Raw genomic sequence first — 125,716 nt, forward strand, 5'->3', positions numbered from 1 at the left:
CAGTTCTTCTAGATTTCTGAACTTTGGATAACTCTTTTCGGTAAACAGTTAGCAACGAATTTTTTTTATTACTCTGGATGGATGTCCTAGCAAACAAACTCATGTTATGCGACTTGTTGGTCTGAGTGTGGTGGGTGTTTGGAGTGCTGAATTTGAGATGAGCAAAAGATCAGCAAGTGATGATGGACCACAGTCGAAAAAAACACCTGGATTTCTCTGTTTGCCGAGGCGTCAACTGCCCGCAATTTGTCAATTAGAGCATTGTATGGTGCTGTCTTTTTGTCTCGGTCACTATATTCTTTACTTTTAATCTTCCACAAACATGGGTAGTTTCTATATATTTCAATGAATTCACTAACAAACTCTCGAGAACACTGACGAGTATCAGCCATTTTAATGCCCTGTGCGCACAAATACAAACACTAGACTGAGCAAACAGCTGTTTCGCGCCAGATTTGCGGCGATCTCCTGTCCACAGGCTCCAACTTGTCTGCGCAGATGTTGTTTGAACCCACAGATTTGAGAGGTTTCGCTCAAACCTCCAACTTCCAGGTTTGCACACACCTAAGTGTGGTGAAAATCTTCTGTCCGCACGCAACGATCTCTCTACGCAGTTGCGATGTGCGTAGTAATTTGCGCAGACAGATCGTTGCGTGTGGATGGGCCCTTACCGTCGACCTATCATATCACAACAGTCGATACCTAATTGCAAAGTTTTGGATGTCCTAGCAAAAACAAACTCATGTTATGCGACGTGTTGGTCTGAGTGTGGCGGGTGTTTGGAGTGCTGAATTTGAGATGAGCAAAAGATCAGCAAGTGATGATGGACCGCAGTCGAAAAAAACACCTGGATTTTGGGCAAATGGCCTTTTAACGGCTATGAAGGACCCTACTTTAATTGTGAAGGAAGATAGCAAAGTTGTGGTTATAAAAGATAAATATCCAAAAGTGAGTTGTGCTCTCCGTATTCAATTAAAGTGTTTCCTTTTCAGTGGGCCTAGTAGGCAGTAAGAAGTAGCGAAATATACGCTTTAGTTTTCCAGTGCTGTCTGTACACATGTTGAAACTGGGTCAAAAGCTTTGACATTTATAAATCCCAATGGCAGTGGTAATACATACTCATTCAAAATACCCACATGTACGAATGTTCCACCCACTTCTAAGTCCAACTTGTTTACGCTGAAGACTACGAAATCTTGTAATTATTTATAAAAATGAGAAAAATTGTTTCATAATCTCTGAATCCCTGTGCGCTTTTTGTGCAGAAATTTGTCTAATGTTGGGTATCGTCAAATTGGGTAGACACGAAGAATAATTCTGCTAATTTCATACAATTTTTCGCTAGAAGTTATGAAGTGGCACTCCTTTTGTATTTTTCGTAGTTGATACACGAAATACGTACATCATATGCGCAACAGCAATGTAATGCAGCTTTCCTGAATGTTTGTTGCAGTGTGAATGATTCACAGTGTAAAGTGATAAATATGGAGTGAATGTTGACCTCAGGCTATGAAGCAGATCTGTCAAGTACTACCACCTTTTTCACCACATGACAACCAATTTGTTACTTTCCAGTGTACCCTAGACCTCAAGCTATATTACAGATCTGTCTGTCACAGCCAAGATTTACGGGGTAGGCACTAACACATGCTGTTACTTCTCCATGTTGCCTAATATTGTATTTACTAATGGAAATTTATTGAAATCATCTCAGAGCTTGTGGTTTTATCACTCAAGTTTTAAAATAGTATTAAATGTTTTCAGTGTTATGTTACCCTCCTACAAGCATTATCGACCAGCACTGTTTACTGTATTACTGCCATCTGGGATAAGACTGACCCCTTATTTCATGATTTTGTAAAATACCTCTTGCAAATATATCAATTTCTATTAGGCCAAATGAAAAGTTTTATAATTGTACATTATTTCCATACAAACACCCATAATGCACACTAATATTTTTCATTGTTTAGTAACTAAAATAATCAAAAGGGGTCAATATTTCAAATCTGTTGTATTGTAAACGTGCAGAATGGTCACGAGATAAATGCTACTGTAGCGTACTATAATAATGACCCCTGTAAAGGGATCTCAATGATTCCCATTGATAATTGGATGTTTTGTAAAATATTGATAAGCTAGGTATTGTTGAAATACACATGTCTGCGAATAGAACTGTCCGTCCTTAAAACACACTACAGAAAACTGTTAAGAATTCGTTTTGGGCCAAGAAAGTTTTCCTCAATTTAATTTATAAGCAAATATTTAGAGCTTGCTTTAGAAAAATTTAACTACAAGTGTGTGAAATCATATCAACAAATTATATTGTATTATTTGATACTTTTGTTTTCAAGATGATATATAAGTTTATCCAGAAATGGAAAGAAAAGGGTGAAATTGGCTCCTGGATCAGTGTTACTCTTAGGGGAGGGGGAGCTTCAGAATCACCTCTGTTGACACTATACCTATACCCAAATGAAAATGTAAGTGGCTGTATGAACTGAACTATTTAGCATTCACCCATACAACAAAATGTGTCTACACTTATACTCTGCAAACCACTGAGAAGTGATTGGCACAGGGTACATCCCACTGTGTCCGCCATGTTTGAGGATGAGTTACACACTGAAGCAATTTGGCCTTTCTTGTGACACTTGTTGCAAACAGCCCAATGCTTAGGGTACACTGCACACTCCTATTGGATGAAGCAGTACAGGCGAGATGAAAATGGGCACACGGCCACTTTTGTGATGCGGCCTGTTGCTGCTGTGGTCATAACCGACTCTGCTCCATGGGACACTGAGTCTAAAGGTTACTGCTGCAATGACTTCCTCGTCATCATGAACACTAGCAGTGTGCCTAGAAGGTTGGCTGAACAACTTCCAATACCTCCCCCGATGCAGCAATCTGATCGCCTGTGGCCCGTGACACTTCAAAGGACTGTGCTATATTGAGCACATCCATAAGTGTCAGATCCTCACATTCAAGGGCATTTTCACAGATCTCCCCATCCAGGGCCAGATGAACAATAACATGACGTGCCATGTAACCAGCGTAGGATTCATGATGGGTACTAGTGACAAGTTTATAATGATGGCGCAACCTGTGTAATTCTGCAGCCCAGGCTTTGCATGATTCGTTTGGGCGTTTCTGACAGTGGTAAAATTCTACGTGCATCGCAGTGACTTGCATACGTTGAGAGAAGCTTGCATATTTCATCAAAAGATGCTGTCCAGTTCTTGCAAAGGTGCAAGTTGGCACAACAAATGAGAAACACACAGTGAAAGCCAGGAAAGAAAGAAAGCCTTATACAGATTTGCATCTCCCACGTGAAAAACCTTGAAATGTTGGCGTAACAATGTCTTATAGGATTCCCAATCTTCAGCTGCTTCAGCATATGGTGGAAAGGGCCACAGTTGCACTGATGGGAGAGTAACCAGCCACAAACCAGCAGGTGCCACTTGCTTGAGAGTGGTGGCAAGAGCCTGCTGCTGTTCCGTGAAAGTGCTGGGCAATGGTGCATTGGAGCATTTCTTCCATCAAGATTTTTATTGGGTGACTTAGCACTGACACTAACACATGGAGAAAATGTAACACTTTGTTGCCAAGTTTGCTGTAGCGAGAACAAACACGATTTATGAAGGGTTGTACTTCATAGAGCAACTTGTAAGATACAATGAAGTACAGGTTGTGTGTAGCACTGACACACTGACTGGACAATGGCAATATGGGTTACAGAATAGATCGAGCACTCATTTGCAATTGCTTAAATAACAATAGTTCTTTGGCGGCTTACCATAATGCCCCAGGGAGTCAACACAGTTGGCCTCCACAAGCAGACGTGTGAACTGTATGGATGTGCAATGTCTGAAATCGCAAGCTCATGAAAAGCAGTGAAGATCACATAATACTGTGTACAGAAAGCTGGTTGAAACCTGTAATTGATAGCAGTGAGATTTTTGGAGGAAATATAAGTATATATCGAAATGATAGGCAAATGGGAAATGGAGGTGGTATATTTGTAATAGTAAACAAGAAACTTAAATCCATTGACGTAAAAATTGAAGCTGCATGTGAGATTGTGTGGGAAAGACTCAGTATTGTCTGCCAGACTTATCGCTTGATGTAAGCATAAACTTTAGAGAAAACTGCAGTTCACTTGTATGTAATTTACTCAATCATGCTGTAAACAATTGGTGGGGACTTTAATCACCCAATAAATAATTGGAAAAATTACAGTTTTGTTAGTGGTTGGCATGATGAGACTTCCTGAGAAAGAGTACTAAATGCCATCTCTGAAAACTGCCTAGAAGTGATAGTTAGGAATCCCACTAATGAAGGAAGTGTATTGGATCTAATGGCAACAAATAGACCTGACCTCTATGAGGATGTGCACATCAAAACTGGCATCAGTGACCATGATGTGATTGTGGCTACAGTGGTTACCAAAGTACAAAGGACAACCAAAACAAGCAGAAATATAGATATGTTCAGTAAACTAGATAAAAAATCAGTAGTGTCGTATCTCACTGAGGAACTTAAAACTTTCAGCACAGAGCAGGAACATGTACAGGAACTCTGGCTCAAATGTAAAAGAAAAGTTTACCATGTACTGGATAGATATGTACACAGTAGAACAGTTCATAATTGGAGAGAATCTCCAAGTTATACAGTCACTGTAAAGAAACTTCTAAAGAAACAGAGATTACTGCATTATGGGCATAAAACAAAGTGTATGGCTGTATAGAGAGAAGCTGAATGAATTGCCTTTGGCTGTCGAGAGTGCAATGCATGATGCATACAATGACTGCCGTAGCAGAATACTGTTAAGTGGTCTTTCACAGGACCCAAAGAGATTCTGGTAGACTGTTAGTCGCATTACATTAATACTTGTTCCATAGTCATGAATACAACATATTGTACTAATGTGGAACATGAAAGTTTAACATAACTTTTCTTTACATAATATAATTATTTTTTTTATTTTTACTACTTCATATCTAAAAATTCATCTACTGAGTGGCAAGAATTGTCATTCAGAGATTCTTTTGTTTTTAAATGTTGGTTGGCTATCTGTCAGACTTTTATTGCTATTTGGCAAAAAAGACCAAAGACTTCTGTGGCACCATAATTCACCCCTTTCTGTGTTAAAGTTAGTGTACAGTCCCTAGTGAATGCGACAGGAATTGAAATTGAGGGTAGTAAAACAAAAGCTTGAAATGCTTAACTCTGTTTTTAAATGTCTTTTACAAAGGAAAACCCAGGAGAATTACCCCAATTTAATCCTCGTACCACAGAAAAGATGAATGGAATAAGTATTAATGTCAGTGTTGTTGAGAAGCAACTGAACTCGTTGAAACTGAACAAAGCTCCAGGATCTGATGGAACCCCTGTCAGATTCTATACTGAATCTGCCGCTGAATTAGCCCCTTCTTTAACTATAATCTGTCGTAGATCACTTGAACATGAAACTGTGCCCAGTTCTTGGAAAAAGGCACAGGTCACACATGTCAACAAGGACGGTAGTAGAAGTGATTCACAAAACTACCATTTAATATCCTTGACATCAATTTGTTGTGGAATCTTACAGTATATTCTAAGCTCAAACATAATGAGGTATCGTGAACATTTAATTAGGTATCTTGAACAGAATGACCTCCTCAGTGCCAGCAATCATGGATTTTGAAAACATCTACAAAGATACTCTGCAAATCACATTTAAGTGCTTGGCAGAGGGTTCATCGAACCACGTTCATGATTCTCTATTATTTAAATCTCGTATAGCACGCAGAAAGAACGAACACCTATATCTTTCCGTACGAGCTCTGATTTCCCTTATTTTATCACGGTGATATGTAGGTCAGCATCAACAAAATATTTTAGCATTTGGAGGAAAAAGTTGGTGATTGGAATTTCTGAGAAAATTCCTCTGCCCTTCTTTGAACTTTTTTGATGTACTCTGTCAGTCATATCTGTGAAGGATCCCACACCAAGCAGCAGTATTCTAAAAGAGGACAGACAAGCATAGTGTAGGCAGTATCCTTAGTAGATAAGTTGCATTTTCTAAGTGTCCCGCCAATAAAATGCAGTCTTTGGTTAGCCCTCCCCACAACATTTTCTATGTGTTCCTTCCAATTTGAGTTGTTCATAATTGTAATTCCTCGCTATTTAGTTGAATTTAGGGCCTTTAGATTTGACTGATATATTGTGTAACTGAAGTTTAAGAAATTCCTTTTACCACTCATGTGGATGACCTCACACTTTTCACTATTTAGGGTCAATTGCCAATTTTCACACCTAACAGATATCTTTTCTAAATTGTTTTGACTTTCTGATGACTTTACTAGTTGACAAATGACAGCGTCATCTGCAAATAACTTAATACTGCTGCTCAGATTGTCTCCCAAATTATTTATATAGATAAGGAACAGCAAAGGCCTGTAACACTGCCATGGGGAATGCCAGCATGCAATTTCACTAGAGGCTGCACTTCTGTGGTACAGTGTGAAAAACCTTCCACAGATCTTTGAGGTAATTCATAATGTTCGAACACGGTGTACATTCTAAAATCCTGCTGCATATCGACATTAATGATATGGTCCCGTAATTTAGTGGATTACTCCTACTACCTTTCTTGAATATTGGTGTGACCTGTGCAACTTTCCAGTCTTTGGGTATGGATCTATCGTCGAACGAATCGTTGTATATGATTAAGTATGGAGCTATTGCATCAGCATATTCTGGAAGGAACTTAATTGGTGTACAGTCTGGACCATCAATCATGTGAAACCCACTCGCATTTTTCTCATGTGACATACTGAAAGCTTTGGATTAAAGCAATCAGGTAGAGGCGGTATTTTTTTGATACGCAAAAAGCATTTCACTCAAAACCACACCTACTTTTGTTGTCAAAAGTATGATAATATGGGGTATCAAGTAGGGTTGCCAGATTTCAGTGAGGGAAAATAGGAATACATTTATCAACTCTGACATTTTTTAGAATAATTATGTTTACCGCACTTTTTTCCATAATACACTCAATACAATGGAGTACTTTTCAGTTAGCACGCAATTCTCAACATTTTTTTCAATTCTCAACTTTTTTTCAATTCTCAACATTTTTTTATTAGACAGTACTGTCTTATAAAAATCACTGCAACTTTCATCATAATTAAAATAAGTGTACAATTCATTTTATATTGGATCAACTAAACATGTTACGCTCATCCCTCCATTTAATGTTCATAGTGGAGAAAACACTCTCCTTGAATGCATTTGAAGGAAATATACTCAAAACAAATGTAACTACATCTAAAACACTGCACAATTTTATGTGCCAATCATTTTTATAATGTAGACCCATCTCTGTGGTCTTGTCATAGTGGCTAACTTTGCTTTTAAATGCCCATTGCCTTCCCTCCAAAACAAATCAGTAACCATAGCAACCTATGAATACATATTATGCATGAAGGAAATCAACAATACAAAGTGATTCAGCTAATTTCAAAGTATTTTGAAACTAAGGTCCCCCCCCCCCCCCCCCAAGTGATATGCAATCCATTAAGGAAAAAACATTACTCTCATCAAAATCAAACCATGTATTTAAATATTTCAGACAAACTTCATATATATGTCTGCATTCTTCCAGTTTCGTTTGTTTTTCACCTGGGATCAGATATTCCAATTTATCTATTAACTGTTGCACCTTATAGCCAAAAAACAGATCGTTTATCCTATGTTCTAACTCCATTTTTATTTTCTCCAACACATGATATACTTCACAAATTGTCAGTTCATTTTTTTCTAAGTTGGGTTCACCCTTTGAAAAACTGTCAGTCAACTGCAAGGAAAACTGTAGATATAATTCCGTTCAAGTAAGTTGTTTTCCTGAACCAGACACACCTATCAAATTGTTCTTAATGAAGCTGGGGCAATCATCTACACTAGGAAAGTATGATATAATTACAGGCAGATTTTTCAGCAACCTTTCTGTGGCAGGCTTTATGCATAAACAACATGTAGGTACATGTCTCAACAAAGCATTGTATTCTGTATCAACAAATTGAAAGAAATCTTACAACTGAGGTACCCTTTTAACTGAATTTTAGGAATAGTTGAAAGTCAGAATTACTAACATTTTATCAGTTGACATAGTGTTCATATCAGATTTACAGCAATTATGCACTATATGTGCGTAGCAGTTTGATTCCACTACACCACAATTTTTCTTTTTAAGTGAACATAAACAGAGTTTTTCTTCCCATAGTTTGCATTTGTATAGTCTGCAGTAAAACTTGAAATCTGGGACAAATTCGGCTTGTGTTTTGGAATCCTTTTCAAGATCTGCTCAGACACTGCAGATGCAGATTCACCAGAACCCCCACAGAAATCTAGAATTCTGTGGGACGTGCTTGCTTGCATATCAAAGTATCTTACACAAATATGATAACACTTTTGATTACCTTTGTTGGAAGTGTCAAACCCCACACAAAAAAAAACTTGCTGTCCTTCAGCTTCTGAGTTAAATTATTGATTCTATTTGGTCCCAAAACACCAGTAATTAATGCCTCACATTTGAAATATTGAAATTAGCATGCACCTACTATGTACCTTGTTGCTTCAACAGAGTTCACCTTGTACTAGAGAGTTTTCATCAGTGTGGTTTCTACCGATGTCAAGCGTCTTGTTTGCGGTTGACACTGTTAAAATGATGCCCAACATTGGTTATGCCACAATGTGAAATCGAAAATCCCTCTCCAGTTTTTTCAACACGTAAGGTATACCCTGCTTTTTGCCACAATTCTGGAAATTCTTTTTCCTGAATGATACACTTGTGGTCTTCTTTTCTGGTGTGTGCTGGTTGGAATATCTTATTTTTGTTTTGTGGAATTTTTTGCAGTCCCATCCATTTTGAACACACTACTTCCACAAAGAAATAAGTTCTAAAACGTGAAATGTATGATGGCTTGCAATAAAGTGTTGAACCTGCTCCCAAGATGAACAAAACAATGTGCTGTGTTGCATGGAGTCGAAGTACAGCTTGTTCACAAAAAGAAAAAAAATTCTATGGGGGTGTGGTGCTAGGAGAACAAGCCACACTCCCGTCACGCAGTGCTAGTACTACGCTCGCACTTACATAGCGATATCGACTTATGCCAAAACAAGTCTCCAATCGAAATTGAAAGTTTCATGTTGAATGATGGTGCTTTTTTGCTCCTAATTCCATATCACAGACAATTCGAAATTGAAAAGACCCAGTAATAAAACTTAGCCGAAGTTGACTGACTTCTGCCGAGCCAGAACTTGGCAGGTCTCGTTGATCTCTTTGTTAATAGACTGCACACACTGCACATCACATTTGTCCCACTCTGTCTCAGCTGACATCACATGTACACCCTAGCGTGAAAAACATAATCTGCATAGTAAAATCTGCTACTGGAAGATTAAAAAATATAAGTCATTAAACCTCATGTTCAAAATAGGAACATTTGGCGCACAGTTAAAGAAGTGCACTGTACCCGGAACAAAACAGGGAAATTTCATATTGTTCTGGCTAACACCATACATATGGCAAACCTAGAATCAAGTGAAATTTGTGACTGGATTGAGAACTTTTTTGTAGGGAGGACGCAGCATATTATTGTGAATGGAGTCATTGTTGGATGTAGAGGTAACTTTGGGTGTACTAAACACAAGTGTGTTGGGACCCACCCTTGCCGTTCATGTTGTATATTAATGACCATGCAGACAGTATTAATAGTATAAACAGGATTTTGGCAGATGATGCAGTTATGTATAATGAAGCTCTATGTGAAAGAAGTTGCATAAGTATTCAGTGTGATCTTGATAAGATTTCAACATGGTGCAGAGATTGACATCTTGCTTTAAATGTTCAAAAATGTAAAATTTTGCAATTCACAAAATGCAAAAACGGAGTATCTTATGACTATACTGTCAGTGAGTTACTGTTTTAATTGGCAAAGTCACATAAATACCAGGTAAAGCAGGTGGTAGACTTCAGTTTATTGGTAGAATACTGGGGAAATGCAGTCAATCTACAAAAGAGGGGCAGCACAAATTGCCACAGGTTTAAGTCCATGGGAGAGTGTCACAGATATACTGAAGGAACTGAACTGGCAGACTCTTGAAGATAGATGTAAACTATCCTGAGAAAGTCTATTAACAAAGTTTCAAAAGCTGGCTTTAAATGGTGATGCCGTGAATATGTTACAATGCTCTACATATTGCTCACATAGGGATCACTAAGAAAAGATAATAATAATTACTTCATGCACAGACACATTCAAACATTCTTCCCACTCTCCATACGTGGATGGAACAGGAAGAAACCGTAATAACTGGTACAGTTACCTCGTGGTGGTTTGCAGAGTATAGATGTAAATGTAGATGCAGAAGACACATCAATTTGTAGCAATCTCCTTTGTGGACTGATTGTGTTTCACCAGTATTCTGCTAATAAAGTGAGTTCTACCATTTGCTTTACCCATGATTGAGCCTATGTGATCATTCCATTTCATATATCTGCTAAGTTACACCTAGATATTAGTCAGCTGACAGGCTCCAACCATGAGTCACTGATAATCTAGTCATAAGATCCCATGCTGTTTTGTTTTATATAAAAGACTGTGGTATCTTATGCAGATGACATAAGATAATTTATCACAAGATGCCATTAGCGGTCTGTACAACATACTGTTGTGTGTATCTGATTCCATTTATATGCAAGGCACCCAAATGCCTTACTGATTGCAACATGTGTATGTGCCTCATTAAAAGTTCTCCATACTAATGTAATGTTTTAATCATTTGTTGTTTTGCATCACCTGTAACTTCCTGGAAAAACAATGATATACTTAACTAGTTCCTATGATCACAGGTACTAGTTCTTTGACTAGGAAAATACTTATTTCCTGGAAAATAATAAGATAAAAATCAACTTGCCGTTGGTCCTGGTATAATGTTTTCACTGCAGCATGTAATATATGTATCAGCTGAAACAGTCTTAGCTGATGAAACCTACTAGTACATCAAAATTGGTTGAAGTAAATCCTGCATGTACACAAATTAGAACTGTATCCCCTAGAAGTGGCATCACATCTAAATTCTTTGCTAGTGGTTTGTTGTGTGCATTAAAAATCAACCACAGAAGACAAACCTGTACTCAAAATTCATCTTTGTTAATCCAGTCACTTGGCACGGTACAGTGCACAGAAGGCAATTCAGTACAGGTGTGGGAAGTGAGGGTGGACTTTGATGAATTCTGAATATATTCTTATAGAGAAAACATCTTGGGAAAAGCAAAATTAAGCATAACTCTTACAGCACAGTTATGCAACTGAACAGAATGAAAAGATGCTCTACATCTTGCCCAATGCAGTAACAGTCTAAATCAGAAAGTGTTGCAATGAGTACCATATGCAACGTTGATTGAAATCCTGCAACAACATACAATGTACAAGGAAAATACTTTTTTTTTAATCTGTTGGCAGTACTGGAGTTTCACCTCCTTAAGGTAAGTAGTGGTCAGCCATTCTCAATTATTTTGTTTGAGCTATTCATTCATCTGATGTAATAAAGATCTAAGTAAAACATAAGTTCCTCAGCAAGCTAGTTATTAGTGCTGCTGGTCCATAATCCTCATTTCTCACTGACTGCTGCATATAATCCTCTTTCAGACTTTTCTGTACATTAGAATCTTCTCCTTTTTTATCCACATTTTACAAGTTTTTTGTACTCACTTTTGCCCTGCTTGTTTCTTTCTGACCCTTGTTATCAGGAAGAATCCAGAACGGAATGTCCTTTGTCCATCTCCCATTATTTTGCATCAGTGTCTGCCCATTCTATGTTCTCACCACCTATTCTTTATATTACATGTTGTTGTTATTCTGTACATTCTTGTTATGTGCAGCAAGCACCCTTCTTTTGGTTGTTGGACACCCTTCAATTTTTGACTGTCTTCACATCTAATGTTTGCCCAAATTTCACATGTGTGAGTCAATACTGGTAGAATACACTGGTTATGGACTTTTCGTTCAAGCCTGGGTGCCTAAATCCTACATAACGGAGGTGCAGTCATCCCCCCCCCCCCCCTCTCCTTTGATGTTCTGCTCGCTAATGGAGTGAGGGAAAATGATGGTCTATATGCCTCTGCATGGTCCCTAATTTCATCTACATTGGTGGCAATAGAATCGTTCCGCAGTCAGCTTTAAATTCTGGTTCTCTAAAGTTTCTCAACATTGTTCCTCAAAAAAGAATATCGCCTTCCCTACAGGGATCACCATTTGAGTTTCCAAAGTACCTCCACAATAATTGTGTGTTGATTGAACGTACCAGTCACAAATCTAGCAGTCGGCCTCTGAACATCTCCTCCTTTTAATCCGACATGATAGGGATCCCAAACATTTGAGAAGTAGTCAGGAATGGGTCACACTATAGTATCTTGTGTAGGTGTGGAGAGCACAATTTATTTGGCTTATTACACTGACCCAGTAGAAACATACAGTAAACACGATAATGTAGAAGATCGATGTCACACGAACGGAACATAGCTAGTCAATATTAAAGTCCATACATAGTCCGAGACAAAAGCAAGTCATCAACAGATAGTGGCCTGTAAGTGAACATTCCATCAAGCAAATATACAAAGAGAATGAGTCTTTGTGTGGTAGGTGCGCAGATCAGAGGTCACGGGGTCCCACCAGATGACGTGACATGAGCTCTGGAAGTGAGACCTCTTCTGAAAGAGTCTTCCGGAGACAGCTTGTAGGCTGTGGCATGAGCAGTGGTGGGGGCTGGAGGTAGGAATCATTCTTAGACACTGTGACAGCTCCATGTCACTGTTGTAATCTTTTAGTGCGTTCTGTACATCATCATCTTTACAGATGACCCACACTTTCCTAAAATTCTCCAGTAAACCAAAGTCAGTCATTCACTTTCCCTATGACAGTCCTTACAGGCTAGTTACATTTCATATATCTTTGCAATGTTACATCTTGATATTTAATCAACGTGACACTGTCAAGCAGCATATTATGAGTACTATATTTGAGCATTACAGGATTGTTTTTCCTACTCATTTGCATTAATTTACATTTTTCTACATTTAGATCTAGCTGTCATTCATCACACCAACTAGAAATTTCGTCAAAGTCATCTCGTATTCTCCTATAATCACTTGACATCTTTCCGCACACCACATCATCAGCAAACAGCTGCAGATTGCTGCTAACCCCATGACCATCAGACCATTTATGTATATAGAAGATACAAGCAATCCTTTCATACTTCCACGTACTCCTGATGATATCCTCGTCTCTGATGAACACTAACTGTCAAGGACTGCATACCGAGTTCAAAGTCTTCAAGATACTCACATATTTGGGAACCTAATCCCAATGATTCTTTAACAGTCTGCAGTGGGCCACTGTCTCAAATGATGTTCGGAAATCTAGGAATACGGACTCTGCCTGTTACCCTTCATCCATGCCTTGCAGGGTATTGTGAGAGAAAAGGCCCAGCTGAGTTTCGCACGAGCAATGCTTTCTAAATCTGCACTGATTTATGCAAAAATATGTTGGCATTTACAAGTTTTTAATAAAGCTATAAGATTAAAATACACCTAATCCATGCACATGTTGATACCACTGTACATCGTGCAAACTGATGAAAGGCAGTACACAAATGTATCAAACAATTATCTTGATGAAGTGTTTCATCATTAAGAGAAGCAAATTTGAATCACACTCTAGCTCATAAGTTTTAATCTGCAAGGAAGTTTCATGCTAATAACAAATAATGAGTAGTGCTAATCTGCTAGGAAGTTTCATGCTAATCACAAATAATGAATAGTGCTAATCTGACAATTATGAGCAGTATATGTAGATTAGGAGAAAAACAGTCACTTTGGAAAAGCCACTGATCCACTTATACTACTCAGCTGCTGTTTGTATCCAATACATCAAAAATCTGTTTATGTGGCATTACATACACCACAATCAGCTTACTATACGCTGGTGGAGTACAATCTGTGAGACTTAAACATTAAAAGTTAAGCAGAATTTACAGCCTGGAGTTCAAATTTTCTCTTAAACTGTAGGAGTGTCTAATGAGATATTATTTTACTTGGATTTTGAATATCTGTGGATTTTCACTTTCTTGTTTGGTATGTTAGTAACTTTGTGTAGACTTTGTTTGGACCAGAATATAAAATTCCATTCTGAGTTCTAGATTAGGGGTTCATACTCTATCAAGACATTATTTTTCCTTGTGCTACTGTGGGTGTGAATTATACAGTTCATCCTAAATTCACCCCTCTTATTAACAAATAATACAAATAAGAAATATATTACTTATTGATACCTAAATGTAAGAATCTGTAGGTCCTTGAACAGACGTCTGCAAGGTGTATAGTTATCGAGTGTAAACATTATTCTTATTGCATGCTTCTGCAAGCATTACACAGAAGAATATCAAATGTCCTTATAATAGTATAAAGCTGACAGAACAGACTCATAACTGACACTAATATTTTCGTAAACTGTGTGAAAAGATGCAAAAATTTGTTGGTCATGGCACAGATAGGGTGGTCCTTATATGGGAATTATATGAAAATGTCAAGTGATTTGTGCACAAAACTCCTTATTTTTCTGTTTTTGGCACACTTTGATAAAATGCCACATTTCATTGCAATTAATTAATAGCAACCCATGGCTTAAATAGCTAAATAAGACTTCAGTACTGAAATAAGTGTGTGTATTCTTCTATTGGCCTATACAACTGAAATCGGCCTATATATATTTTGCAGATATGTGTAAACATTATTACATGGGAAAAATTTAAATATAACTATGTGACAGAACACACAGAATGTAGCATAAATCAATAATAGTGTAGCACAACTTACATTTTGGTGTCTCTTTTTTTCAGTTGGAGTATTGTCTCCAGTGACCTTGTTCACATTAAAAATGAATTCTCTTTGTTCTTTGTCAGCCATTAATAATCCACAGAAATTTTGCATTACCTTCACCCCTCTCTCTGTTGTATCATTTCTCATCTTAAGATTTTTCAAAGTCTCTTTGGCACTAAGGTAGCAATTGTTTGAATCTCAAGAAATAGCAATTTTATTTAAGAAGTCTAATTCTATGGTTGACTTCAACACGTCCAAATTCTTGACTGAAATGAACTCATCAATTTCTTTACCTGTAGTAATAGATTCACAGCATAATCTGTTTGGTAATATTCTGATACACTCTGAATAGCGTATGTGAAAGTGCTAAATGGAAATTTATAAAATTATATTATGTCCAAAAAGTTTTGTAACTTCAACAGGTAGAACATTGTACTATATGTGTTTTAGTGTCATTGCTAATGAGGTCATCAAACAGTGATAATACACAAAAATATCTCTTCATTTAAATACCACAAGTGCTGACAAAACTTCCTCAGAGTGCTCGAAGAAACTATTGCATTTACTTTTTTGTTCAGTTTTAGTTCTTGTAAAAAGCACAAATCATTGTAAAGTGCAGTGATTGTTGAGGAACTCAGAAACTGCCATTTTGCATATAATTTTAAAACATAGAAACAAGCATTCTTTAGGCCATCCACTTCACTAACACTGAGGCACAGCTGAGAACAATAGAATAAGCAGGTCAGTGGAGACCAGAAAAGGTCACAAATTTTTGTACAGTGGTAGAAAATAGTACCATGAATAACATACTAAAAATCCCTGCTAGCTGTGTGTTGAGGTGTGGAGTGGTGCGGGGGAGGGGGCTTCAAAGGTTAGTTTTTTTATGGTTTTATTGAATAACTCAAAAACTGCAGCTTCTAGTGAAAATATTTCCCAGGATAAAATTAAACTAGATTAAATTTCATACAAAAAGGTCATATTATTTTTTTTCTCTACGACTAGAGTTGTGGCATGGAAAAATAAGGGATTATTAAAAATAATGTTTTAATGACTTAAAATTAATGTTTATTGTTAAATGAAGTGGATTAAGATCAAATATCAAATGTGTGTACTATGTCAAAGTGCAGTAGAGCCATATTAACCCCTTAATGCCAAGTGTCACAAATTCACATCATACCAGTGTTGTGCTAATAACTGGAAGAATAACTTTTTGTGAATGCAAGTGTTGATAGGTGCTGATTCTTCATGAAGCTGCCAACACTCTGACAAGTGCTGCATTCTCCTGAGTGTTTTGGGTACCTCTAATGAACTATGACTCTTGATTTTTTTCTTTAATTTAGAAATTTATTCAGGCATTAGGGGTTAAGGGGTAAATTATGTAAAAGGGTGGAAGGTAGAATGTGAATGAAGATTGGTCGCCGGACTGTGTTCATCAGCTTTCCTCCTTCGCAGGTCTGCAAACTGAAGAGCGAGCAAATGAATCTCCACTCTGTCTCCTCCACTATGCCACGAGAAACAACTACAGGTTGTTTCATAAGTTATACCGACCCTCCACAGCACTATGCAACGTACAGATATCACTAGGGGGAAGTAGGGGTGAGGGGGGACATGGGGGCTATTTTCCACAAACTGCATCAGTACTCATATCTGTATTCCACAAACGTGACACACAGGTGTGAGATACTGATACTGCTAATGCAAGAAATACATATGAAAGGAATCTACATAAACCTCTGCACACTGTTCTAATTGTTAGAGGGGAAATTAATTCTTATCATCCCTTATGGTGGCTGTAGTGTTCTTCTGGGAAAGGCAACATCCCCCACCATGAGTGTGCTCGCTTTTCATTTTGCAAACTACACTTCGCCAGCACTTCCTGTCTAGTTCTCTTGTGTGAATATACAAAATAACTTCACTGAGTGCATGTTTATATATTGGAGCTACTTTCAGTTTATTAAATGAGCACTTATTTGCTATTGTTAAGTGAGCTATAATGTAAAAAAGTTAAACAGCTGGAGTTATCAACTGCATACCACACTAAAGAGCCTGTCCCAAGTGTAACATGCTGTCAGTATGTATTTGACAATTTTGATTTCATTCTTTCCTGTCACTGGCTGGAATACATACAGTATGAGGGGTTTCAAGTGCATCATCCAAGCCTCAGCTCTCCCCAAATCTCAAGACGCCCAGAGGCTTAAATTTTCTCTCTCTGCAACAGAAGTAGGTCACCTAAGTGTTCTGGAACTTCAGGTATTTCGACATAAGTTGAGTAATGCATTACAGCAGATTATTGTTCTAGACTTGAACATGATTATTCCATCAGAGGTGTTAGCAATTCGTGAATGGAAGAGATTTATGCAGTCTACCAGTAACACAATTAATGGTGGGAAGTACAACAACTTTGTGACCATTCATTAATTTATTGCCAAGTGACTATGACACAATTACATAGCTTTACAATGTGTTGTTGACAGCAGAAAGCAGCAAGTTGTCATATTTGCCCATCCAATCCATTTCCAACCAATACTTCAAAGGTCGCTGACAGCATCACACACAAAAATTATACACTTCACAGCCATTGTTTATAGGAACATGTTGTTGTTGTTGTCTTCAATCCTGAGACTGGTTTGATGCAGCTCTCCATGCTATTATATCCTGTGCAAGCTCCTTCATCTCCCAGTACTTAATGCAACCTACATCCTTCTGAATCTGCTTAGTGTATTCATCTCTTGGTCTCCCTCTACGATTTTAACCCTCCACGCGGCCCTCCAATGCTAAATTTGTGATCCCTTGATGCCTCAGAACATGTCTTACCAACCGGTCCTTCTTCTTGTCAAGTTGTGCCACAAACTCCTCTTCTCCCCAATTCTATTCAGTACCTCCTCATTAGTTATGTGATCTACCCATCTAATCCTCAGCATTCTTCTGTAGCACCACATTTTGAAAGCTTCAATTCTCTTCTTGTCCAAACTATTTATCGTCCATGTTTCACTTCCGTACATGACTACACTCCATACCTCCTGAAACTTAAATCTATACTCGATGTTAACAAATTTCTCTTCTTCAGAAACGCTTTCCATGCCATTACCAGACTACATTTTATATCCTCTCTACTTCGACCATCATCAGTTATTTTGCTCCCCAAATAGCAAAACCCCTTTACTACTTGAAGTGTCTCATTTCCTAATCTAATTCCCACAGCATCACCCGCCTTAATTTGACTACATTCCATTATCCTCGTTTTGCTTTTGTTGATGCTCATCTTATATCCTCCTTTCAAGACGCTGTCCATTGCGTTCAATTGCTCTTCCAAGTCCTTTGCTGTCTCTGACAGAATTACAATGTAATCGGCGAACTTCAACGTTTTTATTTCTTCTCCATGGACTTTAATACCTACTCTGAATATTTCTTTTGTTTCCTTTACTGCTTGCTCAATATACAGATTGAATAACATCGGGGACAGCCTACAGGCCTGTCTCACTCCCTTCCCAACCGCTGCTTCCCTTTCATGCCCCTCGACTCTTATAACTGCCATCTGGTTTCTGTACAAATTGAAAATAGCCTTTCGCTCCCTGTATTTTACCCCTGCCACCTTTAGAATTTGAAAGAGTATTCCAGTCAACATTGTCAAAATATTCATCTAACTCAACAAATGCTAGAAACGTAGGTTTGCCTTTCCTTAATCTATTTTCTAAGATAAGTCGTAGGGTCAGTTTTGCCTCATGTGTTCCAACATTTCTGCGGAATCCAAACTGATCTTCGCCGAGGTCCGCTTCTACTAGTTTTTCCATTCGTCTGTAAAGAATTCGCGTTAGTATTTTGCAGCTGTGACTTATTAAACTGATAGTTCGGTAATTTTCACATCTGCCAACACCTGCTTTCTTTGGGATTGGAATGATTATATTCTTCTTGAAGTCTGAGGGTATTTCGCCTGTCTCATACATCTTGCTCACCAGATGGTAGAGTTTTGTCAGGACTGGCTCTCCCAAGGCCGTCAGTAGTTCTAATGGAATGTTATCTACTCCCGGGGCCTTGTTTCGACTCAGGTCTTTCAGTGCTCTGTCAAACTCTTCACGCAGTATCATATCTCCCATTTCATCTTCATCTACATCCTCTTCCATTTCCATATTGTCCTCAAGTACACTGCCCTTGTATAGACCCTCTATATACTCCTTCCACCTCTCTGCTTTCCCTTCTTTGCTAAGAACTGGGTTTCCATCAAAGCTCTTGATATTCATGCAAGTGGCTCTCTTTTCTCCAAAGATCTCTTTAATTTTCCTGTAGGCAGTATCTATCTTACCCCTAGTGAGATAAGCCTCTACATCCTTACATTTGTCTTCTAGCCATCCCTGCTTAGCCATTTTGCACTTCCTGTCGATCTCATTTTTGAGACGTTTGTATTCCTTTTTGCCTGCTTCATTTACGGCATTTTTGTATTTTCTCCTTTCATCAATTAAATTCAATATTTCTTCTGCTACCCAAGGATTTCTACTAGCCCTCATCTTTTTACCTACTTGATCATCTGCTGCCTTCACTACTTCGTCCCTCAGTGCTACCCATTCTTCTTCTACTGTATTTCTTTCCCCCATTCCTGTCAATTGTTCCGTTATGCTCTCCCTGAAACTCTGTACAACCTCTCGTTTAGTCAGTTTATCCAGGTCCCATCTCCTTAAATTCCCACCTTTATGCAGTTTCTTCAGTTTTAATCTACAGTTCATAACCAATAGATTGTGGTCAGAGTCCACATCTACCCCTGGAAATGTCTTACAATTTAAAACCTGGTTCCTAAATCTCTGTCTTACCATTATATAATCTATCTGATACCTTCTAGTATCTCCAGGATTCTTCCATGTATACAACCTTCTTTTATGATTCTTGAACCAAGTGTTAGCTATGATTAGGTTATGGTCTGTGCAAAATTCTACCAGACAGCTTCCTCTTTCATTTCTCTCCCCCAATCCATATTCACCCACTATGTTTCCTTCTCTCCCTTTTCCTACTCTCGAATTCCAGTCACCCATGACTATTAAATTTTCGTCTCCCTTCACTACCTGAATAATTTCTTTTATCTCATCATACATTTCATCAATTTCTTCATCATCTGCAGAGCTAGTTGGCATATAAACTTGTACTACTGTAGTAGGCATTGGCTTCGTGTCTATCTTGGCCACAATAATGCGTTCACTATGCTGTTGGTAGTAGCTTACCCGCACTCCTATTTTTTTATTCATTATTAAACCTACGCCTGCATTACCCCTATTTGATATTGTATTTATAACCCTGTATTCACCTGACCAAAAGTCTTGTTCCTCCTGCCACTGAACTTCACTAATTCCCACTATATCTAACTTCAACCTATCCATTTCCCTTTTTAAATTTTCTAACCTACCTGCCCGATTAAGGGATCTGACATTCCACGCTCCGATCCTTAGAACGCCAGTTTTCTTTCTCCTGATAACGACGTCCTCCTGAGTAGGCCCCGTCCGGAGATCCGAATGGGGGACTATTTTACCTCCGGAATATTTTACCCAAGAGGATGTCATCATCATTTAACCATACAGTAAAGCTGCATGCCCTCGGGAAAAATTACGGTTGTAGTTTCCCCTTGCTTTCAGCCGTTCGCAGTACCAGCACAGAAAGGCCGTTTTGGTTAGTGTTGCAAGGCCAGATCAGTCAATCATCCAGATTGTTGCTCCTGCAACTACTGAAAAGGCTGGTGCCCCTCTTCAAGAACCACACATTTGTCTGGCCTCTCAACAGATACCCCTCTGTTGTGGTTGCACCTACGGTACGGCCATCTGTATCGCTGAGGCACGCAAGCCTCCCCACCAACAGCAAGGTCCATGGTTCATGGGGTTAGTACTGTACCCAAAGTATAGGAACATATTTTAAATAAAAACTCATGTAACAATGGCAAATAAGCACTTGTGTAACAAACTGAAAATAACTATACTGTTGTATAAAACATGAACTCAGTGATGTTATTTTGTCTACTCCCATAACATAACAGAACAGGGCAGGAAGCTGCCGTACACGACGACAAAGATTGAATGTACTGTCTAACAGTGTGGAACTGTGTAGAGAGATTTACAAAGATTCTGTACATAGCCATTTCTTGCATTAGTATTGATGGTAACTAGTACCATGATTTCGTGTAGCATTTCTGCTCAGTGTGGAAAATAAGACTCCCTCCTGCCATATCTGTGCACTGTCATGTTTCGAAGATTTTGGTAAAAGGAAATGCACGACTACAATCTGGTGACCTACCTTCTTTCATTTGTCTCCACCATGTTACCTCCCCAAAACACAATTTATCCATTAAGAAGGCTCTGCTGCACTTACAGGCAATATACACATTTAATATCTGTTCTCAACCCGCTTAATTTAAAATAAATGTTAATTTTATTCAATTAAAACAATATTTTTAATAATCCGTGATTGCCCCTTCCCCTGCAACATGGAAACTGTTACCCGTAGAGAAAAAAATGAATACATCCTTTTTTTGTTTATAGGGAATCTGATCTAATTTAATTTTGTATTGGGAAATATTTTTGAAAAAGATTTCATTTTTCGAGTTATTCAAGAAAACCACAAAAAAGTGATCTTTAAACTCCACTAACGCCATGCTCACACCCAACTGGTGGTATGCTGGTCATGACAACCCCTCTTAACACTGTACAAAAAATGTGAGACTATGCAATATTCCCCTTTAATTTTCCTTTGTTGACTGGACTAGAAGGACATCTTCACTGAATATTCCTTTGGCCATTGAGCTTGCACGATGCAAAGCTCCAGACAGTGTCACTTCAAGTCCACAGCTGTTCCCAGAAACATGATGCACTGTTCAGAGAGTGCACAGTACGGTAATCGTTTTTCAGTTGCTCTCCTTTTAGTAATTTTTTGAAGAAGTTAAGTGATCCATTAATTCTGAGATCCTGTAAAGACTCACATAGCTGTCAGTCTTCATAACTTGTTTTTTCCATGCCGTTTCATATTTCTCTAATTTTTTTTTTTTTTTTTTTTAAGTTGAACTGTGACTAGCTGCCACTTGGGTATCACATTTTTGAACACATTCCATCTCAGTAGCTCATACATGTGACTGTTCCAACAAAGTAACAGCTCCACTGAAATGACATTTGTTGGTACCAGGTGGTATCACAACAAAGAATTTGAATTTTATCGTCCATTCTTCAACTTTTAGGGCATTGTAAACTGCTGTGATTATTCTTTTCCACTAGAATTCAGTAATGCAGGCACACCAATTACACTGTCCAATCTCATGTGACCACCTGTTAAAAGCCAGAATAACCACTTCTGGCAGCGTGTACTGCTGCAAGATATGTAAGAACAGTGTCAATGAGGTTCTGGAAGGTATGGAGGAGATGTGGAGCCATGCCGGTACCATAGAGGCATACTTATGTTGATCCATCCAGAATGAAGATCACCCAGGGAAAGACACGAAAACATTCCATGAACCATAATGTTCCTGTCCTTATTTGTTTCCAATGTTTCATACCGTACATAATGACGGTCACCTGTCTAATGGAGAGTAAAACTTGATTCATATAAAAAGGCCACATCGTGACACTCGGTGGACATCCAATTGTAGTACTGGCATGCAGGTCCCCATCTTCATAGCCGATAAAAAGCTGTCAGCACTGTTGCATGAACCAGGCACCTGGTGGTGGAGGCCCATACACAGCAGCATTCACTGAACAGTTGTTGAGGAGATATTATTGGGGTAGCATCTTGGCTCATTGGGGTGGCCAGCTGTTAAACTGTTGGTCATCTGTTTGCCCATACACATCCCTGGAACAGTAATTCAACCCTATCATCTATGGCCTGTGAAGCACTACATTTGCCTTGGCTCTGGTTTTGAATAGCACCATTTTGCTATGCACAATATACTTTAAGCAGGGTGGCATGTGAACAGCTTACAGACTTAACCATTTTGGAAATGTTTCAACCCTTGATCTGAAAGCCAAACTTTCCTAGTAAATGGGCTAAAATATATTAGCATTATTACCCGCTCCAAAAAACTCAGTGTTTGTTGTTGTCTCCTCATGTAGTTTCTAATCAGATTCTTGTTAGCCTTGTTGAGCAGAACTATATTCTTATGTTGTCTAATCCTGTAGTCTCTCTCTCTCTCTCTCTCTCTCTCTCTCTCTCTCTCTCTCTCTCTCTCTCTCTCCCCACTAATTATTCCTTTCTGTACCTTCTCTTCATACTCTAACTTGTTTCCTTATTCCTTTCTTGTTATTTCAATGTATTTTACACTATTACTTTCTCCTCCCTACGCACCCTTTCACTATCCTTCATATTTAGTTCATTTTCCTCCTTATCCTTCATTGTTTTATGCTGTTAGGGAGTTCCAAAATAGCACACACTCAGCATTAGGGTGAATGTCATTTAGAAACAACCTTGTGGATAGGTCATATCTCCAAGATATTCTTCCTTCTGTGAGTGTGTTACACACACAAGGTATACTGGAGAGCTTCTGGGGAGTTTGGAAAGTAGGTGAGATTCACTGGTGGATTTGAAGCTGAAAGGATAGGTAACAAATTGTGTCCTGATATCTCATTCAGAAAGAGATGATGTATAATCACTTGCCTCTGTGGTGCTACTTTCTGTGTAGGGAGGCATGAACTTTCAGGTAAAACATCATTCAAACAGCACACACATCCCCATATTCATTGTATGTATACGCCATAATTTCTTGTTAGCTCTGTAAAATCACTATTCCATAAAGTTAGTTTTGTATGGATGTGTTGTTTTGGTGAAAAAAATACAGGGTGGGTGTTTCACAATTCATGTTACAAACTTCTAGAGGTTTTACCGGGGACTTATAACATCAAGTTTTACATAGGAACCCATGTCCGGACACATCATCCAATGATGACACAGAGCATCAAAATTATAGGCAATGGTGCCTGCTAATGTATGAATATTCAGGGTGATTTCATGATGATGATACAAACATTCAAGGGTGATGGAGAAGGTAAATGTATCATTTGAGGTAAGGGTTCTTGTAGCGGAAACAAACAAGTTGAAAGTTATAAGCAAAAACACTTCTGAACCTCTGACAGTGGAGTACATATATCGGTACTGTTTCTGCTAAATTGTAACATAAGAAACTTTCAGAATTGGTATTATGGATCAAGACAAGAAAAAAAGTCTAGTAAACATGGGCTGTAAAATGTATACCTGAGGGGCTACAAGCACTTGTTCATCTTCACTAGTGTGAAGCACTTCTCCTGTATTGAACAAGTGCTCATACCTCTTAAAAGGTATGCATATTTGAGTCCAAGTTCACTAGAAATTTTATCTTGTTTTGGTCCACACTGCCACCTCTAAAAGTTGCCAACCCTTAGGAACAACAGAACTAATACATGTATTCCACTGTCAGAGGTATCAGAATGCTTTTCACCTATAACTTTCAACTTGTTCGTTTCTGGTACAGGGACCCTTACCTCAAATTGTTGCATTTAACCTTCTCCATCTTTCTTGAAAGTTTGTACCATCATCATGGAACCACGCTGTATATACATACATTAACAGGCATTGGTGCCCATAACTTTGATGCTCTGTAGCATTGTTGGATGATGTTTCCGGACATGGGTTCCTACGTAAAACTTTATCTACTAAGTCCCCTCCACAACCTCTAGAAGTATGTAACATAAATTGTGGAACACCGTGTATAACTACACAATGTCAAAAAATGCTAGTGACCATTTTATTTATAAATCATCTGAGTTCTTTCCAGTAGAGTAAGCAGATAGGGCTTTTGGTACCAAAGAAATTTTGCCTTGAACCGTTTCCTGTTTTTTTTTCTTTTTTTTTCCCCCACAAAAACAGTAACAAAAATGACTACAATGAAATGACATAAATAAGGTAACAGATAATTGCAGTCATAAATTACAGCATTCAAAGAATGAGTCTTTAGCAGTAGCACAATTTAGCGCCTTCACTGTCACCTTCAACTGGTGGCAGTTCAGCATGCACATTTTCTTCTTCTGCAGCCGGTTCCTCATCATCATTTCCCAGACTCAAATTAATCATTCAGTAAATCCTTGATGTGTGTTCCTTAAAGGGTAAATTACGTGGACAGAAGAGCAGTCCCGAACAGCGACATCGCAAAATACTTCACTGCCTTGTTATTTTTGTCAGTTCTAGCCTTCTAAACACATCCATAGGGAGTTTAAGACCTTCCTTTATATCAGACACCAGATGTTTGTCCCCATATTCTTGTATCTGCTGTACTAAGTTGTATCAGAATTAACACAGGTTTTGGAGATACTAACATTAGGTAGGACAGCAATGCTACAAATACATACTGAAGGTATAGCATTTCATAAAAAATAAGTCCTGTAGGACTCAGCCTGATGTTAAGTGTTTCAGTCAGATGTCATTTCGGTAGCTCACGCATCAGTGTCACAGCTTACTTTATTTAGCAGCTTCGAATCTGGTCTCTCTGAGCTGGGTGGACTAAATTCCAGACTTTTGGACAGAAAAAAATTCTGAACCCATGAATTGCAGAGTAGTAACTAGAATAACAATACGAAAATGATAGACTGCTACTCACCCTCCTCCTCCTCCTGAAGGGGGATTTTTTTGTCTGAAATCTAAAAGTTAAGCAATCTTTCCATTGTGTCAGTCTACATCAATGCCTCATCTGTTGGGTGAGTACTGATCTGTCCTTTCCATATTGTTGTTATTCCATAGTGGACTTCCATTGTTAAGATAGTAGATAGAAATAGACTGTAAGACTAAGTGCATTGTGGAACTGCTAACAGAAGTAGTGGAAGCTATTAGGTGCATGGAAACAGGAAGTAACCTTCGTAATAATCAGATAACAGTAGAAATTTTAAAAGCAGGGAGCTAAAAGATTATGAAAGTGAAATTTGCACTGTTATTCTCAGAATGCTTGTGTAAGAGCACAACAGAGATACACTTAGTTGGAACAAAGCTGTATTTGTTGTAATCCACAAGAAAGAAAGCGGAGATTATGTAAAGAACTTTAGATTCATTAGTCTTTTGTCAGTGGTATACAAGACGAAATTTTCACAAACATCTTTACTTGTTGTTTAGGAAAAAACCTCAGGCTTTTAGATCTGTGTGTAGTAGAATATACTACTGCTGGCTGAGGGAAATGTTATATAGAAACAGCAAAGATTGATAGTTTCTAGTTTGTGTGTGTGTGTGTGTGGGGGGGGGGGGGGGGTTGGGGGGGGGGGAGGGAGTTTATAGACAATGAGAAAGTGTTAGCCTATAGAGTCTGTATTGTCAGCACTTGAGAACCAAAGAATACAATCTACCTATATCAGTTTGTTAAAGAATAAATACAGAATAACGCTACAGCCTCCATTTCACTAAAACCATTTTTTGCGGCCTTGGCTTAGGTCTTCAAACCAATAATTATTTACGATGAAGACAGAATAATCCCAAACACCTCTTACCTAAACCACTATTGATTTGCAGATATCTGCTTTGGATCATGAACACCTTCAGCAAAGGATGGAGAATGAAACACAAAAGAGCAAGGATAGTGGCAGATTTGAAGATTAATAACAGTAAGATCAAAATAATGTATAATCAGTACAGGTGTTGGACAAAAAAATGGAAACACTGCAAGAGATGGTTGCTTGAAGATATATGCAGATGCTAGTCAAGCCTGTGGGTTGAGCTGTTGTATTTGATCATGAACGGCATCAGTGCATTGTCCTCAATACATTGCATGGTCAGTACCAGTGCTCTGTGTAGCCTTGAGTGCATTACGTCAGAGCTGATTGAATTTGAACATGGGCAGATTGTTGTTGCTCATATGGTGGGTGCTTCCGTAACCAAGGCAGACAAAGTGTTTGGTGTTTCAAAATGCACAATATCGAAGATTTATGTTGCACACAGGGAAAGCAGAAAAATATCATCCACTCAGTCATAGTGCAGACGAAAGTCTGTGTTGAGCGATCATGGTACACTGTCATTAAAAACGATTGTGACGAAAAATAAGGCGGCAAGAGCTGCAAAAGTCACTGCAGAACTGAATGTCACTCTTGCGAAACCTGTCAGAACCAAAACAATAACAATGGGACTCCATAAGCAGGCCACACTGGAGTTCCAAAACCACTCATCAGTGATGCAAATGCCTGTAACAGGAAAATGTGGTGTCAAAGCCATCAAACCTGGACTATGGAGCACCAGAAGGAAGTTGTTTGGTTGGATGAGTCTTGTTTCACAGTGTTTCCAACTTCTGACCGAGTTTATGTCTTAAGAGGAAAATGTGAAAGGGATTTGGTGATGCCCGTATTGCGGCATTCCATAGGGCTCAGGGTTCTTCTGGAAGGTCACGTTACTGCCAAGGATTATGTGACCATTTTGGCTGATTGGGATCATCCGTTGGTACAATGTTTGTTCCTCAGTGATGGTGCTGTGATCTAAAATGCCAGGGCCCCTGTTCACACAGCTCACATCATTCAGGACTGGTTTTGTGAGCACGAGGAACCACAGTCACCAGCTCTGTCTGATTTGGAGAGAAGGGTGCACGATTGCTATCCACCTCTGCTGTCGTTATCTTAACATGCCATTATTTTTCAAGAAGAATGATATGGGATTCCATTGAAAAACAGACAGGACCTATATCCATTTGGAGATGACTGGAAGCTGTCTTGAATGCCAACATGTTTCCTACACCATATTAGGCACAGCAATGTATTGTAGTTTTGGTGTTCTCATTTTTTGTCCATCATCTGTTTGTCAGTAGGAAAATAGTTAGGATTAATGTCAAAATTATGGGAACAGCTGACAAATTTGTATACTTGGAATTGCTGAAAACAATAAGTGGATGGACAACTAAAGAAATAACTATGAGGGTAAAAAATGGCTTGGAACTCTGGGAAACTGAGCACTGTATTCAGAAGAAAATTCCAAATTTGCCTCAAACCATATGCGTTCATATGATTATCTGCCACTATGCCTCACAAATTCATTTGTCCTACTTTCTCCCTGCAAAAATAAAAAATGTAACAGGCATATACTTGAAAGACTTTCCTGAGCCATGTCTTCAATTGCCTGAAGGTGCTAAGTGATTTGTCGACGGCGCACATTTTTGGTGGAATTATATACTTCAGCAGAGCCCATTTGATTGATGGGAAACATGTTTGTGGAAAACACTTCTAAATCAGAGCCGTTATTATCCTATTAAAGCATACCAGCTTCTACTTTCCTCTTCAACACTCTGTCATAAAACACAGACAGTTACTTCGTAGTTTTGACCAAAATAGTGTCACATGTATTTTTCACAATCTTTGGGATGAATGAAAACTGCTTTGTAAGGTATATTACAGTTTCCTGTACACCTTGACTCAAGTGACACAATGACACAGTCTAACTACTCTGTAGTAACTATTTCACTTGCCGCAGGAATTTTTGCAGAAGGTATAGCCTTTTGAATGTTGGTTTTTAGAAGTGTCTTTAAAATTTAGATTTTCACTTGTTTCGTGATGGGTTGGGTGATGCACAACCTGGAAGTTTATGCTTCTCTTAGTGAACCTGGTCTGGCACAGGGTTTTAATCCGCCAGGATGTCTCAAATCAGTGCACACTTTGCTGCAGTCTGAAAATTCATTCCGGTATACTTTACAGAAGTAGCCTGCAGTGGCTGATTTTTTTTTTCTTTCTTTCTTTCTTTTTTTTTTTTTCCCTATCTGACTTATTCCACATCCCCAAAAGCTCTTATTCGTAAAGAGATTAACAGAACAAGATCTATAATGAATACAAATTGAGCACACAACATTTCTAATTTCCTGCCAACTTTTTCTGCAAATGAACAATGCAGCCCTGTTCACTGTTTTTAGGAATAGGTCATAACTGAATTTGAATATGCACATAAAATCATGGGTTTGCTTTTATAGTAGAAAGCTACTTCTCTGCGCGCGCACACGTGTGTGTGTGTGTGTGTGTGTGTGTCTGTGTGTGTGTGAGAGAGAGAGAGAGAGAGAGAGAGAGAGGAGTGAGAGAGGGGGGGGGGGGGGGCAGAGAGAGAGAAATTAAATTTTGATCTGTCTTCTCAACCAGAGTTTGATTTTCTAGACTTTACACTTACATAACAATTTTCTTCTTTTCACAGTAACTCATTTTATCTTGTGTGCTGATAAGAAGAGGAAAACAATTAGTTGAATTGTATGTAATAATTCCAATTTTAAGATGGTAATTGTGTTTCCTGTGAGTGACCCTAAAACAATGAAAAGAACAAACAGCTCAAAACTTTGAAAACTTGCACCCCATAATTATTATGATGAAAAGTTTTGCTTAGTGTGTTTTGGGTTCACATTTCCTATAACAGCTTGTTTGTATCAACATTTATGTAACTGATGGAACTGAGAATCCCATATTCAACTTCCTGATGTATGTTCAATACCAACATATAAATAGCACTTTAGCAACACACATTTTGAGGCATTACAGTGCTTATCAATTGGCCGTGAGTCATTTCTGTTGTACCCTTCCTCTGATTCCTTGATTTTGTACTTCTGTCCAGCTGCTGTCCTGACTTTGTTTATCACGGGAGTCTAGTTGTTGAACAACTCGAAAACTTTATGGGCTTCAGGTTTTTTTCAGAAATCAGCCCACTGTCCTATGGCTAAGTCATTAGCTGTTTGGAATATTTACCTGAAACACTGAATCAGCTGTTTTGCACATAAACATTCCGATTTGTTAACTGGGTTTCATTCATTCTAAACAGATGTCCATGGATTTCACCTCTTTCTTCACTTCTGTTTCTTGTTTTCAAGTAGCAAGCGTGATGGCACAGTGGTTAGCGCACTGTAATTTGGGAGGATGACGGTTCAAATCTGCATTTGGCCATCCAGATTTAGGTTTCATGAAAAGGATAGCTGCTACACACCATAGAGCAGAGATGCTGAATTGCAGATAGGCACAACAAAAAGTGTCACAAAATGAGCTTTTGGGCAACATGCCTGGCTTCAGCTGTCAGATCCTGCAGTCACGTGTGTGTGTGTGTGTGTGTGTGTGTGTGTGTGTGTGTGTTGACAAAGAACTTGTTGTGACAGTCTTTTTGTTGTGCCTATCCGCGACTCAGCATCTCTGCTATACGGATAGTAGCAACTATACTTTTCATAATACTGTTGCATTCCATCCTGGGTTTTCCATTGTCAAATTTAGGTTTTCCCTGATTTCCCTAAATCATTCCACACAAATTCTGGGTTGCTTCCCTTGAGAGTGCTTGGCTTTTTTCTTCCTCATCCTTGAACCAATCCGAGCTTATGTGCTCTGTCGGTAATGACCTTAGTGTTGACGGGTCATTAAAACACAATCTTCCTTCCTATGTTTTCATGAATTGTATCAGTCATTTGCTAACTTTTCACTTTCTCTCAACAAATTGTCTTCTGAAGGATGTCAGCCAACCTCTTTGGCATCTGTTAGTCCAGCCCTCCCTTTATTGCAGACACACAGGTGCTTGGTTGCTGTACCCGAGTACATCCAATTAGCAGAAACCATTTCGTCTTGCTTGCAGTTGTTAGCATACTTTCTGCCAGTTTGAGTGTGCAGTATCCTGGCAAGATGTTAAAAAAAAGTACCTGATTTTTCAGTTCTACTGTAGTGTTTGTTACAATGATGTTGATGGTCTTGCTGTTTTAGTGTTGACCATATAGTCTGATATCTGATAGTGTCTTGCAAGGGCACCAGGAGAGTGAAGACATTACTCAAATCATCAAAGTGATCCCTTTTCTAAACCCTTTTAACTGGAGTTAGTACTTTTAATTATTTGCATGCCCTATGAATCGTAATTGCAATATCTCACCTTTGTACCAGTTATTTGGGTTTCTTCCTGGTCCATTCACGTATGGGAAGTGGGAAAAATGATTGATAGAATGTTCTGTGTGTGTTGTAATTATTCTAATCTTATCCTCAAGATCCCTATGTGAGCGATACACAGGGGGGTTGCAGTACATCTCGGATATTTAAGAAAAAGCCAACGTGCTGACCCAGCTGTGAGTAATATGAATAACAGATTTCACGACAGCACAAGCGAAATACAAAGTATGAACCACCATTTCAGTGGCTCTCCTACACTCGATGAAGATGAAGATAATCAAACACCTGGGCATCTTTTAACGCTTGTTCTTGAAACTTTGTTAATAGACTTTCTTGGGATAGTTTACGTATATCTTCAAAAGTCTTCCAGTTCAGTTCCTTCAGTATCTCTGTGACACTCTCCCACAGATTAAACAAACAAGTGACCATTTGTGCTGCCCTTCTCCGTATACATTTAATGTCCTTCATTAGTCCTATTTGGTACAGGTCCCACACATGTGAGCAATATTCTAGAATCGGTCACATGAGTGATTTGTAAGCAACCTCTTTCGTTGACTGAGTGCACTTCCTCAGTATTCTACAACCTGTTTACCCATGACTGAGCCTTTGTGATCATTCCATTTCATATCCCCACAAAGTATTATGCCCAGATATTTGTATGAGTTGGCTGATTGCAACAGCGACTCATTGTTATTGTAATGATAGCATACTACATTTTTTCGTTTTGAGTGCAAAATTTTACATTTCTGAACATATACGGCAAGTTAGCCATCTCTGCACCACGTTGAAATCTTTTCAAGATATGACTGCATATTTATCCACCTTCTCTCAGATAATAGGCTACTTCATTACAGATATCTGCATCATCTGCCAAAAGCTTGATTTTACTATTAATATTGTCTGCAAGGTCCTTAATATATAACGTGAACAGCAAGGGTCCCAACACACTACCCTGGGGCACACCCGAAGTAAGTTCTACATCCAACAATGACTCCCCATCCAAGATAACATGCTGCGTCCTTCCTACCAATAAGTCATCAATCCAGTCATAAATTTCACTGGATCTTCCATGCGATTGTACTTTTGACAATAAACATAGGTGCAGTACTGAGTCAAATGCTTTTCAGAAATCAAGAAACACTGCGTCTACCTGATTGCCTTGATCCAAAGCTACTAGTATGAAAACTACAGTGTAGAATATGTCTTCTCTACGATTATTACAAATGAATACTGTTGCAGTTACAAATCTTGTAATTTAAATGTCATTTATGATTTCGTGATTACATAAAAATATTTCCGCTAAAAGTTGTTGTCTCTCTTTACAATATGATAACCAACTTGGGGAACTGAAGTTGAACTTCTTGAAGTATTCGTAGTCATGAAAGCAATTCGTGTTTCCAAGAACGGGGGCGGGGACACTGTAATACCTATTATCGGCAAATTTCCACCCCTCCAACTAGGTCAAAGACTATAGGGAAAGTCATCAAAGTAGCGAATGCCATGGAGAAGCCTCGGTTTGCTTTAGGCCTCTAAGTTTAGGATATACAATAAAGCAGCGCTTTACAAAGCAACTTTTCTCGATTTAATTTGGGAAATTTAGAGATAAAACAAGTGAAACAGTGTCTCTAAGCAAATTACACTCCTGGAAATTGAAATAAGAACACCGTGAATTCATTGTCCCAGGAAGGGGAAACTTTATTGACACATTCCTGGGGTCAGATACATCACATGATCACACTTACAGAACCACAGGCACATAGACACAGGCAACAGAGCATGCACAATGTCGGCACTAGTACAGTGTATATCCCCCTTTCGCAGCAATGCAGGCTGCTATTCTCCCATGGAGACGATCGTAGAGATGCTGGATGTAGTCCTGTGGAACGGCTTGCCATGCCATTTCCACCTGGCGCCTCAGTTGGACCAGCGTTCGTGCTGGACGTGCAGACCGCGTGAGACGACGCTTCATCCAGTCCCAAACATGCTCAATGGGGGACAGATCCGGAGATCTTGCTGGCCAGGGTAGTTGACTTACACCTTCTAGAGCACGTTGGGTGGCACGGGATACATGCGGACGTGCATTGTCCTGTTGGAACAGCAAGTTCCCTTGCCGGTCTAGGAATGGTAGAACGATGGGTGTGCGGGACCGTAGCCCAGCTTCATGGAGACGGTTGCGAATGGTCCTCGCCGATACCCCAAGAGCAACAGTGTCCCTAATTTGCTGGGAAGTGGCGGTGCGGTCCCCTACAGCACTGCGTAGGATCCTACGGTCTTGGCGTGCATCCGTGCGGCGCTGCGGTCCGGTCCCAGGTCGACGGGCATGTGCACCTTCCGCCGACCACTGGCGACAACATCGATGTACTGTGGAGACCTCACGCCCCACGTGTTGAGCAATTCGGCGGTACGTCCACCCGGCCTCCCGCATGCCCACTATACGCCCTCGCTCAAAGTCCGTCAACTGCACATACGGTTCACGTCCACGCTGTCGCGGCATGCTACCAGTGTTAAAGACTGCGATGGAGCTCCGTATGCCACGGCAAACTGGCTGACACTGACGGCGGCGGTGCACAAATGCTGCGCAGCTAGCGCCATTCGACGGCCAACACCGCGGTTCCTGGTGTGTCCGCTGTGCCGTGCGTGTGATCATTGCTTGTACAGCCCTCTCGCAGTGTCCGGAGCAAGTATGGTGGGTCTGACACACCGGTGTCAATGTGTTCTTTTTTCCATTTCCAGGAGTGTACATTCTGTGTTCACTAAGGTGGGGCCCTTCCACGTCCTTGCACCATGGTGTTCCTTAACTCATTCTAATGCGCTTTAATGTTAAAAAAGAACGTCCCCATTGCAAAAGAAAAGTAAATGCCTAACACTATTTCTACATTTGGGAAAGACTCAACTCTATTGACGTTTCTTTAAATAGTTTACAAAACGCAGTTCCAGGGGCTCGTGATTTTCTGCTATAGCGGCAGCCACATCTGTTTTGAACAGCTCAGAAAATTTCACCAGTTCGTCTCCCAGAATTTCTTCCAAATCGTCTCGATAACCAGAGTTCTTTTAAAGATCTTTCCTGCGGATCAGGTATTAAATTTCAGAAATATTCCAAAGACACTAGTCATTTTATGGTACACTTCCATGTGTTTCGCTAATGCAGACAACGCATTACCATTTATGACAATAAACAAGTGAATTTTAAAATGTTGCCTAGGTGTTTGATTTTCTCCAGCTTCATCGAGTGTAGGAGAGCCACTGAAATGGTGGTTCATACTTTGTATTTCGCTTGCGCTGTCGTGAAATCAGTTACTTATATTATTTGTAGCTGGGTCAGCACGTTGACTTTTTCTTAAATATCTAAAAATATGGACTGCATGGACTTGAGCGCACCCGTGTATTTTTTCCATTAGAAAATATAAACGTTATAACAATCACCATTTTTTGTACAGTCACCTCATTAAATTTGTACAAAACAGTCAAGTTAATGCAACGATTGAAATGAGGCGTGCAACGGAGCTGCTGAGTTGTTTTTTTAACGGTTTAGTGTCTCACGAGAAATTATTTTCTTCACTTTTTCCACAGGTAGTCAAGTTAATGCAACGATTGAAATGAGGCGTGCTACGGAGCTGCTGAGTTGTTTTTTAACGGTTTAGTGTCTCACGAGAAATTATTTTCTTCACGTTTTCCAAAGGTTTCACCAGGATAGGATGGATGCCTGCTCGGTGTGCAACCTGCAACCAATTCCACACCGCTGTATAGATGATTTAAGGAATTCAACAATAATATTTTACGAGTACTATCTGATCAAATACGGGTAATAGATATCTACATTGTTATAAACGTTGCACATTTAGAAGCTATTTGTTTTCCTTCGATTGGTAACGCGTATAAATATAACAAATAAGCTTGCCTTATTCTTCAGTGTTTCTCGTTTTCCTGTCACCAAATTTCGCACTCACCAGACAAAATTATATTTCATACCCTTAATGCCTTCTAATGTTGGTAAACGGTGACACTGAATCCTGTTAGTACATTGATCAGCACAAAAGAAGAGCAGAAACCGCGAAACTACTCGTGATACAACAGTAAGTTTCAGCAAGAAAGCAATCTTCACTGTAGTTGGCTTGTATCAAAAGTAGCTGTAAGAAATGTAAATACATTATAGAAGGAATGAACGACTGTAACAGTAGACTTACAGAAATAAATACGGAATCCATTAACTACCTTCTTATTGGTGATCAACAACACCCTACACCAATCGATCGGGTTATTACGACTAACTCGGTAAACGTTAGGGAATTCCCCTATCAGTTTTGCGGTGTTGTCAATTTGCGACACACAATGTATGTTGTGATCAGTGCTCACTTTTAGAAATGGCTGAATTTGTTGCTACTCAATCACTCATTTACATGGGGCTCCCAAAAGCGGATTTCGTAAATCGGTTTCCCAGTGCCACTTCTGGGTGTTAATGCAAACACTTCAAAATTGGTTTCGGAAATCCACTTCTGGTTTCCGGTTTATCAGTTTCGCAATCGATTTTCTTTCCCATGTAAACGCAACCGGTTTTGAAAAGTGCTTGGGTTGTCAGTTTTCGTCTTATTTTTAAATATTTTCGACTAATGTGGACGGAGTGGCTTTTTGTACATTGAAGGATAAGTACAAATAGTAGACTGAAGCTGTTTACACCTCGTCTGATTGAAGAGAAATAGTAATTGTTCTGACTAAATCATAAAGAGTACTACCTGTTTTCCAAGCGCCATATTCAACTGGGCTATTCTGCGTTCATCATAAGAATAAATCTGACGTTAACAAACACAAACGCGATGACCTGTCAGAAGTCGTAGCACAAGTACACTGGTGTTAAGCTTCTGGAAGTAGGTCCTACTTACGTGTTAGATATATTATTACTAAGCTACGTTAAATAAAGTTCGAAGTTATTCAAATGTATTAACAGCCTTCAGCGTTTTTCTTAATCAAGCTTTACCTATGTAGTTTTTATTTCAAAAAACGTGTGTAGTCAACAGCCTCTGCACTGTTGTCATGATGTTCTAATACGCAGTATGAAAATGGCTGAGGCTGCTTCCCGTTCTGTGGTGAAACACGCATCTGGAACGCGGTTATAAAATGCCGAGAAATAGGTTGTTCTTAACGTTTTTCATACATTTACAGAGATAATCGGCCTTGACGTTTTCCAAGGGACTATATTAGATACAAATGAACGAAAGAATACGGGTTGAATATAGCACAGACGGTAGGGTAATTGACTGACGACTTCGTCAGATTATCGGTAGCTGGTTGCTATGTCGTGCGAGTCATTTTTTTTTCTCGTTTAATCTGAAGTATCTACATCTCGTATTTGTAAAATTCATTGTCATTTTTATGAATAATGCCCGTCTTCTTGTTTTCAGTTGCATATTACACGCGAAAGTCCTGTTTTCATTTCAGATATAAATTCGTAATTGTCGATATTATATGAAAAACTGTTAATAAAGGTTGTTTAAATTAAGAAAATATAACAATTTATTTTTTCTTTATTTGGACTGTGTCCATTGTTTCATACCACCGATGTAGATAAGTGTCGTAGAAACACATAAAACAATTATTTTCACTGCATCGAGCACACCATACAAATGTTGCTTTTTTTACGTTTGCCACTGTACCATTACAATGCGAACCCTAAAGAACTCATATGGAGCTAAGATAAGAGATTCGGCCCGAAAAATAAGAAGACAGTTTAAGCTGCCAGAGATGTTGGAACTAACGCATGCAGCTTTTTCACAAGTCACTGCCGAACGTAGGGAATATAGAACGGTACGTCATAAAATGAGAAGAAAATGCGACGCCTGGTTAGCTTCGTAGATTCCATTATTGATTGAATGTTATCAACGTAGTAGACGACAGTTCCAGACCTGAAAAGTGTATCTCAGATTGGGATAAGGAAGGAGCTAAGAGATTACCAGACGACTGTTGTAATTATGTATATATATATATATATATATATATATATATAGGAAGGAAACATTCCACGTGGGAAAAATTATATATAAAAACAAAGATGAGGTGACTTACCGAACAAAAGTGCTGGCAGGTCGATAGACACACAAATAAACACAAACACACACACAAAATTCAAGCTTTCGCAACAAACTGTTGCCTCATCAGGAAAGAGGGAAGGAGAGGGGAAGACGAAAGGAAGTGGGTTTTAAGGGAGAGGGTAAGGAGTCATTCCAATCCCGGGAGCGGAAAGACTTACCTTAGGGGGAAAAAAGGACAGGTATACACTCGCACACACGCACATATCCATCCACACATACAGACACAAGCAGACATATTTAAAGACAAAGCGTTTGGGCAGAGATGTCAGTCGAGGCAGAAGTGTAGAGGCAAAGAAGTTGTTGAAAGACAGGTGAGGTATGAGTGGCGGCAACTTGAAATTAGCGGAGATTGAGGCCTGGCGGATGACGAGAAGAGAGGATATACTGAAGGGCAAGTTCCCATCTCCGGAGTTCGGATAGGTTGGTGTTGGTGGGAAGTATCCAGATAACCCGGACGGTGTAACACTGTGCCAAGATGTGCTGGCTGTGCACCAAGGCATGTTTAGCCACAGGGTGATCCTCATTACCAACAAACACTGTCTGCCTGTGTCCATTCATGCGAATGGACAGTTTGTTGCTGGTCATTCCCACATAGAATGCATCACAGTGTAGGCAGGTCAGTTGGTAAAGATGAGGTGACTTACCGAACAAAAGTGCTGGCAGGTCGATAGACACACAAACAAACACAAACACACACACAAAATTCAAGCTTTCGCTGAGGGACTGCGTCAGCTTTCAGACAACACCACATACAAAGTTTGCCAAGGTAACCCCATTCCCGATGTCCAGGCGGAGCTTCAAGGAATCCTCAGAACCTTAGGCCCCCTGCAAAACCTTTCACCTGACTCCATCAACCTCCTGACCCCACCGACACCCCGCACCCCTACCTTCTACCTTCTTCCTAAAATCCACAAACCCAATCATCCCGGCCGCCCCATTGTAGCTGGTTACCAAGCCCCCACAGAACGTATCTCTGCCTACGTAGATCAACACCTTCAACCCATTACATGCAGTCTCCCATCCTTCATCAAGGACACCAACCACTTCCTTGAACGCCTGGAATCCTTACCCAATCTGTTACCCCCGGAAACCATCCTTGTAACCATTGATGCCACGTCCTTATACACAAATATTCCGCACGTCCAGGGCCTCGCTGCGATGGAGCATTTCCTTTCACGCCGATCACCTGCCACCCTACCTAAAACCTCTTTCCTCATCACCTTAGCCAGCTTCATCCTGACCCACAACTTCTTCACTTTTGAGGGCCAGACATACCAACAATTAAAGGGAACAGCCATGGGCACCAGGATGGCCCTCTCGTACGCCAACCTATTCATGGGTCGCTTAGAGGAAGCCTTCTTGGTTACCCAAGTCTGCCAACCCAAAGTTTGGTACAGATTTATTGATGACATCTTCATGATCTGGACTCACAGTGAAGAAGAACTCCAGAACTTCCTCTCCAACCTCAACTCCTTTGGTTCCATCAGTTTCACCTGGTCCTACTCCAAATCCCATGCCACTTTCCTTGACGTTGACCTCCACCTGTCCAATGGCCAACTTCACACATCCGTCCACATCAAACCCACCAACAAGCAACAGTACCTCCATTATGACAGCTGCCACCCATTCCACATCAAACGGTCCCTTCCCTACAGCCTAGGTCTTCGTGGCAAACGAATCTGCTCCAGTCCGGAATCCCTGAATCATTACACCAACAACCTGAAAACAGCTTTCGCATCCCGCAACTACCCTCCCGACCTGGTACAGAAGCAAATAACCAGAGCCACTTCCTCGTCCCCTCAAACCCAGAATCCCCCACAGAAGAACCACAAAAGTGCCCCACTTGTGACAGGATACTTTCCGGGACTGGACCAGACTCTGAATGTGGCTCTCCAGCAGGGATACGACTTCCTCAAATCCTGCCCTGAAATGAGATCCATCCTTCATGAAATCCTCCCCACTCCGCCAAGAGTGTCTTTCCGCCGTCCACCTAACCTTCGTAACCTGTTAGTTCATCCCTATGAAATCCCCAAACCACCTTCCCTACCCTCTGGCTCCTATCCTTGTAACCGCCCCCGATGCAAAACCTGTCCCATGCACCCTCCCACCACCACCTACTCCAGTCCTGTAACCCGGAAGGTGTACACGATCAGAGGCAGAGCCACGTGTGAAAGCACCCACGTGATTTACCAACTGACCTGCCTACACTGTGATGCATTCTATGTGGGAATGACCAGCAACAAACTGTCCATTCGCATGAATGGACACAGGCAGACAGTGTTTGTTGGTAATGAGGATCACCCTGTGGCTAAACATGCCTTGGTGCACAGCCAGCACATCTTGGCACAGTGTTACACCGTCCGGGTTATCTGGATACTTCCCACCAACACCAACCTATCCGAACTCCGGAGATGGGAACTTGCCCTTCAGTATATCCTCTCTTCTCGTCATCCGCCAGGCCTCAATCTCCGCTAATTTCAAGTTGCCGCCACTCATACCTCACCTGTCTTTCAACAACTTCTTTGCCTCTACACTTCTGCCTCGACTGACATCTCTGCCCAAACGCTTTGTCTTTAAATATGTCTGCTTGTGTCTGTATGTGTGGATGGATATGTGCGTGTGTGCGAGTGTATACCTGTCCTTTTTTCCCCCTAAGGTAAGTCTTTCCGCTCCCGGGATTGGAATGACTCCTTACCCTCTCCCTTAAAACCCACTTCCTTTCGTCTTCCCCTCTCCTTCCCTCTTTCCTGATGAGGCAACAGTTTGTTGCGAAAGCTTGAATTTTGTGTGTGTGTTTGTGTTTGTTTGTGTGTCTATCGACCTGCCAGCACTTTTGTTCGGTAAGTCACCTCATCTTTGTTTTTTATATATATATATATATATATATATATATATATATATATATATATATATATATATATCTAAAAAGAAAGATGATTAAACTCACCAAACAAAAGCGCTGGCAGGTCGATAGACACACAAACATACACACAAAATTCTAGCTTTCGCAACCAATGGTTGCCTCGTCAGGAAAGAGGGAAGGAGAAGGAAAGACAAAAGGATATGGGTTTTAAGGGAGAGGGTAAGGAGTCATTCCAATCCCGGGAGCGGAAAGACTTACCTTAGGGGGAAAAAAGGACAGGTATACACTCACACACACACACATATCCATCCACACATACACAGACACAAGCAGACATTTGTAAAGGCAAAGAGTTTGGGCAGAGATGTCAGTCGGGGCAGATGTACAGAGGCAAAGATGAAGTTGAAAGACAGGTGAGGTATGAGCGGCGGCAAATTGAAATTAGAAATTAGCGGAGATTGAGGCCTGGCGGATAGCGAGAAGAAAGGATATGCTGAAGGGCAAGTTCCCATCTCCGGAGTTCTGACAGGTTGGTGTTAGTGGGAAGTATCCAGATAACCCGGACGGTGTAACACTGTGCCAAGATGTGCTGGCCGTGCACCAAGGCATGTTTAGCCACAGGGTGATCCTCATTACCAACAAACACTGTCTGCCTGTGTCCATTCATGCGAATGGACAGTTTGTTGCTGGTCATTCCCACATAGAACGCTTCACAGTGTAGGCAGGTCAGTTGGTAAATCACGTGGGTGCTTTCACACGTGGCTCTGCCTTTGATCGTGTACACCTTCCGGGTTACAGGACTGGAATAGGTGGTGGTGGGAGGGTGCATGGGACAGGTTTTACACCGGGGGCGGTTACAGGGGTAGGAGCCAGAGGGTAGGGAAGGTGGTTTGGGGATTTCATAGGGATGAACTAAGAGGTTGCGAAGGTTAGGTGGACGGCGGAAAGACACCCTTGGTGGAGTGGGGAGGATTTCATGAAGGATGGATCTCATTAATTTGAAGCCAATCATATATATATATATATATATATATATTACTCGTCTCGTTTTACGTCTGAACTGTAATTGCTCACATCATTGCAGGTTAGTTGGACCAGCTGGCTGGTCAGTGCTGTCCAAGTTTAACGCGCCAGTAAGGCTGTTGTTCCGCATTATCGCCCAGTCTATGTGCGTGTAACCCAGCATAAAACATACTTGACTGTACTGGCCACAGCTTGACTTCCGCTCCATGTGAAACGAAATCCAGTGAGATTCAAGCAAACGCGGAAGAAAACATGGCGTAATGTTTCAGTGAGCTTTTATTTCTTCTTCCTGAATTTCAGTTGCACTTTCTTTACTTCTTGCTCTATCTACATAATGAACAGCAATTTCTGGCCCAGCTATTGACAAATATATGTCCGTCTTTGATTTAATGCAAAAATGCTATATAACATTATATTTGACAATATAAAGTAAATACAACATCTACAAAGTTTCTGAGAATACTTGTTGATGAAAACTTAAATTTTAATGACACGCTGATAAAACTTGTACAGAAACTCAATTCAGCGTGCTTTGTTTTAAAAAATACCTCAAACATTTTTACCTCAGAAAGTTGCAGGTTGGCATATTTGGCTGTTTCTAGTCACCTGCAACATATGGAATGGTGTTTTGGGCTACCACCACTTGCCATCTAAAGCAAACTTTATCATTACAGAAGAAGTCAATCCAAATAACAACATAAATCCACCACAGACACACTGAAAACCTATGTTCAGAAAGTTAAAATACCAACAAACAATATCCGCACTATATAGCCATAAGCTTAGCTGCATGCAGTTTAGTGTAGTTGTTAATGTTGCTAGCTGGGGTGCTGCGAATTGCGAATTCAGACCTGACCACAAGGAACTGTTTGTTATTTAGTTTCTATCATTTCTGGAAGGTTCTCAATAGTTCTTGCATTTGTATATTCTAGAATATTTTATGTTGGTATAAATAGCAGCACACTCTGTGCAGGAATTCAGCCCAGTTCTGTTCTGACTGTATGTTGGTGCTTCAAAGCATCATCATTAAGATTTTGGCTGCAATTAGGCAATGTAAAAGCTATTGCTTCATGGACAGGAACAGTAATACAAACAATAAATCATTCCCACAGTCTGCATATTCAGGAGACTAATGGATTCAAAAACAGCAGGCACCTATCAGTGTTTGTGGAGATGCTGGTTGGAACATGACAAAATGGATGAAAATAATCTACAGAGTTGCCATACACAAGAGGTGGGCTAACTTGATGTGTTTGGCAATGTGTTCTTTTACAATGAAGAGAAACTGCAATAGCGGGGATAAATTCCAGGTCGAATTCAAGAAAACATTTGGCGACAATCGACAGCAAGTTCGCTTTGTGGAAGAATTGTTGAACAGTGTCCAATATCATGGAAGATACCACAGTCCTCTGTGCAGAATGTTTTAGCCTAATGACATGTTGTGAATCCAAATATGATGTAAGCTGACAAAATCTGACATTTGATGAAAGGAGTCAAAAAAGACATATACCAGGTGCATCTGGTAAAGGATGTCACAACAACAAGAATTCATCAAGTGTGCCAGTGCATTGAGTACATGGAGCAGAAAATAGATGGGAGGTATGACCAATTCCCAAATGTGGTACCTGTGGCAGTTGCAGAAAATCACTATGACTTGGTCTTTCTCATAAACCATGTTGTGAGAGAAGAGATTCAGCATTTTATAGCAGCCAGAACTGAGGGGCTGATTAGGGAAGAATTAGCAACCACATGTGTTGACCCCATAAATCAGGAGATAATAGAGAATTTTGAAGAAGAAGTGTATCAATCTTTAGCCCCAATTCCCCCCGCCAGTCAAACACGCAGGAAGAGTGGTTTCGGGCTCATGCCACGGCCGTCAAGGGACAACCCAGCACCTAACCAACGCAGGTACAACCAAATTGTCTGCCAAGTATAATACACCACAAAACAGCTGACAGGAGGACAGCACGCCAGTATGTTTCCAGTGTGGATGTCCTGGATACTTTGCATGCTGCTGCAGAGAAAGAAAAGTTTTTGACAACTAGTAACCAGCCAGATATGAACCGTCCCTTCAGATCTGTTCACGGCAGTCAACAACAGATGATTGTGGTCAACTTGTGGGATGAAGCCCGTTGCCTTATCCTGGATGAGGTTACTCCTCAACACAGTCAGAGCCATTCCTCGCTGCCAAACAGAAGTACCAACCGCTTGCCTAGTCGTTGAATGCAGGAAAACTTAAGTGATGTGACCATTTATGGAGGTGAGGCTGCCGCAGAAGAAAAGCCTAGGCCTACATGGACGACAGTCACTACTAATCAGGTGAAGAAGACTATGTTCCATTATGCAGAAGTGGTTATGCTGAGGGTTGCAAATGGGAAATAGTTCAGCTAACAGGAACATGTATTACAAGAATAGCTGTCAATGACAGAACACAGATTGCAAAAAGCTACTCAGTCTCACAAAAGAAATCTACATACCAGCAACAATCATAAACATTGTAGGTGGTCAAGGAGAACTGTGGATTACTAATTGTCATGAGCAGCCACAACTCATCCCTATTGGTATGTGTCTAGTAACATCTGAACCAGTCCAGGAAGGGCAGCCCAGTGCCATTGACAAAGAATCTTGCTCTGCTGCCACTACAGACAATGCAGAGGAGAAAGCTCCTATGGAACTGCCGGTGGTATCTGACGTGACCAAGAAACAATATCTGTGAGTGTTGGCTGTTCTGCACCAATTGTAATTGCTTTAAAATCCACAGTGGAGATAAGACAGACCTAGTGGGACATAGTAAAACACCATATCAACACTGGGCATCACCCACCAATTAGCCATTGTAGCTTGCTGAACAATTGATAATCATGGAGGAAGTGGTGAAGATGATACAAGGTGTATAACACTAGCTTCATTATACGTCCCTCTTCCATAACGACCTAACCTCAAGTCGTGTCACGGTAAAAGTCACGTATAACACTAGCATGCCATGACACGAGATAATGTTACCCTCTGGGAGGATTTTGAGTTTTGACCATGCGTGTGTCTAATGGATGAATGTATCGGACAGTAATTTTGAATATATTGTAATTGATAGAAAAACTAAACAGGCTTTTACTTTGGGGATAATGAAAGTAGTAAAGTTCATATACGAATGAAAAATCGAATGGTTGCCAGCCCAATTAGGAACATTAATTTGAAATATTATGTTCAAGAAAATTGAATATTAGTTGCTGTAGTGACCTTCATTAAGACTCCCTTTGAATAGCACACTGGATACACACGAATACAGGGCAATCTAAGTTGTATATTGTGTTCGAACATTATGAATTACCTCGAAGGAAACAGTCTATTGTCACACAGTCAACATGGGTTTAGAAAACATCGTTCCTGTGAAACACAACTAGCTCTTTATTCACACCAAGTGCTGAGTGCTATTGACAAGGGATTTCAGATCGATTCCGTATTCCTGGATTTCCGGAAGGCCTTTGACACTGTACCATACAAGCTGCTCGTAGTGAAATTGCGTGCATAAGAAATATCATCTCAGTTATGTGACTGGATTTGTGATTTCCTGCCAGAGAGGTCACAGTTTGTATTAACTGACAGAAAGTCATCGAGTAATACAGAAGTGATTTCAGGTGTTCCCCAAGGTAGTGTTATAGGCCGTTTGCTGTTCCTTATCTATATAAATGATTTGGGATACAATCTGAGCAGCAGTCTTCGGTTGTTTGCAGATGACGCTGTCGTTTATCGACTACTAAAGTCATCAGAAGAAGCAGTAGTTACCATTAATGCACAAACCAATAATCATGGAAAGCAAAATTGTACCCCACTCATAATAGTAATAACAGTTGCAATCACGGTCATTATGTGACTCGGTACTGAGATGTTACTGCAGGAAGCACTGATCTAAAGTTGGCCATGGAAAGTTTTCTGATTTAACTGACTTATTAGTACCACAAATAAGATTAAATAATACTGCAATTACACTGTTTATATTCCCATTTATAGAAATGTATCAGATTTCTTTAGTAGCGATAGTATTCCAATTATCTTTCTAATATGAGAATAATTGGGTGGGGACCCATAAACTGACACTGTATCACTAGTCAAACTCTATGATCATTTCAATAGTAAGATTCAATTCAACTAAATTTAATTCTTAGCCCCATGTGGAATAGTTTGTTTTCATCCTCCAAAGCAAATTACTCAACACTGAGCTCAATTAACCTCAAAAAAATCATTCATGATAGCAATCAAGGCTAAATTATGTTTCAGATAAGTTTTACTTGTGTGCCTTTGTCATCACCTGTGAGACAGGTATTCTAGACAGTAACATTTACACAGTCTGGCACTGAATTCTAGCACATTTAATACACAAAGGTAAATCACTAATTCGTTAGAAACAGGATACTCGGTTTCGTGAACACTTAGGAGGGGATCCTGTATAGGCTCATGATTAGGATAAAAGTTACAGTTCTAAACACAGGTTTATAGCACTTAGATTATTATTGAAAACTCTCACCCAAATTAACTGGTCCATGCTCTGATGCATATCTGTGTGTATGAAGTTGATGGAGCAGTGGCGAAGTAGTGGTAGCAAGCGACGTGTTGGCTAACTGTACTCACGGCTCTTGATGTTTGAATGCTCTTTGCAATTTCTTCTTGGTGACGGATTTTTAATGTGTTAGAGCCATACCTTGTTGCCGAGAGTACCATCCAACAGCCAATTCCACATCCGAGGCAATATTCCTTGCAAAATAGCTTCCAATTGCCTCCTTTGGCACCTTCGATGTGTACCGTGCAACAGCTAGCCACTGATTGCGTACCGTTCTCACCAAGGAGCCACCCAGTTTGACCGCCAAAAGCACCTTTTACATCGCTCCAAGCCACTTCTGTTGCAGAGGGACTTCCCTACATATTTTACGTTATACAATACAAGTGTCCTAAGCATGAACCAGTTTCCAATATACAATGTTTTCTTTATAAACATAAATATATTATAAAATTTCATTATTTTAAACATTATTTAGTTTTTTGTATACATACATTACAAACTTTAAATTTCCTGTCGCAAATCAATGACTTTAAGTAACATAGAACGAACACTTCATAATCACAGATACACAGTTACGTAGTATAAACCTGCTTCTAATTGATGTAGGCGTTACAGGTACCATCAGTGAAACTCGGAGTCCGTGGTGCTCTCCTGTGCCCCTTGTGAGGGAGGTGTATTAGGCACCTTACAATTCTCCATTGAATACCGACAACTGAACAAAATCAAGAAAATAGATGTCTACCCATTGCTGCACATTGATGGCACTGTAAACTGCCTGGGAGGAGCAAAGCATTTCTCAACTATGGACTTGGAGCCAGGCTAGTGGTAAATCGAGATTGACAAGGCTGGCATTGTGCAGGCCCAGATCTGGGAGGGGGGAGAGGCAGAGGTGCAGGTGCAAACTGGGGTATCTGCCCCAGGCAGCAGTTTCAGGGGGCACCAAATTCATATTCTTGAAGAAGAAGAAGGAAAAAAAAAAAAAAAACCTTGTTTCACGATGTCCCTAGCATTCAGCACAAATTATACTATCTAATATTTGTATGATTTCATAACATCCCAGTTGGTTTTCAAACATTGTTGTTGTTGTTGTTGTTGTTGTTGTTGTGGTGGTCTTCAGTCCAGAGACTGGTTCAAAGCAGCTCTCCATGCTACTCTATCCTGTGCAAGCTTCTTCATCTCCCAGTACCTACTGCAGCCTACATACTTCTGAATCTGCGTAGTGTATTCATCTGTTGGTCTCCCTCTACGATTTTTTTACCCTCCACGCTGCCCTCCAATACTAAATTGGTTTAGACACTGGACTCGCATTCGGGAGGACGACGGTTCAATCCCGCGTCCGGCCATCCTGATTTAGGTTTTCCGTGATTTCCCTAAATCACTCCAGGCAAATGCCGGGATGGTTCCTCTGAAAGGGCACGGCCGACTTCCTTCCCAATCCTTCCCTAATCCGATGAGACCGATGACCACGATGTCTGGTCTCCTACCCCAAACCAACCAACCAACTAAATTGGTGATCCCTTGATGCCTCAGAATATTTCCTACCAACCGATCCCTTCTTCTAGTCAAGTTCTGCCACATATTTCTCTTCTCCCCAATTCTATTCAATACCTCCTCATTAGTTATGTGATCTACCCATCTAATCTTCAGTAAACATTATTGAACACATTCTAAGTTGATTTTTGAATATGTGCACAGAGTACATGATGTCTTGGCCAGGGGAATCCATGTCACATCAAGAAATAAAAAAAACTTTCCTTGAGAAAAAAGGGGACGGATCTGTGAGCTGAGCTGAATAAACCCGAACAGGTGAATGTCAATCGCTCTCTGTTTATGTGGTTGATTGGGTGTGTGGATGATCAGCATTGTTATAATTATTAGCAAAATCCATAGATTCAGACTACCAGAGTGGAAATAAATGAGTAACAGGAATAACAGACAAGAAAGATTACATGTTATCCTTTTACTGTATCCAAGACAATGAAATTTTGACAAACTTTTGGCTAGATTGCTATACTGCCAGTTGTACAGTCCTCGATTGGCAGCTGCTTTACATTCTATTATCCTGATGCAGGATCTCTGCAGTGGGTGAAATGATGAACAGACAGGGATGGACTTCCCAAATCTGCGATTTAATTTTATCGTCGTAATAATTTTTTATAACACTTTTAATGTACGATTGAGATTTTTACAATGCTGGTATGACAGATCCAAGAATATGTTTATACCCTACCATTTTCCAAAACAAACAGTTGAAGATAGAGGGATTAATAAACTGAAGAGCTTATTTTCTTCTTTTGTTTCATGCAGAAGCATTTGTTTCATGCAGAAGCATCAAAACATTATCCTTGCCACAAAACAACTCGTTAATTTATCTTTGTCAGGGTCTGTAACCCATTGGTTTACATGTATAAAAAGGAAAGAACAGAAAAATAATATGATTCAACTCAACTGATGGCATAGAAATAGGTCTAAAATTGTCTACATTATCCCTTCCTTTTCATAAAGCAGTTTTACTTGTGAGTAATTTAATTGTTCAGGAAAGTGACCATTCCTAAAGGAAAAATTACAAATACGGCTAAGTACAGGGCTAACAAGTGCAGCACAGTACTTTAATATTTTGCTAGGCACTCCAACATATCCATGAGAGTCCTTAGTCTTCAGTGATTTGATTATTGACTCAGTCTCCCCCATGTCAGTATCACAGAGGAGTATTTCAGACAGCAATCTCTTAAAGGCATTTTCCAAGAGCGTTGTATGATTCCTTGTAGAAACAGTTTTTATTTAATTCACCCGCAATGTTCAGAAAATGATTGTTAAATATTGTACATATATCTGGCTTATCAGTAACAGTAATATTTTTATTACGAAATGACTTTGCATTGTGGACCTTGTCCTGCTTACCAGACACTTCCCTTTCAACTGAACATACGGTTTTAATTTTATTTTGTGAATTAGCTATCCTGTTTGTCTACCACACACTCTTTGCCTTCCTATTAACATTTTTAAGCATCTTACAATACTGTTTGTAATGGGCTACTGTACCGTGAGTGTGACTACTTCTAACATTTTGATATAATTCCCACTTTGCTCTACATGACATCCTTATCCCACTAGTCAGCCACCCACACTGCGTTTTGCTGCTAGTACCTGATTTAGAACATTCTGATGGACAGGAAATTACAAAGAGTATGAGAAATGTATTAAGGATAGCATTATATTTGTCATCTATGTTATTGGTACTATGAACATTGTGCAATTCTTGTTCCTTAATGGGATTTAAAAAAAACTCTATTAGCTTTTGTACATAGTCTGTAATTATATATAACATTTGTTTGAGTACAAGAACCTTCCAAATTTTGTGCAGCATAGTCTGAAAGGCCATTCTTCCTTTTACTAACAGAATGCCCATCTAGTAACGAAGAATGAAAAAGAATATTGTCTATGGCTGTGCTACTGTTCCCCTGCAGCCTGGTTGGAAAAAAACAGAGTCTGCATCAGTTGACTGATCAGTGGGGCAAAAATGGTTGTTCATGATCCAAGCTCATCTACAGCCATATATTCTGAATAATTTCCATGATCTAACATCCGAGCACCCAAGATTGATTGAAACTCTAGATAGAGTTAGACACAGGTTTCACTGGCCGGGTCTCTATTGAACTGTTAGACAGCATGTGGCACACTGTAAGGAATGCCAGCAATGGGAGCTCATGCTGCAGTTACCTCCAGGGCACCTTTTAGCACTTATGCCTGCGGCAGCAACATTCCACCAAACCGGCATTGACCTGTTCTGGAGGCTCCCAGAGTTGGCAGACAGAAATTGATGCATTATAGTCTGCAATGATTACCTCACCTGCCATGCTGTGACTAAAGCTGTGCCGACAGCCAAAGATGTGGAAATTGCAGGGTTCCTTGTAGACGACATCAGTTGGAAGCATTGATCAGTCTGAATGATAATCACTGATTGTGGAAAAGTTTTCCAGTAGAGACTTGCATCATAGGTAATTTCACATTGCAGTGTCACCCCCAGGAAGACAACTGCCTACCATCCACAAGTGAATGGTGTTGCAGAATGTGTTAATAAGATGTTGGCAGATATGCTCTCTATGTATGTTGATGTTGAATAGAGCAATTTAGATACTGTACTGCCCATTGTGGCATTTGCTTACAGCACACCACAGGTTTCACTTTGTTCTTTCTGCTTCATGGTTGTGAGGCTGAAATCACAACTTTTACAGTGACCCGGTTTCAACCAGATATACTCAAAATGTATGTTATTACAGATGGATAGGAAAAACAATCCTTTAATGTTCAAATACAGCATTAGCAGTGCACAGTCATGTTGATTAAATATCTAGGCACAACATTCCAGAGCTATATGAAATGGAATGAGCACGTGAGGACAGTAATGTGGAAGATGAATGATCGGCTTGGGTTTGTTAGGATAATTTTAGGAAAATTTAGCTTGCCAGTAAAGGGTACAGTGTATGGAACACTAATGCAACTCATTCTCCAGTAGTGTTTAAGTCCTTTGGATCTACACCAGGTCGGATTAAAGGAAGAAATCGAAGCAGTTTAGAGGCATACTGCTATAGTTATTACCAGTAAGTTTGATCAGCATGCAAGTATTGTGGAAATGCTTCATGAACTCAAAATTTAGAAAACTGGCGTTTGAGGCTGACTGCAGAATGATTCTACTAGTGCCAATATAAATTTCACATAAGTACTATGAAGATAAGAGCAATTAGGGCTCATATGAAGGCATACAGATGGTCTTGTCCTTGCTCCATTTGCATGTGTACAGGAAAGGAAAAGGCTAGTACTGGTACAATGTACCCTCTGCCACCTGTATATTGTATTGTACAGTGGCTTACGGAGTATGTATGTAGTTATAAATGACTATGTGAAACACCACATCACCAGACCAAAGAAGTAAGACGGTTGCCTCACATTCGGATCTTGGACTCCTAGGAGAAAGATTGAGTGTGCTGTAATGCCAAACCGTGATGAGTGGGATAGAGTGTGGGAGACTTAGTATGGATTTTTATGCATGAGCAGAAAATGGGACTATCCAAAAAGTCACTAAAGCGCTCATTTGAGCCATATTGCATACGTTATTGTATGTTGGACGTCACATATGAAGTCAAAGATTATAATGCTTCATGAAGAACACAAAAGTGCAGAGGCATCATCCATGTTCTCCATATAAAAATCTACCACACTTCTATGGTGCAGATCAGTAATGGGGGCGTCTCGTTCAAGGGAACTGAAGACATACTTGACAATGCTAAGCTTCGATAGGAGAGACTACCTATTCTGTTCATCATATTGTAGAGGATGTGACAGTGTGACCACAGTGTGAGGAGCCGCCAGTGTTGCTGTACAGAGGAACATTGACCAGGTCTAGATGAAGGATGCTGTTGTCAGGACCAGTGGGAACTTTGGAAAGAGTGGGCTGTTGTTTCTGCAGAAGTGGGAGCAATGCCGCAAACAGTGTTGTGTGCAATGTGGCATAGCATTTAGCATCGCTGGCTGGTGTTGTGCAAGTCTCTAGTTGAGACCTCTTCACAAGAAATTATTTAGCTTCTATCATTTCTACACTCATGCTCATAAGTTAAGGATGATTGCAGAAAGTGGTGCCACACGATGTGGCACTACACAAAACTGGCGCTAATAGAATAAGCACATAGGGAACACACATGACACAGATCTGTAAGTCCACGGTATTGGTGACAAGTTGAGAAAACCATCCTGAAACATATGTGCTACAAAATGCCACTGTTTCCTGCGCATGTACCCTGATGTCAGTATGGTATATGATCACCATGCACACATGCACATGCTGCACAACGGGTTGGCATACTCTGGATCAGGTGGCCGAGCAGCTGCTGGGGTATAGCCTCCCATTCTTGTACCAGTGTCTGTCGGAGCTCCTGAAGTGTCCAAAGGGGTGCGAAGACATGCAGTGATACATCGACCGAGAGCATCCCAGATGTGCTCGTTGGGGTTTAGGCCTGGAGAACAGGCAGACCACTCCATTTGCCTGATATCTTCTGTTCAAGGTACTCCTCCATGATGGCTGTGCGTTATCATCCATCAGGAGGAAGGTGGGACCCACTGCACCCCTGAAAAGGTGGACATACTGGTGCAAAATGACGTCCCGATACACCTGACCTGTTACAGTTCCTCTGTCAAAGATATGCAGGGGTGTACGTGCACCAATCATAATCCCATCCCACACTGTCAAACCGCGACCTCCATACAGGTCCCTTTCAAGGACATTAAGGGGTTGGTATCTGGTTCCTGGTTCACACCAGATGAAAACCCTTTGAGAATCACTGTTCAGACTCTACCATCCGTGAACATAACCTGGGACCACTGTTCCAATGACCTTGTACTGTGTTCTTGACACCAGGCTTTACGGGCTCTCCTGTGACCAGGGGTCAGTAGAATGCACCTTGCAGGTCTCCGGGTGAATAAACTATGTCTGATCAGTCGTCTGTAGACTGTGTGTCTGGAGACAACTGTTCCAGTGGCTGTGGTAAGGTCCCGAGCGAGGCTACTTGCAGCACTCCATGGCCGTCTGCGGACACTGATGGTGAGATATTGGTCTTCTTGTGGTGGTGTACACTGTGGACGTCCCGTACTGTAGTGCCTGGACACATTTCCTGTCTGCTGGGATTGTTGCCATAGTCTTGAGATCTCACTTTGTGGCACATGGAGGGCCAGTGCTACGACTTGCTGGGTTTGACCAGCCTCCAGTCGCCCTAGTATTCTGCCCCTCATAACCTCATCAATATGTGTTCTGTGAGCCATTTTCAACACACAGTCACCATTAGCACATATGAAAATGTCTGCACACTTACTCACTGCACTGTACTCTGACATGCACCAACACACGTCTGCATATGTGGACCGCTGCCAGCTCCACCGTGCGATGACCGCAGGTCAGATGCGCCGCATGGTCATACCCTGAGGTGATTTAAACCCGCAAACCACCCACCAGAGCATTGTTTCACCATGTATCAGTGTTATCCTTAATTTATGAGCATGAGTGTAGAAGATTCTTAACAGTTATTGTGATTGTAATACTTGTATATTTTGGAATATTTGATGTTTGTGTAAACAGCAGAACACTCCATCCATGATTTCAGTTCAGTTCAGTTCTCTTCTGGTTGTACACTGGTGTTTGTAATAAACGTGCTTTCAGTACTAAGTGTTGTTCTTTAGTGATGACCCTGCTTTCAGATCTGGACACGATTCTGATTATGGCGTGAAAATGTATACACATGTGTTTTATACATTTGGTACTACACAGAGATTTTGAGACTAATACTGATATACATAGCTGCAACAACCAAAATACTGTAACACTCCATACATATAGTGTTAACACATGATGGTGTGTCAGTCATATTGGTGATGAACTTTACAACAGACTGTCAGTTTACATCAGAATGTTAGAAGAAGAAAATAACTTTAAAGCAGAACTTAAAAAAATTCTACTCAAATAATGCTTTTACTCTGTAAGCACTCTTTACTTTTACCTTTCTCCGGTATGTTTATATTAAGCCAATACTGAAAATATTCTCACCCCGTAACATTTTCATTACATTTACATATTGAAATGATAGCCTTTCTCCAGTGTAAAACTTCTACTGAATCATTGATATATAGAAAAAAAGATTTGCTGCCTAGTGATTAGAAGAGTATAGGCTTAAAAAGAACAGATTATCCATCTATAACAACAGAAGCTTCCATACTTATAAATTTCTATTACTATGGATGAAACACTTTTATTAACATGTGTGTATTAACTTACCGTCATGTTCCATTTTCTTTGTAATGAAGTCATATAAAATTTATTTGTAGAAAATAGAGTTCCAAGTGTAGAAATTGGAACATTTCCAACAAATCCTTCTGTTTGAGTTCAATAGAGGAGTGACAGCCACAGAGGCAGACAGGAACATTTGCGCCATGCCATTTGACAGTGCACAGCAAGAAAATGGTTTTCTCATTTTAAGGAGGATCGTTTTGATTTTAGTGACCCTCCACATTCAGGAACACCTTCAGGGTTTGATGAACATTTAAACACATTAATCTGCAGTGGTCCATGTCAGTGTACTTGAGAACTGGTGAACGCGATGAACTGTGACCATTCCACCATTGTGTGTCATTTGCATGTTATAGTGAGGGTTCAAAAATCAGATGTATGGGCCATATGTGCATCTCTGCTTGCCCGTCATTGTGTATATCTATATTTATCAGGCACCGAGCGAGGTGGCGCAGTGGTTAGCACACTGGACTCACATTCGGGAGAACGACGGTTCAATCCCGTCTCCGGCCATCCTGATTTAGGTTTTCCGTGATTTCCCTAAATCGTTACAGGCAAATGCCGGGATGGTTCCTTTGAAAGGGCACGGCCGATTTCCTTCCCAATCCTTCCCTAACCCGAGCTTGCGCTCCGTCTCTAATGACCTCGTTGTCGACGGGACGTTAAACACTAACCGCCGCCTATATTTATCAGGCAATAACATCAACAAAAACAGAAATGATAGAATTTCCATGCCATGTTTTGAAGATGACAGACCATGGTAGTGATGTTCGTTGTGTCATATGACCGAGACAGAATTCGTGCTGCAATTTATATCACTGTATCAAGAGTTTCCACAGTTATGGAAAGTAAAGTTGAGTGACTATATGGATAAAAATAAAAAGAATATTATGTGTGCACAAAATGGTAAAAGTATTGTGCCTTTCACAACCCAGCATCATGCAGGAAGAAGCGAAGAAAAAAATATTCTTCGGACATCATACAGGTGAGAGAGCAAAAAATTAAAGAAATCAAAGCTCTTAGGTACTTCTGCTGACAATTGGTACTGTAATGAACAGTCTTTTTTAGAAGACCAAATGGAAGAGGAGGTTGAAATTACCACAATCTAAAATGAGGTAACTAATCTTTTATTTATATTTTTGTTTGGATTAAATCTTGTCACATTTTCTATAATGACACAACTGATAGTAACACTTATAAAAATGTTATTGTTGCAAGCTTTTGGTTTGCAAGGGAACTGCTCCATCCATCACGAAGTATTCACAATAGTCTTCTTGTACTTGCCTTGCTAGCAAAAAGGAATTCCCTGCTTTGGATGACTGTACTGGAAACATCTCACTGTGATCATTCCTCCAGGCACCAGGTGTAACAGTACCGGAAGCACAATGTTCAATGTCTATCTCACCGCACTGAATAAATTGCTATTTTTTGATTAATAAATTGTGCAAATGGCAGCAAGCCAATACAAATATTTTTGCTTTCTCTGGTGACAAATTAATTGGTTTTCTAAAAGTATCGTTGAATTTTGCCGTGAGGATGCCTAAAGCTTTTTCTGTGACCCAACAGGCACGAGACAAATGATAATTCAAAATCCTTCTCTTGTCATTTAACACATTTTTGTTGTATGGTTTCTTAAGATTTGTATGCAACTGAAATGCTTCATCATCTAGAGACATGTATGGAAACTTATTTTCTTTATTTGGCAGTTCCTATGAGAGTGGAATCTGCAATTGGCTGTTTTCCAGTACTCCAAAATTTAGTATCTTTTTTACTCCTCTATCAGATAGTCTACCATTAGCAACAATATCCACCATAATAAACTCATATTTTGTGTCGGTTACACCCATTAGCACAATGCTGTATGTCCCTTTGTAATTACAGTAACAGGAGCTGGAATGTTGTGGTTTTGTAATAGTGACATGTTTTCCATCCGTAGCACCCAATGAAATTAAAGAAATTCTAACAGCTTCAAAATTCTTTCATTGTATTCTTCCAACTATCTTCCATTTTCGGGAGCTGAAAGAAATACATCCATTGATAAATTAACAGATACAGGAATACATTGCATATAAATTTCTTTATTCATTGTTACAGGAATCACCAACAGAGCCATCAACATCCACAAAAGTTCCTACAGGTGCAAAGCTCCACAGATACAGGGTGGCGCACGAAATGTGTTACCAATTGTTTCTTTCACAATTTACAACGCACATTAGTTATCCTGCTGGGATCTCTACAGCAGTACCAGCAGAGCTTGGAAAAACAAATGAGTTACGAAATTACGTGTAATTCGCGATACTGCCGCTAGAAAACTAGTAAGCAGCAATGGCTGACAATGGAAGACTGATGACACAGCAACAATTGACAATTGTGTTACTTTTTCATGAAACAAAAAACCTTGTTGTGACTCAGAGGCTTTTACGACAACAGTTTAACACACAATGGGTCCCTTGCAAGAAGACCATCCACAGGTTGCATGATAAGGAACAGTATTGGAAGCGAAGCGACCTCGGCTTAAGCCTGTTTGTTTGCCGGAGAATATTGAAGCGGTATGAGTTGCTGTACAGAGGAGTCCCGGGAAATCGTGTAGAAAGGTAGCAGAGCAACTGGGAATATCTAGACGGTCCGTTCAACGCATTCTTAAAAGTGACATCCAGGTGTACCCATACAAGATGACCTGTGCACAGAAGCTCACTGAAGAACACAAGCAGCAGAGACTACTGTGTGCTCAGTGGGCGGAGGATAGGGAAGAAACTCTCAACAACGTTTGGTTTTCAGACGAGGTGCATTTTCATTTAGACGGTGTGGTTAACAAACAAAATGTACGCTTTTGGGCCACTGAAAACCCACAAGTGCTTCATGAACGAGAACATTATGCTCCGAGGTTTACAGCGTGGGCAGCAATTTCCAGCCATGGACTTATTGGACCCTTTTTCTTTGAGGGAACTGTGAACAGCGAGCGGTATTTGAGCATGCTTCGCAATAGCTTCATTCTACAGCTTCTTGCTACTGCCTTGCCCTTCAACACGCAGTGGTTCATGCAAGATGGAGCAAGGCCACATATACAAACACTGTGTTGGAGTTTCTACACGAGCATTTCGACATGCGGATCATTTCTCTCAGGTTTCTAGGTCGCTTCAATGACTGACAAAATTGGCCCCCCAATAGTCCAGACCTCAAACCATGTGACTTTTTTCTTTGGGGGTACCTAAGGGAAAAAATTTTCCCAAAACGTCCACGTGATTTAATGCAGCTCAGAAGACTTATTCTTCAAGTTTGCAGTGAAATTACGGAACACGTGTACCGTAGGGTAATCACTAACTTCAGTGTGCGTTTGAAGGAAGTTAGGAAACGAAATGGTGGATATATTGAGCATGTGCTGAGTTAGAACAAATCTCCATGGATGGCGCTTCATTGTAGTGCATGTTCTGTTCAGATTGTATTGACAATAAAGTTTATATTAAAAAACAAAATGGTAACACATTTCGTGCGCCACCCTGTAGAAGAAGAAGGGGAAGAAGAAGAAGAAGAAGAAGAAGAAGAAGAAGACAGAAAATCTGCAGCAAGAATTGATGCAGTTGGCAAAGGAACACACAAAACAAAAAACCAAAAAGTGAAAGAACTTTGTTAGCAAAAACTTGGGCCATGAAACTGGAACGTATGGACATTGGCCAAAGAAGACTGGACAGTGGCCAAAGAAGACTGCCTAAAAATTTTATTAATGACATCATATTTGAAGGAGAAAGTGGGCATCTCCACAGAAATTGTTACCATCAATGTAGGCAATAAAGTACCCAGGACACATGTCAAAAATATACAGAACAGTGACATAAGCACTTCTTCGAGTGCATAAAGTTTTTTCTCCACCAACAATGGAGCTTTTTGTGGATGACTTACAACAAATAGTTGAGATAGATGTGGTGGACGACAGTTATTCATTAGATGACGGAATCACTTGTATTTTGTGTTTGTTTGTGTATTTTGTATTTTTTAAATGTAAGATAACTGTAAGATTGTTGGAATAAATGAATAAGAACACTTACCTGAATGTTAGCTTTTAATCCTTCATTTATTGCTTCAATGTTTCCGTAATGATGTGACTCAATGTGCGAGGTAAAATGCAAGACACAAACATCAAATCTTCAAAACCTGCTCCAGTTGCCAAGCATCTCAAATTTATTGATAATCGTTGGAAAACTGATAATAGATTTTTTTGCATAATTGTGTCTTCTTTTTCTGCGCAAGGGCAAAGTAATTCCAACAAGTTGTTAAATGTTTCATGGTCCATTCTGAGAAAGTTGATGTCATCATCAATTTCGAAGTGCAGTATTTCTTTTAGGAGATTTACTTGGATATATTTATCTCTCAGTTTTAACCACTCCTTACACCAATATCTAGTTTTCTTCTTATTTTTTCAGCGCAGTGCCAAAGTTAGAGCCAAAAATGCTTTGTCGGCATTCGTAACCATTTTCACTACCCACGGACATGAGCAGCGTCTGCTTATAAAGTGAGGTTACATTGACAGACATTGTTTCTATGTGTATGGGCTTGGTTTGACAAATCCGTGTCTAATAAGAGTGATTTTGTCAAACATGATTGATCATTTATGGGTGATATTAAGCTCTGTCTCCTTTTCTTATTAACATCAATTTTAACTTTAAATTCTTTGAAAATTCTCAAAATAATATTACCTGTGAATTATTGTTGTTATGGTTTTCAGTATGAAGACTGGTCTGATGCAGCTCTGCATCCAACTCTATCCTGTGCGAGCCTCTTCATCTCCAAATAACCATTGCAACCAATATTCTTCTGGATTTGCTTGCTGCATTCATCTCGTGGTCTTCCTCTATAATTTTTTAACACCTACACTTCCCTCCAGTACTAAACTGGTGATCCTTTCATCTCTCTGAACGTTTTCCTATCAAATGATCTCTTATTTTAGTCAAGGTGCGCTACAATTTTCTTATCTCCCCAATTCTGATCAGTGCCTCCTCATTATTTTCATGATCTACCCAGCTAATCTTTGTCGTTCTTCTATAGCACAACATTTCAAAGACTTCTATACTCTTGTCTGAACTGTTTTACTGTCCATCTTTGAATTCCATACAAGGCTACACTCCTGATAAATGCCTTGAGAAAAAATATCCTAACATTTAAATTCATACTCAGTGTTAACAGCTTTCTCTTCTTGCCACTGCCAGTCTACATTTTATATCCTCTCTGCTTTGGCCATCATCAGTTATTTTACTGCCCAAATAGCAAAACTCATCTACTACTTTTAGTGTCTGATTTTCTAATCTAACTCCCTCAGAATAGTCTGGTTTATCTCCAGAATAAGATTTTTCACTCTGCAGCGGAGTGTGCGCTGATATGAAACTTCCTGGCAGATTAAAACTGTGTGCCCGACCGAGACTCGAACTCGGGACCTTTGCCTTTCGCGGGCAAGTGCTCTACCAACTGAGCTACCGAAGCACGACTCACGCCCGGTACTCACAGCTTTACTTCTGCCAGTACCTCGTCTCCTACCTTCCAAACTTTACAGAAGCTCTCCTGCGAACCTTGCAGAACTAGCACTCCTGAAAGAAAGGATATTGCGGAGACATGGCTTAGCCACAGCCTGTGGCTAAGCCATGTCTCCGCAATATCCTTTCTTTCAGGAGTGCTAGTTCTGCAAGGTTCGCAGGAGAGCTTCTGTAAAGTTTGGAAGGTAGGAGACGAGGTACTGGCAGAAGTAAAGCTGTGAGTACCGGGCGTGAGTCGTGCTTCGGTAGCTCAGTTGGTAGAGCACTTGCCCGCGAAAGGCAAAGGTCCCGAGTTCGAGTCTCGGTCGGGCACACAGTTTTAATCTGCCAGGAAGTTTCAGTCTGGTTTATTTCAACTACATTCAATACCCTTATTTTGCTTTTGTTGATGTTTGTCTTAGTCTTGCTTTAAAGATGCTGTCCATTCTGTTCAACTGCTCTTCCAAGCCCTTTCTTGTCGCTGGCAGAATTACAATGTCACCGACAAATCTTGAAGTTTTTATTTCTTCTCCCTGAACTTTAATTCCCACTCCAAATTCTTATTTTGTTTCCTTTACTGCTTGCTCAATGTATGTATATAACAACATTGAGGATAGGCTACAATCCTGTCTCCTTCCCTCAACCACCGCTTCCATTTTGTGCCCCTTGGCTCTTATAACTGCCTTCTGCTGCCTGTAAAAGTTGTCAATAGCCTTTACCCTTGGTACCTTCAGAATTCCAAATAGAGTGTTCCAGCCAACAATGCCAAAACCTTTCTGTAAGTCTACAAATGCTATAAATGTAGTGACGCCTTTTCTTAACCTATCTTGTAAGATAATTCATGGGGTTAGTATTTCCTTGCGTGTTCCTACATTTCTCCAAACTCTGAACTGATCTTCGCAGAGGTTTGATTCTAAAAATTTTTCCACTCTTTCCTAAATAATTCATGTTAGTTTTTTGCAACCATGACTTATTAAACTGATAGTTTTGACGATTTTCAAACCTTGCAGCAACTGTTTTCTTTGGGATTTGAATTATTATATTCTTCTTGAAGTCTGAGTGTATTTTGATTGCCTCATATATGCTGCACACCAGATCAAAGATTTTGTCATGGCTGGCTCTTCCAAGGCTATCAGTAGTTTTGACGGAATGCTGTGTATTCCTGGGATCTTGTTTCAACTTAGGTCTTATAGTGCTCTGTCAAATTCCTCTCACAGTATCATAGCTGTCATCTCATTTTCATCTGCATCCACTTCCCTTTCTATAATATTGTTTTCAAGTTCTTCTTCCATGTATAGACCCTATATACACTCCTTCCACCTTCCAGGTGTCCCTTCTTTCCTTTGGACTGGTTTTCCATCTGAGCTCTTGATATTCATATAGGTGCTTACCTTTCCCACAAAAGCCTCTTTCATTTTCCTGTTGGAGGTATCCATCTTTCCTGTAGTGAAATTTGTTTCTAAATTGTTACATTTCTCTTCTAGCCATTTGTGTTTAGCCATTTTGCACTTCCTGTCAATCTCATTTTTTAGATGTTTGTAATTTCTTTCGCCCGTTTCATTTGCTGCATTTTTATATTTCGTCATTTCACCAGCTAAATTCAGTATCTCCTATGTTATCCAAGGATTTCTACTAAGCCTTGCCTTTTCACTTATTTGATCCTCTGTTGCCTTCACTATTTCATCTCTTAAAGTTACCCATTATTCTTCTTCTGTATTCTTTTCCCCTGTTCTAGTCCATTATTGCTTAATGTTCACTCTGAAACTCTCAATAACTCTTGTTCTTTCAACTTAACCAGATCCCATCTCCTCAATTTCGTACTGTTTTGCAATATCTCCAGTTTTAATCTGCAGTTCATATCCAACAAATTATGGTCAGAATCAACATATGCCCCTGTAAATGTCGTATAATTTAAAATCTGGGTCTTAAATCTCTGTGTTGCCATTATGCAATCAATCTGAAACCTTCTGCTGTCTCCAGGTCCCTGATAATGGAGTTTATAGATGTAAGCATTGTGGTCATATCTCAAAGATTCGATCAACACAACTCTTCACACTAGTTTACCCTGTGCGAACCTTATCATGTCTAAACAACTACTGCAACCTAACAGTCATTCGAACTATTGTACTGTGTCCAGTCTGTGGTGTCTTCCCCTACAGCTTTCACTGTCAACACTTCCTTCCATTTCCAAATTAATTATCTACATCTATATTCTGCGAACCACCATGAGGACCATGGGTATGTCCCATTCTACCAGTTATTAGGATTTCTTCCTGATCCATTCATATGTAAAGCATGGAAGAATGATTGTTTGAATGCCTCTGGCATGCAGTAATTATTCTAATCTTATCCTGATGATTCCTATGTGAGCGATACGTAGGGGATTACAGTATATTCTTAGAGTCACCATTTAAAGTCAGTTCTTGGAACTTTGTTAATAGACTTCCTTGGGATAGTTTGCATCTATCTTCAAGAATCTTCCAGTTCAGTTCCTTCAGCATGTCTGTGACACACTCTATTGGATTAAACAAACCTGCTGCCCTTATCTGTATATGTTCAATATCCCCTGTTAGTCCTTTCTGGTATGGGTCCCACATACTTGAGCAATATTCTAGAACTGGTCACCTGAGTGATTTATAAGCTATCTCCTTTGTAGACTGATTGCATTTGCCCAGTAGTCTACCAATAAACCAAAGTCTTCCACCTGCTTGACCCATGACTGAACCTATGTTATCATTCCATTTCATATCCCTACAAAATGTTATACCCAAGTATTTGTATGAGTTGGCCAATTCCAATGGCGACTCATTGATATATAGTAATAGGATACTGCGTTTTTTCATTTTGTGTTGTGCAAAATTTTAAGTTTCTTAACATTTAGAGCAAGTTGCCAATGTTTGCATTACCTCTAAATCTTGACAAGATCTCACTATATATTTATGCAGCTTCTTCCAGATCGTACTACATTATATACATCTTCATTGTCTGCAAAAACCTGAGATTACTATTACTATAGTCTGCAAGGTCATTAATATACAACATGAACAGCAAGAATCATAACACACTTGCCTGTGGCACACCCGAAGTTACTTCTACATCCGACGATGGCTCTCTAACCAAAATAACATGTTGCAGCGACCCTACCAAAAAGTCCACAATCCAGTCACAAATTTCAGTTGATACCCCATATGATCATACATTTGACAATAATCTCTTGATGCGCTGGCAGGAGTGGCCGTGTAGTTCTAGGCGCTACAGTCTGGAACCGAGCGGCCGCTAAGGTCACAGGTTCGAATCCTGCCTCGGGCATGGATGTGTGTGATGTCCTTAGGTTAGTTAGGTTTAATTAGTCCTAAGTTCTAGGCACTGATGACCTCGGAAGTTAAGTCGCATAGTGCTCAGAGCCATTTGAACCAATCTCTTGATGCCTCTGAATGCATCCTATCAGTCTCTCTCTTACTTGTGCCATAAAACTCTTTCCTTTCTAATTGCATTCTGTACAACTTATTAAATTACCCAAACTACTCTTTTAATCTCCAGAATTTTTCTATAACACCAAATTTCAAAGACTTCTGTTGTTTTCTTGTTGGTACTGATTATCTACATTTCACTTCTATGTAAGTCTAGAAGAAAGGAAGATATGGAAAACACTGACAAAGATGAGGAACAGGATGGTAAGAAACATGTAAAGACATCAGGGAATAAGAGGGAGCTGTTGGGGGTAAAATGGTAGGGGATGACAGAGATTGGAATGTATCTAATAAATTATTGAGGGTGTAATGTACAAGTAGTACTTGGAGATTAAACAGTTTGCCACAGGAGAGGAGGTTGTTGTGGGCTGAATCAGACCTATCAGAGGACTCCTGAGGAAAAAAGGCTACAATCCAGATAAAAACGTTTAGTTAAATCTTGCAACACTAACATAAGGACAATATGAAAAGGATAGACTACTCCTCACCATATAGTAGAAATGTCGTGTTGCACACAGCATGAATGTGTGTGTGTGTGTGTGTGTGTGTGTGTGTGTGTGTGTGTGTTTTCTTATCAGAAGAGGGCTGTTTGACTGAAAGCTTACATAATTAGTAGTCTTTTGTTGTGCCTTTCTGCTACTTAACATTTCCACCATATGGTGACTAGCAATGTACTTTTCCATAACATTGCCATTATTCCCTCCTGGATTTTCCATTGTTTGACTTTTAATGATTTTCATTTTATACCCAATTCTGAAGACACTGTGTGTTCAGTTTAGCTTATTTTCCAGGTCCTTTGCCATCTCTAACAGAATGTTAGTATGATTTCACACTCTTAAGTTTTTACTACTTCTCCCTGAACTTTTATTCCCTTTCCAAATTCCTCCTTGGTTTCCTTTAGAGGTTGCTCATTGTTCTGAACCCGATGCACTGCTACCAGTGTCATCGTTTCAATCACACTAGAATGTCTTGTTGACACCCAGCCAAATGTGGCATTAGGAAAATAAATCAAGAATGCTGTGATGTGAAACGGACGTAGACCGCATGGGGGTTAGGCAGGCAGCACCAGTTCTCGACACCAGTAGCCCCCTTCCCTGTGCTCAGGCCCTTCCCACCACTGGCCGTGACATACCTTATAGAGGCACGTGATTGGCCATCCTTTTGGGCCTGCGGCAGATGCGTCAGCGGTCCAGTGATTATAAAAGAATGAACTGGACGTAAACTTGACACTTTCATGCAGGTGACAATACATAACCACTGTGACAGCACAACGCTATGACTTGGCTAATAACATGAGAAGTTTTCAGGAATGATTTTCTGTGAAAAAGCTTGCTTTCCCTCTTGTCTTTTATTTATTTTTATCGAGGTTGTTAATTTAAATTAAACTGTTATATATGCAGCTGCTCTCATGTAAGGCATCTCTTTTTGTAAGTGTAATATTTAGCTCATGTCGTCCACTTTCCTCTTCCACCTCATCCCTGCGCCCCTCCCATGGCCCACTCGTTCGAGTGAGCAATGTTTAATCTTAATGTTTTCTGGATTGTTGCCTTTAAATTTGCTTACTGTTTAGCTTTGACACTTTCAATTATGTTACTACTACACCATGAAAGATGACATTTACTCTGTGTTTGTACCTCAGTCTCCATGCATTATATCTTTTTGGGTGTTGTGAATTTTAAAATTTTCTCGGGGAATTGAATGTTCAAACAAATTTTGGGCTTGCAACCAGTCGTCATTTTGTACATCCCATGGTATTTCAACTGGGCACCTGCCAGTCTTATTTAGGTCAGTCATCAAAGACAGTCTCAGTGATGGCTCACCTGAAGATGAAATATCATGGGATGTGTTAGATGATAACTGGCACTGGGTGCAAGCCCAAAATTTGTTTGAACTTTTTGAATGTTGTATGTGATAATGTCAGTTGTAGCATGACGATGGCCTTGTGTACTGAAAACTGGTTAACAAAATAAATAAATACTGTGGAACATTTACAGTTATGAAGTTGTTCCACGAAGCAGCAATGGAAGAACCAGTTAACAACTGAAGTTAATGTCTCTTTATAAAAGATGTGAGTTTTGAAATTTTGATTGCTTGCTGCTTTGTACTGAATGCTTATTAAAATAAACAAAAAACCCTTTCATTCCAGGCTGAATTCCATTATCTTGTACTTCCAAAGGAAGATATACATTCCTTGACGAATGTCACTAGAGCTAATCTACCACTTCTTAAACACATGGATAAAATTGCTCAGGAAATATCAAGAAACCATGAGGAAAGACAGTTCAAGTTAGTATACATTTTTGCTGCTTCTGGTGAATGTAGGAAGTACAGTGTAATAGAAAATGAGTTGGTCTTAAAATCATGTTATATGCATGTTGAATAATACTTAAATTTAATGTTTCGGTTGGCCAAGGCTCAACCCTAGGACTGCTATTGTTCCTCATATACACTTTGTGATCAAAAGTATCTGGACACCCCTAAACACATACGTTTTTAATATTAGGTGCATTGTGGTGCCATCTACTGCGCTAGGTACTCCATGTCAGTGACCTTCAGTAGTCATTAGACATCGTTAGAGAGCAGAATGGGGTGCTCCACGGAACTCACAGACTTCGAATGTGGTCAGGTGATTGGGTGTCACATGTGTCATATGTCTGTACGTGAGATTTCCACACTCCCAAACACCCCTAGGTCCACTGTTTCCGATGTGATAGTGAAGTGGAAACATTAAGGGACACATACAGCATGAAACTGTACAGACCGACCTCGTATGTTGACCGACAGAGACTGCCGACAGTTGAAGAGGGTCGTAATGTGTAATAGGCAGACATCTATTCAGACCATCACACAGCAATTCCAAACTGCATCAGGATCCACTGCAACTACTATGACAGTTAAGTGGGAGGTGGGAACTTGGATTTCATGGTCAGTGGCTGCTCATAAGCCACACATCACGGCGGTAAATGCCAAACGATACCTTGCTTAGTGTAAGGAGCATAAACATTGGACAGTTGAACAGTGGAAAAATGTTATGTGGAGTGACAAATCACGGTACACCATGTGGCGATCCGATGGCAGGGTGTGTGTATTACGAATGCCCGGTGAACGCCATCTGCCAGTGTGTTTAGTGCCAACAGTAATATTTGGAGGCGGTGTTGTTATGGTGTGGTTGTGTTTTTAATGGGGGGGGGGGGGGGAGGGGGGGGCGGGGCGGCTTGCACCCGTTGTTGTTTTGCATGCCACTATCAGAGCACAGACCTACATTTATGTTTTAAGCATCTTCTTGTTTGCCACTGTTGAAGAGCTATTCGGGAATGGTGATTGCATCTTTCAACACAATCAAGCACCTGTTCATAATGCACAGCCTGTGGCAGAGTGGTTACACAACAACAGCATCCCTGTAATGGACTGGCATGCGCAGAGTCCTGACCTGAGTGCTATAGAACACTGTTGGGATGTTTTGGAATGCCGACTTGGTGCCATGCCTCACTGACCAACATCGATACCTCTCCTTGTTGCAACACTCCGTGAAAAATGGGCTGCCATTCCCAAGAAACCTTTCACCACCTGCTTGAACGTATGCTTGCAAGAGTGGAAGCTGTCATCAAGGCTAAGGGTGGGCCAATACCATATAGAATTCCAGCATTACCGATGGAGGGCGCCACGAACTTGTAAGTCATTTTCTGCCAGGTGACCAGATACTTTTGATCACACAGTATATGTAAACAATCTTTCATGCAGTATGTAACAAGCAACATCAGTTCTTTTTGTGGATGACACTAATATTGTGACTAATCCAGGCATTTATACAACAGAAGAAATGATAAATATTGCTCTTAAAAGCATCATTGACTGGTTTTCTGTGAATGGGCTGACTCTAAATTTTAGAAAGACACAAATACTCAGTTTGCACATCTGAAGGTACTACATCAATGATAAGCATAATACATGGTGAAGGAATAATACGAGGGTTGTTTTTTAAGTAAGGGCCGTTCGCGCATATAGTCCCGTAGTTCGCGCGGACGCTGCAACAAGCCACCGCGCCACTTGCCGGCATCCTTCCTGTTCACACTGATGCAAGTTGCAGCTCTGTAGCTGATGTGTACACATCGCTGTGCTACTTTATAATGTTTACGATTATTGAATCGCCCGCCACGTGTGAGATACGGTCAGTGATACGTTTTTTGACCGCGAGAAGCCTATCAGCTGCAGAAATTCATCGTCAGTTAACAGAAGTTTATGGCTTGAATGCAATGAGTGAAGGTAAAGTGCGTCGATAGGTTAGAGAGTTTAAAAATGGCCGTCAAAACGTCCATGACGAAGAACGCTCAGGCCGGCCCTCTGTGATGATTTGGTGGCTGCAGTCGAAACAAAGATTCATGAGGACAGAAGATTCACAATTTCCACTCTTTCTTTGGAATTTCCACAAGTTTCAAGATCGGTTTTGTACAAAATTGTGTCTGAAAACCTAAACTTTAAGAAACTGTGTTCTCGGTGGGTACCCAGACTCCTCACAGAGGACCACAAAGGGAAGAGATTTGCCACTTCATTGGACTCTTTGATTCTTTACGAGGAAGAAGGGGATGACATGTTGAGTCAAATTGTCACTGGAGATGAAAGATGGGTATCCCATATCACTCCCGAAAGCAAGCGATAATTGATGGAATGGTGACACACAACCTCACCCGTCAAGGTCAAAGCCAAACAGACGCTGTCAAAGCGCAAGATTATGGCAACTGTGTTCTGGGACCGGCGCGGTGTTTTGCTAGTGAACTTTATATGCCACGAGGAACGACAATCAACTCAGATGCCTACTGTGCAACTCTAAAGAAGCTCCGCAGAGCAATTCAAAACAAAAGGCGTGGCATGCTGACAAAAGGAATTTTGCTTCTGCACGATAACGCTAGGGCTCACACCTCTCAAAAGACTCGGGATTTGATTGATTCTTTTGTCTGGGAAGTTTTGGACCATGCACCATACAGCTCCGACCTTGCTCCTAGCGATTTTCACCTTTTCCGGTACCTGAAACACTATCTTAGTTGTATGGTATGACAAGTGCTTAAATAAACAAGGCAACTATGTAACAAAATAGGTAAAAGTGTGTAGAATCAGAAAATAAAAGTTTTTTTACAAACGTATTTGTATCTTTTTTTAAAAATAAAAATGGCCCTTACTTAAAAAACAACCCTCGTACATAATGCAGAAACTTCAAAATTCTCAGATGTTCACAGTGATGAGAATTTAAATAGGAGAAAGCACATTATGAAACTCCCCAAACAACTTATTTCAGCCATATTTTCACTTAACATCATTGCAAATCTAGGGGATAGAGAAATCAGTATGACGAGACATTTCACATGTTTTCATTCAATAATGTCATATGTAATAATGTTGTGGGATAAAATTTTAAGAGAGAAAGTGTTCTTTGCTCAAAAATTTGCTGTAAGAATAATATGTGGTGCTGACCCGTGTATGGTGCTCATCCACAATCACTTCTATTGCTGCTTCCAGTATATTTATTCCCTCATGAAATTTGTTTTAAATAATCCACAGCAGTTTAAAAGGAACAATGATGTACATAATTACAATGCCAGAAGGAAAAATGACATTCATTACTCCGTATTAAGGTTGTCTTCAGCACAAATATAGGTGCACAAAGCTGCAAACAAAAATTTTAATCACTTACCCAGTGATACAAAATGAAACATCAAAATAACTAAGTGCATTAAAAATTTATGCTTAAATGTAGACAGAGCATTATAAAATGATTATCTTTTTTCATTAACCCATACTTTTCTGTCACTCTGTTGCTATGACTTCTGCTCCCCCCCCCCCCCCCCCTCCACCCCTCAATCCAAAACAACAAAAATTAAAAAATTCTCTCCTACCCAAAAGTTTTGACAAAGTACTGTATGAATAAAATGTTCTCGGTTTTCAAGCCGCATCAAATTGAATAAAATCCTCGAGCTTTTGATGACCATCTCTGCCATCGTCGTCAGGAGTTCACTGACTGCCAGGGCTGCTACGGTTTCTCGCTTATGTAGGCATGATGACATCAGCAGCAGCCTCATGAGATTTTGGGATTACAGCCACATGATACTGACTTATTACATCGATGTTTTGACAACCAGACAGCCATTTTCAGATGAATTGTATGACTAGAAAATTAGTGTTGCACATCACTACATTCATTACAAAAGTTGAAGTGTTGGTCTGAATGAAACTCTTGGCCATGAAAAGATCCTTGTGGGATTAAATTACAGTATCTGCAGAAATACGTTTGATGTAAGTTTTTATTAATTGGGATGGTGGCTTTCAGCTGCATGAGTTGAGAGACCCAGTCGTTTGGTTATTTGTTCACAAAGCAAAATTATATGCCTAGTGCCATTTAATGTGTAGAGAAACTACATAAAAGGACATGTATGCATATTTGTGCTGATGTCCACTTAACTTCATTATATCAAACAATGGAAAATCCAGGATGGAATGTAACAAAGAAGTTTGTAACTTTATTATATAATGTAACAGAACAACAAATTACATCAAGTGGGAAACGAAATGCAGTTCTCCAAACTAGTCCAAAGAAATTGACCCCAAAGATAATGCACATGGTGTCCTGTTGACTGTCGATAGTCACTCCCACACAAACCCCTATCCTCACCCCTAAAGTGTGGAGTGCTAGGTAGGCCAGGGTACTTAAACTTCATTTCCCGGCCCACACGAGTGTGGATGTAAGGGGTCGGGTGCTGTTGGGTTGTTCTGCTCTTATAACTGGTCCTAGGGTGTGAAAGTTGGGCCGGTTACAACTATCTGACTCTGGCGTGATTGTTGACCTGGTGTGAGGTGTGCATGAAGTTGACTTTGGGGTGGTGAGCGTTGCTGGCAGCATCCAAGCAGTTTTTACCCACACTGTGGAGACTTTGGTCCTCTTTCTGTGGAGGAGGACAGTCACTGTGTGTTTTTCTCATCGTAGTACTCAGTACAGGCCAATGCACAGTGGCTGCAGAGGATGTCATACCAGATCTATGGGAAGCACGGTGTGTGCAAAAACTGGGTGTGTGTGGTGTGCTGTGATGTCAGAGTTGCACAGAAGGTCTCTGCATGTTTTCTGATTTGCTGCAAGAGACAGGTTAGCTGTGTCTTTTTTGGGAGATGCATGGGTGCAAGAAATTCTGCTGGGATGCGTAATTGTTCTCCATACACGAACTCTGCCGATGAACAGCCCACATCAGTTTTTAAACAATCTGTAAACACAACAAAACCAGTGGCAATGATTGAGTCTAAGAGTCTTTGTAGTCCATCAGGTAGGCCTTTAACGTGCAGTGCCACGTTTCCACCAAGCTGCTGCTGGCTGGGTGGTAGCCGGTTGTTCAGTTATGTCAGAAACCACAAAATGTTGCTAGAACATTGTGGACTCAAAATTGGCGTCCCTGTTCAGTGGGAACGAGAAATGGAAACCCAAAACGGGGCACCCAAGTTTCCATGAATTCTCACGTGGTAGTCTTTGCGGGAATGTCTCTGATCAGAATGGCCTCTGCCCACCATGTGCAACAATCCACTGCCATAAACAAATACCTGTAGCCTTCAGAAGTGGGAGGGGCGCAGCCAAATCAATGTGGATATGCCCGAAACATGCACTAGAAAATGGGAATTGTCCTACTGGAGCGTGCACATGGTGTCTTACTTTACTGTGTTGGCACTGAAGGCAGGAGTGGGCCCAGTCCCGTGTATATTTATTGACTGATGGCTACACAAAACAGTCTGTCACCAACCTCACTGAGATGTTAGTGTGTGGGTGCGCCAAGTTGTCAATGCTGTCAAATTGTCATCAGAATTGGGGAGTAATGTATTGGCATGGTCTAGCAGTAGAAATGTGGCGCCATACTTAGACAAGCCGCAGGGCACGTCCATAAGTTGGGAATGCAGGCTGATGGAAGAGTCTGCAGCAAAGATTGTAGTTGTGTTCCCAAAGTTGGAGCACTTGCAAGTTCAGAACAATCCAACATCGAAGTTTGCCCATTGATGTGTAAAAAATAGTCTTCCACAATAGTGTCAGTTCCGTGGCTATGGCACACATCTGTAGAAAATCGTCATATGTACTCCATTTGGCGAGCCTGCTGAGGAGAACATGAACTGCTGATTTTTTGGAAACTTGACACGATGGGTTTGTGGTTGGTAAATATTGTGACAGGTCTGCCCTCAATAAAGGGGCGGAAACGCTTGACACCCTCATAAATTTCAAGGAGTTCTGTGGCATATGCACTGCAGTGAGTTTGGCCGGCATGTAGCTTCTGAGAGAAAAAAAACTTTGTGGTTGCCAATGTCTGTTCACCTTCTGATGGAGTGCTGCATCTATTTTGAGCTGGCTTGCTTTGACTACACAAGCTGTGTGGGCTCCTGCTGCATGAGCATCCTGCAGACTGTTTTGCAGCTTTGTGAAGACTGACTCTGTCTTGTGCATCTGTGGAAGCAGGTGTTTGGCATTTCTGTCTCCTCTAGCCAATGCATTGTGTAGCACTGTCTGAATGACGGCCATTCTGGGGAGTTGGCATCGATAAAAAGCATATCATTCTCAGGAATCGCCTGAGTTCTTGATAATTTTGAGATTGAGGGAGAGTATGCAACAATTCCACTCTTTCACTTTGAGACGTAGGATCCCATGGCGCTGTGAACTGTGGAGTTTGCTGTATCATGTCGAGTTGCTTCTTGATGTTCTGGATGGTGCCGTCAATGTCAAATAGGAAGTTTTGCATGGATGAGATGCTGGTATGGGATGATGCGGAGTATGTGTAAAGAAAAATTGTCCACTGCCACGCCACTGTAGTTTTGGGCTCATCACTTATGTAGGGATGTTGAGATTCATTGGGAGAGTGCTTAGAAAATGTAGTCCATCAACAAAGGAGGTGGCTTACAAAACACTCGTTCGACCTATACTTGAGTATTGCTCATCAGTGTGGGATCCGTACCAGGTCGGGTTGACGGAGGAGATAGAGAAGATCCAAAGAAGAGCGGCGCGTTTCGTCACTGGGTTATTTGGTAACCGTGATAGCGTTACGGAGATGTTTAATAAACTCAAGTGGCAGACTCTGCAAGAGAGGCGCTCTGCATCGCGGTGTAGCTTGCTCGCCAGGTTTCGAGAGGGTGCGTTTCTGGATGAGGTATTGAATATATTGCTTCCCCCTACTTATACTTCCCGAGGAGATCACGAATGTAAAATTAGAGAGATTAGAGCGCGCACGGAGGCTTTCAGACAGTCGTTCTTCCCGCGAACCATACGCGACTGGAACAGGAAAGGGAGGTAATGACAGTGGCACGTAAAGTGCCCTCCGCCACACACCGTTGGGTGGCTTGCGGAGTATCGATGTAGATGTAGATGTAGAAATTTTCACTCCATAAAAGGAAGAGTACCCATATTTGTGCTTATGTTCACTTAACTTTATTATACAGTGTGACACAACAACAAATTACATCAAATGGGAAATGAAACATCCTTCTCAAAATTGGTCCAAAGAAACTGGCCTTGAAGATAATGAAGATAGTGTCCTGTAAACTATCGATAGTCTCTCCCACAAATTCTTATCAATTTAATTACTGAGTTTTAACTTTGTGGTTGTGCACACAATAACACTGTGGCCTATGTGCATCTCAGACGCAGCATAACATGACAAGAGACGTGGTTGTCTAACTTGGACCTGTGCACATGCACTGTTGTGACAATTTGTAGTATAAACATAGCAAAGCACGCTAATAATCTTCACTCCTAAAATTAATCTGTAGGTTGCTGCCTAGTTTTCTGCTTAAAGAAGGTGGCAAGAAGTCAACCTCATCTAACTGCAATCCCGTAATCTTGTTGAATTGAATGAGAAGAAAAAACTTCCTTCTCATCCCATACAATATGTCTCCCCTGACCCGTGGTTCTGGGTTACTTTCCCGAAATCAACCCCTTGTCCTAGACCTCTCCAGTCCTTTTCCTTCACCCTCCTTCCTTTTCCTTCAACCCTTCTGCCTGAAGAAGGAGCCACTGGCTCCAAAAGGTTGCCAGTTACAACCGTCTTTTATGTATGTGTTCTGCCGCCGCTTAGTGAGTAGATTTTTTATCTATCCAATTAGACAATAAATGCTGCATTTTCCAAAATATCCATGGCAGATGGCTATTCTCTGACACTCATACTTACATTGAATTTGTGCATGAAAACAGTAGTTCATAACTCTTCTTCCATACAATGAACAAGAAAGGTTAAATAGCATTGTATGAGGGCTAACAATAACAGTCTGGCAAATTGATAGTAGTAATCTACAGACTTGCTGGGCACATCTGTAGATTATTTGTGTTATAGTTTTGTAGCTAAGTAAGTACAAATAAAAAATGTGAAATGTATATTTTTTAAATATTTTGCAGGATTGGTTACCACGCAGTTGCAAGCATGGCAAGACTACATTTGCATGTGATCAGCGATGACTTCAACTCACCTTCTCTCAAAACAAAAAAGCACTGGAACACTTTTACGACTGACTTCTTTGTTCCCTCAGCAAGTATGTACTTTAGGGATCATCTGTTGTGACCTTAAGAAATTTAAAGATGAAAGTAGAGCATCTACATGCCCCCCTCCCATGCTCTGCTAAGCCGATCTGCCATTTTATAGTTAGTGAAAACAATATTATGCAATGAAATAGAGTAGATGGGATTGTAATAGAATTTTTAAGGATACACAGAGGGATGTAGATGAAACAGACATTCCAGCAGATACTTAATTGTGAAGGAGAAAATGTTGCTGCTTAAAAAAAATCCTTTTTTTCTCGTTTTTTCCCCCTGCCCCAATCCACATTTTTATCCTCTTTACCTCAGTTATTTTGCTGCCAAAATAAAAAAAATTACCTCTTTTTAGTGTCTTGTTTCATAATCTAATTCTCTCAGCATCGCCTGATTTAATTTGACTACATTCCATTATCTTTTCTTTATGTTCATCTTATAGCCTCCTTTCAAGACTGTCCATTCCATTCACCTGCTCTCCTAAGTCTTTTGCTATCTCTGAGAGAATGACAATGTTGTCAGCAAACCTTGATGTTTTTAATATCTTCTCCATGAACTTTAATTGTTTCTGCCAGTTTGTCATTTGTTTCTTTACTGCTTGTGAAAATGTACAGATTGAGTAACATCAGGGATAGGCTACAACTCTGTCTTACTCTCTTTTAAACTTTTATGTCTTTTGACTCTTATAACTGCTGAGTGGTTTCTGCAGTGAACTGGTCAGTTGACAATAGCACATTCCTTGTGTTCATTGTAGGTTCTACATCCACATCACTGAAAACTTTCAGCCTGCTGGCTGACCTGTGATTGAAACATGACACCAGTTGGTAAGGGTTGGAAGTCCAAAAATATTGTTTTAAGCAAGTGCTCCAACACACAGTTATTGAAACTTTCATTGGGATTTTGACTTCTCCCATGGGTGCATTTAGCAAGCAGGTTTTTGTTAGCTATGTGTCTGTAGACAGGTTTTACATCACCTGCTATTGACATTGATGGCCATGTCTGTTTTCATCAGCAGTTACACTAGCTGTTTGGTGCTTATATTATGGCTTAGATCCCTTTGAACAGAGAGAATGACAGGGTTCCTCTGTTACGTTTAAACTTATTCCTACCGTTAAGCTTCCTTATTCTGCCCATATTTATTATCTGCAGAGATAAAATGTAACTTCAACACAATTCCTAAAAGTAAGTGCTATTTCAGATCATTACGATCACTAAAATGTAAACAGAATGCTGAACTGATGTTCACCTATTACCTACAGCAGCTCAACACCATCCTGACCAACCTGCAAAGCAGTGGTCAAAGAATAAGCAGAGTGAAGCCAAAGGAAGTCTGCTGCAGCTGTGACAAACTTAGCTCAATTGATAGCAGGCAGAAGGGACATGTCATTTAGAAAATACTCTTTCTTTTCCATTAATATACACCAAACATACAAAAACCATACATATTCTGATTCAGGAAGGACTAGGGTGTAACCTAACACAACAAAAAAAGCTTGTTATTCTGACAGATTTTCTGTTCATGTTTCCCTTAAGAATTTATGTTTTGGAAGGATTTCTTTCTTTCTTTCTTTTCTTTTTTTTCTCTTTTTTTTCTCTTTTTTTCTTCTCTTTTTTTCTTTTCTTTTTTTCTTTTCTTTTTTTTTTTCTTTTTTTCATCAGTCTTGAGACTGATTTTGTGTCAACTGTGACTTCTGCTCCTCACCTCGGACTAGCACTTAAACTCGGTATCCTCAATTACTGTTTGTATATATTCTAATCTCTCTCTACTCCTCTGTCTCCATGGAAATCTTTCCCTAATGTCATTAACCCTTGTACCACCACCTTGTCCATTCTTCTAATTAGTATTTTACTCATAGCTGTATTATTTTCCTCACTGATTATGTGGAGAAGCACCTCGTGTCGTACATTTTCAGTACACTTAATTTTCAGCATCCTACTATAACATTACGTCTGAAAAATTTTGATTCTCTTCATTTCCAGTTTTCTTGTACTCATTGATTCACTTCCATACAGTGCTTGTCTCCAGATGTACCTTCTCAGAAATTTATTTCTCAAATTGAGGCCTACATTTGGTGCTATACCTCAGTTGGAATAATAAAGTGATTGACAGCTAGTTGTTTATGGGGCATCTACCTTAGCAACAGCCAAATCAGCGAATGAGCTTGGTCATGTCTTCTGCCTCTTCACTGTTGTCGTATCACTCTGCTACCTCAAGAAGTGCCAATTTCTGCAGTCAGTTGAAGACGACACTTCTGCCGAGTAAAGAATTGTGGTTCATTTTTCTCTGTGTGGTGCATTTATTTTTGTGCCAAAATGTCTTAAATTAGTTGGGAAAATTTGCAAAAAAGTGATAAGACTACTACCACCCAGCTAAGCAAATTGAATACTGCACATTAATGGATAGAAGGTGAATCTACCTGTAACAAAAATGGCCAGCTGTTGCTCCTGCAGCCATGTTGTGTGTACAAACAAATGGGAACTGATAACAGTGGCCAAACCCCCTTGCCCAACTGTGTCATTTTGTTATTTTGATTCACACAGAGTAGACTTCTTTTGACAAGAAATGTGTCTCTGTCTGCACTAGATTCCTTCTTACATAATCCTTGCTTTGTCCATCATATATTATTTTGCTCATGAGATAGCAGGATTCCTTCACTTCATCTGCTACATTGTTTCCAGTTTTGATGTAAAGTTTGTCTCTAATCTCATTTCTGCTGCCCTTAAATACCTTCATCTTTCTTTGATTTATTCTCAATCTGTATTCTGTGTTCAATGGACTGATCATTTTATTCCATTCCTTATGTCTTGTAATTCCTCCTCACATACATAGATGCAGGGCAGTGCTGAGGGCATGGTGAGATAGGTTCCTGACAAAGGTGCAGGTACAGAGGGGGTCAAAAACTGACCAAAAAAAGATGATGGTTTGAGTTCTCTTATGTCTTGTATTCTTATATTCTGCTTGCAAGTAGCCTTCCCCGTGACCAGCAACTGGAAACATATGTCGAAGGCACACTTTAATTTTCACAGGGTCATTTAACCCCCAGACCTAGTCTGCTAACAGATCTCCTAAGCCATTTTCCTTCACATACCCCCTTCCACCCCCAAGAAGCAGCTGTGAGAGACTTCCCCCTTTGTCACCCATTACCACCCCAGACCGGAACAGCTGAACCACATCCTTTGTCAGGGCTTCTATTACGTATCATCATGCCCTGAAATAAGGGGTATCCTACCAAAGTTCCTTCCTACCCACCAAAAATAGTGTTCTATAGCTCACCCAACCTCCACAACATCCTAGTCCATGTCCATGTCACTTTCAATCCCATATCCACGTAGAAGACCCAGGTGCAAGACCTGTCCAATCCACCTACCCAATATTCCTGTTCCAGTCCTGGCACAGGCTTATCCTTCCCCATCAGAGGAGGGCCACCAGTAAAAGAAGTAATGTGATATACCAGCTCTGCTGCAGTCATTGCATAGCTTTTTATATTTGTATGACTACCAACCAGTGATGAAAAGCCTCCATCAAGCTATGGCCAATAGCACAATAGACCATCCTGAGGCACAACATGCAGCTGAACTGGATCTTCCCTTCCACTACAAGCATTTCTGAACTGCGCAGATGGAGCTAACCTTGCAACACATTCTCCACTCTCAAAATCATCCTTATCTCAACCTGCAGAAACCTATTGTCTCCACACCGTTCACCCAAGAGTGTCCGTCCCCTCTGCCCAATCACCTCTCTGTTCATGTCCCCTCACCCTCATAGGGTGCCGCTCTCTGCCAATGCTACCACCTGCCTTTCCCCTTCCCTGCTCCTTTCCTCCCTCCCTCCCCCCCCCCCCCCCCCAACCCACCAGCCACCTTCCTACCTCACAGCCTCCCAATCATATGCCTAGCAGGCATGTCATGCTCTGTACTCTCCACTAGACAGTGCTCTTCTCCCCTGCATGTCACCCCTCTTCCCCCCTCCCATTGTATCCTGCTATCCCTCCCCCATAACTGTCCCAGGTAGCTACTTTCATTCAAGGTGAGAGTTGTATTCCAGTCTGAGCTACTGGAGATATTGGTCATGTGTGCATTGTTGATATTCCAACTGGGAGTTTCCTTTCTTAGGCTAGTTAGTTAGTTGGTTAGTTAGTAAGGAAGTAAGTAAGTAAGACAGTCAGTCACTTCCATACTATGTGGAGTGTAATTGCAATGCCCCGCTATGATAACTGCTCTTTGTCAAATGTATGCTTCCATAACATTCTACTGATGAATGAATGATAGATACATTGTCATATACACAGTTATTTTCTTCAATAAATTTGTGTATCTTCATTTCTCTCTGTGGAGACGGCATAATTTATTAATTTTGGTTTCATGGGCTATTTGTTGTTTCAGAAGTGTTGGCAGAAGTTGAAGAACATGGTAAATTTAACCGCATTTCTAGTGATGTTGCAAAAAAGTTGATGGACACACCACTGAAATGTAATAAGTGCAGCTTTCAGTCACCAACTATTCCAAAGTTAAAACAACATTTACTTACACATATAACAAAAAAATGAATCAAACTGGACTTCAAATTGGGAATAATGTTCCTACAGTGATTTTTTGTTGTTTTATTATATGGTACTTCCACTGAAACTGAAATTTTATTTTGAATAGAAAATGTGAACTTTTGTCATGGATTTTATTTGCATAAAATAAATTGTATTTATTATGCAACAGCATGCACTTATGTTTTGGTCTGCAAATATTACTTTTATTATTGAATAACATTAGCTAATGTGTATACAGGGTGGTCCATTGATCGTGATCGGGTCGAATATCTCACAAAATAAGCATCAAATGAAAAAACTACAAAGAACAAAACTCGTCTAGCTTGAAGGAGGAAACCAGATGGCGCTATGGTTGGCACGCTAGGTGGCACTGCCATAGGTCAAATGGATATCAACTGCATTTTTTTAAATAGGAACGCCCATTTTGTATTACATATTCGTGTAGTACATAAAGAAATATGAATGTTTTAGTTGGACCACTTTTTTCGCTTTGTGATAGACGGCTCTGTAATAGTCACAAACATATGGCTCACAATTTTAGATGAACAGTTGGTAACAGGTAGGTTTTTTAAATTAAAATACAGACGGTAGGTACGTTTGAACATTTTATTTCGATTGTTCCAATGTGATACATGTACCTTTGTGAACTTATAACTTCTGAGAATGCATGCTGTTACAGCGTGATTAGCTGTAAATACCACATTAATGCAATAAATGCTCAAAATGATGTCCGTCAACCTCAATGCATTTGGCAATATGTGTAACGACATTCCTCTCAACAGCGAGTTGTTCGCCTTCCGTAATGTTCGCACATGCATTGACAATGCGCTGACACATTTTGTCAGGCATTGTCGGTGGATCACGATAGCAAATATCCTTCAACTTTCCCCACAGAAAGAAATCCGGGGATGTCAGATCCGGTGAACGTGCGGGCCATGGTATGGTGCTTCAACGACCAATCCACCTGTCATAAAATATGCTATTCAATACTGCTTCAACCGCATGTGAGCTGTGTGCCGGACGTCCATCATGTTGGAAGTACATTGCCATTCTGTCATGCAGTGAAACATCTTGTAGTAACATCAGCAGAACATTATGTAGGAAATCAGCATACATTGCATCATTTAGATTGCCATTGATAAAATGGGGGCCAATTATCCTTCCTGCCATAATGCCGCACCATACATTATCCCGCCAAGGTCGCTGATGTTCCACTTGCCGCAGCCATCGTGGATTTTACGTTGTCCAGTAGTGCATATTATGCCGGGTTACGTTACCGCTGTTGGTGAATGACGCTTCGTTGCTAAATAGAACGCGTGCAAAAAATCTGTCATCATCCCGTATTTTCTCTTGTGCCCAGTTGCAGAACCGTACATGATGTTCTGAGTCATCGCCGTGCAATTCCTGGTACATAGAAATATGGTATGGGTGCAATTGATGTTGATGTAGCATTCTCAACACCGACGTTTTTGAGATTCCCGATTCTCATGCAATTTGTCTGCTACTGATGTGCGGATTAGCCACGACAGCAGCTAAAACACCTACTTGGGCATCAGCATTTGTTGCAGGTCGTGGTTGACATTTCACATGTGGCTGGCTGAACATTTCCTGTTTCCTTAAATAATGTAACTATCTGGTGAATGGTCCGGACACTTGGATGATGTCATCCAGGATGCGAGCAGCATACATAGCACATGCCTGTTGGGCATTTTGATCACAATAGCCATATATCAACATGATATCGACCTTTCCCGCAATTGGTAAACTGTCCATTTTAACACGGGTAATGTATCACGAAGCAAATACCGTCCGCACTGGCGGAATGTTGCGTGATATCACGTACTTATACGTTTGTGACTATTACAACGCCATCTATCATAAAGCGAAAAAAGTGGTCCAACTAAAACATTCATATTTCTTTACGTACTACACAAATATGTAATAAAAATGGGGGTTCCTATTAAAAAAAACACAGTTGATATCCGTTTGACCTATGGCAGCGCCATCTAGTGGGCCAACCATAGTGCCATCTGGTTTCCCCATTCAAGCTAGACAAGTTTCGTTCTTTGTAGTTTTTTTTCTTTTGATGCTTATTTTGTGAGATATTTGGCCCGGTCATTATCAATGGACCACCCTATACATTAACCTGACAAGAATTAAGAAAGGAACTATATTATATGTACTCAGAAAATAAAAACTAATAAAAGTAAGTAACATGATAAGGTCCTATATTTATCTACACTGCCCCATAATTTCTGTAATTTCTGGTAGTGACAGCATGCCGGCAGCATGTTCAGTATTTGATGGATGCAGTGAGCACATCAATACGACTGCCTGCAGGCTTGTGGTGTACATTATGAAAGCATCTGTTGCTCATTGCTATTTCCTCTCACAGGTCAACCTACAAAAGTAACAAAAAATGAGTACATGCAAGAACTTGTAAAATACTGATGAAACCATTACATTACTGAGAGAGAAAATGATTTCATGTATGACTTAGAACCATCAGGAGACACAAGACTCTGTTCTCATCTGTTTTCATTTTCAAGTGACAGCAACTATCGAACACTAATGGTAGTTCCACAGGGCACATACAACGATATACCGGGTGATCAAAAAGTCAGTATAAATTTGAAAACTGAATAAATCACGGAATAATGTAGATAGAGAGGTACAAATTGACACACATGCTTGGAATGACATGGGGTTTTATTAGAACAAAAAAAAAAAAAAAAAAAAAAAAAAAAAAGTTCAAAAAATGTCCGACAGATCGCGCTTCATCTGATCAGCATAGTGATAATTAGCATAACAAAATAAGACAAAGCAAAGATGATGATCTTTACAGGAAATGTTCAATATGTCCACCATCATTCCTCAGCAATAGCTGTAGTCGAGGAATAACGTTTTGAACAGCACTGTAAAGCATGTCTGGAGTTATGGTGAGGCATTGGCGTCAGATGTTGTCTTTCAGCATCCCTAGAGATGTCGGTCGATCACAATACACTTGCGACTTCAGGTAACCCCAAAGCCAATAATCGCACGGACTGAGGTCTGGGCACCTGGTAGGCCAAGCATGACGAAAGTGGCGGCTGAGCACACGATCATCACCAAATGACGCGCGGAAGAGATCTTTCACGCGTCTTGCGTTATGGGGTGGAGCGCCATCCTGCATAAACATCGTATGTTCCAGCAGGTGTTAATCAGCCAGGCTGGAGATGATGCGGTTCTGTAACATATCAGCGTATCTCTCACCCGTCATGGTAGCAGTTACAAAACTAGAATCACGCATATCCTCGAAGAAAAAAGGCCCGATAACCGTAGATGTGGTAAATCCAATCCATACCGTGACTTTCTCATCGTGCAATGGAGTTTCCATGACAGTTCTAGGATTTTCGGTAGCCCAAATTCTGCATTTGTGGACGTTGACAGACCCTCAGAGCGTGAAATGAGCTTCGTCGGTCCACAACACGTTACTCAACCAATCATCATCTTCCGCGATCTTTTGAAATGCCCACACCGCAAATACCCTCTGCTTCACTAAATTGCCAGGTAACAGTTCATGATACCGATGGATTTTGTACAGATAGCATCGGAGGGTAGAGCTCAGTGCCAACCAAACAGTAGTGTGTGGAATGCCGGTGCGACGTGTGACTGCACGAGCGCTGACTTCCCTGTGTATAGACGAACCCGCTACAGTCACCATTTCTTCCTGAGCTGTCTCAGCAGCATTACTCCTTGTGCTTGGTTGGCCACTATGGGGTCTATCGTATAAACAACCCGTGGCTTCGAACTTCGAAATCATTCTCGCCACAGCTGCATTTGTCAACAGAACTTTACCCATTCGAATCCCCTTCCTATGGCAATAGGATCGTAATGCTGAACTAGCACATTCCCCATTCTGATAATACAGCTTCACTGAAAGCGCCTTTTCAGGTATCGTCAACATGCTGTGACTGCTGGTGCATCTGATTCTCTCTCTCACTACAGCTCCTTTTATACACAACTGTCATGCGCAGTCACTGACGTTTTGGTGTCCAGTGCCGTCTGCCATCTGTCAGACATTTTGTGAACTATTTTTTTTTTTTTTCTCTAATAGAACCCCATGTCATTCCAACCATGTGTGTCAATTTTTACCTCTCTATCTACATTATTCCGTGGTTTATTAAGTTTTCAAATTTATACTGACTTTTTGATCACCTGGTACTTAAAGCAATCAGTACTTCATATGTCATGTGAAATTCTTTTGCAAAACTGGAAGACTGATTATTTAGCTGTGCATTGCAGAAAGTTTCTGATATAACATCTTGTGAAACACCATTCGGCAAGCTACTACCTTTACTCCTTTCATTATTCACTCTCACAAGTTGAATAGACCACTATGAAACTATACGAAGCTGCAGATATTAATATGAGTGCTTTATACAGCCCAAGAATTTCTTCGGGTTTAAATTACTTCTCTCCTTTTCAAATGCCAGAAGACTGTAGAAGATTGTTTCCCATGTGCTTCTTTGAGAGCTCTAATAATAATAATAATAATAATAATAATAATAATAATAATTTTCAATAATTGTTTTGCACTTGGGAGTGTATTTTCAAATTACTTCTTACTTTGGAGCTAAGTAGATCATAATTACTGTTCTGAAGGCCCCTGATTGATGCAACCTGCCAAACCCTCTTGCTTTTCTTTGTTTTCCCTATTTTCTTGTTAGATTTCTTCCATGACAAATGTCGTCCTCTGCTTTCGTACTTGCTGCCTACCACATTGTAAAACAGTAATATGTAAAATACACAAAATAAGGGAAAGGCAATCATCCAACATAGCTTGAAAATAAATGAATATATGCTCAAGTCAAAAACATTATGGGTTTTCTTGTGCGATTTGCTGTGTGTTTGATATGACACATGATCATCATGTCAATTGAAAATTATGAGCTGCGTCTCAGATGGCAGCCTCCAGAATTACTACCATGTTGGTAACATAATCTCAAGTTTCCCCTTTGCTATAATGCCCAATACCACTTTAAATCTCTTCCACCTGTGTTTTGGTTTTAGAATGGTGTGTCCACATCTTTGAACTGTACTGTACTATCTTGTGGTATTCCAGAAACCACCTTGCTTCTTATTATGCCTCTCCGTTAACCACTGAATTGCTTGTGACACATATGTGTCACTGATTTGCACATGCTGTCATAACTATGTACATGTTATGCAGCAAGTGTCAATAGTGCCAGTGACTGAATGTTGTGGATATAAGTGTAGAATAGAATAGAATGTAATGTGTATTGTCACATGACATGTTATATACAATTGCTTGATCGAGACATTGGTGACTCGTCAGTGAATAATTCTATGCCTGTCTAAATATACCTTAAAACAAGATACATTAAAATAAGGCATATGGATGCTCCCAGAAGCACATTACAACATAAAAAGATAACTACATGTTGGATTTCTTTCTGTTTCTTAAAATTTTCCGCAGTGGTTTAATTAAAATTTTTCTATTTAAATATTTTTCATGTTTGTTTCTCTAGTTTATAAATATGGACATACTTCATAAGAGCATGTACTTCCGTAAAAGTAATATATATGGACACACATAAAAAGAATGTATACCTCCATTAAAAGAGAACATCAGCATACACATAGAATGTAATGTAGAAATATCAGAAAAACAAAACAAATGTAGTATCTCCTACTTGTCTTCCTCGTTTATAAAACCATCCATGTTGTAGTAATATTTGCTTTTCAAATATTTTTTACTATTTGCACCTGTGGGCTCTAGCTTGCAGTCCTTGAACTTTGAATGCATTTTACTGCTAAGCTTAAAAGCCACATAATATGGAGTATTTTCAAGTAATGTTAAGTCAGTGGCAAGGTAACATGTAATCTTGTTTGTGCATTATTTCATAAGCATCTGTAAATGACTTTCCCTCAAAAAGATGTGGGTTTTCTTAGCTCAAAGAAAAGTGTTTCATATATAAACATAGAAGGAATCGAAACTTCCTGGCAGATTAAAACTGTGTGCCGGACCGAGACTCGAACTCGGTACAGCACGCAGTTTTAATCTGCCAGGAAGTTTCATATCAGCGCACACTCCGCTGCAGAGTGAAAATCTCATTCATAGAAGGAATCGTCAGTAATTCAAGGCTTGCAAATAAAGGTTTGATTATTGTCTATTGTTTGTTCCAATTGTAACTCTGATAATTTTTTTCTGTAGCTTCAACACTCTGAGCAGGCTTCCTTTTCCAACTCCCCAAAAAAGTATGCCATATTGTAATATAACATGGTGAAAATGATTCTGTGTGGTGAAGTTTGGGATGCGTATCATTGCTTAACACAAGAAAAACAGAACACCACATCATATTATGGATATCTTCCAGCAAATAAATAATATGTATCTTGTGTAAACCGGGTTGCTGCTTCTTAATGCTCTCATAAGTTCATCTTGATATTACTGCATCGTCACTCAGGGATCATGCAATGGTAGAAATAAGCTCCAGGAATTCATGTTCACAAGAGTTTTATTTTGCACGCTAGATGTTTGGCGACGAACTCAAACTGCCCTGAACTGAACCAAAACTGACTTATGGTGGCGTACAAATCACCCCTCTTCACAATATTTTAAACAATTACTGACATTGTTACGCATTAAATTTTTAGATTTATACAATTAAAATTTTTATGTACATCTTCCCAAATTGCATAGAAATTTATATAGTTAAAAGTGTATAATTGCATACAAAGACAGGACAGAATCTGTTTCTATTAAGACTATAAATTACATGTTTTATCATTGCAACAATATATTTCATTAATTTGCATATATCATTTTACTTACTTAAAGGATAATCACCCTATCATTTTCAGGTGAACAGAGGGATTAGTTTTATTGAATGAAAGGCCTAGATTCAATTAATCAAATTTTGTATGATTAAAATTTTGCATTTCTGTATAGATGTAATTACAAATCCATTAACTAACACCAATTAAAACATGAGTGCTTAATTCTGACTGAAAAATTGTCTTGTCATATTTCTATTAGGGATACAATTTGTTTTTGGCTTCAATACATAAAATAGCTGTCTTTCGATGACTAGAAATATCGGAACTTTAATTGTTAATTACTTCATAATTACAATAGCAATTATTCCTACCATGTGCCAGAAGTTTGAACAATGTACAAATTGTTATGGTACATCAACTTTTAGTCCAACATGTTTCCTTCATTCTGCATGTTGGTGAGGCCCAACGTAAACAGTGTCAAAACAATAGCTTAAATTAGTGCAAATTACTAATTTGCTGCAAAAGAAAATCTTCACTGTATTCGAATCCAGATAAGCAGAGGAGACAAAATCAAAGCAGCAGTTTAAACTGATATAAATGACTGATATTGCATATATGTCCTCTTTGGGAGAGTGGGGATGAGACTGGAGAAGTGTACAGGATCCCAAAAAGGGTTGTGGTATTACAGTATCTTGCAACTGGTGTAAAATATGCATGATACCCAATTTTCTAACAATTAAGTCAGTTACTTTATTTAGAACCCTCACTGCGTAAGCAAAGCTATTTAACCACCTCAGTAAGCAATCCATGCGAACAGTCCATGTCAAGTTTTGGTTTTGGTTACTCCAAGAAATTTAACAGATTCTGCAGTGATCAGTTCTATGCATTCATAACTGAACTGTGTTATATATTCAACAGTTTGTTTGATCCTGAAGTGTACAATTAGTTTTTGTTAGGTTGAGCTTCATAGCATTATTATTTATCCAATTTTCTAATTCTCGAAGAGTTTTTTTCGTTTTCTGCGTTAACTCTTCAGTGTTTTTACAGCAGACTACTGCTGCTTAGTCATCTGCATACAGAATTGTATCTGAAGTTACCTTACCTGGCATATCATTTATATGATGTAGAAATAGTAATGGGCCTAGTATGGACCCCTGGGGTACACCTGCTTGTATTTTATTCCACTAGAGAAAGATTTCTTGCCCTTACATTGTATAATTACCCTCAGTTTCCTGTTTTTGAAATAAGACATGAACCAACTTAAAGAATTTTCATGGAGTTCATAAGAAGCTAATTTGAGAAGCAGGTGCTTATGGTTTGCCATATCAAATCTCTTACGGAGGTCACGGAAGATACCGGATACGCTCTCCTTGTTATTGAGGCATTTGCTTATTTTATTGATTAGTTATTAATAGCATACACAGTGCTTTAACCCTTCCTAAATCCATACTTAGCGTGAAGAATAATGTTATGTTTTTGTTATATCTTTCTAGTTGGTTACACACTACTCTCTCAAAATTTTAAAAATAATTGATAGTATTGATAATGGGCAAAAATTTCCCATCTCCTCTTGTCTACCCTATGTTGATCTCCCGCATACTACAGTCTGTCCAGAAAGCAGCCCTCGTCAAACAATTGATTTATTATGTTACAGACTTGGGGTACAATATTATCACATCCTGCCTTTATTATTTTTGTTGGAACTTCATCCCAGCCCACAGATTTGAGATTTTTTTAGGGATTTTATAATTTTAGCCACTTCATATCAGGATACATGGGTAAATTTGAATTCTGATCTGTGCCGCATCACATTGGCACTTGGGTGTGGAGGAGGGAGATCGTAAATTAGGTTATAATTTATAAAATACCTGTTGAATTCTTCACGTATATGTCTGGAGTTTGGAATCATTTCCCCATCTGTTTCTAATTTATGATTAAAACTTTTTTTTTCTTTACCTATTTCAGTCTTGACAATTTGTCATACAGCTTTTGGTTTATTTGTGTCATATGATATATATTTACTGTTTGCCATGTGTTTTGCCTGGTTAACTACTCCACCAGATATTCTTTTGTATTTATTTACATAACTGACAGACTCTGCATCATGGTTGTTCTTTGCAGTATCCTCTTTCTAATACTAGAGATCCTGATGCCTTCAGTTATCTATGACTTTTTTTACAATTTTTGTCACATGCTGTTATGAGTGGGAAACATTCATTGAAAACACCAGTGAATTCTGATACAAAAGCATTGTAGTTTGTGTTTACTGAGCACCACTTGCTGAATGACCAGGAAGTTTCATTTAGTCTTGAGACAAATGTACTCACATTTTGGTGGCTGAAGTTGCTGACTCGTTTCACTGTTACAGTCTTATCTAAATTTGGCAATGAGATAAAAAGGGCTGAATGGTCCGATATACCTAATTCTAAGATGAACTTTTCTGTTGCACCATAGTTGATACTGCTTATTATATTATCTATACATGCTGCACAAGATGCTGTTATTCTAGTGTACTTGCTAAAGTTTAATGTTAAGCCATTTGTAGATAACATGTCCTCCAAAGAAACGGCAAACCTGTCATCACCTCTTAAACACTTACGTTGAAGTCAGCACAAATTATGACCTCCTTACATAACTTTTCTACCTGCAACCTACACAGCAAGGTTTCAAATTTGTCCAGAAATGCACATGTAGCTGAACAGTCAGGGATATAATATATGCCAATAATTAAGCTGCCATATTCGAAAAGTTCAATGTATCATTGTTTTCTCACAACATGAATAAACAATGTGACCTACAGCACTTCATATAGTTGTTAGTCACACTAATAAATATTAATATTGGTCTTACATGACAGGGGAAATACTTATTTGGCAGCATTACAGTGCAGGGTCATGTTATGAAGCTGTTCAAAGATGTGCCTTCATGGAATGTCAAACACAGTAACAGAAACATTATATATGAATTGTGGTAAAAAGGGTAAATGTGTGGCTATGGTTGATCCTGGGCCTTCAGAATCTCAAGTCCAAGAAAATCATTGTTCATGTTTCCTGTGCTTGCCTTTCAAGAGTGAAAATGTTGAAGATGAGGTCTGTTGGTAAATAAGTGTCAGAAAATTTCCAATCTGCTATCAACCCCCTTCAAAAATTGACATACTGATGAGAACCTTCTGCTGTTCAGAGGCTGCTTTGATTTCAAGCAGTATATTTGTTGAAAAGAAGTCAGTTTGGAATAAAAGATGTTTGTTTCCTGTCACTGTGAAACTAGGCTTCTTTGTTCATATGGTTGTGATGACTGATGTAGTTACTATAGAAACTCATTTAGAAAAATTAGTTACAAAATTATTTAAAAAATTCAATGTAGTAACAAAACTTTTCGAAACTTATTTTTGAATGAGTACACACACTATATTTTAGCAACTGGTATATAATTTCAGATCCATTCCGGTACCAACTATTATTTGAGAAATTCAAGTGAATCATCACAAAGAATGAACAAAGTCAAGAGAGTCCTTCAGTGTATTCTGGAAATTGGCATGAATGTCCTTTGCTTTCATACCTTTCTTTATGAAGTACTTAATCACTGCTTGAATCTCGATTCCCCCCCCCCCCCTCCCCCCCCTCCCCCCCCATCTTCGCAAGGCACTACACGAGAACAACAACAGAACCAATTCACCACCATAGCTCTCTTCCAAGAGCACTGACGTGGCACACATAAACAACTCATTGCGCTAGCGCTGACCTCTCGTGGTGATTACGAGAACTATTCAAACCACCCTCATATGAAATATAACTTTATTTCATTGTAAAGTTTTTATTAAGATTGATAAACAGGTGCATAGACATATCAGTGAAGACAATTTCGTGTGAATGACCAGCACAGCTGAGAAAGGCATAAGGTGAGCCATGCCACACACAGCAGGCACACCACTGGCACGATCTCGGCAGTGAAAATCTCTGCTCAGGTATTCCATATACGTGCATATAGTGTACAGTTTACTAGGCACCAGTATGGAACTGTATAGAAGGCATTCTGGGAATAAAATTGTGAGAGAGTAAAGACTGCACCAGGTAAGTAGGATGAAAATAGAGACATATGTCAATTGAAAGACATGATTACAATAATTTGGCTCAAATTTCTCTAATTGTAAAAGCAATGAAATTCAATCTTGTACTAATGTAAGGGCTAAAAAGACATCTGTTTTCCCATGCAACAATTGCCAGTGGAACTGGGAAAAGGGTGTAGGGTGGGATGGTAATGGTAAACAATGCACCCATCTCCACACCATATGGTAAACAGCAGAGTACAGGTGTAAAATAATTCAACTTGAACTATCCCACCACGTGATGGGACTATAATGCTGACGGACTATGATCAATCTTTATTGCCGATAAAAGTGTTTAAGGAAACTCATGCATGCTGTCAACATTACCATCTCCAGTGGCATGATAGTGTTACTATAGTGTACGCCAGTTAGTGATGTTGCAGCAGATGTGCAAAGCTTATCTGCTTGCATTCCTCCGAAAAATAGCTTCCTCTAAACTGTGACATTTCTTGCAAGGGCTCCTTCATATTCTTCACTTATTCAAATGAACTGAAATCTGCAAACTCTGCTTCCTGATTTGCAACCTGAAAATTGTTCACATATTAAGTTTTTATTTTTGTTTACCATCTTTATTGATTTAGCAATAGTTTATGAAATTTACTATGCTGGGAGGCAAGACTGTCAACTCCATCATGTATTGCAAAACAAGTTCTGCAGCTGCTTCGCTTCTTATTGTCTGAAATGTAATTAGGTTAGGTAAATAAACAGAAACACAGATATTGGTCAGATGACAATCCTCACTGGATGGATCCATCTAAAGTAGATGTGCATCAAAGATGATAGATAGATTGGTGCGGAATATGGTGTTATCCTGCTGTTGGGCTTTTCTTTGTTCAGGGTATACTGGCAACAGGTCATTATATTATGTGCAGTTGTTATATGAAGACATGCTGCTGTCTGAAGATGGGACATTTTTAACTTTCAGCTCAATAGTGTCCCGTTTTTGTTATGGGCTAAATGTCCAGGTACACACAGGTATTTATTTTCCCTGGACCAGGATATGTTGAAGAGATCTTATTCTTGGTCTCCTTAGAAAGTAATTTTTTGAAGCTTGTGCTTGCATTGAGTATGTATGTCATTAAAGTCGTGGAAGAATGAGTGAAGCAGATAATAACCACCTCACAACATGCTGAGCACGTCTTGAGCTTTTAAATGTTATGTCCAACATTTCCCGTGCTCTGTACAAATAAAGAATAAATAAAGGTATATTCAAGGGAAACACCCCATTATTTCCCATGTGCAATTCTCTGTGTGTGTGATACGTCACATGACTCACTTTCTATATGAATATTAAGAGTTAAAGTAGCAGACTGCAAAATGACTGCCATGTTGGTAACACAGCCACACAGGATCTCTGCACCTAATTCCACTTGACTTTATATTCCTGTTTATCCCCCTATTTTCAGTTTTCTAATGGTCGTTCCACACCAATTGGTCACCTTGTATGTTGTGAACAGCAGCAGTTCTATGCAAGAATTCTTTCCTCCTTGAAATGCTCTTCTGTTTCATTCCATAGGGGTGCCACCTTCCAACAGACTATTCCTATGAAATGAATACTATTAGGTAGAACGGGCACTGTTAGGTTCACAAACAGGGTTTACTATCCCAATTACAAACCAATTAAACTTCCAGACAACAGTACGTTCATCCAACCAGGTGTGACATGAACAGATTCTCATTATGATTCTGAGTCAAATTCAGTTATTTGTTGTACATAGATCTCCTTAGCTACCAAGTCCCATGATCACGGAACATCACCATGGATGGAGCTCCATGGCGTGCTGCACATCTCTGCAGACTGTGAGCCCCTGCCTACTCTGATATCACAAGCAGCCATCCAAAGGCCCCAGAATATCCCCGCCATGAATCATTACCACACCAGTCCAAACAGAACATAATTTTCTTTTACTTATGACTATTATAAACAATGTAGGAAAAACAGATTGCTACTTACAGCAAATAGGGCACATTACATTTCAAACAGGCACAATTAAAAGAGACATCCATAAACCTTTTGGCCACAGCCTTTGTCAGCAAATGAGAATCACACACCATTCATACACACAAGCAAACACACCTCGTGCCACATGACCACCAACGCTCGCAGCTCAGGCCGGACTGCAACTGTCATGTGAGATGCAAGCAGCAGTCTGGAGGAGGTGGGATAAGGGCATGATACTAGTGTACGGCTGGGGGGACAAACAAAGAGGGTGGGAGATGAGAATGGGGAGGAGATGACGGGGGAGAGGGGGTGGAAACTGTTGGGTGGAGGGCAAGAGGACAGTATAATACCGTAGGTTGAGGCCAGGATAATGACAGGTACAGAAAATTAGTTGTAAGGATAACTTCCATGTGTGCAGTTCAGAAAAGCTGTTGGTGGAGGGGAGAATCCAGATGGCATGGGGAATGAAGCAGCCATTGAAATCAAGCATGTTATGTTCAACTTTGTGTTATGCCACAGGGTGGTATGCTTTCCTCTTGGCCACAGTTTGGCGGTGGCTGTCCATCCTGGTGGACATCTGGTTGGTAGTTACACTAATATAAAAAGCTGTGCAATGATTGCAGCAGAGCTGGTAAATGACATGGCTGCTTTCACAGGTGGCCCACCCCTGATGGAGCTGGATAAACCTGTGACACGACTGAAACAAGAAGTGCTGGGTGTGTGGACTGGGCAGATATTGCAACTGGGTCTTCCACAGGTATATAATCCTTGTGACAAGGGGCTGGGATTGGGGGTGACATAGGGAAGGGGTAGGATGTTGTGGAGGTTGAGTGGGCGACAGAACATCACATTATGGGGTGGTGGGGGGGGTGGGGGGGGGGGGGGGTTGGAAGGATTTCGGGTAGGATGTCCCTCATTTCAGGGTATGATGATTACCAATCTCACAACTTTCTTAATTACTGCTCACTAATTCATAACATATGCTTTCTCTCATACATATTCTCACTGACTGCATCTTACATTACTACTGAGGGAAACTACCTGCTCATAAAAGCACTCTTCGTGTAGCATAGCCACTCAAGTCCCAATTAAGACTCTGGGATCTGCAGCTTGTGGTCTAGTGGCTAGCATTCCTGCCTCTGGATTGTGGGGTCCCGGGTTTGATTCCCTGCTGGGTTGGGGATTTTCTCCACCTGGGGCTGGGTGTTTGTGTTGCCCTCATTGTTTCATCATTCATGAAAGTGGCAAGACTGGACAGTGACAAGATTGGGAATTTGTCTAGGCACTGATAACCACACAGTTGAGCACCCCACAAACCAGATGAGGTCATCATCATTGTCATCATAAACACATACTGTCATACCTCTATCATACATCCAGTGTGTCCCTTATGTTTCCATGTTTATCACCATTATTATTCTAATAAAAAAGTTCCATCATGAAATCTGAACTGTGCTGTACAGGCCTATAGACTCCTCCAGGCAGAAACCAGAAGATATCATTCCTGATGGTCTGACTAAGACTACACCTTCTTATCCATTAAAGGTTCCTTCATATGCACCATTTAATACCAATAGTGTGCCCTTAATCTAAATTGATTTAATAGACAATGCAGCCTTAAGTAATGTACTTCATTCATGCAAATAATAATAATAAACTCGTCTAGAAATTTCATCTCGAAAGAAGAACCCACTGGACATTGTTGCTCCAATTGTCATAGTCTCATCATTTAGCAATTATTGACATTTTCTTAATAACTGTTTTTCTTAATAACTGTAAAGTTAATACTTAATTCTGCCTTACCAGGTGCCTCACAGGTTGATATCAACCATGACTTTCACAGTTGCCATTCTATTCCGGTCAGGTTTCAATTCATCACTAGTCTTGTATCTAATTTCCATAATTTGTCACTTCACTCCTTCACATGTGGATTATCTTTGAATACTCCATTGCCTGTAATTGACATCTTGCCCTCTAATGTAATCTTCCCTAAAAATGTTTGTGGGTTTTGTTGAGACCCACTTTGCCTTACATTTTAACACAATGTGGTAAAGTGAAGACTATCACTCTCTGACTACAAAAGGTTTCAAATCTTGTATGTTAAACATTCCTTTTTCTTTCCTTGTAATCGGGTATGTGAACACCGTTGCTTTTGGGTTAGGTATATATGTTGTTATATATGGCCCTTTGTAGAGATGTTAAAACTTGGATATTAGTCCTTCACTCTTTGAATGTCTGTTATGCTCCTTTACTAACACCATTCGCCTAATTTATACACTATTGCATAACTTCTTTCTCATCTTTTTTTCTCTATTGCCTGCTTTAATTAACATCTCTTTTGATATTTGACTGTATTCTGGAGTAATCAACAAATTCTTTTCAGGCCAGTTGATGTACTTTATCGAAGGCTCACCTTCAATTTGCTCACCCAAAATCTCTACAGGGGCTACCCAGATGACCGAATGGGGAGTTCGTTCAGTATTCTTTCAAAATCATTCACCATATCAATCCAGTTGGAGGGCTTACTGACACAATACATTCAATATAACTGTCCTAATTCCCGCATCATGCTTTGGTGGGGTTAGCTTATATTTGGTACTGGGATACGAGGATATGACATTTTTTTTTTCTTCACCCCCCCCCCCCCCTCCATGCTAGGAACTCTTTAACTTGTCTTGCCATAAATTGTGTTCCATTATCCATTTTGGGGATGTTCACATTATAACTGGTATTGGTGATTGGTGACTATGATGTGATTGTGGCAACAATGATTACCTAAGTACAAAGGACAACTAAAAGAAGTGTGTGTGTGTGTGTGTGTGTGTGTGTGTGTGTGGTTGGTATACACACACACACACACACACACACACACACACACACACTCTTCTTTTAGTTATACTTTGGTAATCTCATTAGAGAGAGAGAGAGAGAGGGGGGGGGGGGCTAGATTGGGGAAGGGTGGGGGGGGGGGGGGAGGTAGAGTAAATTAGATAAAAAAATCAGTAGTCTATCTCAATGAGGAACTTGAAACTCTCAGCACAGGTCAGAAGTATGTAGAGGAACCTCGGCTCAAGTTTAAATGAATAGTTGACCTCTCACTGATTAGATATGTACACAGTAGAACAGTTCGCAATGGGAGGGAACATTCATAGTATACAGACACTGTAAAGCAATTTCTAAAGAAATAGAGACTACTGCACAATAGGTGTAAAACAAAGCATAGGACAAGAGATACAGAGATGCTTAATGAAACACTTTGGGCTGTCAAGAGAGCAATGCATGCTGCCTCCAGTAACTACCATAGCAGAATATTGTCAAATGATCTTTCACAAAACAAAAGGAAATTCTGGTCATACGTAAAAGCTCTTAGTGGTACCAAAGTTTGTCCCCAGTCCCTAGCGAATGAGACAGGAACTAAAACTTAGCAATGCAAAAGCTAAAATGCTTAATTCTGTTTTAAATGTTCCTTAAAAAAAAAAAAAAAAAAAAAAAAAAAAAAAAAAAAAAAAAAAAAAACAGGAGAGTTGCCCCAATTTAATCTTCGTACCACTGAAAAGATGAATGAAATAAAATGATAAAGACGAATAAAATTAGTGTCTGTGGAATTGAGAAACAGCTGAAATCTTTAAAACTGCACAAATATGCATGGGCTGATGGAATTCCTGTCATATTCTGTACTGAATTTGCAGCTGAGTTAGCCCCTCTCCTAACTGCAATCTATCATAGGTCACTCAAACAAAAAATCATGCCCTGTTCTTGGAAAAAAGCACAGGTCAAACACATCTACAAGAAAGGCTGTAGAAGTTACCCACAAAACTACTGTCCAATAGTCATGACATCAATTTGTTGTAGAATCTTAGAACATATTCTGTGCTCAAACCTAATGAGGTATCTTGAACAGAATGACCTTCTCAATGCCAACCATCACGTATTCTGAAAACATCGATCATGTGAAACCCAACTCTCACTTTTCTCACGTGACAAAATGAAAGTTTTGGATCAAAGCAGTTGGGTAGATGCAGTATTTCTTGATTTCCAAAAAAACATTTGACTCAGTATCACACCTACGCTTATCACCAAAAGTATGATCATATGGGGTATCAAGTGAAATTTGTGACTGGACTAAGGACACAGCATGTTATCTTCAATAGTGAGTCATTGTCAGATGTAGAAGCAACTTCAGGTGTGCCCCAGGGAAGTGTGTTAGGACCATTGCTGTTCATGTTGCAAATTAACCAACTTGCAGAAATATTAATAGTAACCTCAGACTTTTTGCAGATGATGCAGTTATCTATAGTGAAGTACTACCTGAAAGAAGCTGCATAAATATTCAATCAGATCTTGATAAGATTTCAAAGTGGTGCCAAGATTGGGAACTTGCTTTAAATGTTCAGAAATGTAAAATTATGCACTTTACAAAATGAAAAAACATAGTATCCTGTGGCTATAATGTCAGTGAGTCATTGTTGGAATTGGCCAACTGAAACAAACACCTGGGGTCACACTTTGTAGGGATATGAAATGGGATGATCACATTGGCATAGTCGGGTGGTAAAGCATGTGGTAGACTTTGGTTTATTGTAGAATACTGGGGAAGTGCAATCAGTCTCCAAAGGAGATTGCTTACTAATCACTCATGCAACCGGTTCTAGAATATTGCTCAATGTGCGCGACCCATAACAAATGGGTCTAATAGGAGATAATGAATGTGTACAGAGAAGGGCAGCATGAATGGTCACAGGTTTGCTTGATCTGTGGGAGAGTGTTACTGAGATGTTCGAAAGCAGCAAAGTGGAAGACTCTTGAAGATAGAAGTAAACTATCCTGAAAAGGTCAAGTAACAAAGTTTCAAGAACCGGCTTTAAATGATGATACCACAACCCCTGCATATCAGTCACGTAGGGATCTTGAAGATAAGATTAGAATAATTACTGCGTGCACAGAGGCATTCAAACACTCATCCTTCTCACACTCCATACATGTATGAAACGAGAAGAAATCCTAATAACTTGTACAGTTGGATGTATCCTCTGCCATGCACATGACTGTGGTTGGCAGATATGGATGCAGATGTAGATCTAGGTGAACTGATAACACAGTACTTACATCTAGGATGTGGTCACTTTGGTGCTAGAAATGTAACATGCATATTAAAAAGTATTATTACTTTAAAAACATGCACTGACGAGTTAAAAAAAATTAACAATAATGTGAGACATGTCAGAAGGAGAAAATACAGTCTGGGAAACTACACATCTTACTTCACCTCTAATACTCAATGAGTTAGGGGATTTAGTAGTAGTGAACTTCTATGGGCCACTGCCTCAAGGGAGGTATGGCATTGCTTTTTGCCATCCTGGAATGCTTGTCAAAATTATTTAAATTCCATCACTGAGAAATGGCATGACTCATAGCATCACACTGAAGCTTAGATATTGTTATTTGAAGCGAGTAGGGAGGTCAATTGAAAGAACTGAATTATTAGACACTTGAATATAGATGCAATCTGCCACATGAAAACTGTGTAGGTACATGACAAAAGACCCCAAGGATATTGTAAAGTTAATATTTATTAAAAACAAAAAATGAAACACCGATTGACCGTAAGCACTGGCAAAGACGTTAATTATGAATACACAGTAAGGCGCAGACAAATGAAAAAAAAACATTCATTCAATTTTTTGTACATGATTTTGTTTCTCACTCTCTTGTATGTAGAAGTAATGTTAAGAAGTGCCATTCAGAGGATGATAGGCTACAAGTGTTTTCTATTGTACATGTTTCAAAATAAGAAAAAGATTTGATAACAGTGTTGAGTATTTTTTATTCAAGTGAAGTGAAACTGAGTTAGGAGTCCACTGGCTGTGGCTACAATTGAAACGTAAGAGAAGTAGTCTGATAGTCTAAAAAATTGTACAGGCACAGAACATTTCAAATAATGCAACTGTACTATACTTTAAATTTTTTTCTTTCCATTCATATGTATTTCTTATATTTCTCTATTTTTATTAATATAACACAAAACCTACATTGAAAGTTTCTACAACCAACTTTAAGTTATGAAACAAAGAATATATTACAACCCCCTACACATCGCTCTGACAGGGATTGCAAAGACAAGACTAATTATGGCATGCAAAGAGACATTTTAGCAATCACCAGAAAACCCCACAATTCTTTAAAGAATCAGTCTGCCCTGTATACAACAGTTTCAAACTTCTGATAGTATTAAAGTGAGTTAAAATATTAAATGTTTGAAATGAAGCATGTAATTAAAAAAATTTTGAAATTATGGTTAAATTTTGTTGGAAGTCACTATGTGCACTCATTATCAAACACTGGAAGAGTATAGTTGTGTAATTTGCCCTCCATTTTAAGTAAAAGCTAGTTTTTCATGCATTTCAATGTTTGTGAGAGCATATCTCCTGAACTGTGTTTCATAACTGGTATAATTTGCAGAGCCATTCAGTGGTATTTGTGAATATTGCCTGAAAAATGTATTACAAATTGTCAGTAATAATGAAAATGTCATCCCCACTGCAGCCGTTTTACTGCTAGAACAGTAAAAATGTAGTAAGCAATAAACTTTTTTCCTTTCATAATTTTGTGGTTGGTGTCAGCAAGAAAATGTTTCAGTAAGGCCTTCAGTTACGTGGAAAGTTTTTTTGCAAGTCACCCAGTGCTCTCATTCTCAAATACTGAAGGAATATAATCTGGGAATCTGCATGTAGTGAGTTATGCTGCCTCAAATGCATGCTGGTACTTTTACACAGTATCTAGTTGTGATACTTGTCTTACTGTGTTAAACCTTTAACACAAGACTATACTGCTTAATGAACAGAATATGACAGTATATTAAAATTTTAAATTCAGTCAGTAATTATATGAAATACTGAAAATAAAATTTTTGTTACGTCTGGAAGCTGTTGGATGAGTCACTACAACTGGGTTAGCTATTTAGTAGTATAGATACTTCCTGTGCTCCATATGTAAATGGAACAGGTAAAAACCCTAATAATTGGTACAATGGGGTGTACATTCTGCCATGTGCTTCACAGTGGTTTTCAGACTATAGCCACAGATGTTGATACAGAAAGCATTCTCATAGTTAAAAAAGACATTATTTTTTCTCATGCAGCATTAGCCAATGAAATACGGAAAATTGAGTGGGGATGGGGTGATGATGGCAGATTTTAGTATAAGACAGCCTGCAAAATACAAATGCAGAGTAATTCAACTTCAAAACAATTATTCAGCCACATATTTATGAAATTTGTAAAGCACTGAAAGTGGGACTGTAATCTGACAAATGAAAACTCTAGGCTGCAATGCAAACATTACACAGCTTTTTATATCAGTATGATCACCAACCAGCTGTTGACCACCAAACCTTAACTGAGAGCAAAGTAGATCACCCTGTGGCATAACATGCAGCTGAATATAAGATATTTGATTTCAATGGGTGCGTCACTACCTGAGCCATCCAGATCCTCAACTCCAGCAGAAGCTTTCTGATCTGCCCAGATGGGAGTTATGCTTACAACACATTCTCCACTCCCGAAATTATCCCGGTTCGGCCTACAATAACCTAGTGTCCCCATACACTCCACCCAATAGTTTCTATCCCCTCTGCCTTATCACATCCCTCTGCTCTCATCCCCTCACCTTCTTAATGTGCCACCCTCTGCCAACACACCTGCATATCTTTCCCCATCCCCACTCCTCTCCTTTACCACTCCTGGTTTCCCCTCACCCCTTCCCACCCCCTTGCCCCATAGCCTCCTGACACTGTGCATGTTGGCAATCTAGTCCCTGCATGCTTCACCAGCCAGTGCTCTTCTCTCCACACACAAATACCTTGCTATCCCTTCCCCTTCCCTGCCCCCTCCAGATTGCCGCTTCCATTCTACGCGAAAGCTACATTTTGGTCCAAGCTGCCAATGTGGTAGTCAAATGCATGAGGTGTATTTACTCATGTGAATGAATGAGTGTGTGTTTTCTTTTTCGTTTTCTGACGAAGGCTTTGCCCAAAATGTGTAGTGTAACTCTCTTTTTGTTGTACCTTTCTGCAACACAAAATGTCGTCTTCATGGTGAGTAGCAATCCGTCTTTTTGTTATAGCATTCGGCTATAATCTAGCAGATCAAAATATGCTGTTGGGAAAACAAAAAAACCAGCATTGACAAAAATTTGACTAAATACCTACCACACAAAAGCCACATCCATAGGCAGTGGCTTAGTCTGTTAAACTATTGAGCATCTGGGATTCTTGTAAGACTCATTTGAAAAATGTCTAAAAATTTCCTGTAAGTTGATTTATTGTCTTAAAACACAGAAAATGGGTGTCAAGCCCATTTTAAAATCCCGATGTCTATTATGCAATATATCTCTGTTACAAGTTCACACCCTGAAATCAGCCAGAAGATATTTAGTTAGACACGACATTTTGAACATCCTAAACAGTCACTGACCCATGACTACTTGTGAGTTAACACATTCAGTCATTTCACACTCTTAAACATCCCTAGGTCCACCGTTTCTGATGTGATAGTGAAGTGGAAACATGAAGGCACACGTACAGCACAAAAGTGTACAGGTCGACCTTGTCTGTTGACTGACAGAGACCGCCGACTGTTGAAGAGGGTCGTAATGTGTAATAAGAAGACATCTATCCATATCATCACACAAGAATTCCTAACTGCATCAGGATCCATTTCAAGTACTACAACAGTTAGGCAGGAGGTGAGAAAACTTTGATTTCATGGTCGAGCGGCTACTCATAAGCCACACTGGTAAATGCCAAACGATGCCTCGCTTGGTGTAAGGAGCGTAAACAATGGACTGTTGAACAGTGGAAAAACATTGTGCGGAGTGACGAATCACAGTACACAATGTGGCGATCCAATGGCAGGGTATGGGTATGGCGAATGCCCGGTGAACATCATCTGCCAGTATGTGTAGTGCCAACAGCAAAATTTGGAGGCGGTGGTGTTATGGTGTGGTCGTGTTTTTCATGGAGGGGGCTTGCACCCCTTGTTGTTTTGAGTGGCACTAACACATCACAGGCCTACATTGATGTTTTAAGCACCTTCTTGCTTCTAACTCTTGAAGAGCAATTTGGGGGTGGTGACTGCATCATTCAACATGACTGAGCACCTGTTCATAATTCACGACCTGTGGCAGAGTGGTTACATGACAATAACATCCCCATAATTGATTGGACTGCACAGAGTCCTGACCTGAATCCTATAGAACACCTTTGGGATGTTTTGGAATGCTGCCTTCGTGCCAAGCCTCATCGACCGACACCGATACCTTTCCTCAGTGCCACACTCCGTGAAGAATGGGCTGCCATTCCCCAAGAAACCTTCCAGCACCTGACTGAACATATGCCTGCGAGAATGGAAGCTGTCATCAAGGCTAAGGGTGGGTCAGTACCATATTGAATTTCAGCGTTACCGATGGAGGGCACCATGAACTTGTAAGTCATTTTCAGCCAGGTGTCTAAATACTTTTGATCACATAGTGTACGTCACAAATTCCCCCATTGCACAATAACTTTCTCATGCTTACGTTTACATTGTTTTAACATAATATCACAATCTCACTTTACATATGTGCTCTATTCAGTCTCTGTTTCTCCAAAACACTAACACAACCAAAGCATGATGAAATAGTAATTTTCCAAACTACCTTTTATTCAGTCTGAAATCTGTGGTAATGAAACTAAAGAAAATTTCAGAAAATTAGATTACTTGAACCTATCCTCTTAGTTGTAGTTTCAATTGATAGCATATATGAATACCTTGCAGTGCCTAACTCAGTTTGACAATGCCAGCTTGGTTATTATGTGTTTTAGGTAAAAATTTATATCTCCGAAAGTATGCAAGTTATTGCTTTGAAATTTTAACAGTATGTTTGTTATTCATAGAATTTGGCATGCTAAGTATGAAAAAGATTAATTAATATTTAATAGTACTACTTCAGATTCAATCAAGTACTCAGCTCACTCAGCCCAGTAGCCACTGTCAGCTGTGCCAGCATTAGAGCCAACATCTGTGCCCTTCCTGCTCCACAGAAAGCTATGCTTTCAATACAAGATGACAACCCATAATAAACTGCTGTCTTGGTTCTTTTTTTGTGGTAATGGAATGTAACACATTTCAAAATTAGTGATGAATATTCTTTAACATTTGGGCTCCCCTCCTTTCAAATACCTGTCATTTATGTGATGCCCGGGGACATTCACTGAAATGACACTTTTGATATACCTTAGATTAGGTACATTGTTAATTCCTTTGCCCCATCATGAGGAGATTCCCCAAGGGCAAGAAACATCTCACAAGAACAAATATGTGTAATACATATAATTTACAACAGAACTGACAGCTAATGTTCCTTCCACACATCCTGTGATGTGACACAAATCAAAAAAGTTTTTCTTCATTTACACATTAATTAAGGAGAGACCAGAACCATTTAATTGTGTACATACTAATGAGTATAAGATAACATCAAGGCTATTGCAGAAGAGCATCATCAAAACACAACAGTTCATAAGGCCTCCTTATGCAGATGACATTACTTTGCTGCAGTCAGCTACTGCATAGTACAGGAAGATTCCAATTATCTGTCTGCAGATTATCAGTTTTGTGTATTATCAAATGGTTCAAATGGCTCTGAGCACTATGGGACTTAACTGCTGAGGTCATCAGTCCCCTATAACTTAGAACTACTTAAACCTAACTAACCTAAGGACAGCACACACATTCATGCCTGAGGCAGGATTCGAACCTGCGACCGTAGTGGTCGCGTGGTTCCACACTGTATCGCCTAGAACCGCTCGGCCGCTCTGGCCACCTGTGTGTATTATCCATGCACAATTTGGTGGTTTTACCAAAATTAAATTTGAAGTTTTATGTTATTATTAGAATGTATATATTTTCATTTAAAACACACTATGATTGAAGTGCTTCACATTTCACCACCAAAAGATGATGGGGGCTCCAGTCCTGCTATGGGACACTACTGAAATATTTTTCTGTTGTTCCCCATTTGAGCTTCAAGTAAATTGAAGGACTCTACCCTTGCAACATATCCATGGTCAATTTCCAGCCTGTATGTTTACCTAGCCTTTTCCCTAGACACTAAATGTTGTTGATTTCCATCTTGCTAAAGCCAACAGTAAAAGAAAATGGTTTGGGTTTTCTTCTGAGAGAGTTCCCTTCAGACCACATCTATGTGGTGATACAAAATAAAATAAAAGCAAACTTTTAAACATTGCCTGGAGGAACAAATTCTTCATCATAATTTTCTAACTCTGACACCTCTATGATAATGTAGTTTTTAAAATGGTTGATTAATATTTGTCACATTTCCTCTTGTTATTGAAGAACACTTTACATGTGCTTGGAAGATGACAGATAACTGCAGACATGCTGTTCAAAGAACTGAGAAGAAGTAAGAAGTTATAGAAAATTTAAAATGGGCAAATCTGCAGTAAGCATTTGTCAGAATTTTGGCATACAAACAAAGAGACATAAAGAAAAACTGATAATTTTTGCAACCAAAGCTGACAACCTAGCCAAACCATTGCAGCATAAGTGCCTGTGAAGTTCAACTTTTGCGAAACTAAATGAAGCATTATACTTTTGGTTCAAGCAGAAGAGATTCCCATGTAGAGTCCAATGGCAACAGAGATAAGGTCTGACTGAGGGATATAATGGAACTGAGGTTATATATCCAGCAAGGAGCAGCAGCCTATGATATGTATAAGGGGCATTCAAATGACACCTGGTTACTAGTGTAAAATAACAGTATCGATTTTAGTAACTCAAAAATGTAGTTACACACGGTACACATAGTCAAAGGTGGTTGCCAAAACTGTTGGCACATTTATCACATTGCAACAATAGCCAGTCGATTCCATCTGTGAAGAAGTCAGTAGGCTGCTTTTGGATCCAGGCCTGGACCCAGTCACACACTTCATTGTCCATTGCGAATCATATCTGCAAATAGCTAGTTTTAGAGGTCCAGACACATGAAAGTCACACGGCGAAAGGTCAAGACTTTACAGTGGATGTTCCAGCATTTCCCACCAAAAGTGCTACAATGTCATCTTCATTGCATTGGTCATGTGAGGGCAGGCATTATCATGCAGGAGGATAACACCATTGGACAACATGCCTCGGTGTATCGACTTGATGGCTCATCTATGGTTCTGTAAAGCGGCTTGATAATGCTGGACATTTATGGTGGTTCACCGTTCCAGGAACTGGACAAGCAGTGGGTCCTTGGGGTCAAAAAATAAGGACATCATGACCTTAGCAGAACTGGTGTGCATGGCCTTTGATTTCTATGAAGGTGGTGAAGTCACATGTTTGCACTGCTTGCTCTGACACTTGCTTTCCAGTTCAAAATGGTGACACCATGTTTTGTCCCCTGTGACAATACATGACAGAAAGCCATATTACTCCTCCTCATAACGTTGCAGATGACACAAAGACAGCGCCATTCGAGTATTGCGCTGTTCGGTGATCAGTTGGTGAGCGCACAGATTTTTCAAAAGTTCAAGTGTTGATGCATTATGGTGTGGGTGGTGCCCACGCTAATACCCAGTAACTGATGGATCTCATCTATGGTGATTCTGCGGTTGTCCAAGACTAAAGCAGTCACTCCCGCAACCATGTGTGATGACACGATGAGCCTGTCCAGGACGAACATCATCTTCCAGTGACTTGTGCCCCTCAAGGAATTGTTTATGCCATTCCACAACACTTGAACAACTCTGACTGTACTCACTGTACACAGTCTTCATCTGTCGATAAATTTCATGGCCTCCAACTCTCTCCGCCACCAAAAATTGAATGTTGTTCATTTTTGGAACACAACCTATTACCAGCTTAGAGACAGAAGTGATGACACTTTCTGCAGGACATGACCATCATTTTGCAGCACAATGCTCAAGCACGTAGAGTGCAAGCTGTTACTGATTTGTTTGACTGATGGGGCTGCTAAGTGCTATACCACCTACTGCACTCCCCTGACTTAAGTCCTTGCGAGTTCAACTCGATTTCTAAATTAAAGGAAACACTTCACGGCATTCGCTTCAGAACTGGTACAAATTCATCGGGCAATAGACGGTGCCACTTGAACTGTCAACACAACTGGCACTACTAAGAGTATCCTACAACTTCCACATTGCTGGCAATGTGTTATACACGATGCTGGTGACTACTTTGAAGGTCAGTAAAACTTTGAAACATGTATCTATTTTATACAAGCTGTAAATAAATAGTTGCCTCTAATAAAGTTCCAACCCTCATATTCTACTGTTTTCTTGTACAGAGAACCTTCAAAACATAGCATTATAAATATGGAATATTTGCTGAGTAGGAAACTAGTTTACATTCAGAAGCAGAAATATAAAGACTGAAGAATGAATAAGTAAAATGCCCTAGTTGTAGCAAGTGCAAGTGTGAAGATTCGTCAAGAGTGAGAGTAGAGCAGCTGATTGTGAAGTATTAATAATAGTAAGTCATAGTAATTTCCCAGTAAAAATATCCTGCATTGCGCACACTGTACAAAATATTTGCTTGTTTACCTGCATCTATTGCTACAGTAGAAAGAAGTTTTTTCAACATTGCAGTGTACAAAGACATGGCTGAGGTCGCCAATGGAGGAGGATCGATTTAATGGCTTAGCTCTGTTGAACACTCACCTTGACATTGATTTTCCTATTGACAATGTAATTAACAAATTTTCCAGAAGAATAGGTGCATAGAATTCATTATTTAAGGAAGAGAACCACAATTGTAACTTTTTTATATCATAAGATAGCATTGTCTTGTATATGTGTATAATCAGTTTAATTAAAACTTTCTTAAACTTTGCATGTGACTCGATTATTTTTTATTACAGTAAAAGCAAAGGTAGCTTAAGATATCTTTAGTTTCCCCTCCTTGAGGTTTTTCTGTATCTGCCACTGGTTTCTACTACATGTTTTGTCTAGTTTTGTGGTGAAATAACCTCTTTCAGGAACTGCATTCTGAAGTGAAAAATGAGATAAACAGATAATCGTCATCATAAATGTACATAAATGACAGAATCCTTTGTTTGTTGTACGTGATGTCATCCATCTAGATGAAAACTTATATAGTGTGGGGTTTCAGGCACTGAAAAAGACAGTGTTGCTCGAAATGCCACATTAAAGTGTAGAGGGTGGAGATCCCACCAGAAGAAATAACTTGCACAGGAAAATGAAATTTCAAGATGAATGCAGAAATGTATCTTGTACTACTTAGATAGGAATCCTATGTTACATGTGTTTGAACTTTGTTTTGATTCGCACCTAGGGAGTATCTCATATATGCTTTTAGGATATGTTGTTGTAACTGATACCTAACATCACTGTAAGTTTCTATATTTTGAATTGTTTGTTTCTAAAATGTTACCCATGATTAGTGATATACCTTTATAATTTTATATGTTTTGAGTGTTACACATATTACCCATGATTTCTCTTATGTGATTTGGTGATTTAATGTTTTTGGTGCTTCACACCACCTGCATCCCACTATTTTTGACATTTACACCTACATTTGATAGTATATCTCTGGGTACTGGTTTGTAATTCTTTTATCAATTGCCTACATTCCACCTTCAGGATTGTAGAAGAGCATTTCACTAACCTTTGGTTAGTAAACCTCTTCGGTTGTATTTAAATAGGACTGCCATCCCATTCTTATCTGAAATTGCTTCCTCATGTCAGCATTCTATGAAGAGGTCAATTTAGCTAAAATTTTTAACTTTCTGGACTTCATACTGTTCCGTCTATACACAGTTCTAGCAGTAAACTGCTCTTTAAAAAATTAGTACAAATGAGTTTACTACCTGAGATTAAATTTCACATTAGTATGCTACCCAATTTACATTAGCATCAAAGGGAGTAAGCTGTTTGGTAATAATCCAACTTTGAAATTTCGTGATATGAACTGTGTAGTCATGTTGCACCAAATATTCTTGAAAATTTACTTCTCTCCTACTTCTGAAAAGCTATGACGTTTATTCATTCTGATTCTATAAAATTATAGCTCTACTTGACAGCAAACCAAAGTACTGTTAACAATACTTCATTCAAAGTGATTTGTTTATAAGTAGCTAAAATGTAATTTAAATTGTGCTGTAAAATTCATTGAAGTTGCATATGAAATTAAGTAAACTTTACCAAACTGGATATCAGAACATGTAGGGCAATATGTGGCCCATTTTTTTGCACACGCACACACACACACACACACACACACACACACACACACACACACACACACACACACACACACACACACAGAAAAGCACATGTAACTGAGCCACACTGCAAGCAGTAGCACAAGTGCATGATGGACGTGTTGACTGGGTGGGGGTAAGGAAGAGGTTGAGGCAGGGAGGGAGAGGGACAGTAGGGTAAGGGTGGCAGACAGTGAAGTGCTGGAGGTTAGACGGAGGGCAGGTGAGAGGTGGGGAGGGGTAGGGGGTAACGGAAAAGGAGAGAAGTAAGAAGAGTGTGTGCAATGGTGGAATGAGGGCTGTGTAGTGCTGGAATGGTGACAGGGAAGGGGCTGGATGGGTGAGGACAATGACTAATGAAGGTTGAGGCCATGGGGGTTGCAGGAACGTGGGATATATTGCAGTGCAAGTTCCCACCTTTGTATTTCAGAAAAGCTGGTGTTGGTGGGAGAGATCCATATAGCACAGGCTGTGAAGCAGTCATTGAAATGAAGGATGTCAAGTTTGGCATTGTGCTCAGGAACAGGGTGGTCCACATGTTTCTTGACCACAGTTTGTCAGTGGCCATTCATGCAGATAGACAGCTTGTTAGTTGTCTTACCCACAGAACGCAGCACAGTGGCTGCAGCTCTACTTGTAGATCACATGACTGGTTTCACAAGTAGCCCTGCCTTTGATGGGATATACGGTGTTTGTGACTGAACTGGAGTAGGTGATGGTGGGAGAATGGGACAGGTCTTGCATCTAGGTCTATTATACAGGTATGAGCCATGAGGTAAGGATGGGAACAGGGGTTGTGTAAGGATGGATGAGTATATTATGTAGGTTTGGTGGACAGTGGAGTGCTACGGTTGGAGGGGTGGGAAGGGATAGTGGGCAGGACATTTCTCATTTCAGGCCATGACAAGAGGTAGTCGAAACACTGGTGGAGGGTATAATTCAGTTGCCCCAGTCCTGGATGGCACTGAGTTATGAGGGGAATGCTCCTCTGTGGCCGGATGGTGGGACTTTGGGAGGTGGTAGAAAACTGGAAAGATAAGGCACTGGAGATTTGTTTTTGTACAAGGTTGAGACAATAATTATGGTCTGTGAAGGCTCCAGTGAGACTGTCAGTATATTTCAAGAGGAACCATTCATCACTGCAGATGGGATGACCACGACGTGGCTAGGCTGTGTGGAAGGGACTTTTTGGTATTGGTGGTACCTGTCAGAAGTGGAGGTATTGCTGGTGGTTAGTAGGTCTGATATGGACAGAAGTACTGATGTAGCCATCTTTGAGGTGAAGGTCAGTCCAGATTGCAAAGATGTCATCAATGAATCTGAACCAGGTGAGGGGTTTAGGATTCTGGGTGTTTAGAAAGGACTCCTCCAGATGGCCCATGAAAAGGTTGGCATTGGATGGTGCCTTGCAGGTGCCCATAGCCGTATCCCAGAATTGTTTGTAGGCAATGCCTTCAAAGTAGAAGTAATTGTGGGTGAAGATATAGTTGGTCATGGAGACTAGGAATGAGGTTGTTGGCTTCGAATTTGTTGGGCATTGGGAGAGGGAGTGTTCAATAGCAGTAGGGTCATGGGCATTGAGGTTGTTAGTGCTCGTTACTATTGATGCAATCTCCCTTTACACTTTCTGAAGCAACAACACCTGAGGATATCAAAGTTGGCTATCTCATTATATGGAGCAGCTAAGTTATTATGTGAACTTTCATTAACTGTGATTGAAATTTTCTACTTTTCACTCATCTTCGTACTTGTGAATGATGGAGGCCCAAACTATTAAGTTGCTCCAGTCGTATTGCTGAGAATTCACTAGTACCACTGTTCACTGGCCAACTATAAACAGAACTAGATAAACTGTATATTTTTTCTCACTCAGCGTCAGTGGTAATTAAAATGCTTCCCTCCTCTCTTACATTTAAGGGTGGAATTTTACGATCCACAAAAGAACTGTCCAGTGACCTTGACATCCATTTGTTATTGAATCTTACGGCATTTTCTGAGCTCAAACATATTGAGGTGTCTTGAACAGAATGAACTCCTCCATGTCAAGCAGCATGGTGTCCAAAAACATTGATTGTATGGCTCACAGCTCATACTTTCCATACATGACATCCTGAAAACCATGGATCAAGGTAACCAGATACATTCTGAAAAAGCACTTCACTCAGTCACACAACTACACTTATTATCAAAAATATGATTTTATGGGGAAGCGAGTGAAATTTGTGTCTGGGCTGAGTGTTTCTTTGTAGGGAGATTGCAGCAAGTTATTTTGAATGGAGATTCACTGGCAGATGTAGAACTTCTGGTATGCCCCATGGAAACATGTTGAGACCCTCACTGGTCATGTTGTATATTGATGACCTTGCAGACAATATTATTAGCAACCTTCAACTTTTTGCGGATGATGCAGTTATCTATAATGAAGTTCTGTCTGAAAGAAGCTGCACAAATATTCAGTCAAATCTTGATAACACTTCAAAGTAGTGTTAAGATTAGCAACTTTCTGTAACTGTTCTGAAATGTAAAATTGTGCACTTCACAAAATATAGTGTCCCATGACCATAATATCAATGAGTTACAAGTGAGATTGGTCAACTCATACAAATTGTGGGTATAACAATTTGTAGGGATATGAAATGGAATTTTGACGAAGCAAGCTGGGATAATTTTACTTCCCCTCTTGTTTTGCCATCTGCCTCTTTAAATTATTATTTCACTTTTAACTAATTACAATTAACATACGTGAGCATAATTTGCATTTTCATAAAAGAAAGGTTGGCCCTCAGTTTTAAAGAATATAACACCAATTCGAATTTGGTGTTTAGTTTTATGTATGTAATTTATTTTCTAATTTATTTTGACTGTTCCTAGTTAGTATCTTTCGTTATAGGGCGAAATTAGTAATTGTTTCGTAACTTAAATTCTGTTGTTGACTCGTAAACAAATGTAAATTCTGTACCAATTAGAAACATTTGGAGGAACAACTAATAGTGTTCTCAAAGCATCTATTTGAAAACATGTTAGCAAAGCCAGCCCTTAAATAATTCCAAAGTAATTAATAGTTTTGTCAAAAGTATTGATTGTGTAACGATATCTGTTAATTTCATCATTTAAACAAATAATTTGTCCTAACTCTTGTAGTTGAAGAAACTGTTAAAAAGAACTAGTTTTCAATGTATACAGTTAATCAAATGAGTTGAGTTAAGTTTTAATTGTAATTTCTGTAAATTAAACATCAAACAATGTGTAGTTTCAGTACCTATTATTGTGAGAATATATAAGGGCCCAATTTTTGGTCCTGAGACAGTCAGTCCACAGCTAAGTTTCAGACAAGAAACCTGTATTGGTTAAATTAACAACAATGCCTCCACTTAACTGTGAAATAAATGTTACACCAATAGGCCATGTGTTAAAACAATGACAGTGTCTGTTCCATACATACCTTATTATTCTACAAGAACAATGAACTGTGTGGTCAGGCTTTTACTGCTCCTAGATGTTCAACAGGAAACTATTGTAGCAGTATGCGGATGTTTGCCTGCAACCTATTAATGAGGCTTATCGAAAGTTAAACAATATAGCACTGTGTATTATTGGGGGGTAGTGAACAGTTAAAGTAAAGAACTGTGAAACGCAACTGTGTACCTGTTGGCTACATTATATACAGTAATCAGTGTTGAAATTAAAAACCACATTTTTCAGCCATTGTACCAATGCAGTACATCGACACCGAGGACAATCGGCAGAGACATAAACCAGGCGAACATCACAGACTTATCACATAGTCTCAGTCATAGGTAAAGCAGGCAGACTGGAAAAAAAAAGGCTGATGTCTGTTTCATGATTTTTCTGACATTTTGCCAGGATGAGTGGCTGGCATTGTCGAAACTAAACCCACCACTGTTTGTGGCAGACTGGAATCAAGCTCATGGCTGCAGATTGTAAGTATCTGTCACACCAACACATGAGGGCTTTTCCCTGGTATTACCACTTTGTCTCTCCTCTTGCTACCTGAAATGGCCATTCACTGGAGAAAGGGAATCCAGTATCTATTAGCCTCGAGGAAAGCATCTGGGTGGAAGCATCACATGGTACAGTGAATGACCATTGCAGGTAGTAATGGGAGAACCACAGTGATAATGACAAGGGAAATTCTCTCAGACATCTGTGCAACAGGTACATAGCATCTGTGGATGAGGCACCAGCAATGGAGCATGAAGCTTTGACAATGCCCGTCACTCATTCTGGTGAAATATCTAAAAAAATCATGAAATAAATGTCACCCAAAGAAACCAAGACAGAAGCAAACAGGCAGTTTGTCAACAGATGGCCACAAAAGCCTCAAAAGTTTTTCATCCTAGAATGGTTCTGAAGTGTGTGGGATGCATACCAAACAGGACTAACAGGGGCTTTTGAATGGATATGAAGGAGGACAGCACAAATGGTTACAGATTTGTTCGAGACACGTGAGAGTGTCACGAAGATGCTGAAAGAACCAAACTGGCAGACACTTTAAGACAGAAAATCTACTCAAAAAGTTTCTAGTACCAACTTTAAGTAGTGAATCTAGGAATATACTCCAACCCCCCCCCCCCCCCCCCCTCCCTCCCATCCCCACATATTGCACATGCAGGGATCACAAAGACAAGATTAGACTACATACAGTGTGCACATTGGTATATAAGCAATCATTCATCCTGTGCTCTATACATGAGTGGAGATGGAAAAGAGCCCTAATAGCTGGTACCATGTGACACACAGAGTATTGATGTAGATGAGAGACAGAGCTTAAGCACAAATAAAATTTCTATATATATGGGGGTTGGACAAAAATATGGAAACACAGGAGAAATCCATGCTTGAACACAAATGCTGATGGCTGCAGGTTGCAATGTTGTATTTGGTCAAGGACAGTGCCTGTGAAATGTCCTCAATATGTTGCAAGTAACAGCCATGGTCAGAAAAAGAGTTCTGTGTTGTTGTGAGAGCATTATGTTGGAGCTAAGTGAATTTGGACATTGTGCTCATATGGTGGGTGCATCTGTAACCAAGGGAGCTGACATGTATGGTGTCTCAAGGATCATAGTATTGCAGATTTATACAGCATACAGGGAAAGTGGAACATCATCATCCACTATGTCGCAACACAGACAAAAGTGTGCATTGAGCTATAGTGAGAGATGGTCACTGAAGAGGATTGCAACAAAAAATAAGAGGACAGCTGCAAAAATAACTGCAGATCTGAATGTCACTTGCATAAACCTTATAAGCACTAAAACAAGATGAAAGGAGATCCATAAGCAGGGAATTGCAGGGGTAGCTGAAATTCCAAAACCATGAAAACGTGGTGCTAAAGCCATAAAACCTGGACTATGGAGTAATGGAAGAAAGTCATTTGGTCAGATGAGTCTTGTTTCACACTGTTTCCAACTTCTGTTCAAATTTATGTCCCAAGAGCGAAACATGGTGGGGTTTGGTGATGATTTGCCAACCATCTCATGGTATTCAATTGGCTCCTGGTTACTCTGCAAGGTTACATTACTGTCAATGGTTATATAACCATTTTGGCTGATCATGTGCACGCCATGGAGGAATTTTCATTTCCCAGTGGTGCCACTGTGTCCCAAGAAGACAGGGCCCTGTTTGCAAAGCTTGAATCACCGACGATTGGTCTTGTGCTACCACTGTCACCAGATCTCAATATTATTGAGCCTTGGTGGTCTACATTTGGAGAAAACAAGTGTGTGATCCTACCTAACTCCCATCATCATTACCTGAACTTGTCACTATTTTGCAGAAAGAATGGTATGTATAGGATTCCCCTGAAAACCATACAGGACCTATTTGTATCCATTCTTAGATGATTGGAAGGAGTTTTAAATAGTAACTGGTTTCCTACACCATATTAGACATGGTGTTGTGTTGCATTTTTGGTCCTTCCATATTTTTATCCAAGCCCTATATGTGGACACGATCTGTGATGCTTAACAATAAATTATACAAAATTGTGTCAGCCTAGGAGCAGCACAAATACTAGAAAACTTTATTAGTATGTATTTTGTTTGTAATACTGTTTGTTCTACCATTCCTCCTCACAAAGTGATAACATGATAGTTCATAATTAGGATGACTGTGGAAGTCTTTGCCTCTTACAGTACCAGAAATGCGGAACTCCATGACCACAGTCAGATTTTATAACAGGTTTCTTACACACCATGTCCAGTGTTAGATAAAATATCATCAGAAACTGTGTGCATTAATTTGTGGCATTAAAAACTATTTTTTGTGAGTGGCAAAGGAAAGAAAAGTGGCATTAATGAAGAGGATGAAGTTTTTGGTCCTGGACAGACAAAATTAAAACAATTCTTGCATTAAAATATGCAGAAATGTTGTAGTGTGTGGAAAGAAGTGAAAAAAAAGGAAGCTGAAACACATTATTTCAATTAAGATTTTAATCATAGAATGAAGGCTTTCAGCGCAGGTGTTGTCATCACTTAACACTTCTGGGCTGAGATGCTGTGGTCCATACATAAGACTCTCCCTTGACATTTTGCTTTCGACTGCGGCAGGCATCCTCCGAGGACGATCGGCGAACTGCAACGAGAGCACGAGTGAGCGCTGTATATATAAGCCATCCAGAGGGAGCCACTGTCAATCACGTGATGTCAGCTGTGCTATGATCTCTGATATTGCCAACTTTCTCAATTTAAATTAATTATCACGCTGTTGCTGCAATGTTGACATCCATATCCTGTCCAGTTTAATGCCTTCATATTTTCTATTAAAATTATTGCAGTGTTTGGCAATCTCAATGGTGTCTCTTTACATTCGGACATAATAATGTGATGTCTTTGCTGTGACAGTTGTCTCACTAAACTTTATTTCACAATCACCTTCCTGAAACACATGTTCCGCTACAGCCACTTTATCAATATGTCTGAGGCGGCAGTTCCTTTTATGTTCACGCAGACGGATGTTGATGATGCTTCTTTTTGTTGTGCCTATATAGACCTTTCCATAAATGCACTGAATTTTATAGACACCTGGTGCAGCTAGAGGATGTCGTTTATCTTTTGCGGACCGTAAACATTCTTTTATTTTTGTGGTGGGTCTGAAAACAGTTTCCACATTGTAATTGCTTAAAATTTTTCAAATGCGATCAGTGACCTTATTGATGAATGGTAAGAACACTTTCCCCTTGGGTTGGTGTCAGTCCTTGTCCGTCCTGGTTATCAGTCTAGGGCGTAGTGCACAAACTATCTCTCTGTTGGAGTACCCATTCTTCTTGAATGTCGCTCTAAGGTGTTCAGTCTCATCATCTAATTGAGCTGGTTCACGTATTTTGTGTGCTCTGCCTATTAATGTTTGAATCACCCCTCTTTTATATCTTGGGTGGTGGTTAGAATCTTTCTGCAGATAACAATCAGTGTGTGTGTCTTTTCTGAATTATGAATTAGCTGGACACCTTGCCTCGCTGCTGAAACCTCATGTTGGTGGAACTGACAGTCATGCTAAAAATTCATATCACTTTGTCAATATTATTAAGGAAATTGTTGTGGGCCCTAATGATATCCTGGTCAGTTTTGATGTGGTGTCGTTGTTTACCATGATTCCGGTGAATGAAGTGATCACATGTATAGCGGACATTGTTCCTAGTGATATTTTGGCATTATTCAGACATTGCCTTACAACAACATATTTTCAGTATAGTAATGTTTTTTTATGAACAGATTGGCGGGGTGGCTATGAGAAGTCCTCTTAGTCCAGCTGCGGCTAACTTGTTCATGGAGAACTTTGAACAACGGGCGCTGCAAACAGCTCGAAAAAGACCAGCCAGGTGGTATCGCTATGTAGACGATACATTTGTTATATGGACCCATGGGGAAGAGGAACTGGATGCCTTCCTGTTACATCTAAATAGTATTAATCCAAGAATTCAGTTCACTATGGAAAAGGAAATCGATGATCACTTGAACTTCTTAGATGTGACTGTGACGGATCATTGGGTCATAAGGTTTTCGGAAAAGACACACACACTGATTGTTATCTGCAGAAAGATTCTAATCACCACCCAAGACATAAAAGAGGGGTGATTAAAACATTAATAGACAGAGCGCACAAAATATGTGAACCAGCTCACTTAGATGATGAGATTGAACACCTTAGAGTGACATTCAAGAAGAATGGGTACTCCAACAGGGAGATAGATCGTGCACTACAGCTTAGACTGACAACCAGGACGGACGAGGACTGACACCAACCTAAGGGGAAAGTGTTCTTACCATTCATCAGTAAGGTCACTGATCGCATTGGAAAAATTTTAAGCAATTACAATGTGGAAACTGTTTTCAGACCCACCACAAAAATAAAAGAATGTTTACAATCCGCAAAAGATAAACGACATCCTCTAGCTACACCAGGTGTCTATAAAATTCAGTGCAGTTGTGGAAAGGTCTATATAGGCACAACAAAAAGAAGCATCATCAACACCCATCTAGGTGAACATAAAAGGAACTGCCGCCTCAGACATATTGATAAATTGGCAGTAGCGGAACATGTGTTTCAGGAAGGTGATCATGAAATAAAGTTTAATGAGACACAACCATCACAGCAAAGACATCACATTATTATGTGCGAATGTACAGAGAGGCCATTGAGATTGCCAAACACTGCAATAATTTTAATAGAAAAGATGAAAGTATTAAGCTGGATAAGATATGGATGTCAACATTGCAGCAACAATGTGATAATCGATTAATTTAAATTGAGAAAGTTGGCAATATCAGAGATCATAGCACAGCTGACATCACGTGATTGACAGGGGCACCCTCTGGATGGCTTATATATACGGCGCTGATTGTCCTTGGAGGATGCCTTCCACAGTCGAAGGTGAAATGTCAGGGGAGAGTCTTATGTATGGACCACGGCATCTCACCCCAGAAGTGTTAAGTGATAAAATTTTAATGTTAATGACTTTACAGAAAATCCTCTTAGCTTCTGATGACCAGAATTCATGTCTACTATTTGAGATCTGAATGTTTGTGATGAGAAGTTACTAGCTCAGCTAACTGCCTGTGGCACCCAGGCTGACCAAAGCTGTATTCACGCTATCCCAGTGATTTTCAGTATTTTGAATAGACATTTTTAGCGTAAAATCATCTGGCAGCCAGAACTCCATGGTAAATAAACACTCCTGCTCAGAAAAAACAGACCACCTTGAACGACTAGAGACAGGATGTTCTTATTCACAGGACATTTACATTAGTATGTTTTGCAGAAATAATTAGCATTTGAACCATGTCGGATCGCAGGTTCGACGTCAACATTGATACTGTGGCACAACAGCACCTACCGGTACAATGTGCCTGCAGCTCTCATTGTCTCTATAAACCTAAGGTAATGGATCCGTGTGACCTGATAAGACGTGCAGGAAGTCGTGCAGGCATATGCACAAACCATACCATGAAATCAGTGAGTTTGAAAGAGGGCACATTATTGGCATGAGAAAACGTGATGCATCCATCTGGGAAATTGCTGCTCATGTGGGACCTCTGGTGCAACAGTGGAACAGCATGACACATCATACACTATCAGCGTTGACAGTCTGTTGTCATTTATTATGGCCTGGGTTACATGCATGTAATCCACTTATCCACTTCTGATGACTGTGCAGAAATATTCTAGACAGCAACGGTGTACGGAATATTACTGGGGACAGGAATGGCATCAGACAGTGTTTTTGGATGAATCCAGGTTCTGTTTGTTTGAAAATGATGGCTGCATTTTTGTTCGCTACAGACATCGGGAGCAGCATCACAGTGACTGCATTCAGACAAGACATATAGTGCCATCTCAAGGCCTTACAGTTTGGGGTACTATTGGGTACAAACACAAATCATGGTTGGTGTATGTTCAGGGCACTGTGACCAGTGTGACCTACATGAACGACATCCTGTGACCTGTAGCCATACTCTTTCTGCACGACACCCCGGACATCATTTTTCACCAAGACAATGGATGACCACATGTTGCTGCACAAACACGTCTTCTTGGTGTCACAGCATGTCAGCCTTTTGCCATGACCTGCCAGATCACCAGACTTATTGCCAATCAAAAATGTGCGGGATATGGTGAAATGACAGGTGTAGTGCTGTGACCCAATACCAGTCACTACAGATGAATTTTGAAACCAGGTGAATGCAGCATGGATGACCATATCACAGGATGCCATTCACGCCTTATATGTGCCGATGCCATTACACATGGAACAAGTTATCAGGGCCCATGGTGGACCCTGTGCCCATCAGGCAACAGGACACATGCTGCATCCAGCTGACTGAAATGCTAATCATTTCTGCAGTACATACTAATGTAGATGTCCTGTGAATATGAACAGCCTATCTATAGTCATTTGAGGTGTTATGTTTTTTCTGGACATGAGTGCTCCTAGCAAAACAATACACTACAGCCTGCGCAAATCAGTAGATCTAAAGGAAAATTTACTTAATATCTTTCATAAAAATGCATGAAGATTTATACACAACAAGAATAAAAATATCAATACAAGAAAATGAAAGAGCAACAGAGGTATTAGTAGCCACAGTATGTTTAACACTACGTCATTGGAAATAGTGCAATGGAACAAGTATGTACAAATTATCTGGGAAGATACAAGCTGGTATTACTGACAATAAACGGGTTGCCAGGAGCAAATATGTTAAATTCCACCAAACAATCACAGAAATTATAAATGTGATAATACAGATTAATGGGAGACTAATTATTTTCTGAGGCTTTACAGTTCATTTATTCTCTTATGAAGCTTGTTGTCGACAGCCAGTCATAGCTGTAACACAACAGTAACATTCACAAACATAATACTATGATGAGAATATTTGAGAAATTAGACCTAAAACAGAGGCTTGCCAACAATCGTTCTTCCCAAACACCATTCATCAGTGGAATGGGGGAGGGGAGTGAGTGGGGGTGAGATCAGTTAGTGGTACCAGAAGTACCCTCAGCAACACACCACCAGGTGGCTTGTGGAGTATATGTGTAGATGTAGACATAAATCTAAATGATGTGACAGAGATTTGAGCACTGCCTCTCCAGAGAGCGATGATTACACACTTCACCACTCAGGCTTAACACGGTACAGAAAGGAGTGAGGTATTCAGCCACAGACAAGGTACTGGTGGAAGTACAGCTATGAGGGTGGTTCATGAGTCATGCTTGGGTAGCTCAGTCAGAAGAGCACTTGCCCGCGAAAAGCAAAGGTCCCGAGTTCGAGTCTCGGTCTGGTACACAATTTTAATCTGTAAAGATATCGGTGCACACTCTGCTAAAGAGTGAAAATTTCATTCTGGAAAAATCCTTTTACTTTACTTTTTAAAGCCTCTTTCAGTGCAACCATGGCTCTTGCCAAAAAAGTTCTTAAACCTACAAAAAAATTGGGCAGACAACTTCAAAGATTTCCAGAACTTCAACAAAAAACCATATCAAATACTATGAAACTGGCAAAATAGAATAATCTTTAAAAGCTTCTCATTTTCATCCCCCACTCTCCTCTTCAAATTCACCACAAATTCTACAAAGAGTAAAAACATGTAGCAGAAAGCCAGGAAAGGAAGGAAAAGAAGAGAAAGAAAAGCAATATGAAGGGAATGGTAATGCTCAAGAAAAGCTAAAGTGTGAGTGACCAGATCAAATTTATTTTATTGATTCTGATCAAGAGTAAAAGGCCTCCTAATAAATAGAAAGACAACCATTGTTATTTACCATGTACTATTATTTTAAGTATTGTAGAGGACAAGGGGTTATTTTTATGAAATATGGTGTGAAATAGTGATTTAATGTATTTCAGTGCGTGATGCGCCAGCCTCACAACAGACGGCGGACGAAGGCTGGCGAGCGCTTTATGCAGGTGACAGTTTTGCAACGAGCGTTGGTATGTGTGTACGTGCGCGGGAGCCATCAACAGCCAGAATGCAGCATTAGCAGAATTACGCAGGCGTGGGCCGCGTGTGGTGCGGTTGCGTTAGCCAACTCATCGAGAACCTTCTAATAAACATGTCGCTGCGTAACTGGCGGATTCAGCAGCGGTCTGCACTGTTTGAGGGCATCAGAGGTGGGTGTCGGCATTCAGTTCGACCGATTGGGCGTTTGGTCGCTGTCACGTCGTCGTCATCAGTGACGCTGTTCCCGAGGACCGGCCGGCGGAGGGCATTGCCTGCCACTGCACCTGCGACTCCTAGCGTCGTCACGAGCCGCCGCGTCTGCAGGAGCGAGCTGGGCTGGGCCTTGTGCTGCTAACTTCCTACCACCTGTGCAGCCGCTGACCGAGCGCGGCGTCACGTTCCCCGGGGCTGCGTGCATCAGCATGTCTCCACCACGACACAAGCGGTGGGGCTGAGATACCGGAAAACGTATTGGTAGAACCAACAATAAAGAGGAAGATTGCTAAAAACTGCCACCTTCTTCTACCCAGCCACACCCTACAACCCCGACCACGTCACCCGCTCCGGTCATCCTATTACAAATGGTGTCAGTTGGGCAACCTGCGCATCACACACTCCTGTTACAACTGGTGACAGTAGTGGTCTTCTCCCTGGATTTGGAGGAAATTGTGGCTGGTAATCGATGAGGATATCTGGCACCTGAAAAGGGCAACAATGGATCAGCAACTCCTGAAACATGATAAGTAAGTGCCAATTTTTCGTTTGATGGTTTGTCTGAATCTGTAGCATAGTCTGTCTTCCCTTCCTGTTCTTCTTTCTGGGATTACTGTAGTCTTGATTTGATAGCTGGTAGTGATGGAGCCGTCTTTGTCAGCCAAGGTGGCTAGGCTATTCAGCAGCTAATTGGGCGAGTGTCAGAATTAGAGATAGAGCTTGCTCGGTTTAAAGAAGCGAGCAAGGAACGGTTTCCTGTTAACGCAGTAATTCTTGACACTAATGCTGCGTCTTTGGTCACCCCTTTCTTGGAAAAAGCTGGGGAGGATGTTATGATTTTTTTTTGAGAACCTTAGCACGGCCGCTAAATTGGGAAATTGGGGCGCAGAAACACTTTTGCATGTGGCTAAGTTGAAAGTAACTGGGGATGCCAGAGCATACATTACATGCCATGAAGAATTAAGGGATGCTCAGACATTTGAAGTATTCAAAAAAGGATTGCTGGAAGGATATTGGAGGAAAAATATGTCTAGATATTATCGGGAACAATTGAATAGAATGTATCAAAGGAATGGGGAATCAATAGAAGCTTTTGTAGATTGAATTCAAAAAATTAATTTTAATACCTGTGAGCTAATGGATTCCAATAGGGTTAATGAAACCATTCTGCAGGAAGCTGAGCAGAGGGCACTAGACGCATTTTTGCGGGGAATACAACCCGAAACCTCCCGCAAGATTAGGATGGAATTCCCTAAGACTCTCAATGAGGCAGTCAGAATCGCTGTGGCGTTAGAGGAAGTTGAAGCAGTAACAAAGACGTGGGACAGGAAAGCAGTGTTTAATGCAGAAATAAAATGTTTCAGATGTGGTTGGATGGGACACATTAGACGCGATTGCAAGGAAGTGCTGTGCAGGATATGCAGACGTTGGGGTCATCGGGAGTGTAATTGCAATGGGTCCTGGCAGAAACATGATAGGATACCGCAAGGTGGGCCTCACCCCCCTCAGTTAAACAGGGCAGGGGGTGGTGTGTCCACTGTGCAACACCCCCGGGAAGGATTAATGCTAGTGCAGAATCAGTGGCAGACTTTTTTCTGACTGGGTTGGTGAGGGGCAGACCATGCAAATTTTTATTGGATACCAGGTCTCAGGTGTCCGTGGTGAGTAGAAATGTACTTGGTAAAGTAGAATTAAAACCACCACGCTGGGCATTAAGTGGCGTGCGTGGGGGACAGGTGAAGTCACTCGGATCAGCAGTGTTAATCTTCCGAGTGGAAATGAGGAACTTCCAGGTGAAGGTAGAAGTTCTTCCAGTTGTTGGCAGCAGCTACGATATCATACTCATACTGGATTTCCTGGTTGCGCATCACGCAAAAGTTAACCTGGAACAGCGTACAGTGGAACTGGATGGAATACAATTTCGCCTAGGTTCTGCAGCCGAAAAACCATTACTGTCACAAGGAACCGCCAGACATCAGGTGGGGCACCTAAACTGCGTACAAGGTCCCTTAGGGTTAACTCACAAGATACTATACCGAAGGGTACAGGGAAAATAATCTGGGCAGATGGTGGAGCTAGTGTGCCAGTAAATTCATTGTGTGTCGTTGAACCTTTGTCTGAGAATGAGCCGCTGGATAAAATGAAGTGTTTTACGCGCCGTAGCATGTCCTATGTGTGGGAAATAGAAGGGAAAAAGGTTGTGCCTGTCAGTATTGATAATTCTGGCCTTGAAGAGGTGCAGTTAGCATGGGGTACTGTAATAGCGAATCTGGAGATAATAGGGGAAGATGAACTGGATAAGGATTTCGCAGCAGATTACACAATGCCGGGAAAGTCTGTCAGCTGGTCCACACTGAGGGGTAAAGTAGCACATTTAGAAGGGCAAGACAGAGAAGTCATGGAGAACCTTTTGACGGAATATAAAGAGTTATTTAATTCTCATGGTCCACTGCCTGCCACACTGTTAGTTCAGCATTACATCCCCACTGGCAATGAAGCACCAGTGTATAAACGTCCATATTGTGTTCCAAAGAGTTTACAGCCTGTCATGGAAGAATTTATTAATCATCAGCTTAGGGATGCGATAATAGAAACCAGTAGTAGTCCTTGGTCCGCTCCTGTCGTAATAGGGGGTAAAAAATCACCTGATGGGGTAAGGCATATCGTTTTTGTTGTGATTATCGTTTCCTGGATCAAAAAACTGTATCGGATGCATACCCAATGCCTAATATCACTGAAACTCTGGATAATTTGGGTCAGTCTCGGTACTTCATGACCTTGGGTCTTCGAAGCAGGTACCACCAGTTGGAGGTTGCCCCGGAAGACCAACCAAAGACAGCTTTTTCAACACCTACAGGTCATTTTCAGTATCGTCGAATGCTTTTCAGACTCAAAAATGCTTCGGCAACCTTCCAACAGTTACTAGATAGCATGTTACAAGGGCTGAAACCTAATCAGTATATGGTATATTTGGACGACATAATTGTTTTCTCAATGGACGTGCAAGAACATGTGCGCCGTTTGTGCGAAGTTTTCGATCGTCTGAAAGCAGCGCGGTTAACTCTTCATATGGAAAAATGTCATTTTTTGTTGCAAGAAGTCCATTATTTAGGTAATATTATAGGACAGGAGGGTGTCCACACGGATCCAAAACTTGTAGAGTCAGTAATGAATTTTCCGAAACCTACAAAAGTAAAAGAGTTGCAGTCTTATTTAGGTCTCGCCATTTTTTACAGGAGGTATATTCCAAAATTTGCGGAAATTGCAAGGCCCCTCACGCAGTTGTTGAAGAAGGGAGCAAAATTTCACTGGTCAGCAGAATGCGAAGACTCTTTTCAAAAGTTAAAAAAATTGTTAACATGTAGTCCGGTTTTGGCTTTCCCAGATTTTAGTAAACAGTTTATATTATCTTGTGACTCTTTGGGTATTGTATTACCTCAGGAAATAGATGGGCAGGAACACCCGATAGCATATGCTTCCAGACAGCTAAACAATGCAGAAAAAAATTACTCAACAACCGAGAAGGCGTTATTGGCATTAATTTTCGGAATAACTTATTTCCGGTGTTATTTGTATGGACGACGTTTCAAGGTGATTATTGACCATGCAGCACTTAAGTGGTTGTTAGGGCTTAAAGACCCAATGAGTAGATTAACTAAGTGGGCTTTGCCACTTAGTGAGTACGATTTTGAAGTGATTCATCGACCGGGTAAATTACATGGAAACGCGGATGTCTGAGTCGTAAAGTATGCACCATGGAAAAAACAGGAATAAATGAGAACGAATGGGTGGAGGCACAAACCGCTGACACAGATTGTCAACGATTTACCTTGCAGAGACAGTTCATCATGGAAGACGGGATATTGTACCGTAAAACTAGGAACGGTCCGCGCATAGTCATACCTAAAAAACTGTGAAGCAAAATTTTAAGGCAAGCACATGATTCAATGTTTTCTGGTCATTCAGGTTGAAGAGCAATGGAAAGTAGGGTAGCACAGAGTTATTGGTGGTCAACGCGTAGGCAAGATGTCAATCAGTATGTAAAGAATTGCATTCCGTGTGCTCAACGGGCGGAAGTGAGTCATCAGAAAATTGTGTTGCAACGACTACCAGAAGCGGATAGACATCTCCAATTACTTGGCATGGACGCCTTAGGACCGTTTGTGCAAACACCAATGGGTAATCGCTATGTTTTAACAATAATAGATCATTTTTCGCGCTATGTGTCTATGACAGCTATTCCGGACCAGCGAGCCGAAACAGTGGCTCACGCAATATTACTTCAATGGATATAGAAATTTGGAACACATGAAACTATAATTACAGATCAAGGGACAAATTTTATGTCCGATTTGATGAAACAGTTATGCAAGTTGTTGCATGTAAAGAAATTGAGAACGAGCGCATTACACCCACAGGCTAATGGTCGCACTGAGAGAGTTCATTGTACAATAGCTAAGATGTTAAGTTATTACGTAAATTCACAACACAACAATTGGGATACCCTATTGGACTTTGTAACCACGGCGTATAACTCAAAAGTGCATGAAAGTATAGGATTGTCTCCGTATGAAGTACTGTTCGGTTCGGAAGATGCCATCTCCGTTTGAATTGCTCAAGACCCCACCAGGAACTGATATTTAGGCTGTTAAGGATTTATCCACAAAGTTGAAAACAATCTGGGGTGTGGCAGGTGAAAAAAACGAATACTAAAGCATTAGAGAGACAGGACAAAGTTCACAATAGAAAGGCAGTTTTACCCAAGTATCATATAGGACAATGGGTGATGATGACTAATCTGAATGTGCCAAAAGGCAAAAAGAAAAAATTTGACATGCTCGCCCCTGTAATTATTCCCACACGTAGTGGTGTTTTCTTGCAACACGGTGTAATCTGATGTGTTTTGGTACACTTTTCTCAAATTGAATAATTCTAAGTTGCAACAATTCAAAGATTTTCGAAGCAGAATATTTACTGTGAAATCATTTCACTTGATTTATTTTGATAGTCTCATGAATGATTCTGCTGAAGGAGCAAAGGGATACACATTGCTTTTTGAGAAACCAGTTCTTCAAGAATTTCTTTCCTCAAGTAATACATTTCAAAATCTGGTTTCTGAACGACATCTTGTAGAAATAACATTGCCAAAGAGAACAGAATTCCCAATAGTTTGTTGGTACCCTCCTGTATGCATCCTACCTGCATGACAATTAGCAGATCATGTTCTTGCAGAAGAATTATCAGCATTCCCCACTTCTTCAACATTGCCTTTGCCACTTGACATTTTTGTATCACTGTCATTAAAGTCCTCATTGTTTTCATCTCCAAACAACAGATCTGCCAGCAATATCTGTTAGATAGCACTTACACTAGGTATTATGACCATTGCATCTGATATAAAACTCTAAATACATGTTGTAGAGCCTTCCAAATGTTGGTAACTACAGTCTCAGACAACTACAGTCCCGGACACTGTTTGTAGAGCACCCGCCACGGTGCCACCAGGCACCCCAAACTGAGACCGGAGAACCCGCCTGATTCCAGTTCATTGAGCATGGTTGAGGAATTAATGCTGCTTCTCAGCCATTGTTTCATTTCCTTCATCGCTTCTCCAAAATACAGGTTGAGCAGTAGAAGAGAAAGAATGTACCATCTTCCATTTTCATCCAAACACATCTCCTTTGATCTTCCATTCTAATTATTCCCTGTTGGTTCTTGTACATGCAGTAAATGACTATCTTTTCACGTAGCTTGTATCTAATTTTCTAAAGATTTCAAAGATTTTGCACCACTTTACATTTTCAAACACTTTTTGAAGGCTGCTATATCCTACAACACATCCTGCAATTTTGTAATCCTCCTGACCTCTGTCTTCATTAGTTGTTGCCCTACACCTATCTCAATCATTCTTTCTATGTGTAATGGTGAGGGGTTATGATTTCTGTAACCATTGTTGTTCTCGATTTTTGGGTGTAAGGCAGTTGATAACTGTCTAGGAATGTGAAAAAAATTGTTCCCATCCATGCCTTAACAGAATGTCCTTAGCAGAATGTCAACAATTAAGATAGGGAAAATTTATTTCACTTTCAGAAATATATTTCTTTTTGTGGTGTAAAATTCATCTCATGTCGAGAAATATATTTGCCTTTGGGCTCGTGACAAGTGTGCAGCAATACAGTTATTGTAAATGTTTCCATAGGAAACTGAGAAACATACATGCAACTTTTCTATTCTGTGAACAAAAGTGTCAGACATGAGTACTGTGATGAATCAAGCCAATAATATAAAAAGAACTGTACAATCCCAGTGGGCATCGATCTTTTTAGTTTGATACAAATAATTTTGATACACATTCATAAAAATGAGCTATTCTGTACTTAAATACTTATATCCTGCGCATTTAAGGTAATGTTTAAGCTTGAACTCAGGAAAATCTATTTTATTATTTATTTCAAAGTTGTACCAGTGATTATTATTGACAGCATTATAAACTCTTTTACCTCTGTGCGAGATTGCTTTTCTTGTTTGTTGGGTGGGAGGAACATAGTCTTGGCAGGAATGTGTTGTGCAGAAGAGTTGTTGCAGGGGAACTTGATATTGTTTCTTAATACTGTTGAAGGCAGAAATATTATATTTTATTAGTGCTGAGTGTGGAAATACTGAAGAATATATCCATTTCAAAGTTCAGAAACTACATTTATTGGAATAACAATCCTTTGATCATTTAATATTTCTTGGTAAATGGACAGTGACTTAGGACCAGCAGCACATTCCATGGAAGACAACAAGATCAACAATGAACAAACAAATTAAGTACTAATTCAGAACTATAGATGAGATGTGGGACTCAATGCAAACTATCTATAAAAAATGGTCAACCTCTTGTTTGAAGACAGATCATTGAATGGGCAGTGTTGAAGAATCCATTACAGTACTTCTTTCTGTGACTAGGTTATTTAGTTACTCAGTCACTTCCATACTCTATGGACCACAATTGCAGTCCCTCATTATGATAGCTGCTTTTTCTCAAATGTATGTTGTTTTAGTCTTCTACTGATATTGTAACTTAATAGATATATGGTCATACATAAAGTTATTTTCTTCAATAAATTTTTATATTTTCATTTCTCTTCATGGAGCTCACATAATTTATCATTTTTGCTATCAAGAGCCATTTGTTGTTTCAGAAATGAAGAACAATGTAAATTTAACCACATTTCTAATGACATCAAAAAGGAGTTGACAGACGCATCACTGAAGGGTAATAAGAGCAACTTTCAGTCACCACCTATCCCCAAAGCTAAAACAACATTTATTTAAAGATTTAACTAAACCAGGGCTTTTGACTTCATATACTCCAGCACAAAAGTTAGAATACAGATTCAGAAACTGAGGGAAAACACTTCCCACAACACAAAGAAGTAAGTAGTCTTATGTGACACAACCACTAACACTTAGTGAGAATTTCCAAGGTTACAGGCGATTAAGCAAAGTAAAGAAAGAACTTATTGAAGTCAAAAAGTCTCTACAATTCTACCCAGAATTCTCTTCTCTATTTATGATTGCTGAACTGGAGGCAGCCCTTAGCCACACAAATGTAGAAAAGCTGCAGATGGAGCTGGACGTCAGCATGAATTTTTTGTGCACAGTGGACTTACAATGCGAAAGTGGCTAGTTGCCCTTCTCAATTAAGCTCTTGACACTGTAACATTAGCAGCAAAATTTAAGAGAATGGTCAGGGAAAAAAGGAACAGCTGCAGAATACTTTTGCCCAGTATCTCTACTTAGCTATGCTTACAAACTCTTGGAAACAATGATATTAAATCAAATACAAGATCAAGTTGATTCTGAGGAACCATCTGAACAAGAGGAATTTAAATGTTGTAGAGAAATGTTGTAGAGCTGCTGTCAGCAAGTGCTCTCCTTGACTATTCATGTAGTAGCAACTAGAAGAAACTCAAGACTGGTGCAGTTTTCACTGACCTAATTTCATGGTGTGGTATGTATGTGTAATATTAAAATGTCTGAAAACAGTACCTTGCAAAACTCTAGATAACCTCTTAAGCAACATATTGAGCGATTGACAGTTTAAAGTACACCAAGGCAAAAAGAAGAGCTGATCACGTGTACTGAATGATGGCTTCCCTTGAGGCTCTGTTTTTGGTCTGGTGTTATTCAATATCTCAATTCAGTTCAATTTGGTCTCTTTATTCATCCATTAACAATATGAATTGTATGGATGTAGTCAATTATAATATAATTTCTTATATTTAATTA

The 125,716-nt window shown here is 39.9% G+C and overlaps 1 protein-coding gene across 1 annotated transcript; it reads left to right on the forward strand.

Annotated features, from left to right (window-relative positions):
* Nucleotides 1-707: 707 nt before the first annotated feature.
* On the forward strand, nt 708-77,301 carry LOC126474044 (aprataxin-like). Its single transcript, XM_050101455.1, has 4 exons — nt 708-948; nt 64,229-64,368; nt 72,482-72,615; nt 76,997-77,301. Exons 1-4 carry the CDS (start codon nt 748-750, stop codon nt 77,158-77,160), a joined length of 639 nt encoding a protein of 212 aa, XP_049957412.1. The 5' UTR covers nt 708-747; the 3' UTR covers nt 77,161-77,301.
* Nucleotides 77,302-125,716: the final 48,415 nt, after the last annotated feature.

The sequence above is a fragment of the Schistocerca serialis genome, chromosome 4 (genome assembly GCF_023864345.2).
Source record: "Schistocerca serialis cubense isolate TAMUIC-IGC-003099 chromosome 4, iqSchSeri2.2, whole genome shotgun sequence".
NCBI lineage: Eukaryota > Metazoa > Arthropoda > Insecta > Orthoptera > Acrididae > Schistocerca > Schistocerca serialis.

Excerpts from the sequence above, each read along its gene's own strand:
- LOC126474044 (XM_050101455.1), top strand. The coding sequence starts at position 748 with ATGCGACGTGTTGGTCTGAGTGTGGCGGGTGTTTGGAGTGCTGAATTT. Across the intron at positions 949-64,228 it reads TAAAAGATAAATATCCAAAA|GCTGAATTCCATTATCTTGT; the intron begins GTGAGTTGTGCT and ends CTTTCATTCCAG. Across the intron at positions 64,369-72,481 it reads CATGAGGAAAGACAGTTCAA|GATTGGTTACCACGCAGTTG; the intron begins GTTAGTATACAT and ends AATATTTTGCAG.